Source organism: Phyllostomus hastatus, unplaced genomic scaffold (assembly GCF_019186645.2).
Source record: "Phyllostomus hastatus isolate PE091 unplaced genomic scaffold, TTU_PhHast_1.1 phas_contig_150, whole genome shotgun sequence".
Taxonomy (NCBI): domain Eukaryota; kingdom Metazoa; phylum Chordata; class Mammalia; order Chiroptera; family Phyllostomidae; genus Phyllostomus; species Phyllostomus hastatus.
This window is the reverse complement of record NW_025333611.1, coordinates 20666675-20792863: the sequence shown is the minus strand read 5'-3', so window position 1 is coordinate 20792863 and position 126189 is coordinate 20666675. Positions and strand designations below refer to the sequence as shown.

Genomic DNA, 126189 nt, shown 5'->3' with positions numbered 1-126189 from the left:
AAAAATGTATAGTAAAATGACAACAAACTCACAATTATTAACAACCACACCTAAAATAAAAACAAAAACTAAGCAAACAACTAGAACAGGAACAGAACCACAGAAATGGAGATCACATGGAAGGTTAGCAACAGGGGAGTGGGAGGAGGAGGGAGGGGGAAAAGGTACAGAGAATAAGTAGCATAGAATATAGGTTGAAAATAGATAGGGGGGAGGGTAAGAATAGTATGGGAAATATAGAAGCTAAAGAACTTATAAGTATGACACATGGACGTGACTAAAGGGGGGATATGGGTGGGAGAGGGTGTACAGGGTGGAGGGGAGTGAAGGGGGAAAATAGGACAACTGTAATAGCATAATCAATAAAATACATCTTAAAAATTTTAAATAAATAAATAAATAAATAAATAAATAAATAAATAAATAAAATCCAGAAGCCTTGAAGAGAAGGGCCAGCCTCTCATCACCACCCAAGAGCCCACCTGCCTCTTCATTGGGCCCGGTCCAACTGACGTGGAGGGACCCAGGCAGGAGAAACCAAAGGCCTGCAGTCACCCCCGTGACTAGCCCTTGAGGCAAATTAGGGCCAAGTGTGCAGATGGACCAGGCCATAAAACTCAAGCCACATTTATGCCCAGGACCAAAAGTATTTCCTTCTCAGGGGGAACTATTCCAGTGTTTCCCAAATCTCAGCCATTCAAATACCACCCTCACAATTTTCATAAGATCATTTATTTATTCAGTGCTACTTAGAGAATATTTTTCTTTCAATTAAATTATACCTAATGTTTCTATTTTAAGTAATATCATTAAAGTTATACGTTTGTAAGGACTGGTTATATGTTTTAAATACAAATTCGGACAGATTCATCAAATATTTAAGTATTTTGGCCTATGTAACATCTTGGTGCATCTCACATTTTCACCAGTAGTCTGAGTGCCATACTTGGGGAAACGTTGTTCTCTTTGATGGAAGTGGGGAAGGAAAAGGCATGGATTGGGATCCTGAGGGATCACGGGAAGCGAGGTCAGACTCCCCAGGACAGCCAAGCAAACCCATATGAGGGGTCCAGATCTGCCTCAGTCACTGAGAAGTGCTGGTGTGGGCCTGGACACAAGGGCCTTTTTATTCCCAAAGCCCTCTTGTGGGTACAGAACTTATTGTCTGTAAATTCTGTACCGACTGCCTCTCACACAGCTTTGTCCACCTGGATCAGGAGAAATTGCCCCAAGCAATGTCCTTCTGAGCGTTTGCGCATGCACACACATGAGCAAAATGCCATCCCTTAACAGGCTCCAGGTAACAGGAGCTGGAAACTGGCTAGTCCTCATATCTAAGCATATCAGGTGTTCCTGCAGAGAAGGCAGAACCTAGCAGAATCTAATGGTTTGATTTACAAAAAGTGTCCTGCAACGGGCAGCCTGGGTGTGTGGCTGGGATGCAGAAAAAAAAACAAACTGGAATTATCTTCTGGAGGGCAGGCCCCTTGCGGTTCAGCCTTCCCTGGCTAGGTAAGTGTTCTAGAACCCATCTGTATCAGTGTACCAGTTGGTGTTGTTGTGAGAGGCTGCACTCAACTTCAGGGAATTTTTTTTGAAGACTCAACACATTTGCATGTTTTGTGATGAGTGATTTAGGAGTGCACCGGCCCACACCACACTGAGTGTTCAACAGTTTTGACCAAAAACAGCATGACCCCGTGCCCCATCCTCCCTATTCACCTGATCTCACCTCGAGCAACCTTTTTTTTTTTGTTTGATGTGTAAGAGGTGAAACAAAAAATGGGAGGAGCACTAAAAGACATCAAAATAGATGAGTTCAAGCACTGTTTTGAGCAATGGGAAAAACATCTAGATAGGTGTATTGCCTCAAATGGAGAGTACTTTAAAGGTGACTGAAGCTTAAACATGTAAGAATACACAATTTTTATAAAATAGTTCCGGTTTGGGGGGGAACCCCACTCATATTCCCATAAGCATCTGATGTCCTCAGAGGAGACCCACAGTGATTACAATAATAACTTCTGACAGTGGTGTTCTTCATGTCTCATTCAATCCTCTGGGCACTACTTTTATCCTCATTTTACAGTGAGGGAATTGAGCCTTTGGTAAGTAGTTCACTCAAGGTTTCACAGCTGTATGAGGCACAGCCCGAACTTGAACTCAGGGATGTCTCACCCCAAAGCCCATGCACCGTGGCCACTGCACAATAACGCCTCCCTGAAGAGAGGAACTCGGAGAGCGAGTCCTCTGTGCCAGGCAAGGCGCCAAGCACTCTCCGTTCGTAGATGGTTGAATCTGAGCCTCATAACCACCGTGTGAGGGAGGTGTTATCAGCCCCAATTTTTAGATGAGGCATCTGGGGTTCAGAAAGGTTGAAGATTGTGCTCTTAGCTGAGTATCAATCTGCTTCATAGCAAAGTCATGGTCTTTGTGCCCCACAGACTGAAGAGTGTGACACTTGAGGAGGCAGGAGGAGTGCGGTCCTGGTGTCACGGAGTCTGGAGCTCGGGCACCACTCCCGGTTCTGCCCCCGAGGCCTTGTGTGATTGCAGGCAAGACTCCCTCCTCTCGAGGCCTCCGTTTGCTCATCTGACAAATGATGGCACCATACTGGCTAATCTCTCAAGCTCCTCCTCTCAGTCCTAACATTTTTCTAGTTTCAGATTTAAGAAATTCACTTTGGACCCCTGTAGCCTGGCGTCAGCCTGATGCCCAGGGGCGAGGTTAGGGCGTGCAGCCCAGCCTTTCAGAAGAGAGCTGGTCCGTGATGCACTGTTAAGGGTGGGGCTTCACCTCGGGCCTCAGGGTAGAGGGCCCCAGCTGGACAGACTTCCCAGAAGGCTTCAGGGGTCCACGACTTCCCTCAGGGTTCTACATGGGGAGGCTGGAGGCCAGATTAAGCCCACAGGGGTGTTTTAGTTGGCTCTCGCAGTGTTTTAAAACAACTGGTATTACTTCCCAATATTTTAACATCAAAAGAGACATTACCTAAAATCTGGATTTATGGATTCTCCTGAAAAGTCTGAACATCTGGCCACTTCAGGCCCATGTTCCCACGGGCCACACTGGCCCCAGTTGCTGGCTTCTGGCCTTTCAGCTGGGACAAGCTGCCCTGCTTTGCCACTGCTCCCACGGACAAGCTGCCCTGCTTTGCCACTGCTCCCACGGCCAGCCCGCACACAGCCTCCTGCCTGGCCCTGCAGGCACTCCTCATCCAAGGAGCCAAGGGTGCTCTTTTCTGGAGGGAGGACCTGAAAGGAGGGGTGGGCTCCGTGCAGCATTTGGACATAAAGACAAAAGCTCCTTTTCCTCCAGATACGACCACGGCACTGGGCTCTTTTGGCCACTGACACCGCACCCTGCAGCCTGAGTGCAGGCGGGAGCCCCTACCCAGGAACAGAAACTGAAGGTGCGACAAAAGGAGGGGTTTTCATCCATCCGTGAAATTCTCTTTCTCCCAGCAGCCGCCACCCAGATCTCTATCTGCTTTCGGGGGCCCAGAGTGGATCAGCAGGCATGTGCCACTTCCCTGGACAGGGGCTATAATGGCAACATTGTGCTGAGTGGAACAAGAGCGGTTTTCATCCAGCGACCAGCACTGAGCAGACATTCGAGCAGGGGGCTCCGGGGCTTGCCCAGCACAAAGGAGCATGGGAGGGAGCCCCGAGCGGAGGAGAAGCCCCATAAGCTGAGCTGCATGTCTACAGCATGAGGCAGTGGGGGTGGAACGCACAGAGGCACCACTCACACAACACCTCATTGCAATGTCACTTCCCTCTGCAAGTAAATAAGCAAATATACAGCCCCAGAGGCTAAATACCGCCCCCATGACACATGCATCCATACAAGCCTCCTGAGAGTTGAGCATTTATTCTCTGACTCACTCCACAAGCCATTAGCACTCACTAGGTGCCAGGCAGGCACTAAGGACCTAGCAGTGAGGAAGATGCAGCTTCCACCCGGCAGTGCTTGCCATCCAGGGCAACGCGGAGAGGCAAGGAGAGGAGTAAGTAGGAAGTTCTACACTGGTGACGCCGTGGAAGAATAGAGGGTCACAGAGTGACAGAGTCAGCTCAAAAGTCCAGATTCGATCCCCCAATCTGTGTTTTTTTTTTCCTCTTCCCAAGGTCTCCTGAGATCAATGCCTGTCTACTCTGAGGAATGGCGGGCTGGGGCTCTGTAAAGAAGGCACCCTAAGTACCATACTAGTGGGGGCAAAGGGGGGCCATCACATATTTTAGGGGGCATTTCATCGGGACTGTGGAATGGTCACTCTGGCGGCCAGGGAAGAAGCAGACCTGGGGCAAGGTGACAAGTTAGAAAGCTAGAGTATGTTTCTGTCACTGGGACAAAGAAGCTTTGGCCTCCAAATTTTCCTTTCCCAGGGCTTCCCAGTCCCACCTGATAAGCTAAGAATGAGACTGAAGAGTGCCATTTGTTTTCACAGGGCCGGGAGCGTGAGGGGTGGAAAGCGCTCTTCCGAGCATTGTTTGCTGGGCCCGAATCTGGTATCTTTGGGCAGGGCTGAAGCTCTTCACACAGAATTCTTTAGACAAGCACCGGGTTTTCCTCGGTACGGAGCAAAAAGGAAAGGGAAGATATGAGGCAGACGCTAGCAGTCCTTCCCAGAGAGCTGCACTCTCACAGGGGAGTGGGAAGGGGAGGAGAAAACCAGGCCCCCACAGCCTCCCTCTCCATCCTCTGCCCCGTGCTTCCACCCGACCCCGCGGTCCAGCCAAACCAAACAGCGCGACAGACACACTGCAGCTCTCTGTGTGTCTTTGCTCTTGCTGTTTTCTCTGCCTGCGACGTTATCTCCTCCGTGCAGCTAGCTCACCAAATGTCCGTTATCCAGTGTGTCGCCATGATCAGTGAGACATTTTTGCTTTGTATTGGTGAACTCCATAAAGCACTTTATCTCTACTCTGGTTTTCTTCCCATAATGATTTGTACCTATATTATTTTGTACGTATTTATTTCCTCTACTACACTGTGGATTCCTTGAAGAGATTACTCCTACTTAGTTCTCCCAATAGAAACTTACACAGAGTACAATAAATATTCCTAAGTGAACTAATGAAAAGATGTAGCTTTTAGGGTAACTATAGACCTCATTAAAGGCAAAGTACAAAAAAATATATACAATTATTCCTTATCCAAAACCCACAAGTAGCCTCCTCATTCATTTCATTCATTGTCCCTGACAACCAAGCTGTAGCCAACTCAGTCAACAGTGCCACCTAGTGTACGTTAGGGGTAAATATCTAAAGAAGAACCACTACACCCAGGGGTGTCCAACTTGATGCTACTTACACAGAGTAAAGTAGTAAATTTACTTCAATTATGATGAGATTTTTTTGGTTTTAGTTAGTGTTTGTATATTTAATGTGTAGCCCCAGACAACTCTTCTTCCAATGTGGCCCAGAGATGCCAAAAGGCTGGACACCCAGCGTTGTTAATCCTTAGAACTGTCCGCAAACCAGGCTCTCCCGTGTTTGCATCTTTCCAGACCGAGGCTTGGGGAGCCCACCCCACGCATTCTCCTACAGATCCATACTCTCGTGTAAAGTGCTTCTCAGCCCCTTTGACTTCTCCAATTCTCTGATAAACCTCCAGCGTTCCTGAAAGTTTCTGAAAATTAATCTACCCAAACTTCTATTTTTGCAATAGTTATGTTCTCTACTTTTAAAATTACTTTCAATTAAATATTATGTTTTTAAAAGTATCAACAGACTAGCCTGGGACCCTAACTACAATTTATAGCCTTAACTCCAAGTGTCTGAGAGTTCAAACAGTGAACTTCTGGAACTTCATCCACTTGTGAATTGTTTGTTGTCTGCACTAGAATTTAAACTGGCCTTTTCAAATGGGAAAAATGGCAGGAACAAAAAGGAACTTGGAAAATAATAACGGCTCACATTTGTAAAGCTATTTATGGCTTATGAAGTGGGTTTGTATTATTATTTCACTTGCCCTGTGCACAGCCTTGTGGGGTCAGCATGAGGTTATCACCCCCAGCACAGTGAGCAAGCAAGCCTCACAGGCTAAATATTACACACTTGTAAAGGAGTAGAGCAAGGGCTCACACACGTTTCAGACTTAAATTCCATTGGGTTTTTTTCCCCTACACCACATTTCCTCTAAATGCTCACACACAGGCACACGAAACAAACTACCCTTGCAATTTTGCAAAGCCAGCATTAATTTCAACCTGCCCATAAAAGCAATGGAGAAAGAACTGCCCAGTCCAGGAAGGTGCAGGGTACCCTTTCCCAGGACCTTCCTCGTCTCTCTGCCTTTGCATAGGTGTTCGGCTTCGTAATTATTATTACTTCACCCCTCTTTCATACCGTTGTTGTCATCAGCACAGCACCCGGCCCACGCACTCGGTGCTCAAGACCTGTTGGCTGGAGACCATAAACCCAAAGCCGGGAAATAGGTGGCAGCTGCAGGGAGAGAGGTTTTGATTCCATGGTGGGGAATGCGGGCACGTCCTAACGGTCTCGGCAATCTGAACACGGGTGGGCTGGGAGATAGGATAGTGAGCTCCCCATCTCTAGCGGAGAGCAAGCAGAGCTGAACACCGCCTTGGTTCGGGTTGGAGCGGGACGCACAGCGCGGGACCCAAGGCGCGGCAACCGGAAAGTGAGTCCTTCGGGGCCCAGCGGGAGGGGCGTGGAGGGCGTAAGGAAGGCAGGGCGTGGCACAGGCGTGTGCGGGACTACGGACACCGGCCGGCCCAGGGGGCGAGGCGTGCTCCGGGTCTATTCCGGGAGAGGCGTGGAGGGGCGGGCGGGGGTGCCGGGCTAGCATCCTGTCTGGGGGAGGGGACGCACGGAGGGCGCTCCCGCGGGGCGGACAGGAGAGCTCCCTGCGCCCGCCGCCAGCAGCCCCGCCGGAGCCACCGCAACCTGCTCTGCGAGCCCTGGGGATCGGCCGGCGCCATGGACCGAGGCCGGGGTAAGAGGAGCGGCAGCGGCCGCACTTGTTGCTGCGCCGAGCCGGGGAAGGGAGAACCCGGAGACCTAGAGGCCAGAGAGGAGGGAGAGAGGGACGGTGATGCCTGGTGGGGGGAGTGGAGGCCGGGCGCTGTGTGTGCAGATGCCTCCTGCAGCTCCTGGCAGCCCAGTGTCTGTTAGTCCTGGCGACGAGTGGCCCTCTGTGTGTAAAACCGAAGTTTCACACATTCAGACTCCTAACCTCATGAAACAATCCCCCACAAGATTTCTGAGTCCGGCGAGCTTTCCCACCCCAGTCCCCTCATGAAGGGTACAAAAAGGTTGACAGGTTACAGTCCAGAAACACCCAACTTCTGAAGAGCCCTGTGTGCGCCTGGGGAGAAGCCCCAGGGGACCGAAGCCTGCAGCTGCCTGGGGCACTGGGAGGAGGAAGAGCAGGCGCAGGGGTGTCCTGGCTCTGTTCCTGCCTGACCAGCTCCGTGACCTTAGGCCAGCCCCTTCTGCTCTCTGGGCTGCTGACAAGGTTGGACCAGATCCTCTCTGGGGCCCCTTCCTCCTTGAACTCTCAGATGAGTGTGTTTGATAGGAATGTCGCAGAAGTGGTGGGGGCTTGCAGAACTTGGAAGTGACAAGAAAAAAGCCGGCTGCGGTTCTAGGGGGCTGTGCGTAAGAAAAGACCCAGCCATCTCAAAGAGCATGGGTCTGGAAAGAAGTGGCCTGCTAGGACATGGGGACTGTGGGTAAGGCTGGGACACCAGGGTCCTAACCGCCCACCTCTGGAATCCAGAGAGATTACAGGTGTGAATACACTTGGTACGCTAGTGAGTGTGGTGCCAACAAAAGAAGAATGATTATTCTTCTTCTTATTATTAATGGAAAATTCTTCCCCATCCCTACAATAATCTTAACGCACTCTCTCCATCTGCCTGTTTGCTGTGTGCTGAGGCCATGGGGCGGGGGGGGAGGGAGTGACCAAGGCTGTGGAAGCAATTAGGAGTGCACTGGGGACGGGGACTCGGGCACGAGCAGTGGGTGTCAGGGTCGCCCCTGCACTCCCGGTTCAGATTAAGCCGGAGTTCGGAGGGCTGGAGGGGTCCCTGGCTCCCAGGTCAAGATTTACAAAGCAGTTCTCACTGTTCGCTGACTCCTAGACGAGTCTGCAGAGTTTGCACACTCCTTAGGGAGGAAAAAGAGGAAGAGACAAGAGGCACTGATGTCCCTGCGCCCTCCGCCCCTACCTCCCACATCACACATCTAAAGCAGAACACCAGCCCCCACCCCGTTACCTCCCACAAGTTGTCAGGTTCCACCCTGTCTGGTCCCCAGCACAAAAATCCACAACTAGCCCACCCCGAATTATGGAAAGCAGACTATGTCCTCCGCGGGCACACCAGGGGTGGTGGCGATTCACTTAGTTTTACACATTTAATAACCGGTGCTTCACTTCAGAAGGCCGCCTCCAGAGGCTCCTCCCAGGAAGCCGGACTTCCCAGGAGTCTGTTAGGACTCCGAATGTTCTAGGGCTCTGGCCCTCTTCCTCCTGCAGGCTTTCCAGAGCCACTTTCCTCCTCCTTCACAGCTCTCGCCACAGTGTGCCCTAACTAAGAGTTACTTATCCAGCTACCTGTTCCTGTCTACCTCCCCTGCCCCACTCTAGCTTCCAGAACACTGGGGGTGGATCTGCGGGGCCAGTGTGCTGACGGGGTGGGTGCCTGGCACACTGTGGGAGCTCACTCACTAACAGTGGTTCAGTCGTTAGTTAGTGATATCAAACACACTTCATAGTGCACGTCAGGTTAACTGTAATGCTGATTTTTTAAAAAGAATGTTACTGTGTCCTCTCACCAGAACAGTTCTTTGTGACTCGCAAAGGCTTTCCCAAAATGTCAGCAAAGTGGATGGGCACACAGGACTGGGTTATCGATCCTCGGTTGTAGTAGTCTGCCCTGATAAATTACTGCAAGCCCTTTATGAATGAAAGCAAACATGACTCAGTATTAATTAGAATACAGAAATCTACGTGTTTTAAGTTGAAACATGAGACTTGAAAAATCATTCCAGCAGAACTTCCTTGTGCCCCATCCCCAGATGAGTGTGTGCGCATACTTTCTGTTGTCGAGGAAGGTGTCAGAAGTGCAGGCCTCGTTGCAACCCCCGCCCTCCCACGTGGGGAGTGGGACTGCCATGCCCAGGCTACTGTGGAGGAAGCACACTTCAGAGTCAGTAACAATGACAACTGAAATCGTCAAACTCTTGCCATACACCAGGCACCAGGCACCACATGCAGCTTTGTGCATGGCTTCTCTTAGAACAAGCCATGGGATGGGGACCGTGATCGGGTGCTATCGTTAATGCCCACGTCCCAGGAAAGCAGGCGTGCCAGGTGTATTAGACAGCTAGGGCTGCCTAACAAAATACCATAGGCTGGATGGCTCAAACAACAAGAACTTATTTTCTCACAGTTCAGGAGGCTAGAAGTCCGAGATAAAGGCGAGACCTTTGTTCTGAGCTTGTAGCCAGCCTCCTCCTCACTGCGCCCTCACATGCTTCTCCTCTGCAAAAAGCAGAGAGGAAGAGCTCGGGTGTCTCTTCTTAAAAGGACACCAGTTTTAGAGGATTAGGGCCCCACCTTTATGACCTCATTTATCCTTAAATACTTCCCTAAAGGTGCTACCTCCAAAAACAGACACATTGAGGGTTAAGGCTTCAACACATGAATTGGGGGAAGGGAGACAATTCAGTCCATAACAGCAGGTCACTGACATTGACTCGCCTCGTCAGGCACCACGACAGAAAGAGAGCTGGGTTAGAACAGAAGTTCTGATGGTAAGCTTGCTTCTGACTGCCTCCATGGTGGCAGCTAGCCTGCCCAAGTCCAAGAGCAGAGCTTGGACGCCAAATATTCCTGCAACGAGCACCCCCTCCCACCCGTGCCTCCATCGTGCCAGGGGTGCACTGTTCAGATCTTCAGTAGCAATTACAGCATCAAAGTCAACTGGCTGGAGAGTGGAAACAAACCTGGGAAGTAGGATTTCTCTTCTGACAGTGTATGTGTCTTTCCATAAGTAAAGCAGGATTCAAATGATGTAGGAATGGACTTCGAAACCACTTACAGAACTGCTTGAGTGTGGTTGGGAGGGTCGTAATACGGGTGTAGTAATTTATAATTTTAATTTGAACATTTCACCTAAAATGTCATATGGTATGCTTGAGTGTGATATTGTTATGTTACAGAATTACATGCTTATGATTTTGTAATAAACTAGGAGTGTTAGTTGTGCCATACCCCATATTATAATGAAATTCGTTCCAGTAGGATTTCCTGATTCGTGAATATTGTACAAAGAGAATCAACCAGTGGTGAAGGTAACACCTTCACTGTAGACTAATAATACACCGCCTCCTACAGGACAAGTAACTAACTTATTGTCCTATGAGGACAAGATATGGATACTGGTAATACCTACTTCCTGGGGTTGTAAATATTAAGTGCATGGAAAACACTTCATACAATGCCTAGCACATGGAACCCACTCAATAAATGCTTGCTATTGTAGTAATTACAATCTTTTAAAATCAGGTTTAACATAATAAAATTGCTCTACAGAGCTCTGCTTGGTCCCTCCACACGCTGGTCTCACTCTCATGACACTCTCTGAGTCCCTACTATAAATAATGAGTTGGTCAGCTGTTGTACAACGCGGTGACAGGGCCCATGTCATAGTCTTCTCTGTATCCTGGAGCTCCTTTATGGTGCTTGTCTCTTGGAAATGCAGGTTCAATAACTGGACCACTATCCGACTGACATTTCTGAGAGTCCACTTTCTCTTATTTATTCTATGTATTCATGCCTGCTGACCATGGTTTTGTCTTCATAATTTTGCTTTTGCAAACTTACCAGTCTTCTCAAGGCATCTTCACTTTAAAGTCTTTTGTCTAAATTTTCTTTGATTTTTTTAATATGTTTTCTTAATGTCCAAGCTTATGTCTGATCTGCCGGGCTCACATGTAGTCATTGATTGCCCCCAGATGCCTTTCCTTTCTACAACTAATTCTTTCTCAACTAGTCAAATCCAACCCAAGATGGGAGTTTCTTTGCTGCATTCTATATTCTTTGGGAAATCATATTGTCTACTAGACAACTCAAGAAATAATTTGAAGCTCTGCCTTTCATTAGATGAAATTTTTATTGTTCAAGAGACGATAGAAGAACCCATTCTGTATCTTGCCCTCTGTTAGACCAGCTTGGAGATGATGATGATGATGATGATGATGATGATGATGATTAAAGCCACATCTTCCCTAGCCATAGCTTGCATTGACCAAGCAGCCTGTAGCCACTCCCATGAAAAGCCCGTCCCCAAGGCTGTGAACCCCCACACCTCTCCCCTGACATCCGAGTTCATCGTCTCCACCATTTCTGTCAGTTACTGTCATTCTGAAAGGAATACTCATCCATACTCACCTTTTCCATCCAAACACGTTCCCTGAGGTCACCTTCAACAGCCTGGCGACTCAGTAGAAGTGAGCAGTTCAGTTCGGAGGATGGACAAACTGGGGTTTGAGTTTGCAACTTTCTAGCTATGTAATTTTGTATGAATTGGGTGAATGACTTGATTTCTCTGAACTCCAGTTTCATTTCATCTGGAGTGTCATGGGAAAAGCTAGCACTGAGGAAGTATTCAATAAGTGATAGATGTTATATTTATCAAATATAATTACTTGGATCTTAGCCACGTTCTGCAGCGGGTGTGTGTGGTCATATGGGGCCATGGTATTTAACCTCACGCTCGTCCCTGCAGAGGTTTCTGCTGGTCCCTGGGCACCACTTCCGTCCCCTTGTCCCAATCAGCCTCCTTTGTGTGGCTTCTCCATTATAGTCAGGGTTTTTTTCTGCCTCTTCCTCAAATATCAGTTTCAGGCCCCACTTCTCACGTGGGTGAGCACCCTGCCAATTAAGTTTCTCCCTCCCCACCCTCTACCACAAGCATTATCATTATTCCATCCTGATCTTTGGTTTGGAAAAACAATCCTGTTTTTGGATATCATCAGCTTCTCATACCCTTCTTACCCTTTAAAAAAAAATTGCAACTGAACAAAAAGATTAATCCCCTGTGCACACACATACCCCTGTCACCCTAAGCGTTTTCCTCCTTCCCGGCCAAATTTCTCAAATAAATGGTCAGCACTCACAGCTTCCTGTTCCTTCCCACACACTCCTCCACTGCCTGCAGTCTCACTCCCAATCACACCTTCTGCTGAAAGCCCACTCTTAAGGGTTACAAATGGTTTCCGTTTTGTCTAATCTTGGCCTATTCAAAGTCCCATCTCCTGGACTTCTCTGTAGCTCTGTTGACCTTCTACTTTTTTCTAAATGCATTCTCCAACTTTGCAGAGATGGGAAAAGCATGGATTTTGGAGTCAAATAAGTGTAGGTTAAATAACCACCACTCCAACCCTCCAGAAAGTCTTTTCTGCCTCTCCCATGCCCCAACCCCACACTCACACTGGCTCATACCCTCTGCTTCTCCTGCCCTACGGCAAGTGACCCGCGTAAGCCTTGTTCCCTCAGTCTGTAAAGCAGCAGGAAGGACACCTAGCAGTGAGGGGCTGAAATGTGGTCATATTTTCCCAGCACCCAGTGCCTGGCCCATAGTGAGTGCCTACTAATTGTGTCCCGTATTTCCCTCTGACTCACTTGCTCTTTCTTCTTTGATGTCTCTTGCCCTCTCTCTCCTCCCTTATCTCCTCACCAGCTCAGCCCCCTGTCCACACTCACTCCCGTAGAGAACCAAACCCCTCTAGGGGGGACTCTCGATGTCTATCTTTAGCCATGGGTTACTCTTGCATCACCTCCCGCCTGTGGTACATTTCCATTCGGAGGTCAACTCAACCTCCAAGTGACCCAATTTTGAACTCATTTTATTCACCACCAAATCAGGTGACCCTTCCTGTTTCTCTTTTTCTGTTAACACAACCATGTGAGGAACTCCTGAAGGAAATGGGTCTGTTTGTGAATGAGACTGAATTTGAAGGGGGGGCATGGGATTAGTCCTGTAGAAGAGGTAATAGAGTCTCCAGAAAGCTAGACAAGAGGTTAAACAGAGAATTACTTGGGCTCACTCTAGGAGAAGCATACAAATAAAAAAGAGGTGTTCAGTGATAGAATTGGAGTCGCCCGGGGACATCATGAAGCAGAGGTTGAGTGGCCACAAATCAGAGAAGACACAGGATGGCCCCTGTAGGGACCAGAGTAATACATAGGTTAAAGACAACTGTCACTTAATATTCACATTGTTTCCATAGACATGGCCCTCTTGCACATTATAGAAAACAAGACTTCTAGGAATGTATACTTCGGCCTGAAGCACTGATCTTTTAAATACACATTGTATCATAGATTTTAATGGACTTAAGAATTATCTCTGCTTGTGGATGGAATTTGGGAAGAAGGCAGGATGCAATTAAAGACAGTTATTTAAAACCATAGACCTGATCATGCTTAAACCCTTCAGAAGTCTCCCAATGTTCTTAAGAAATAGACTACAATCCTTGTGGTGGCCCTCAAGGTCCTGCCCTGTCTGTCACAAACTTACTTTGGGCCCCTGTCCATCTCTTACTGTGGGCTCTCCCCACACTAGCCTTTGTACCTGTACCTGTGTAGCTCCTACTCATCCTTAGCAATCTGCTCGAGCATCCCTTCCTCAAGGCAATCTTTCCCGGTCTCCTAAGCTACATCCCTTTTAAAGTGCTCGTAGTGCCCTGTATGTCTCATTGGTTGCCATTTTCACAATTACAATTAGTTGTGGGATTGAATTAGCTGTTAATGTGAGCTCTGTGAGGGCAGGGCCCTTCTCACCTGTCCACAGCTCTTTCCCCAGAACCCAGTTTAATGCCTGGCACACAGTAGGTGCTCAAAAAATGTCTGTTGAGATGATGACTAAATGAAAGAAAAAATTCACAGGATGGAAATTGGATATAGACACTGTCAGCTCCAAGATTCTCCATCAATGATTCTCATTTTAGGAACAGAAACGTAGACTTTGTGATTATTCTTTGCCTTCATCCTTTATACAGTAAGACTCCAAGTCCTATGGACTTTCATTGGAAAATCTACCTTGGATGGCTTCTTCTCCTATACCCTGTCATCTCCTATAGGACCTTCCTCCTTATACTCTCGCCTTCTCCAGCCTACCTTAAGGACCACTCCTAATCTGTCTACAGCAATGGTTCTCAAACCCAGCTGGGCTCAAAATCTGTCCTATGGAACCTACTGGAAACATCCTACAATGGATCTGATCAGTGGGTCTGGAGTGAGGTTTTTGAATGTGTATTTTTTGCAAAGCTCCCAAGCAAGTCTGACGTGCTCACTGTTGTAGTGCACTGCTTTTGTCATGACCCTCAACCCCGCTCAGACACCTGGGATTCTCTGTTGCTCGCTCTAGCACGGTCTTAGAAGGAACCCGGGTAATATAAGAATATTCAGGCCGAGAACTGACCACTAAAATCCTTTCTCTGGGGGCCCTTCCACCCTGCACTTCTCTTGTGTGGCTTCTCTCAACTCTGGCAAAAGCCCTGTGAGTGGACAGCTGAGACATTCTTCCCATTGGACAGGATGTAAGAAATTAAATTTAAAAAAAAGACTCTGTTGACCACTCAGCATCGCCTCCCTGGAAAAACTCCCCGGCCACAGCCCCTCTTCAGCCTCCTCCCTGATTTCAGGTTACCTCCACCCTCATTTAGGAGATTTCGCTGCACTAACTTAAATGCGTCGTCTATGGATATGCGCGTCCCATGGTCTGAAGCTGTCTTTTCACTTCATTGCCAGTGTCTAACACGTAGCATATGTTTAATAACAACAGCCACGAGTGCTCGCCATGACACAGGCAGTGCACGCGTGTGTGCCCAGCCATTTAATCCTCCCACAAGCAGAAAGTTAACGTAGTCTAGCTTTTGTGTTCACAGAATGTGTCACTGACTTTGCTGGGGGAGAAAGCCCATCCAAAAACGTTGCCTGCAGCTATGGGTTCAGAGTGTCTGCACAGTGTGTAGCTTCTGTTTTCTAAAACCACAGATGGTGCACATGTGAATTATAAATGTATAAACATAATTTTGTATTAAAAATTCCGTAGTTTTTGGCAAAATCTGTTTCTATGGTAGGCTAATGAGGATAGCCCCTGTGGAGGAATGTTTGCGGCAGTATGTGAATGCGTAGACTATTTGAAGTTTTTGATATTGATACATTTGTGATATTTATCTTCCTTCAGCACTGCAATCCCATCCCACCAAAGGAAATCAAGTGGGAGTGTTTATCGTGACTTTGTCCCCTGTTACATTCAAAAGTTATTTCTTGTTATTTATTTTCATCACATAATTACAAATTTGTTTTATATATATATAGTTATATATTTAATTATATATATTTAAATTTCCACATTTTACAGATGAAGAAACTGAAGGTTAGAAAGTTTTATTTACCAAACCCGCCAACCTCCAAATCCAAGTTCTTTACCACTGCTTTCCACCACTTCTCCATGAACGCTGGAGAGTCACTCCCAGGTCACTTCTATGAAGGACTTGTTAGATAAGCCACAGGGACCTACCAGGTAAAGATTTCAAGATGAGGGCAGGGAGTCTGCCAAGAACCAGAGGAGGAAAAAGGAATGTGAACAATAGGGCCAGGCAGCTGCCAGTGAGATTTGATTTCTTACCCTGCACACTCCGGCTGTGACCCTAGGAGTTCTGGTGTTTAGAATTCAAGAAGCTCTGATCCTCCCGGAATTAACAGAGGCTGCCCCAAAAGCACCCACACAGAGTTTGTCCTCCATGTAAAATTCCACTTGGGAATCCCGACCACTCCCCAGGTCGGAGAGGAGGCACAGAGCCAGCCAGACAAGATTCTTCTCCCCAACACAGTTGTCAGGCTGCAGTGGGGGCAGAGTGTGGCAATGCATTGCAGTCATTCCATAGCTGGGGAATTGACTGACAGCAGGAGACAAGCCCGGCTTTTTATAGCCCTCTAAGAACTGAGGAGAAAACTGATCTCCTGAGAGGGAGAAGTGGGGCACATGTCTTTTCCAGGCATTCCCTCAACTGTAGTCCCAGGGTCCGAGTCATGGCTAAGCGAGCAATGCAGGGGGGTGAACCGCACTCACGGTCTGGGAATCAGAATCACAACCAAACCTAGTTCCTTGAATCCTCTCCTTGGGCTTCAATTTCTTCACCTGTCAGGTCGAAGTATTACAGTGCAAGGGTCTGCACACCTCAGCCCATGAACCAAATCCAGCCTGCCACCTCCTTTCATAAATAAAGTTTTACTGGAACACAGCCATACCCATTCACTATGCATTGTCTATGGCTGCTTTCTGACTACAGGGACAGAGTTGAACAGTTGCAACAGAGGTCACACTTGGCCTGCAAAGCCTAAAGCATGCACTGTCTAGTCCTTCAAAGACACAGTGTGCCCACCACTGGGTCAGAACGCAGCGGGTTGGGAATGTCTGCCTGCAGCGCTGTGGTGAGGAGCATTCTGAGGATATGTCCAGACTGAGGAATGAGGCCCTGTCCTAGGACCATACACGAGTTTGTATTCAAGAGTAGTGTTGGAGGAATACCACTTACAGTGGTTTTTGAACTATGTTTAGCCCCAGAATCTTTTTACAAACAAAACCCTAAGCAACAGAGCTTCTCTGGGTGAAGCAGAAATGAAAACACTGAGGACAGCCCCCTCCATCCCTTCTACTCCCGAGGCAGCACCTCCTCAGGAAGCCACGCCGACCCCGCAGCTTCATCGGCACGGCGTTTGAAAACCGCCTGTCTAATCCTAGGCCCCTCGTTTTACAACTGGGGAAACTGAGGCTCGGTGGGTGGCATCTTGCCTAAGGTCACATGACCATCTCCCAGTTGGCTTTCCGCAGAACCAATAATGTGGTCATCAGGTACCAGCACAACACAGACACACCTCTGCTGGGGAGAGAAACCTGTCCAGTGGCTTTGGGGGCTTCCCAGCTGCCATCAGTGCTGGTGGCCGTGACACGCCCTCACTGACCCAGGAGCCCACGGGGTTGCAGGGCTGGGACTTGGCCAGGACACAACTGCTGATGCCCGTCCATGCTTCACAGTGATTTGGTCAAGGCTTGGGAGCCTTTGATCTGAGACCAGCAGCGGAGACAAAAGAAGAAAATGAAAATGGAATTGGACCATATTTTTTAAATTTCATTGGTACCCAGACATACTTTTTAAAAATCAGAACGCATTTGGAGCAGTCCCTCTCAGGAGCACACCTGTGCTTTTCCCTTCCCCACTGCTTCCCCTCCAGGTGCGTTACCTTGGCCTTCCTCTCTCCCAAGTTCCAAGGGCCCTTCTTTCGCTCCTGTAACTTGGTTCCTGCGCCTACGCAGCAGAGCTGATTCACTCTTACTACCTCTGCAACTTGCTAAATAAACTTTCTCTCACAATCTTAAAAAAGAATCAGAGCGTGTCTTACAACTGATATATTAATCTGTTCCTTTTTCTGCACTTTTTTAAAAAAGCTGGGTTTTTTAATAGTTGAAAACATCTTAAAATCAGTGCCATCTTAGAATAGACAAATTATGCTAATTTATACCAAAGCTTTCTTTTGAAGATGGAATCAGATTTATTCATTTGTAGAATAAATATTTATTCTTCCTGCCCATTCTTGTTGGAGGGTTTGCTAAGAGCAGATCCAGCTGATATGAAAGCCAGGGGAAATTTTTTTTAGCTCCACTTGAACCGAGAAGAAAACTGATCTAGGAGTGTGCTGGGAAGCCAGGGAGATGGGTCACGTTTCCTCACCTCTAGCCAGCAACCAGGTGCAGCTCTGAGAGATCACAGAGAAGAAACTCAGGGTCCCTGTACCCCCGAATCTCCGGGTGAGGCCGAGAAAGTAAGACTAGGTCACCAGTGCCTGTGCCATGAGGTCATACCTGGTCATTGTCCTTCAAAGAAAATATAAAGAGACCAAGGGCTCGAGGGACACTTTCCAGCCAGGAACCTCAGAAGCACTGAGGAGATGGTATTGTAGGTGGAGAAATGGCAGGGGAAGAAAGGCACGGAAACGCGCTGAGAGTGCAAGTCGGGTCAGCATCCCTACAGCCAGCCCGGAGGAGCAGGTAGAAGTTAAATGGAACCTCTGGAGTCCTTCCCAAGAGAGGGGACTTATCCTCCAGGTCCTTTTAACTAAGTGTGCCCCAGTCCCTGAGAGGCTGTGTTGCTTGATCTGTAACTAATAATAGAGACAGCATACTGCAGGAGCTGAGTGCTTTGCCTATGGTGTCGAGTTGCAGGGTTTGAATCACAGTTCTACTCCTTCCATTAATCCCCTGAGTTTTGAGTTTCTTCCACTAAAAATGGAGATAACAATCTCCTGCCTACCTATGGGGGATCACTGGACACATGCAAGGAAAGCACTCAGCACTAGGAAGCGTTCAATTAAAAAAAAATACTAAAGCTTAAAATACAGGTTTGTAAATGATCGCCTTTCTTAATGAATTAGAATGGAATCCAAGTTCTCCCTGTAACACTTTCCCTGGGCCTCGCTCTTCCCGCCCGCCCATCCAGAGGATGGAATTACAAAGGAATTGGGGATCAGCCACGGGGACCGCTCGCAGCGTGTGGAGTTCTTTCATCATCTGTGTCACAAAGGAAACTGGTGTCTTGCCCTGGGGAGTTCCCGAGAAGGTGTGGGCCCGAGGGTTGTGCTGAGTGTTGCCATTTGGGGAATTTACTGAAGCCAGCAGTGAGCTCACATCAGAGCAGAAAGGGAGTATTGGAAAGAGGTGGCCAGTTAGGAGCTACAACAGATATTGCTGATGAGCAGCAGACTGTACAAGATTAACATGTTTCAGTTAAGAACAAGGAGAGATACGACTTCAAACTCTGTGTCCATTTTCAATAGCATCGATTTCGTACAATTGTTGGTGTAATGGACCAGCAGAGGAGACATTTGTCTGGGACAAGTCAATTCTCATGAGGGATACTCATTCCCAGCATCTTTAACCATCGTGTCCTTGATTCCCACCCCTAGTCCTAGAGACAGGAATCACCCCAGGGTCTTCCAAAGTCTGCCCCAGGGTGGCTGGGCTCCCTTGGAGCTGGATTCCTGGGCACCTGGTCCAGAACCAAATCCAAGGTTAGCACTGGGAGGCTTTAGCAAGTGAGGGGAATGAAGGAAGAGAGAGACTTCCTACCTGAACATCAGTCAAGGCTGCCACTCTGAGCCTGACCTTTGGCTCCCATCTGAAACATTTAGGCTAACCCCCAGGATACACTTGAATCTCCTGTGACTGCCAACCACATCAGCAGTAACAACCAAACTTGACAGAAAGCCCCGTGTGCGGTCGGCACAATGCGCAGCACTGCACACTTCACCCCCCTGCCTGCCTGCTGCTCACCACAGCCTTCAGAGGCGGGCGCTCTCATGGCCACAGTCCCCCTTTTCACAGGTGAGACAGCCAGGCTGACATCAGCTGCCTGGGGCCACTAGGCTAGGGTTTGACTCCGGTTGTGTTTTGCCCCAGTAACCCAGTGTCTCAACTACCCACTGTACTGGTTAAACTTTTGGAAGGGACATCTGCTTCTCAGTTCAGATTTCTGCCCTCCAGTGCCCCAGCGGCCCAGTGCTCTGCCCTCCCTCTCCCCACCCCACAACGAGAGCCCTTCCGCTCCGGGAGACAGTTGTCATAGGCAGGATTTCCAGCCCTCTCCCTAGTCTGTGGCCCTTCCTCTGAATTCTGGGTTGTCCGTTTATTCCATTCCCAGGCGCCTGCTATGTACCCGTTACTGCACTGGGCACTGGGCAACGGTGGCAGGGGTCAAATCAGACATCATCTCTGCCCTCAGGGGCTCACAGTTTAATGGAGAAGAGCACTGAACCAGTCATCTACTTTGAAGTGTGTAACAAAATAACCTCACCTGTCCAGGAAAGCAGGATGGGCCCCTTGGAGGAAGTGGTATCTAAATAATCAACTCTGAAAGGATATGTGGGGAGTAGGAGAAATTTTAAATAACAGTAATGGTCAACTTGGCATGTATCAGAAACCGCTCTAAGCACTCCCTACAATACCATACTGTGTCAACATGACGACCCTATAAAGTGTCAGTATTATTATTATTCCCATTGTGCAGATGAGGAGACACAGAGAAGTTAAGGAACTTGCCCAAGGCCACACACCCAGTAGTGGGTAGCAGAGGAAATGCATGCAGAGGGAATACCATGAGCAAAGAGCACTGGAGTGGGTGGGGTCCCAGATATTGAAAATAGGTAAAAAATAATAATTTTTTAAAAGACCCATCGAACATAACAATGATGAATTCATAGTATGTTCCTATTAGTGCAACTTGAAGCATCTATTGAGGATTTCCTGGTTCTTTTATCACACTGAGGTTTCTATGGACTGATTGTCAACCTAACCTTTGCCCTTCAGAATAGGGATTATGTTCACGCTCATCTCCTGAATCATGATGTTCACTTTCATCAACCTACACAGGCTCTGCTGTTTGACTGGGGAGGGGGGGCAGATGGCACATGTACTGTTAACCACAGTTTACCAACTGACACCGCTACGAGGTCGCACGCTCTCTCTTTCCACAGGCCTGCCTAAGGGGCAGGCACAGCAGCTATCATCACCCCATTTCAGCATTCAGGAAGTTGAGACACAGAGACGTTTAGTAATTTGCCCGAGGCCACACAGCCAGTAAGTGTGGAGCTGGGGCTTGAGCCCTGGGCTCTCGACTCTAGCTCCTGTGTTTTTCCTCTATACCAAATCAGTGTTCCATGGGAGGGCAGAAAGTTCACACGTGGTACCTGCAACCACCCGAAAGTTCCTGAGCCTCTCCAGGCCTCAGGGGTTTGTCAGTAAAACTGGGATACGAAGAACTCCTGCTTTATGGGGTTGCTGTGAAGATTAAATGAAGCAGTAGGCACAGATTATTAGGCCCAGAGAATGTTCCCACAATGGGGTATCACACAAAACAGTGAACAAACACAGTGACAAGAAACGATTGGATGAATCTTAGTAATATAGTGATAGTAAAGAAAAAGTCACAAAAGATTACCTCTAGCGTTATACCCTTTTAGTAAAGTTAAAAACAATTTTAAAATGTTTCAATGTGTATGGGTACATCTACTTGCAAGGACACTATATACAGGGAAGGTGAGAGTGTGAAGGATGTGGCATGTACGGTGGCAGCTAGGTTAGGTGGGGGCGGCAGGCGCGTGCGTGGGGTCAGAAAGGGACGGAAGACACCGTCCAGGTCCCGGCTTTTGCTTTGCATGATAGGTTTGTGGGTGCTGACCACATTAGCAAAAATAACGACTATATAAATAAGTAACTATCTATGAAACTATATGGAGTGTGCGTGGACCGATGATGACAGTATCTCATGAAGCAAGAATTAGGATTAACCCAATTTTTCCTATCTGAGGTCCTATTTATAAAAAGAAATAAAAGTATTAGGCATAGTGCCCTGCTTGTAGGAAGTATTCAATAAATGTTCTCTGGGAGAACATTCTCTGTCATTCTTGTATATTTTTATTATTACCTGCATTACCTGCCTGCCCCCAGCTGGCTGTTCTTTCTGTCTGCCCCAGGCTATTGGTGAGATAGGTCCCAGAACTCAAACTTCTCAGAAGCAGAAAGCCCAGCCCCAGCCAGGCCTCAGGGCAGTGCTCATCCTGTGAGTGGACACTGCTGGGGAACAGTCCTGAGGTGCTCACTGCCATTCCAGGAAGCTGTGGGGGTTGGGCACCCCTGTCGGAAGAAGAGAGCAGAAGGTATCCTAATGCAGCAACAGGCAGCTTAGGCTCTAGGGCTGGGCCTACGTTTGAATCTTGGTTCTGTGGCTGAGCCTCAGTTGGTTAGAGTAAAAACAGTATTTACACCTCAGAAGGTCACTATGAGGATTAAATGAGGTGGTCAACACAAAATGCTTAGCACAACATCTGGAACATCACTTATGAGCTCAAAAATACCACCTGCTTTATCACTGGGTATCCCAGCACCCGCCCCCTCCCGGGACTGCTGCTGTTTCCCCAGCTGTAGGTGAAGGAGTTGGTGCAGACTGCGGAAAATGGAAACAGCTGCCATCTTACGGGGGGTGGGGGTCATGACTGTGTGTGTCACAGTTTTCCACTTCCTCCTGGAACCATTTCCTTTGTGAGCTAAACAGGGAGGAATCCGCAGACAAAGGAACAATTCTGGGAGAGCCCTGTCCCAAAGCCTAAAGTTATTTCCTTAGAAGTCAGTGGCTCGCCCCCATCTCCCCGCCCCACCTTGCTCCTGTCTGGAAATGGCTCGGTGAGAGGGAGCCACAGCTTCCCTGGTGCCCACGACTGAGAAACGAGGTACCCAGAACAAGGCTGGTGGAGGATAGACAGGACCCAGGCAGAGCTAGAAAGACCATTGAGATGAAGGGGTTTCCTGACCCTGCCCCCCTGGCCTGACTCCCGGGAAGAGAGTCACCCAGAAACAACCCTACAGACCTGCGGGCTCCCTGACCTCTGGCCTCCCTGTCTTCCTGAAACAACAGTAGACCAGAGAATTGTACTACTCCACTATCCCTAGTAATAATCCCCACGGTTTACAAACCCTCTCCCAGCCTTTCCCCATCGTGCCCTGGCACCAACCAACGTGGGAATACAGAAGAGAAAGGGGACACTCAGAGGGGCTAACTGACTTACCCCACGTTTTACACCAGTAAGTGGAAGGAGTTAGACCCCAAACCAGGTCCTCTTAATGCCAAATCCCAGATCTTCCACTTTTCTTTACCACCTCCCTTCATCGGGATTTCATGTTTCTGTCCCATGGGGTCTAACTCCTACTATTCTCTTCGGCATAAAGGATATTCAGTTTCCTGCCAGAGCTTTAATTAACACACACACAGTCTTCCAAGGTGACCTCGCTCCCCTTGCTTTCCCTCACACCAGCGCTATATTTAACTCCTGGAAAGCAGTTGGCACTAAGGCACCAACTTTGCAGCTGGGATTTCTTTGCTCCTCTTTTTTCATTTTTTTCCAGCCCGCATGAACCATCATCTTCCCTGCACACTCTGGGACAACAGGAAGTGTTTGTTTTAGAGATCGACAATGCCAGTCAACCGGTGTGGTCCCCTCTGATGTAATGCCACGGTTGGCCTTCACTTGGATTTAGAGAAGTGCTTGTAAATGCAAAGGAAGGAAGTGGGCCGTCCCCATGGATGGGACCCAGGAGAAAGAGATCTCCGCACCCCTGAAGTGAAGGGGCAATGCTGCTGGCCTCACCTGTGTTGCCAGAGGCTTCTCTGCTGGTTGACCCGGAGCTGCACGTAGGCAAAAGCAGCATCTTAAAGGAGCCCTGGGAGAGGCACCACTGAGGGCCTCCTCAGTGTCCTTCCCATTCTGCAACCCTCAGTTCCCACACCTGCAAAGTGGGGCTAGCCCACCTCATTGTAAGAGTGAAATTATGGAACTAATACCTGTAAATCTCTTACATGATAATCATGGAAGAGTGATACAGACAGCTAACATTCACTGAGTACACTGTTCTAGGGACGTTCTCATGTAGTAGGGCCCGTTTCCACTGATGAGCTAGGTGGGTGTACTCAGAGGTCACTGGTGACGGACGTGAGGAATGGGGCAGATGTGTAAGTGTCCCAAAGGTGTGCACTAGGGAACAGGGAAACAGGACGAGAACTCAGGTGGTTTGGGTTGCTCAATACGTGTTAGTTTTCATTTCCTAATGTGTCAAGGTTAAAATCCACCAACTACAAAATGGGCATCACTGAATAATGGGTGGCCATATCCATGCAGGGACACAAGTTCAAACAAATGGGGCTTGGAGAGCTGAGCCAATGGGCTTCTGGTTCCTTTGGTCCCCAGGGCTTTTTGTGTCCTTTTTTTCCCTTTTTTAAAGCATCTTTTTACTATGCTGAGCCACTATGAGGACAGACATCATTTTAAAAATCACATTAACTAGCCAGTATACAGGATCCAGCAGAAGTAAGGCCTGCTTGAGTGTGGTTGGTAGGGTAATAATATGGGTGTAGTAATATATAGTTTTAATTTGAACATTTCACCTAAAATGTCATATGATGTGCTTGAGTGTGGCATTGGTATATTATAGAATTACATCATGCTCATGATTTTGTAATAAAAGATTTTTTAATAAGAGAGAGGCATTATTTGTGCCAGACCCCTGCACTTTATTAACCCTGAAGAAAAAGTTGCTTCAAGAATTAATTCATTCCACAAATACGTAAGCACTCATCTGTGTCAGGCACTAGCAAAAAGGCTCCTCCTCCTCCTTTCCTTCCCCCACCTCCCAAACACGGAGGTCACACCTGTTAAGTGTCCTGCTTTCCTTCCCAGGGTGGCTTGCCTCCCCACTGCTGGCGTGGATCATGCCTCGTTGATGTGCTAGCTTGTTAAAACACGACATGCAGCGTCATCTCTAAAATCATGATCAAAACTTTTTACACAATGCACTGGTTCTCTCTCCAGGCCAGGAGCCTTTGTGAGATGAAAAGTGGGTTATTTTGCTGTTTGGAAATGAGAAAGGAAATCTGAGTAAACCAAAAGAAAAATTGTAGGCCCTCTGTAAAACCACGTTCTGACAACTCATCCTATTTTGCATCTTTAAATCATGGCTGTCCCATTTCCTCTGACTTTGGAAACAAAGACGGATGAGTTATCTTTGTCCCAAAGACACTTGTCAAGTAGTGAGGCGGGGAAAGGAGACATTGTGATTCCATCCTACTGTTGCAGTTACTAAAATTCTAACTTGTAAGCTGTTTCTAAGCATTTCTGTAAATTACAGAGTCTGAAAGGTGATGGGATTGAGATCAGAGGTCAGAGTACTCACTGAGCCTACCCTGCAGGAGCCAAAACAAAGGTTGTTATTCCTGTGGTTTGCTGAAGTTTAATGTATTCACTTCTCTCTTGTCATGGAAATTAGACTCAGTGCTTTTGATACTTCTAAGTAAATCTGACCTCCCCCGCACTACAACGTACTGGCAGTGCTGAACACCTTTTGCTTGAAGGTTTCACTCAGGATGCATCAGGGGTATAGACCAGGGATGCGGTCCTGCGAGCAAATGTAGAGCTGAATTTCTGCCCTATACCTTTTGACTTCAACTATGTAGCATGGGTAGAGAAGCAGAGAGAAAACTGATCTTAGTTAGGTATTCACCAGGAACAATAAGCATGTTGTAGTCTAATCTTAGATATATTTAAAAATTGGTCTCTAATTTTATTTGGCAACCTTTTTTGCATCCCAGAGAACAGTTACAGCCCATCTTGGGTTTCTGTGCCTGCCCGCCCCACATAGTGAAGGCTTGAAGACTTATAAACAATATTTAAACCATTTCTTCCTGTGTTTTTTCCTCATTGGAATTCACTGTACCTCCCTAAGGCTTAACTAAACCAAACAAGATCAATGAAATGTATTCGTGGTTCTAAATAAACTCTAGACATAAAAGACAGTCCTGTCCTTGGTGCCCCAGTCTGTCCTCAGAAAGCAGAAGTGATCTAAACCAGGAGTGCAGACCAGAGGGGGCAGGTCAGTAACGGGTGACGGAGACCCTTCCTGACTGGGGATGGCAGGAACAGGGTTTCTGGGTCCCCTCGCCTGCCATGGAGGGGTTCCTCAGAATGTAAGCACCCTGAGGGAAGTGGATCCACTGCCTCCCTCTGCCGTAAGCACCCCAAGCTCAGTGTCAGGCCCAGAGCCATGACCAGTCCACGTGGTGGGGCTCAGGGTCCCGTGACGTCCCCTTGCCCCCAAATACCACTACAAGCATGACCTTGCCTAGTTCCCCCGCCTTGGAGGCTGGAATGCTATGATTCTTATTTCACGATGAGAAAACAAGGGCTCAGGGCTCTCTAACGGGCCCATTTGTGCAGCTTGGAGATGGCAGCACAGGAGTTCCAATTCACGCAGGTCTGACCCCTAGCCTCGTCATCATGTTCTTCTAAGCAAGACTTCATGCTCCAGCTAGTTATAATTTTCTTAGGACTCTTATTCTCACCTCGATGCTCAGTCATTTCAGAAGGGGGCATCTAATGATAAGTTTCTAAGGAATGAGGAGGTCTTCCCACTTTCCTTATGGTCACAGACATGCCCTGTAGTATGTCTTCACTGGTGGAGTATTTTTACTGATTGCACCTTGGACTGCCTGCATCAGAATCACCTGGATGCCTGGTCACTGTGTCTTGGTTGGTTGACTGTCATCCCAGGCACTAAAGGGTTGAGGGTTCAATTCCCATTCCCAGCGCATGCCTATCTGCATTTTATGATTTTTCTACAAATTAAATTCTCTGATGGTTTAAATCCCTGTGAGTTATCTGGCCTTAAAGACAAAGCTGCCATCAACGACTCCTCTGCGCTCACTGCACCTGAGAGCTTTTTGGAAGAGTTCTGTATTATCCTTGAGAAACCGAGCCCTGGCTGGAAGCTTTCCTGTATGAAGTATAAGGTCCTCTCTGGGATGAGATCCCACTCTTAAGTCAGGTGTATGCTTTGAGTTACATGACTTTGAGCTTGTTCTTCTTCTATGAGATATTCATTGTTAGGACTCTGATGTTCAAAGGGGCCAGCAGGGAGAGGCCCGCTGAGCAGGAATTTCAGACCCACAATAAGGGTCTCTTACCCACCCAGTGAGGGACCCCCAGGTCGGGGGCCCCAGTGAAGTCACAGACCAGAGCCCTCAGCAGGAGAGCTTTGAGGGGCTGTCCCCCTGCTCCCCCCCTCCTCCAGCCTGGCCTCTGCTTGCTCAGAGCCAGTCTTCTGATGGAGGATTCGTGAGCAGGGGGCAAGCTTAGAAGTCAAACAGACCTGGGCCCAAGGCTGGGCCTTACTGTTTACTGGCTGGGTGACCTCATTTCTCCTAGCCTCTGTTTCCTGCCCCATAGAGCACAGACAGCAATAAAACATACCTCTCATGAGGTTTATGAGGATTGAATGAGATGACGCGTGCTAACTGCCCAGCGCACAGTAACGGCCCGGTTCTAGGGAAGGGTGCTTGCCCGTTCACTGTCTACAGGCTGAGCCCTCCCCCAGGGCTCACACTCCCTCTGCCACCCGCTGCCACCCGCTCCTTCCAGGCGGCAGAAACCACCGCTGGCCTGGGCAATCCTTCGTGCCCTCTGCTTCTCCCAGAGTCACTTGGCTCCCTCATTCTCCTTTGCACTATCTGGACTTCTATGACCACATCTCAGTTAAACAAAAAACACTTAGAATCAACGTCTTATGTTAGGAACCCTGTCAAGCAACAGGGGGAAAAAAGTGTAACACAGCTTGCCTGCTATAGCTCATGTTTGTATTTTTAAATTTTTATTTATTGGTTCGAGAGAGAGAACGATTTGCTGCTCCACTTATTTGTTGACCCTTTTATGTATGTGCCCTGACCGGGGATCAAACCCACAGCCTGCACGTGAAGGGATGACACTCTGACGGACTGAACTGCCCAGCCAGGGCCCAGCTCATGTTTCTTAATGCAGAGAACTCACTCCCAACCTAGCAGTCACTACTTCAGAGACCGTTCTAACAAAGCTCACACTGGCAGCAGGAGTGCTGCCACACACGGGCACTTGCCTATAGCAGCGAGGAGAACTCTGGGACCTCCGTCACAGCAGAAGGAAAGAGGAGGAGAGGTGGCGGTGGGAGGGGCGGGGAGGAGAGGAAGGGCCGGACAGAGGGGACGGCTGATCTGAATATTATTCACCAGTTAAAAGGAATGAAGTACTGATTCACACTTCAATATAAATGAACCTTGAAAACTTGATGCCACCTGAAAGAATCCAGTCACAGAAGGCCACATTGTATTTTTTTCTTTAATTGACATGAAACGGTCAGAATAGACAAATTCATACAGATGACGACAGGCAAGTGGCCGTTAGGGCTGGGGACAAAATGGGAGTTGGGAGTAATGAAATTGTTATAAAGCTGATTGCCACAACGGCCTCACAACTCTGAAAATATAATGAGAACCAGTGTGTGGACACTATTTTTTAAAAAGTCCAAAAAGTTTGAGGTCTTGCATTGAAGGACAGTAACCCTCAGGAAGGTGTGATTGGGGCAGGGGATGCCTAGGAGGTCCCCAAGATGCTTTCAGGGGGTCTGTAAGGTGGGAACTACTGTCATGTAGTACTGAGGCCTCCGGTGGCTTTCCACCCTCGTGGTCTCACCAGCATCCAATGGCGTTTCCAGAGGCTGCGTGCTGCGTGATGATGTGGTAGCTCTGAAGGCTCATGGGCTGTGTGCCTGTGCATTGTTGTGCCTTAAAGTTTTCTCTGTCTTAATTCTTAGCACAGGTAATGTTGATAGATATAATCCACATAAAACAAAAGCTCTTTGGGGTCCTCAACGATTTTTAAAAGTGTGAAGTTCTCCTGAGGCTAAGAAGTTTGTAAACCCCTGGCAGAAGGATAAAGAGCCGCTGCCCCCACAGCCCTGACATTCCTGCAGACAGCAGAGCCGTGTCCTGGATATCCAAACACGAACCCTGCCTGCAGGCCCCAGGAGAGCTCCGTGCTGGTCTGCGGTGCCTCCTCTGTGAGCGATTACGTGCACGCGCGCAGGAAGTCAGAGAATGCCCACTGGAACAATATTTTATTCCATTTCTAGTTCTCCAAGGGGCATACAGTTACTGCTCAGGAAGTATTTTGGAATTGAGTTACTGAATTTTTTGGACTGTAAGATGCACCAGACCAGAAGATGCACCTACGTTTTAGAGGAGGAAAATAGGGAAAAAATTTTTGGAGCAAAAAATGTGGTAAAATATTTAATAACATAAACAACATAGGCTGCCACCTCCCCCCCCCCCCGCCCGCACAGCAAGCCAGGTAAGCTGTATTCGGACTAGAAGACGCACCCCCATTTCCTCCCAAATTTGGGTGGTGCATCTTGTAATCCGAAAAATATGGTAACTGACTTTTGGTGTGTCTGTTGAGGGTGCTGGAGGGGTTTGTGATTCCATTTGAAAACATTTCCTTCACAACAGCTGAGATGATTTTAAATGATTTCCTACTTCAAAGAGAGACTCCCCCCACCCGCCCCAGAAGCCTCCATCATGGGGCATTGAAAGGGCACGGGCCCTGGAGGCAGCACGGCCTCTGGCCCCTTTCACTCAGGATCGGAGGTGCGGGTGCCCCTTGCAGTTACGTGACTCAGCAGCTCTAGGAATCTCACAAACTTGAACTCAGCCTGGCTCCTCCTCTTTCAAGCCGTGCCACCATCCCATAGCTACTCTATCTCTGGAACATAGGTCTCCTGATAGGACCTGCTCACAGATGTGGGGACAGAATGCGACATTGCCCGGGAAGTCCTGACCTCAGTGCGCCGAGGCAGAGAGAGCTCACGAGGTGGTAGCTGTCAGCCTCCCGCTCATTTCCAACAAATTCGAGGCGATGATAAAGACTGCCACAGAGAGAGGCAACGTCACATTCTCCCAGCAAGTAGCACTCTCTAACCTAAGATTTCTATTTTTTAAAAAGTCCTTCCGTGGTCACTTGTTTGTTCCCTCTTTCCTCAAACCCATAGAGAACACCCCCACCAGGCAGGCCCCAGACTAGATGCTAAGGAAGCTGAGATTCACTGTGCCGTCTATACTTGTTAGAGCCTTGGAGGCTGCGGAGGGGGACAGACGCTCACAGGGATCCACACAGCATAGACCAGCGCACTAGACACTATGATGACCGTAAACGGCTGACTTGGCATGAGCATTTACTACGTATGGGGCAAGGCACTACTCATGCACGGCATAATTCATCTTCACAGTGACCATAAGAGGCAGGTGCTGTTATTACCCCCATTAACAGAGGAGGAAACTGAGTCACAGGCTAAGTAACTTGACAAAGGTCCCACAGCTAATGAATGATGGAGCCTGCACTTGAACGTAGGTAGTCTGGCTCCCGGGCCAGTTCTCTTGTGCAGGATGTTATAGCCCCTCTTACCCGTCGGACCCTGTGGCGGTGGGTCAGAGTCTCACCATCTCTTCAGGAGGGCCCAGGGTGGGGAGAAGCCCGTGGAGCTGAGAGTCAGGAGCCTAGAATGAAAGTCCTGGCCCTTCTGCTTGCATCTATGTGATTCAAGCAGGTTACTTCATCTTCTCTGAGTCTTGGTTCCTTCATCTGCAAAGCGAGGGCAATCATGGAGCCTACCCCGAAACTTGTAGGTAGGACTGTATAAAATACTGCTGGGCAACACGGTGCTTTGGGCAAAGAAATGGAGCGAGGTACCAGGTCAAGGCTGTGCTGGCCGAGTGGCCCTGGGGAAGTTATTTAACTGCTCTCTGAGCCTTAGTTTCATCCTCCAGATAATGGAGATAATAAAACGTTTGATGTGAGATTTAAATAAGACTACAAGTATGAAAGAACTTAGCACAGCTCAGCACAGGTTAGCTTTTATTATTTTGCACAAGGGATGGGAGAGTTGCAAATCAGGACAATGCTACTACTGTAATGAGGCTGGTCTTCAGCTCTAAGGCAAACCAAGTTCTTGTGACTGTTCGGAACAGGGAGACATCAATGACATCATGGCTTTGGCACACTCCAGCTTTTAAAGGATCCTATGCTCTAGGATTCTGCAACCCCATGTGGTCTCAACCAGCAGCAGCAGCAGCAGCTGGGAACCTGTCAGAAATGCACTTTCAGGTTCCACCCCAGACCTCCTGAGTCAGAATCTGCACTTTGACAAGATCCCCCAGCTAGCTCCCATATACATACACTCAAGTTTGAAAAGCACTGGTGTAGCATGGAAAGAAAGAATGGTAATGACAGTTGTGGGCCTGGGATGGGAAGGGTTAATGTGCAGTTTGGCTCCTGCCAAGGCACCGGAAACAGAAGTTTTCAGAGATTGAAGTGTATGAACTGATGGGACAGGAAGGCTCCCTTCCTGCCTGTGTCCAGGATGGCCAGGGGCTGCAGCCCGGGACCTGCACTGAGCCCCGAGCTGTGGTGAGGAAGGACCCCTGGGTCTGGAAAGCAGAGGGCATGCCGGGACAAGGGGAGGCCTGAGTGCCTCTTCTCGAGCTATATTAGTCCTCAGTCTAAGGCCATATGAGGTCTGAGGCAGAGCGGAGGAGCCCAGAGGAATGTCACAGTTAACTGAGAGGGTTCTCCCAAGGGAGGCTGGGAAGCCAGCTCTGGGACAGCTGTGTGAAGCCTCCGAGGCCTCCCCGTTGCTCCCAGCCCTACCCTCTGTCCCCTGCTTCCCTGACCTCTCGGGGGTGGGAGCAGGGCCGGCATCCCGGACGCAGAGTCGTGACCATGCTTCCTCCTCAGTGCTGGAGCAGCTGCTCCCCGAGCTCACGGGGCTGCTCAGCCTCCTGGACCACGAGTACCTCAGCGACAAAACCCTGGAGAAGAAGATGGCCGTGGCCTCCATCCTGCAGAGCCTGCAGCCTCTCCCAGGTCAGACACCAGCGCTCCGCCCAGACCTCCTCCAGAACCTTTGCTGACTCCCCAGGGCCTGCTGGCAAGAGGAAGCCCAGGCCTTGTGGCACAGCATTCAACACTCTGCGTGGTCTGGCCGATGTCCTCATCCACTCAGCCCTTCTCCACACAACCCCGCCCATGCTCTTTGTGCTGCTCCATCCTCAACCCACCACAAATCCCCCCACACAAGGCACATGCCACACATATGTACATACCACATGCACACCACATTCTCACATACACCTCACATGCACAGCACATCCATGACAAACTTGCATTACACAGGACATACACTGTGTGCACACAACATACTCTCACCAACAGCACATGCTCACATGTACAGCACACATGACACAACATATCTCTCACAGTCCACATGCTGTCACACACAACATACATATACACAGAGCACATACACATCACACACTCCTATACCCAGACACACACTCACACCCACGGCCCCGCATCACATCCATTCCCCTCCCTCTACTTCCCGCAGCTCCTCTGCCTCACTGTCTCCCAGCAGCAAGGCCGCCTCACCTGCCCCAGCCTTTCTCTGCACCCCAGGTCAGCCCATGAGGTGATGCGTGTAAACCAAGAGCCCAGTGAACTCTAATGAGCTGTACCCACGTCCCACACTATTGGAGGGGTCTGAGTGACATGGTGGGAAGTCTCTACTGGATGACTCACTGAGCCTTACTTCCCAGTGACAAAGCAGGTCAATGTCCTTGGCTGCCCGCATGGGACTGGGAGGAGGACAGGGGCAGTGTTTTGCTGAGCTTGCTGGAGCCCCTGTCCTCTGGCCAGCTCCAGAGCAGCCCCTGTGTTCTGCTTTCTGTACTGGGCTCTGGGCACCCTTTCACTGGGAGGAGATCCTCAGTAACAACGTAAAAATGAAAACAAAGTTTGAAAACCAAGGATATCATTTCGGTCATGCACATGCTTTGCAAACGATGCTGTGTCCTGTGTGGGACAGAAGTCCAAGGGGGGCAGAGGAGACCCAGCCCCTCCGCACAGTCAGGAGACCCAGCCCCCTCCCTTCTCACCGCAGAGATGTGACAAAAATGTTCTCCTTCCTCGCAGCAAAGGAAGTCTCCTACCTGTATGTGAACACAGCCGACCTCCACTCCGGACCCAGCTTCGTGGAGTCCCTCTTTGAAGAATTTGGTGAGTAACCGTCTCCCCACCTCAGGCTGTGGAAGTGTCCTGGACTGTGCAGGGAAATACCTGCACCTGGGCCTGGCTCCAACCTTACAAAAGTAATCAATTAAGCAAGTTCCTGGGCCTCTCTGGGCCTTACCAGGTCTGAACGTCTAGTCAGATCTGTACAGTTGTAGGAAATCATCCCTAAAATTTGAGGAAAGGAAGGTATGAACATGCAGGCCCAAGAAGGTATGGCACGTAGGGTGCTGTCTTGCCTGCTTCTCCACACTCATCAGCAGTGGCCGCCTGGGCCCTGGGTTGAGCAGCGCGGTGGCACCACGGGCATGGGCGCAGCTGAGCCGGGCTGCGTGCCGGGTGTGTGCAGTGCCGGTTCTGTCTCCAGGGAAGACAGCACTCCTCGACACAGGGAGGGAGCTGCGGGTTGGGTGAGAGACTTTCAGGGGCCAACAGACTTAGGGAAAACACTGTGCTTCCATGACATAACCCCTACACATCCCCAGAGCACTGCACCAGACGTAATTTCATCGGATCCTCTCCATAACCCTGCAAGATAGACAAGGCCAGGTTACAGCTGAGAAGACCAGGTCTCAGAGGAAGGAAGCCATTGCTCATTAGGGCTACTACCCAAGTGGGTGGCGGAGGCCTGCTGACCCCAATCCTGCCCTCTTCCTGCTCTGCCACGCTCATCCTCGGCTTTCTCTGCCCAATGGCCTGACGCATCATAGACTGTGACCTGAGTGACCTTCGGGACATGCCGGAGGACGATGGTGAACCCAGCAAAGGAAATAGCCCTGAGCCAGCCAAGAGCCCGTCTCTGAAACATGTGAGTCATGGACAAGCTTCCCACACCTCAGGCCCTTTATTCCTCTGGAGGGGGCAAGGAAAGCTCTCCCCCCGATGCTGGGGTGCTCCTGGGTGTGCAGGACCGTTCTCTCTTCTGTGCGGTAGTTAAGGCCAGAAACTGCACCATGGAACATTTCAGTGACTCATGCTCACTGTGCCCCTGCAGAGCAGGCATAATGGTGAACGAACCTGTCCCCACCCAAAGGACGTCCCCACCCAAACTTGTGCTTGCAGTAGTACAGGTGGGGTCATAGGGAAAGCTCTGGACCAGGAGTCTGGTGGCCTCTGCCCTCTTCCCTACTGCTGTGTGGCCTTGGGCAAATCACCCCTTCTCTCTGAGCCTAGAGGTTTTTTTACCCATAAAATGAAGGTTTAGATCATATTTAGGGTTCCTAGCCTTGGAGCCAAAGAATTAGGGCAAGGGACCCATAATCACATCAAGCACTGTCTGTCGACTGCATAATTCACTGTCATCAGCACCAACAGTACCAACTGTCGACCACTTGTTATGTCCTTTCCATGCTTGCAGCAACTGAGTGAGGTTGTTAGTATCATTATCCTTATTTTACAGGTAAGGAAACTGAGGCTCAGAGAGAGTGAGTGACATGTCAATGTCCCACCACTGGAAGGTAATACAGTATAGTTGTAAGCCAGGGTTCCCTGGCCCAGGAGCCTAAGCTCTTGGCCACGAGGTGATACCACCTTACTAAATTACATGTCTCACACTTGTCCTGCTGTTCCTCCTATGTATGCAGAGATGGTTGTAGGGTTTTGCAGAACTCTCAGTAGCTTTTGATAATTCTGCACATGCTCATTCAAGTGTTTAACTCCTCCTCTGTGGCAGTCTACAAAACTTTTAGACATTACAGAAGAGCCCTGAGGCTTAAGTAATTTGGATAAGAAACACAGGACCAACCAAATAAACTCAAGGTTTCCCAGCTCTGCCCTTCTGCAAGTCTATTACACGTTATGGCTCCAGTCAGATCCTGCCCTCTAGCCGCTCCTGCCTCCCTGTCCCCAGCCTCCTTCCTGTCACTCTGCTGCTCCCCTCTGCTCCCCTGGCCTTCTTAGTCTCACACACACCCCTCTTTGCCCTCCAGGCGGCGGACCTGCCTCCACCGCTCCCCAACAGGCCTCCACCCGAGGACTACTATGAGGAGGCCCTTCCCCTGGGGCCAGGCAAGTCCCCTGAGTACATCAGCTCTCACAGTAAGTTCTGGTCGCCCTGGGAGTCAAGGGCAAGGAGGAGGCGGCTCCTCCTGAAGCTCCAAGCCCGGCCCTCCCCCAGTCATGCCCACCTCCTGAGGAGGGGCTACCTGAGCACCAGGCCCGTTCAGTGACGTCCTGGATGCAGGGTCAGTGTGTGCGACCCCGGGGGTCAGGAGTTCGGGCTCCAGTACCAGTTCTGTGTGGCCTTGGACAAGCCCCTTCACCGCTCTGGGCCTCTGTTCCCCTGCCCTAAGTAGGAAAGAGGGGCCAGATAACACACATGTAAATGCGCCAAGATGGAGGTACACAGGTCGCCAGTAGGACATGGTTCCTAGCACTGAAGCTGGTACTAACCCGAGTGCTCCTCTTCTGTGGACTGGGGAAATAATGTATGTTTCCGGAGAGTCACATCTTACAGATGGATTGGGTTGTCAAGTTAAGGCATACGATAAAAAAGCACATGGTCGAAATCAGAAGTCTTCAGAGTAGAGTGTGGGCACCCCAGGGGGTTTATGAGATGATGTAGGCAGATGTAGTAGATGCTCTATTTATGTTTAGATCAATACATCTTTTTAAAATGTCTGCATGAATGTTATAGTATTTATAATCTAATAATAGCATGATGCTTGTATTTAGTTTATATATAATTGTGTATATATAATACAAACATAATTATATATACATATGTAATTTATACACATAAGTAACACAAGTGTATTTCATGATTATATTTTTCCTGATAGGTGAGCACAATAAAATAATTTAGAGGTACACATTACCTCTGAAAAATCTCTTAAACTGGCCACAAAGGAGAGTGTTTAGTTCTGACTTGTCCCTCAGGTGGTCCCCTCCAGTGCTGTAAGAGGCGGCCGTTCCTCTGAGGATCAGACCAGGCACTGGCTTGGGTGTGGGACTTAGCGCTCCACACGAGAAAGCACAGGGTGGTTCCGGATGGCCCAGCAGGGCGACTGACTCGCACACGGTGACACTGGAGCACTGCTGTCCTGTCACCCATCCGCGCGCTGGAGTGCTTCCCAGCCACAGAGAAGGAAAGAGAAGAGGTCCTCTGTGCTGATCAGAAGTGAACTCCAAGATACATTCATTGGAAAAAATCGAACGCAGCATATGACATGACTCCACTTATTTTTTAACAGGACACATGCAATACATTCATTTTAACAATTTTTCTAGGATATGCAAGAAACTCTTAACAGTACTATACTGTGGGGAATGAAGAAAAATCTAGATGGGGGAATGTATATTCCCAAATTGTTTTGTGCTGATTGTGCTTTATACCACGGGTGTGTGTGTGTGTGTGTGTGTGTGTGTGTGTATTTATAGTAAAGTACAGGTAATATAACATTTACCATGTCGGCCGCTTTGAAGTGTCCACCCAGTGGCATTTAGCACACTCACAATGCTGTCGGCCATCAGCACCACCTAGCTCTCAGATGTCCCCATCACCCCAGAAGAAGACCCGTACCCGCTAAGCAGTCACTCCCTACTCCCCTCTCCCCCAAGCCCCTGCCAACCACCAATCTGCTTTCTGTCTCCTTGGTTTTGCCTTTCTGGACACTCCACATAACAGAATCATACAACATGTGGCCTTCTGATTGTGGCTTATTTCACTCAGCATGTTTTCAACGTCCATCCATGTCATTGCATGTATCAGTACTTCTTTCCTTTTTGTGACCAAATAATATTCCACATTTGGTTTGTCCCCTCATCAGCTGGCTGGTGGACATTTGGGTTGTTTCCACCTTTGGCTACTATGGCATACTATTTTTATAATTACCAAACTAGTTAAAAGAGAGTGAAACGGCGAGGTCGGACCAGGTGACCGGTGGCTCTCTTCGTCTCTCCTGTCACCGTGAGCAGCTGTTTGTGTGCGGAGCACGTGACTTTATTTTATCCACTGGAGAAGCGGGGAGGAAGAAGGGAGCGAAGCGCTGCTGGGCCCTGACTGCCAGGGCAGCCCGCAGCTGGGTGAGGCTGCTCTGCCTCCCCAGAGAGCTCCCGCCCCTCCCACCTGGGGCAGAGAAGCCGCCTCGGCACGGCATGCAGTGGGGATGCTGGGGCAGCAGGGAAGGGAGGGCCTCAGGAAGGGCCAGCGACCTTGTCCAGGGAGAGAGCGCCAAGCCCATTAGGGAGTATCCTTCCTCTCGCACACAGCGTCCAGCCCTGGCAGGTGTCCTAGCACTTTGGCCAGGGTGTCCCCTCCCTCTTCTCCAGCACGCCTCCTCCTCCCCCACCCCCACCCCTCTGGTCCTGACTCCCCCAGGCCACCTCACAGCGCATGTCACTCTGAAGCCTCCGAATGCCGGCTGGGAAAGGCAGGCCCCGAGCCTCACTTGGACTTGGGCGATACAACTGGATGTCCCCAGCGCTGAGGATCTGAGCACGTCCGTCCTCCGGAAACAGAGGGGCAGCAGGGTCTGGGAGCCCAGAGCGGTGCTCTGAGGAACAGTGGGCATGAGAGCGAGCGGACTGCGTGAAGGAAGGCTTCCTGACTGAGGGGTGTGCCTCTATCCCTTAGGCTGGCAACCCCCGTTCTCATCCAGGGTCTGTCACTAGCAAACGTGTGTGGCTCAGTTTCCTCATCTGTAAAATGGGCACTGGTGAACTGCAGTGTGGGACCCGGTGGAGACAAGGATAATGATAGCTGGCCTTTTTCGAGCACACTGTGTCATGCCCTGTGCTGAGAGTGGACATGCATTGTATCACTAAGCCATGATGGGACGGTTCATGTCACCTTAAGGTGAAGCACCTGAGACACAGAGAAACTGTTACCTGTCCAGGGTCACTCAGTGAACGGTGGAGATAGATTTAAACTCAAATCCGGTCAATCCCGAAGCACATGCCCTTAACCCGCAGAACTTCAGGGTGTGTTCCAGAGACTGTCTACATCAAAATAATGTTTAAAAACTCACTCCAATATACATATTTTCTATTTTTACATGTGTTTTTAAATGTCCTATTAGGTAGTTAGGTTTTCTTTAAATGCAGATTCCTCAACTGAATCCACACCAGTGAATCAGAATTTCTAGGGATACAGCCCAAGGATCTGCATTTTAAAAAGATGCCTGGTAACTCTGAAACAACACATTTGAGGTAGCCCAACCCCTTATGGTGCTGCAGCCCCTGAGTGGGACTGTGTCGTGGAAACTCGGCCCAGGCAGCTGCTGCACTCACTTTTATGTGCATCATCGTCACCTCCAGTCCGTTTGCCCCTCTGAAGTCGCAGAGGCTTAGGGGGAGAACTGCTGGGACAAAAGGAGGGGGTGTGTTCGGGAGTGAGCAGAGGGGCCGAGGTGGCAGAGGAGGCAGAAGCAGAACAGGGAGGGGGTCTGGGACACCACTCAGTGCATACAGGGACCCACCAGTGCTCTGGGGTCCTTGAGGAGGGGCTGCCCACTCTCTGCCAGCAAAGGTCGGAGAAAAAATCTCTGAGCTGGGTCTTGAAGGGTGAGTAGGCGTCCTCTGGGGGAAAAGAAGAGGGCACAGCAGGCATCACGAGCAAGGCCTGGAGGTGTGGCAGGGCCCACCAGGGCAGTGCCTGTGACAGGAGCACAGAGGGCATGTGGGGAGCGACAGTAGACGAGGCACATTCAGGAAGCCCCACAGCCTGGCCTGCCACTCCCCCTTCCCTGCGGGGACTGGTGCCCAGGGTCTGGCCCCTGCACTCTGCCTGCATTTCTCCGAAGTTCATCTCTTTCTGCCAACCCCACAGATGGCTGCAGCCCAGCCCAGTCCACCGTGGACGCCTACTACGAGGACGCGGACAGCAGCTACCCCTCGACCAAGATGAACGGAGAGCTGAAGAACTCCTGTAAGTTCCAGGCAGGCCTTCAGCGGGGTTCTGTCCCCTTGACCTGGCCCTTGACGTGCATGTGCCTATCACCCCCTGGACCTCCCTCGGGCCACCAGGGAGGACCCAAAGCCCTTGTCCTCAGTGGCCTCAAGATTCAGTGGAAAGATCACTGGCACAGGAGTCAGGGTCCCCCATGGGGCCCTTGCCCTGACTCTGGTGACTGCCCTTAGACTAGCTACCTGGTTCTTTTTGAGCCTCTGGTGTCCTCATGTCTATGATGGGGACTTGCTGGAGTGCCACCAGAATGACCTGAGACAGCAGATGCGGAGATCGTGGGGTAGTGACCATCTAATGGTTACTGAGCACTCGCTGAGTGCTAGGCCCTTAGCTAAACTCTCCACCTTCACTGAATCTCACAACAGCCCGATCTGGTGGATACTATGCTGCTATTGCTCGTGAGGGCCGTTTTACTGAGGAGGAAACTGTAGCTCTGAAGAGTAAAGTCACCAAGGTCACAAAGCTAGTGGTGAACGCAAAACACAGTGCCATGTGGGGGTTTAGTCGTTACCATGGTCACAGCTCACACCCACCCCTCATGGTCCCGGGGCCCCAGAGCAGGGATGCCCGTGGAGGGGCCAGGGGGGCCTCCCAGCTGATGGCACAGTGGCAGGTCCTTTCCCGTGGCACCTGCAGACAATGACTCTGACGCAATGAGCAGCTCCTACGAGTCCTATGACGAGGAGGAGGAAGAAGGAAAGGGGCTGCAGCCCACGCACCAGTGGCCCTCCGAGGAGGCCTCTATGCACCTGGTGAGGGACTGCAGGATATGTGCCTTCCTGCTGCGGAAAAAGCGCTTTGGGCAGTGGGCCAAGCAGCTGACCGTCATCAGGGAGGACCAGCTCCTGGTGAGTGGGCGCGGACGTGTTCCTCTCGGCCTCACGTAGGCGTCTGTGTGTGTCTGTGTGTGTCTGTGTGTGGGCGGGCATGTCTGCCATGGTTACTCTGGGCTTGTGAACAGGGACTCAAAGCCCGGCGCTTTGAAGATTGGAGCAGAAGTTTTAAAAAAAACAAAAACCTCAGAAGACTTGCCATGGACTTTACCAAGAGTCTGTTTTGCCAGAGACACATTTTATTTTTACACTTTAAAATAATGGTTATTGTTTTTCATTATGCAACTAAAGTGTTTATTTATAAAATAGAGCAAAACAAAATGAAGACATGATTTTTTAAAACACCACCTATAATCCCATTGACCAAGAGCTACCCACTGTTAATTTTTTTTTTTTTTTGAGGATACATTTACCGAAGCTGAGACAGTGAAACAAGGGAGGGCCTAGGACAGAAAAGCATCGGGAGAGAGCCTGGGCAGGGCTCCGCTTTGGCTGTCTAGGGCTGCTGTCGGCTCACTGGAGTCAGAGAAAAGGGGCCTTGGAGACAGGTTCAGGGGTCAGGGGTCAGCCCAGGATGAGCTGCTGCCGCCCACAGCTCCCCTGGGTACAAGTCTTGTGGGGCCCTTAAGAGTTTAGGAGAAAGAAAATTCACTCAAAAAAGAAATTCAAGCAGGCATGCCCCAAGGAGGTTATGCCTGTTAAGTTTCAACAGACATATTTCCACCCGCATTTTCACATACATCAGTCTTTTCCAAAACCGAGCCCAAAGCAGCCCTTACTTTCTTAAAAGTTCTTTTTAGTTTGCCATCTCTCATCACTATTATTTCATAAAAGAAACTGTACCTTTAATTGCAAAGTAGAAGAATGGGCATAACTTCAGAAAAAAATAGTTCTTTACCCAAAAGTCTGTTGACAAGACTTGCCTCACATGTATTCTTTTGAAACACGACCTTTCTCATCCTGGAGCAGTGAAACGCTAACCCTAGCCCAGAAACAGTCCAGTGTCCTGACTTACTCCTTCCATTCTGTACACCCTCTGTTTTTCTTGACTTATTGCACTGCCTAGGAATTCTAGCACAATGCAAAAACAAATGGTGAGAGTGGGCATCCTTGTCTCCGTCCAGATCTCAAAGGAAAGTTTCAGTAATTTACCACCAAGACTGGTATTTGTTATGGGTTGTTTGTAGATGTTTCTTATTATCACATAAAGGAAATTCCCTTACATTCATAGTTTTGGAGCTTATGTTATAAATAGGTGCAGAATTTGATCAAATACTATTCCTCCTTGTATTGAGATAAAGAGTTTGCCTCCTTTTTTCTGTTAGTATGACGAATGGTATGGTTGGTTTCTGAATGTTAGCCACTCGTGCATTCCTAGAATAAACCCTGCTTGGTCTTGATCCAGTGTGCTTTTTATATGTATATGAATTTCATTTGCTAATATTTTGCTTAGGGCTTTTGCAACGCTTTATGAGAGAAATTAGCCTATAAATTTCCTTTTGTAAAATCATTGCCAGGTTCTGGTACCCAGGTAATGCTGGCCTCATAATAAGAATTGGGAAGTGAGAATCATTGTTGATAAACTGTTGACTTCCCAAATCCAACCCTCTATCTCTGCTAGAATTCTCTCTCCCACATTCCTACCATGTAGCCCATTAGTAGTAGGGAGCTGACTTCCTCACAAGTCAGCCTATTTCTTCCCTTTAGAAAAGTTCTTTACACCAGAAGTGATCTTCCTAGACTAGAATATCATTTCTTAACAGGTAGCTGTGCCCCCTGGGGCCCCTCAGTAGCCCCCTAAATCTGAAGATTGCCGAGAGATACCCCCTCTCCTCTGGGGTGAACAGCCACGGCCCCTGTTTTCATGCAGTGCCCACAGTGAGCTGGGTGGGGGAGGTCTCTGTGGGGTCGAGCTCCTCCGAGCCTTTGTGCAAGGGTGTCTTCCTCCTCCACCCTCCACTCCAGGAAGCCCTGACCTCTTCTCTTCCTGCCCAGTGTTATAAAAGCTCCAAGGACCGGCAGCCACATCTGAGGCTGACACTGGACACCTGCAATGTCATCTATGTGCCCAAGGACAGCCGGCACAAGAGGCATGAACTGCGCTTTTCCCAGGGGACTACTGAGGTCTTGGTGCTTGCACTGCAGAGCCGGGAGCAGGCCGAGGAGTGGCTGAAGGTACGGGGCCTTTGCCCTCCACCCTCCTGCCCTCCCTTCCTTCCTCTCTTTCCAGGGAACAGCCCTCAGCGGGGTGGGCTGCAGTCCCTGGGAGAACAGGCTTTGCTCGACTGAGGGGTCAACACCTGTCCATGGCCAGGGCTCAGGTGTGCAAATGGGCCTCGGACAGCCCCAGGAGACAGGCCTCAGGGTGAAGGCCTGTGTTTCTTATTATTTGAATCCCCTCCCTAACATCCCTACTGTGGGCTTGTCCAGCCTGCACTTATATACCTCCTGGAATGGGGAGCTTAATGCCTACAAAGGAAGCTGATTTTATCATTAGATAAGCTAATCCTCTTTTTTCTTTTAAAAAAAGGAAAAATCCTTGTTTGTCTCATGTGAAATGTGCATCCTTATAACATCCCCTGTGGTCCAGCTTCTGCATCTTGTAGCTACACAGAACTATTAGAGGTATCATGCACTGGCCACTTACTTTGAGTCATGCATTGTGCTAAGAGCTTTACATACATGACCTCATTTACTTTTCACAACAGGTCTATTATTGTTTCCATTTTACAGATGAGAAAACTGAGGCACAGAGAACTTACATGACTTGCCAAAGGCCACTCAACCAAGTGGCTGGGGCCAGGATTAGAAGCTAACAAGAAAATCCACACCAAAGGCCGTGGGCCGGGTGTAACAGTGATGACAAGGCAGGTCTTGGGTGAAGCACAAACTTGAGTTCAAGTCGCAGGCCTAAGTGGCTATGTGATTGATCTTCTACAGATGACTTCGCCTCCGTTTCCTCCTCCATCTACTGGTCCTTGTAAGAATTCTAGAGAACACTCATAGTGCCTGCCAGGCAGTAAACGCTTAGTAATTGTCAGGGATTACTGTGCAATAATGGGGAAGGCCACACCCCCAGGGCCTTTCCACCGCCCTCCAGCCCTACATGCTGCCTTCATCCACTCTGACACCTTTCTTTCTCCAACTCTGATCTTCCTGCTGGGACCAGAAACCAAACCCCTCCCTCCCCACCCTCCTTTCCTTCCTGTGATAACCAGCTCTCCCACTGGAATGCTGAGAGTCTCCTGTTACTGCCTTTGTCTCAGGAAGGAAAGGAACCTGAGGGGAGAACCTGACTGCTCTCAGAGCCTCTGCCCTTAAGGGGCAGGGTGTGTCAGAGGAAGAAGCCCTGGAAGCAGAGTTAAGAGGCTGTCTTAACATCTGGTTCCCGGAGGCCATTAGCCCAAAGGTTCAGGGAGGCAACTACGGCTCCTTCTCTTGGAGCCTCCTCATCCTAATCAGTAACTTAGGGACCACAGTTGTCCCTGCCCCACAGGGCTGCTGTAGGGATACAAAGGTGACCACTGTTATTTCTTGATTTGGATGCTGATTCTGTGTGGCCTTAGATGAGTAAGTATTATATTTTGCCATGTATAATGTATACTTTTTTTGCCCAAATTTTTGAGGGAGAAGTAAGGATGTACATTATACATGGATATAATATTACATATCAGGGGTATAGTAATGGGTCTAATAATCCTGAGTATAATGTGCACAAAATGTGGGCGCATGCTACACGCAGCAAAATCCAGTAAGTGCCTTAGAGTCCCAGTTTCCATGTCTCTGAAATGGAAGCAGTAGCCGTGGCTGCCCCACGAGCTGTTACAAGTGCTCAACACAGTCAACAGGAGCAAGTCCCTTGCCCTGTGCAGGGCATCCCGGTTCCTATGGCCCTGCTTCTCACTGGTCTCCAGACAACCCAATGAGGTTATAACCCCAGTTACAGATGGGAAATTGAGGCCCAGAGCGGACAAGTGGCTTTCCTCAAGGACACACAAATAATTAGCAATGGAGCGAGGTCTAGAAGCCAAGCCTCTTGGTTCCCAGCCCCTCATCTCTTCAATTCAAGGGGCAGATAGAGGAGAAAGCCTCTGTAAAGCCCGATGTGCCCCACATGTGTGACAGCAGGCCCCATCAGCCTCTCTCTTCCATCCAGTGGTCCCACTCCTCTGCTCAGTGGCCCTGACCACACAGAACCCTTCTTCCTTCTGCTTCTGCAGCACCCCTGCCCCCTGCCCACAGCTGTGCGTTCTCTTCACAGGTCATCCGAGAGGTGAGCAAGCCCATCGCCGGGGCCGACGGGGCAGACGTGCCCAGATCCCCAGTCCTCCCGTGCAGACTGGACCTGGACAAGGTACTCTATCTCCACGAGGTCTCCTCTGGGGCCGGCAGTGGGCACTTGGCACAGGCTCTCCCGTGGGGGCGCTCTGGCGCTGGTGGTGAACCAGGCACCCACAGTGGTGGTGTACAAGCCATGAGTGCCCAGCACAGAGCTGGCAAACAGTAAGCGGAAGCAAAGGATAGGAAGGGTGGGGACCGTGCCCCGTGTGCTGGAGAAGAAGCCCAACTCTATCCTCACCTAGCCTTTGCTGTTAGCTTTAGCCATGGACGGTGTGAGAGAAAGCATGTGTGTGCGCACACCTGCAGGTACGTACTACTGTGGTGCCGTTCAGAGGTGCTTGTAGAGATGAGCTCTCCTGTGGTTGTGTGTACAGGGGAGGGTAGCTAACATGTTTAGGGCGGTACTTTTGGAGGACAGTGGGGGTGGGGATGTGGCGTTGGTAGGTCTGTCTCTCCATGGAGTCATGTGACTGAAGTGCCACAAAATCATGAAGTCAATTCCAAAGGGCTCACAGTGTTTCTCTCTTGATGAAAAGCTTGCCATCCAAACAGAACCATAACTTCTGTTTCACAGTTTACGGGGCTGGCTCTTTATACCTTTGCCCGTCTATCCCATATCTGGCATTTGCCAGGTTTCCAGCCTTTGGAAATTGAGGGGAGCACACGGCCTCTCCTGTCCTCCCAACACCCCAGTACTATGTTTACAGGGAAGCATCCCTGAGCCTGGTCTGCAGGTCCTTGGCAGGAAAGACAGAGGGGCTGCCGAGCTCTGTGACCCCACCTGGTGGGTGGGTGTCATGTCATCCTGTCCTGAGTCTGGCCAGCACAGTTTAGTGTCCTAAGTGAGATGGCAGCACACTGTGCAGGTGCTAGAAATGACAGTCCGCAGTTTCACTTGGGCTCCTGGCGCCTCCCAGCAGCCCAGTCAAAAGAGTGTAATTGGGTGAGAAAACTGAGACTTGGGAGATGAAAGGATTTCTCCACATTCCCACAGCTAACAGGTGGTACTGGAGACATCGCTTCTTCCAAGGTCCATCTGATTACTCTGCACCACATCCCACTGTACCTAGCAGGCACTTAATTGACCTGTTGTGACTTTTCAAAATGCCACTTCATCTCTTTCTCCATCCCCACTGTCATTTTGGTTCATCCTGTTACCCAGTCTCATCTTGCCCAGGATGACCCTCTGTTAAGTAGCTCTTGAGCTCCTAGTTTTGCTCACTCTTGTCCATCCCCCATGATGCCACTGGAACCAACTTGCTAATCTGGTTGCATTATATTAATATCCCCCTTAAATATCTTCCCAGCTCCCTGTTACCTGATCCGAACACCTAGGACATTTATCTCAATGTGTTATAATTCATTGCTTTGCTCCCCAAATAGACTGTGAACATCTCAAAGATACAACCATCCTAAGTTATCACTGTCCCCTGACCCCATACCTGGTGTAGTATGAAGTACAAGATAGTTGCTAACAAATATTTGTTAACTAATCCTCACGTGCCGGGGTTGGGGGGAGACTGAACTAACAAAGGGGACCTCTGATATGGGGCTGTCTGTGTCCCTTCCCAGAGGTTGTCCCAAGAGAAGCAGACCTCAGACTCCGACAGCCTGGGCATGGGCGACAACTGTTCCACCCTTGGCCGCCGAGAGGCATGTGAACACGGTAGGAGCCTATGGGCGATCGAGCAGACGATGCCAGAGCTGGGAGGGGTCTTGCCCCAGGCATGCAGTGCAGAGCAGGTCGTGACCACTCTGGAGACCTGGGTGAGGTGACCTGACCTGTCCACATCTGGAGCTGTGGGCCAGGCCCTTGTGTATAGGCTGAAAGGGACTCTGGGAAGGCTAGGGGTGGGCAGACCTGGGACTTAGGGCTCCCTCCCCGCTCTGACACATGTCTGCAGCAACAGGCAAAGGGAAGAAGAGCAGCCTGGCAGAGCTGAAGGGTTCCATGAGCAGGGCCGCAGGCCGCAAGATCACCCGCATCATCAGCTTCTCCAAGAGGAAGGCGCTGGCCGATGACCTGCAGGCGTCCTCCACGGAAGAGGAGGTTCCCTGCTGTGGTGGGTACTGGGCGTGCCAAGGAGAATTCAGGCCCTGTGAACACGGGCCGCTGAGCCCAGGCCAGGACACCCTCCAGGCCTCATCCTCCTTGCCCCCAGGACAGAGGGGAGAATGCTCCCCGTGGATAGCTAACCCCCACCCCATCGGCAATCCACGTCCTTCCACCACTCCTGTCCCCGAGAGGCCCTGATGCTCAGCAGAAAGATAAGCCAGCTGACTCCCATATTTCTGTGCTACCTGTGACCCTAGTTCACATCACTACCTGTTTCTGGGCCTCAGTTTCCTCCACTCTGATGAGAGTATCTTATTTCCCAGCATAGAACATGCCAGATGTGTAAATTACCACCCAGACTTATAAGGAAATTTCTTGGAAAAAATATTTAAGTACTTTTGATTATAAGTGCATTCAATTTGAGTTAAAAATGGTTTGAGAGGGAAAACATATTATTTTGTTCATTTAAATGCAGTGTTCCATATGCTGGAATTCAATAGAAAATCATGTATTTTAGACATACAGTAGTATTCTAACCCTGAAAGAATATTACAGAAATATTTTGTAAACAGTGAATAAGGTCATATTATGGTAAAAATAAATTTAAATCTAAAATGCTAACAGGGAATTCCAAACCCATTGGTCATCGGACTGTACCTGCCCCGTTTAACAATTCTTTACCTTGGTTAGATGTTTCTATTCCCACATGCTGCCACCAGGTGTCAGCATCACCCATTACTTTCTGTCCTCAACGTTTGGATAACTTGTAGAAAGGGAGAGCTGCGTCTTTTGTGTATTGCACATAGCAGACCCTGCTCTTTTCATCAACTTGGCACGACCCCAAGGCTGAGTGGAAATGTGCACATGTGATAATCAGCCCCGTTTCACAGACGGAAACTGGAACTCAGAGAGAGAAGAGGATGCCTGAGATCACAGGCTGGGAGGGAGCTGCTCCGGAGGCCTTCTTCTGGCTAGAGGACAAGGGCCGCCCAGGCGCTGTGTCCCTGGGGTCTAGACCCCATGCATGCCCCACCGTGGGTTTCCTGGTGGCGGGGCTGTGGGAGGTCACACCGCTGGTCTCCCGTCCCAGGGCATCTGAATGTGCTGGTGAACCACGGCTGGAAGGAGCGCTGGTGCCGCCTGAAACACAACACTCTGTATTTCCACAAGGACCGCACAGACCTTCGGACCCACGTGAATGCCATTGCCCTCCGAGGCTGTGAGGTGGTCCCGGGCTTTGGGCCCAGACACCCATTTGCCTTCAGGATCCTGCGAAACCGGCAGGAGGTGGCCATCTTGGAGGTGAGAGGAGAGAATCCAGGCGGCCCTGGGTAGTGGGAGCTGAAGGGAGCACTGGCCTGGATGCTGGCTTCTGCCTTGGGGGCCTTGCTACTGACCATGTGGGGGCTGAGGAAGAAAGGAAGGAAGCCGGCTGCTGCCAAGTGGTCAAGCAGAGTTGCCAGTTAAAGTGCAGAAGACCCACTTACATCTGAATTTCAGATAGACAACAGACGTTTTTAATACGATAATCCATGCAACATTGGGGACATTACAGAAAAAACATTATCGACTGTCTCTGAACTTTGGATTTAACAAAGCATTCTACTTCTTATTTGCAAAATCTAGCCACCCTAGAACCAAGGTTTCTTTTTGCTCCCTTATCTTAAAATCCCAAGTCTGAACCCAGACTTGGTTCTTCAATCTGCTCTAAAGCCTTCCCACCAGGGTTCCTCCACCTCCCATAAACCACTGCCCTTCCGGTAGCCTGCCCCTCCTACCAAGCAACGCAAATTTTTAGATTTTCTCAATATTGAGTTGAAATCTTTAAGCTTGATAAAGCAGTAACCACACCTGTTCTGCATACTTTTGTTTTTCCAGAACCCAGCATGATGCCCAGCACAGACTAAGGGCCCAATTAATATTTGTTGGACAATATTTGTTGAAAACGTGATTTCATTTCCCCCATTCATTGTCAGCCCTACCCAGTGGCACAAGCCTTCCTCGCTGAAGTCAGCCAGACCAACTGAATCCCTCTTCTATGTGTCAGTCCTTTGCCTGTTTAGACTTAAAATGTTAGCAGTGGAGGAAAATGTAAATAACTAGCCCCCCACATTACAGATAAGGAAACTGAGCCCAGGGCAGCCAAGTGCTTTGTCCAAGGCTCCAGACAAGGCCAGTGGCCTCCTGCTCTTACCCCAGAACTAACACCCAGCCTTCTGGTCTTGCTTTCTTTGCCCAGGACCTACCGCCTCTCTTCAATTTCAAGAAATACCACCTTAGTAGCTCACTCTAATTTTTGATATTTTGAGATGGGTCTCTTGTTTCTCTTCAGTTGCACATGGAGCTCTCTGGCAGAAAGAGTACTTTCTTTATTCACAGTTAGCATTTGAGGTCTACGCTGAGTTTATAATAATGCTCTTTAAATGAGAACTAACATAAGTATGCATTTAGTTGGCCAGCAATTTCTTGAAGATCTTCCTGTAAATAATTGGCAATTATAATACGAGAAAAATGTGACTGTGTTATGTGAGAAGTAGTCTCCTCTAATAAAAAGTAAATGTGTTTAAAGACACATTTCAGGGAAGCCCTGAACATTGTTTTCACATCAAAATGGTCGGGAAGGCTCTGAGGAGAGTGAGCAGAGACCTGAACGGAGAGACGGTGGGAGCTGCTTGGACTTCTGGATGTGTGCTGTAAACTTGTTCTCCTTGGAGCCCTAAGTACTGGGTGCATCACAGGCTCCATACAGATATGGCGTTGGCCCAAGTGAGAGGTAGCCGGAGGCCCTGACAGTGCCACAGTGAACTCAGCTTGTGCCTCTCTCCCTCAGGCAAGCTGCTCAGAGGACATGGGCCGCTGGCTCGGGCTGCTGCTGGTGGAGACGGGCTCCAAAGTCACCCCCGAGGCGCTGCACTATGACTACGTGGACGTGGAGACCTTGACCAGCATTGTCAGTGCAGGGCGCAACTCCTTCCTGTAAGAGTCGGCATCCCGAGGCCCGCGTCTACCACGGACATTTCCCATCTCGGCTCCCTCTCAGAGGCTCTGTGTCCAGCCTGGGGCACTGGGAGGGAAGGCTGAGGAGGGCTCTGGTGCCTTGGGAAGTAGGCAGGAGTGAGCTGGTTAAAGGAGGGAGTCCAGGGTCAGGGAAAGCTGTGGATGAAATGAGCAAAAATGGAGAAGCCCTTTTTTATAATGACATGGGCTCTGCTCTGATGCCACAAAGCCTTGGGTTCTCACAACCTTGAGCGTCTGGGTGGGCAGGCACGGGGCTGGTATGTAGAGTTCTGCACTAGAAGAACCAGGTTCAACTCAGCTCTATCACAACCAACAGTTTGGCTGGTTGCATGCCAGCTTGGATCCTCTGTTTCCTCACTTCTGTAGTGCAGGCATTCCTTCTGGAATGCCCATTACCTGTTTCCTGGGTTGTTGTGAGAAGCACATGGGTCCCTGCCCATAAAGCCTTTAACACAGCAATGTCCCAGTGCTGCTGGCAGTGGTTGCTATGACTAACCTTCCAATATCCATTGTGAGCAGCTGCCAGAATCGAATGAGAGAGTAGACAGGCAAGCACTGCAAGCTGCAAGGTGTCATCGACATCATACCTTGTATTTTCTAGATATGCAAGATCGTGCCAGGACCAATGGCCAGAGCCCCGTGTCTATGATGATGTCCCTTATGAAAAGATGCAGGTACGATACCTTGGGGCTGCCCAGGAACATGGCAAAACCCACTTCTTTTTTTTTTAAGACTTTATTTATTTATTTTTAGAGAGGGAAGAGAGGGAGAAAGAGAGAGAGAGAGAAACATCAATGTGCGGTTGCTGGGGGTCGTGGCCTGCAACCCAGGAATGTACCCTGGCTGGGAATCGAACCTGCGACACTTTGGTTCGCAAGCCCGCGCTCAATCCACTGAGCTACGCCAGCCAGCAAAGCCCACTTCTTGGCTCTCCCTGTCTCTTTCCCTATTACAGTCATGTGCCACTTGATGCCAGGGACACATTCTGAGCAATGTATCGTTAGGGGATGTCAACCTTGTGCGAGCGCCACACAGTGTGCACGCTTACACAAACCTAGGTGGTCCAGCTACTGCACGCCGAGGCTACATGGTGCAGGCTGCTGTTCCTAGGCTACAAGCCTGTGTAGCATGTTACTGTGCAAAACAAAGGAAAATCAGATGAAACACAAGAGAAAATGATGTAATCGAGAGACGAGGCAAACACAAGATGTATAAGGCTACAGATGTAACACAGTATACTATTTTACAGCACACTTTTTCTTGTAAGTAGGAAGAGAACACCCTAAAATAACAATTAAAAGTACAGTAAATACATAACCAGTAACACAGTCATTTGTAACTATCCATTACTATGTACTGGGCATAACTGTATGTGCTATACGTTTATAAGACTGGCAGCAAAGCAGGTTTTTTACACCAGCAGCACCACAAACACGTGAGCAGTGCATCACACTGCAATGTGAAGACAGCTACGATGTCACCAGGCAACAGGGACTTTTCAGCTCCAGTATAATCTTACAGGCCCACCGTTGCATATGCCCTGACAGAAGCATCAGTATGCGGCACATCGCCATACTCCTTTTTCCCTTTGCCTCAGAGAAATCGTTTTCATTTAACCAGCAGCTGATCAGATGCTGGTGGGTGGATCAGACCTGACAGGTAGGTAGGGGAGGGGGGAAATCAAGCTGCCCAGGAAAGCAGCTGCTGCAGGACCCCTGCCTTGGGCAGTGCTAGATGCTACTCCGAGCTCACACCTCTGGGGCTCCCTTTACATGGTCTCTCTTTTACATTGGACTCCTTTTGCATTGGTCTTCAGACACCAATGTACCAGTAGAGGCAGCTCGAGATCTTTCTCAGTTGCAGAGTTTAGTAGCAAGATAGCTTAGTACTTAAGGATGCAGACTTTGGACTCATGGCTCAGTCTGCGTTGCCTTTGGCTTCACCTCTCTGGGCCTCACTTTCAGGCTTCAAATGGATATGATAAAACCTACCTGATTGGACTGTTGCAAGAACTAAGGGAAATGTTTTAAGGAAGGAACTTAGCACAGTGCCTGGACAGGAAGGTCTTATACACAGAAATAAATCACACTGCTATTACTAATATCATTATTATATAAATATCACGTTCTGCTCATGGTTCCTGAGCTTTGACAGAATTTTGAGTGTTCCTAATACTCTTCAGGCACAAATATATTGTCAGTCTAAGTTATATAACTTCTACTGTTGTCTGATCTCATCCACAACCTTTTCTTTTTTAACAATTCAGGAAATTTTAAGGCTGCTTTGAAATGAGGTGAGGACAGACTATATAAGAGAAATTACACATGGTCGCCCACAATCTTTTCAGACTTCTTAACTTTCCTCTCAGCAGACATTACAATTTAGGGTTATCTTCGGCTGCCCCCCACCGCACCTCCACAGCCTGGTGTGAGGATCCAGTGGTATCCTGCTAGTGAAAGTGGTTTATAAGCTGTTGAGTGCTGCACCAGTTTAAAGATGTAAGGCCAGGAACTCAGAGGTCCCCCACCTCACCCACCGAGCACAGACCAGAGCACACCCGTGAGGATGACGCTGAGCCTACCTGCACTTCATCGTCTTCCTTCATCTCCCACCCAGGACGATGAGCTGGAACGGCCCACTGGGGCCCAGGTGAAGCGCCACGCCTCCTCCTGCAGTGAGAAGTCCCATCGCGTGGATCCGCAGGTCAAAGTCAAACGCCATGCCTCCAGTGAGTTCTGTGTGGGAGGAAGGAAGGGAGGGAAGCGGTCCATGAGTGGAGGGCGTCTCAACGTCATATTCCTCCAGGGGTCAGGCAGGCAAATACATGAGTGCAGTGAGATGGAAGAAAAATAACGTCACAAGCACAGAGACTAAGGGCAGCCAGCACGTGGTCTCAGAAGAGAAACAAAGAATGGGGAGGGGTGGGGGAGACTGCAGGAGACTGGCCACACCTCTAGCCGATGCCCCCCATGCAGCACTGCCAGTTATTCAAGAGAGACCAGAAGCCCAGACTCTATATGAAATCTACTCATTTTTTACTACTAGCAACTAATTTTTTAAATTTTAACATTAAATAATGCCAAATATACATACATACATACATACATATTTATGTGCTTATAATAAAGTTCATCCTCAGTTGTGTCTGTTACAGAAGCTAACAATTTATAATTTCTGATCTGGGGTAATTAAGTGGAGAACTGAATTCCTCCAAATGACCTTGAGGCAGCTGCCGCCAAAGGTATGGCTCACCTCTGTGTCCCAGCCTGAGCTCTGCCTAGCACCCCCTTGGGACCCCGTTAATTGCCTGATGGCCACACTACACAATAATGACTGAGTATGCCAGACAACTATATAAGAAATTCTGTTTGATTTCCAACACTAATCTCTGCTCTCATGTGATTTACCTTTATGAGCAAGCCAACTTCCTGTAGGACAGCATGTTTCAAGAGTCTTGTATTTGTCGCTCTACATTTCTTCCCACTGCACCTAAACAAAGTCAAGTTCTACTCTTTCCTTTTTGAAGATTTATTTTTTAAAATAACTTTCTTTATTATAGTTCCATTTTATTAGCATAGATGATCCCTTCTGGAGGTCAGGATACCTGTATTCCTGGTATCACTTGATCACTAAATTACTAGTCTCCCTAGAGAAGTCCCTTCCCCTCTCTGGGTCTGAGTTTTCCTTCTGAACAACTAGAGGGTTACTGTGAAACATTCCTTACACGCTATGCTCCAGACACTGGAAATATAGGGCCTTTTGGAGTGCCCATTTTAAAATGGGAAAGCTAACTGAAAGAAGCATGTACGATTAAAGAAATCACAAAATGTATTTTTTAAAAACCAAACAAAAAGGTAACAAAAACAGACTCATATCTCAAATCAAATCTTATTCTGAAGCCTGGTTATAAGAGATATGAAGGCGGAGCTGCTCTGGTCGGAGCCAGAGGCCCGCTTGGCTTCCCCCCGCCCCACACAGGGCCAGCTGGCCATCCCTGTGGAGTCACAGGGCAGCTGCAAACCACAGATTTAGTCCAACCTTGTTTTTCAGATGAAGAGACTGAAGAACATAAAAGAGAAAGTCTTACACAGGATCATGTATTAATTACTGTTGCTATATAACAAATTACCCAAACTTTAATAGCTCAAAAAATAAGCCTGTATTATGTCACAGTTTCTGTGGGTCAGGAATCCTGGAGCAGCTCAATTCAGTAGCTCTGGCTTGCAGTCTTTGCTGAGGCTGCAGTCAAGAGGTTAGCCAGTCCTCTGAAGCCTTGATGCGCAGGAGGGTCTGCTCCCAAGGTAGCACACTCGCATACCTGGCATGCTGCGCCAGTTGTTGGAAAGAGGCCTCAGTTCCTTGCTGTGGGGACTGCCCGTCCTCATGACAAAACAGCTGGTTTACCCCAGAGCAAGGGGCCCAGTTGGGAGTAACAGAGAAGAAGCTGCAATGTCTCTATAATCTGGCTTTGAAAGTCACACTCTATCGTGTCTGCCATATCCTGACGGTTACACAGGTCAACCCTATCCAGTGTAGGAGAACACTGCAAAAGGACACGAATACTGGAAAGCAAAAACCATCGGGGCCAAGTGGATGGCCGAGAAAGTGGTATTGTGAGAAGCTCCACAGACCTACTCTCCAGCAAAACTGCCAGAACTGGGGGAAGTTACTAATACAAACATCTGAAGGCCCTGGAAAATTCCCAGGGCACACAGCAAACAAAGAAAGGTAGGAACAGTAAGAGCAGCTCCACGAGCACAGCAAACTAAACCAAGCTAGTTCATCAGAGAGATCCAGGGGAAGAGGGAACCAGGGAAGGAGAGAGCTAACCTCAAGACTGACCTCAAAAGACTGGCCCCAAAAACTACACTACAAAGGGGCTGAATTTAATCAGATCAATCCATGGAGCACCTGATACCACTGGAAATCATCAAAAACAGCAGAGCCATCCATTGACCTCACAGCTCGGTTTGATACTGACAGAAGCAGACAGCGAGATCAGGAAGAGAATCAGAGCCCATCAAGACCCCTGTCCTCACAGGGTGGCTGTACACGTGCCCAACGATGTACCCCTGAGGAGCAGCGTCAGGGGCACTACAGGGGAAAGGGGCTTCCCCGAACAAGCCATGTGAGTCACCGAACAAGCTACCTGGGGGCGGGGAGGTCAGTATGCAGAGATGCCACAAGACAGTACCTAAAATGTCTAATTTGAAAATAAAAAATATGAAACATCCAAAGGAACAGGAAAGAGTGACCTATACAGAGGGAAAAAAAGAATGAAGGGAAACGAACAGAGCCTCAAGGAAAGGAACCCCATCGGCGCACTAGCATATGTATAACGGACGTATCAGGAAGGGAGGAGAGAAAGGAGTGTAAAAAAGTATTAAATATTGGCTGAAAACATGCCAAATTTATTGAAAAGCATCATTTACATACCTAGCATACCAGTGAAGTGCAAGTAAAATAAAAGCAAAGAGGTCTATGAATGTCACATCATGGCCAAAATACTAAAGCCTAAGACAAGGAGGAAACCTTGAACGCAGAAGAGAACATCGATTTGTCACTTACAAAGGATCCCCAGTAAGATTAACAGCTGACTTATCAGAAACAACCGAGGCTTTCCTCTTAAGATCACCTGGAATGTTCTTCAGCAATAACAAGGAACGCAGTACCGACATATGCTACATTAGTGCAACAGTTACATTAGCAACTTGGACCCTAAACATTCCTTTGTCTCCCCTCTACTGTGGAAGCCCAGATTTTTCTGGCAGGTACTTGGGCAGTTCTCACCCACACTGTGAGGCCCACTGAACTATAGCTCCTTACTGCAGCCTGGCTTCCTTCTTCACCACCGTCCGAGTGACTCAAGTGTCACAGTGGGAGTGTGACATAAGCTGCTCTCCGTGGTGCTAACACATGATGGCAAACCAGGGCAGTGGCTCCCCACAGTGAGGGCACTCGCTGGTTCAGACCCTAAGAACGTCTTCACTCACCAGCAGTGGAATGACAAACATAAGCACAATGTGTGAAGGTTTTCCTAAAGCTAAACCTATTCAATGTCAATGACTACTTTATTCTGCATTTGTGTCCTTTCCAACTCTGGGGGTATACTATCATCTGGGGATGATAGTATTTATTTTATAAATTATTGGGAATAATTAGATGGTAGTTGAGCTTTTTAAAGACCTTATCTGATACATTAACAACCCTTGGGTTGGTCTACCCATTTTCTAAAATTTGACCAGTCTATAAAATTCAAAAGCCTGGGAGCCAACTCCCCTGAGGTGCCATGTATACCTGGGAAGTTGGAGGATGTATGGTCCCCCTTCTCTGCTCCCCCTCCATGCTTTACTTATCATCTGGCTTGAACTGCAGGGTAGTTGTGGCAGGTACTGAGTTTTACATGAGTCACTGGGTAGCCACTGCCATTTCTACAAGAACTGGAGAGACAAGACCCACACATCTGTAAATCATGGGAATCACTCCACACACACCCAGCTTACAAAGGACTATGTGTAGCTGTCTGTGGCAACAAAATAAATAACACTTTCCCTGAAAGGTTGGACTATGGCCTTGCCCCAGCTAGAGCAGTATTGCACGGCACAGACCCTGGAGTCAGGCGGACACAGGCTCAAACCCAGGCTCTGCCATCACTAGCAGTGCCTGTTTCCTCAACAATAAAATAGAGCCAGTAATAGTAAAGATTTTGTGAAAATTAAGTGGAAATGCATATAAATGGCCTGGCATATAGTAAATACTCAATAAATTTTTGCTATAATTATTTGTTGTTTTAGTCCATCAGCATAGTGTAGAGCCCACAGTAGACTACTAAATCCCTCTCTGCCCCCATCCATTTCCCAGGAATAAAATGGGTAGTGCCTGGCCCTGGCCAGGTGTCTCTGTTGGTTAGAGCATCATCCTGATTCACCAAGGTTGCAGACTCAGTCCCTGGTCAGGGCACATGTAAGAATCAACCAATGGAAAAAAAAAAAGAAAGAAAGAAAAGAATCAACCAATAAATACATAAATAAGTGGAACCACAAATTGATGTCTCTCTCTCTTCCCCCCTCAAAAATCAATAAGCAAAAATAGACCTTTAAAAAATGGGCGCCCTGGCTGGCATAGCTCAGTGGATTGAGTGCGGGCTGGGAACCAAAGTGTCCCAGGTTCGATTCCCAGCCGGGGTACATTCCTGGGTTGCAGGCCATAAGCCCCAGCAACCGCACATTGATGTTTCTCTCTATCTCTCTCTCTCTCCCCCTCTCCCTCCATTCCCTCCCTAAAAATAAATAAATAAAATCTTAAAAAAAAAAAATGGGCAATACCTGACTTTAGCCCAAAGTATGAATTCTCTACAGATCTGAGCTATGTATTCCTGTCTCTGTGTCTTATGTATACCTGAGAGTTAACTACAAAACACACCCTTTTAAAACCAAGGTGGGTTACACATCACAAAATTTGTTTTACATTATCATCATCATCATCATCATCATCGTCATCATCTAACCTTTACTAAGCACTTACTATTTTCCAGATACTACAGTAAGTACTTTTCACGAACTACCTCATTTAAAACCAACCACAATGCTGAGAGTGATCAATATCCACATTTACAAATGAGGAAACTAGGGCCAAGGGCGAAGGCACAAAAACACCACCATTCACTTCTGCCTGATGTCACACGACTAGTAAAGGGCAAGAGAGAACACAGACCTCTGTCCATCTGACCCTGAAGCCCTTCTCCTCATCCCTGTGCTCTGCTACCTCCCTTTTGCTCCTCGTTTCCTTAGAGGAGCCACACTAAATACACCTGGGGCTTAGATCTAAATAGTCCCATTGTGTAGATGGAGATGTTAAGGCTGAGAGAGAAGCTAACACTACCCAAGCACCCTTATCGGAGGTCAGGACTGAGGGCCTTTTCCTCACATCTCCTCAGGCGCCAATCAATACAAGTATGGTAAGAACCGAGCTGAGGAGGATGCCCGGAGGTACTTGGTAGAAAAGGAGAAGCTGGAGAAAGAGAAGGAGACGATCCGGACAGAGCTGATGGCACTGCGGCAGGAAAAGAGGGAGCTGAAGGATGCCCTTCGGAACAGCCCAGGTACCTGCATGGGTATGGCCCTGAGGGCTCTTGGGAGGCTCAGCCTCGACACTTCCCTAGCACAGACCACCCGGGGTCTAACCCAGGACAGATGAGCTTCTTCCCATTGTCTTCCTCATTGTCACCACCACCACCTTCATCATCATCATCACACCTATTGACTAATAGAAGTGCCATCTATTTAATAATTGCTTTGGGGTAAAGGGATGAAAAAGCATCACAAAAATGTGTACATTTAATGTGGTGAGGTGTAATCTAATTTTAGAAATGTGAAAATGTGAAAAACAGAGTGTGCCTTAGAATAAAAGAAAAAATCATTTTGAACCTCACATTAACTCATTCATTCACAGGTGCTGGGCACCTGACTGTGTGAAACATTGGTCCAGGTGCTGGGAACTATGAACAGTAACAATTTGCCAGGATCTTCTTCCGAAATCCAGGGCCGTGACCTCCATAGGTGCTGCCAGCTCTGGGCTCCTCTGAATCCCAATTTCTACTGTTTCCTCTTAATTCTCTCTGTAGCTACAATTCAGCTCACTTTCAGTACTGTGTGAGATGTTGGTCCAGGCGCCTGGAACAGTGGACAGTGCCTGGTACACAGCAAGCTCTCAATAAGTGTTTACTGAATGGACAATTATATGAATGAAAAGAACCCGTCACTACCAGAAACACCCCTAGTGCTTGTCTCAGGGCAAATCATGAAGCTAAGTTTTAAACCTGGTAAGGGCCAACATAGATAGTTCTGGGCACAAGGAATGTTCTAATACAGGTTTGTTCAGTTAGCCTTGAGTAAACAGCAAAATCCTAGTAGGAACCCTTGGTTAATATTATGACTCTTGGTTACAGGTAGCAGAAACCAAAGTTAAACTGGCTTAGAAATTAAAAGAAGAAAACTGCAATTGAAAAATTGAGCTGTCAGGTGTAATGGGGTCCAGGGACTTAAATGATATCACCAGAAAGCACATCCTCTAACTCTTCCCTCTGCCTTCCTCCACCTTGGTTTCGTGTTCTGGCCCTCATGGTGAAAATGGCTGCGCAGCTCCAGCCCTCACCTAATCCTCTCAGCCACCCGGCAGACAGAACTTCTTTCCCATGGCCCCCACAAACACTTTGGGGTTCACTCTGACCACCTTTGATCCCTAAACCAGTCACTGTGACCAGAAAATGAGATATGATCACGGCCCAGGACTAAGTTACATGCCAACCTCTTGAACTAGGAGTGAGGTCAGCCCCATCCAAACTATAAAGAATGAGAGAGGAGAGGTGGCTTCCCAGTGGAAAATCAGGGTTCTGTATCCAGAAGATGGGAAGTGGGTATTGGGAAAGCAAAACCCCAGGCCCAAAGTCCATCTCTTAATCAGGACTGAGGATAGGAAAGGCCCTCCGTGGGGGCAGAGTAGGGGCTGAGGCCCTGCCAAACTGCTGGGTGCTTCAGGCCAGGCTCAGCTATTTTTCATCAATGTCTTTGGCCACAGGAGCAAAGACAAAGGTTCTGGAGGAGGCCGTGGCCACCCTGGAAGCTCAGTGCCGGGCGAAGGAGGAGCACCGGATCGACCTGGAGCTGAGGCTGGTGGCTGTGAAGGAGCGCTTACAGCAGTCTCTGGCAGGCGGCCCGGCCCTGGGACTCTCCGTGAGCAGCAAGAACAAGAGTGGGGTGAGTCCACTCCCTGCTGCACCAGGGGCAGCTGCTCCTTCATGCCCTCACGTGCCACACATCTTAATTGTTCTTAGCAGCTAGGAGTTATGCTCACTTACAGGTGACAAAATAGACCCTAAGGGACATGCTGCTGGTGGCAGAGCTAGGAAGGGGACTCTTGCAGCAAGTTCTCTGGCCTGTGTTCTTTCCACTGACACACCACCAGTTGACTTTGTATCCTGAATGCGGTCTCGGAAGCAGCCTTACTGATAATGATAACTACCATAGGCTGAATAAAAATAACAGACTTGTGTTGATCAATTACCACAGCCCAGTACAGCATCTTAACTGGTATTATCTCACATTGTCTTCACAGCAGTCCTATGAAATAGTAGTATGTGCACTCACCCCATTTAATAGACCAGGGAACTGAGGTTCAGAGGTGTGAAATGTGACCTTGTTCAAGGTCATCAGCTAAGTGGGAGACAGATCCCAAACCCAGGAAGTCCGACTCCAGAGCCCTGTGTAAGCCGCCTTGCACATGCCCTCCTCTGGGGTCCCCAGTGTACCAGGCCCTGTTCTCAGGGCTTTGCATCCATTGTCCAACTTTCCCAGAAACCCTGCAAGGCAGAGACTCTCAGCTTGAATGAGACTTCCTCAGGGAGAACTCTGCTTACCTAAGTTTATGTCAGTGTCTCACCTGCAGCGCTATTGACATTTAGGAATGATAATTGTATTTATAAGGGACTGTAGTGTACACTGTAGGATGTTTAGCAGCATCCCCAGCCACTAACCCCTAGATGCCAGTAGTGCCACGCTCCCAGTTATGACAACCAAAAATGTCTCCAAAAATTGCCAAATGTCATTGGGAAGGCAAAAATTGCCCCCCATTTGGGAACCACTGGTCTAAATTACCAACATTCCCATCCTATCTGTTATTCTTCCACATAGCACTTAACCACAATTTGTGTGGAGAGAGAGAGAGAGATTTCTGTCCTTACTTGTCTAGTGTCTGTCTCTTCAACTAGATAGTAGTATTTATTAAGAATTGGACTATATTTTTTATCATTATAGTGCTAGCCCTTTAAATAGTCTAAAAAATAGTAGGAGTGCAATAAATGTTTGTCAAATGAATAAGTGTTATATTTGCTTTCAGACAAGGAAATTAAGGTTCACAGAAATGAAGTAATTTGTCTGATAAGTATGCATTGTCATTTAATCTCATTGTTGTCCAAGGTCAGCAGCTTCCTGGTCAGACCATACCCTGTAACTGGGAAGCTAGGGCTCTTTCTTACATCCTGCACATCCTTTCCATTGGGGCATGTCCAACCCCATTTGAAAATGAAGAGATTAAGGGCCAGGAACCAAACAACTTTACAGAGTCACAGAGGGCTGGTGGACAAGCCAGAAGTGGTTCATTCATCCCAGCTGCTTCCTCCCACCCGTATGCCCCTGATGTTCACATTTTAGATTTTCCTTCCACTTTTGATCCTTTCCATGCCTTTGGACATAAAGAAAAGTCCTCTCTGAATTCCCTGGAGACTAAGTTATGGATATGTCCCATTTAAGGAACGACATCCAGGGCATCCATTAAGGGCAATCATCTGGAAATTTTAAGGGGTCAGAGCAGTATAGAAAATGGGAAGGGGGAGAGGGTAAGAGATAGGACAGAGAGTTAGGAATCCCAGCTCTCCCACTCACCAGCCATGTGACCTTGAGCAGTGATTTGACCTTCCCATTTTTCTTATCTGTAAAATAAGACAACTAATAGTACCTACTTCATAGGCTTGAAAAGGCTAAATAAGCTAATCCCCCCAGGTCCCAATGCCTAGTACGTAGTGAGGGTTCAGTAATTTCAGCCGTCATTCCAGGGCCCTCCAGTGTCTTCCTCCCCTCACCCTGTTTGCTGCTGGTATGTTTGCATAGTGCCTTCTATTTGCATTCTTTTGAGGGCAGGCTGGGTGTAGGTAGCCAGCACTGGACTTCACCCATGTGATTATTTCTTATCTACAGGAAACTACAAATAAACCCCAGAATAATGCTCCAGAGCAACCTCTCCCTGTCAACTGCGTTTCTGAGCTGAGGAAAAGGAGCCCATCAATTGTAACTTCCAACCAAGGACGGGTGCTGCAAAAAGCCAAGGTACAGCAATAGCTCAGCTAATCAAAATTCAGAGATCGGCCAGCCTCCTTTCTGTGGGAACTCACCAAGAAACAAAAACAGTCAGCTAGTGAGAAAGGCAAAGAATTGCCAATACACAAATGCAATAAAATTCCTGAGCTTTGCTCAGAAGAGAAGACCCTCAAATCTCATTCAGAGCCTATTTAACTTTTTCTTAACACATAGTTCTAACAAGCTGTGGTCTCTGAGCCTACAGTGTGTTTTGAGACAGGAAAGGCACATTCCATAGGTAAGAAAACTGAAGATCAGGAGTAAGGGACTCGCCCAGGGTCACACGGAGCACCATTGTGAGAGTTGCCTTGCAGACCCACCCCTTCCAATTCCAAGTCTAGGGCTTACTCCATGAGACTGGTCCACAGTCCCATCTCTGAAACTCTTGGGGCCAGCTTATTTCAGAACATTTTTGGATTTTAGAAAGGTAATATGGTGCATATACTATATGTGATGAAAAACCCCAACAAGTTCTCAGGAGGTACCCTGTAAGCAAATATGTTAATAGTTCTATAACAAGATACATGAATATTCACACCATGTGGAATAAAGAAATTATAAATAGGTTTTGCCACCACATGAGTTTGTGCCAACAAAACACTTGAGAAAAATTCTCATCTCTGAGCTTACTGGATTTCAGAATTGCAGATAAGAAAGCGAGGACCTAAAAAACAAATACCCGAGCATTAAAGTAACCAGCCAGAAACCAGATCACCTAAACCAGACATCAGCAAATTTCTGATGTGAAGGCCAGACAGTAAATATCTGAGGCTCTGTGGACCACATGGTCTCTCTTTCACACAAGCACTTAGCTGCTATTGTAGCAGGAAAGAAACTATAGATAATATGTAAATGAATGATGAACATGGCTATGTCCCAATAAAACCTTATTTATGGACACAAAGATTTGACTTTCATATAATTTTCACATCATTAAAAAATGGTATTTTTTAACATTTAAAAATGTGAAAACCATTCTCAGCTTATAGGTCATACAAGCCTGGCCCACTAAATGTTTTTGTATAAACATGATCCTTGATTCTTGTAGGCCACTAAAAGAGCTTTGGATTTTGTTCTAGCATAATGGGAAGTCATTGACAAATTTTGAGCAAGGAATTTTTGGATATGAATTACATTTTTAAAAGACCATTCTGGCCACTATGTTGAGAATGGATGAGGGGATGAGAGAGGCCAGTTAGAAACAGAGGAGAAAGGTTTAGTGGAGTTAATATGAAGTGGCTGACTTTGGAGGTAGAGCCAAAGGGTTTGCTGATGAGGATGCGGAGGGTGCAGACAAGAAAGGAATCAAGGATGACTCCTAGGTCACTGACCTGAGCAACTGTGGTTTGGGTGGCAAAGGCTGAGAGAGGAGCAGGCTGGGATTGGAGAATCCTCCCACCAACAATTTTCTAACTACCACATTCTACTTTGGCTTACACCATCACCTCCAGGGCTGGCTAGAAACCCCATGCATCGTATGTAGGTAAACCACCATCCAGTGTTAGTCATGATCTCACTATCCCCTCAGATGAACTCCTAGACAGGCCCTAGAGGAGGAATGGAGCCCTGTGAGATGCCTGCCCTCACTGTTCCTTAATAATCTGCTTTGGCTCCTCCTCCATCAGCCTCCTACCCCACCCCCAGGTCCTGTGGAACAGCACTGGAGCCAGAGGCAGTCCCCACTCCACTCTTCATTCCAGGCCTGTTATCTTGTCTGAGAAAGATGCTTTGTGATATATGAGCCCCCCTCAGAAATAAGACCCAGTGTGGAGAAATGACTTACCCACAGCCGAAGAAAGACAGTAGGACTGGGACCTATGGCTCTCTAGTATGGCCAGTGGACATCTTTATACAACTAGGTGCAATGAAATGTTTTTATCCTACAAGCCATGCTAGACTATTCAACAAACTGCTTTGTCTTATCTTTCTGTACTTCAGGAATGGGAAATGAAGAAGACCTAGAAAGAGGATGAGAGTTTTATCCAAAGGAGATATCAGCTTGCCCATCTAAGGCGGAAATGCTTTCCTCACAAGGCGATATCAGAAGACGAAAGTAGCCCCCACTCTGCGGGGCACCCAAAAGACCAGCCTTTATTGTCTGCATGATTATAGGGGGTATAGGGAGGGAAGAAGTAGAAGGGAAGAGGGGAATGAAGGGCATCGCTATGTAACTTTACAGAGGGTGGAAAATGGGGGTGGAGGGAGACAGAATCTGCACAGTTGTAAGGGTTTTGTTAAATGTCTTTGCCTTCCCTTCTGAAATGAAAGCACATGTGAATAAGCCATTCCATCCCATGCTCGGCATCCCGTTCCCAGTCCTTAGGGCAAAGGAAGGCAGTGCTGAAGCATCAGTGGTGCAATACAGAGAGAAGACTTGACCATCCAATCACACTTGCACCAGTTGGATTTGTGTTGGCATTACTAACAGCCTTTGGGCAAGATAAATAGGCTGAAAAATTAATAGAACTATCCCTGTCTGCATAAAGGTGAACAAAAGCTATAGAAAACATACAAATTCTACAGTCATTCCACATCTGCTTTAGGCAGATGCAGCTACCAGAACTCCAGGTTTGAGTTTTTTTCATATCAGAGATCTGAGTAAGCAGGTGAGGCTAGGTTCAGTAACTGACATATTTTAAGCTCAGAGTGATACTCAGTGACAGGAGCATGGATTTCTAACGTCCACAAGATGTTGCAAACTTTGTAGAGTAGGATCATTTGCTGTCACTTAAATCCTTTATCTATTTTATATGACACTCAGGCTCTCGGAGTTATGATTAGAAATGTGATACTTTACATGTTTATCCTTATCTTGCACTCAGAGGCTCACCTGTCTGCTCTTCCTTATCTGCTCTCAGGAAAAACTGTCAGGGAGAACCCAGAGGACAGTGGCTCATTTCTGCCACATGAGTGCCTTTTAAAACACTTGATACTTTTAGAGAGGAGCAAGGACCTCAAGTCCTGGGCAGTCTCCTTATGGTGCCTCTCACCACTTATTCAACACTGTAGGCACCTTTTAAGTCTTTAACACATTTCCTTCCAACAAAGATAAAATTATTTAGCTGTTTGCACTCAGAGGTTAGCTCAATGAGAGAGAAGGGAAATACCATAATAACTTCTGGACACTTTCCTAAAGGCTTCACATACTTCACCCTGCCTAAGGCTTTACACACTTGAGCCTCGTCCAAACTTTTCCATCCTCTGAGGTTGCTGGAGACCAGAGCAAGAAAAATAACCTGACCCAAAGTGCCCAGCTGGTCAGTGGCAGAGCATAAGGCTTAGGGCTTATAGAGCCCAGATCTGGACAGGGCTGGGTTTGAGCCCTGCCTCTGCCACTTAATGGCTGTATCTTTGGGAATGTTACTTGACCTCACTCATTCTTGTCTTCCTTACCTATCAAACCAGGTTAACAACAGTACTCTCCTCCCAAGACTGTTGGGGGAATTCAATGAGATAATAATACGTGGGAAGCATCTTGCACAGTGTCTGAGAAATATTAAATGCCCAGTCATTAGTGGTTCTCACTATTAACTGGGTAAGAAATGTCTGGCTCAAAATCCTGTGTCCTTTCCACTGAAGAAAAAATGGCTTTTGCATGGTAATTACAACCAGCAAAAACTATAAGGCAACCAATCTGAAACTGAGTTTTCATCCAGATTCCACCTGAGTATCTTCAATGACAAGGGCACTCACATAATCTGTATTGTCAATATGCTTTTTAAAAATGTGGATCTGGAATGTCACCTGACAACCCAATTGTGCCCTCATTATTTCCCATGCAGTTATTTTGAAGCTAAGTATCTTTTTCCACCAATAGATCTTAGACTCTTTGAGAAGTAGGACCCTAGGAAACTAATAATTAACATTTATTGAACACTCACCATGCACCAGGCACTATGTCAGCCAGAGCCTGCTTCACAAGCATGCAGCCTGTGCAGTCATGCTTAGCAGGGCTCTGTGCTTGGCTGATTGCTCTGCTGCTGTACTCTTAATACGTTTAGAAGGGCTAAAGGAATACTCCCCATATTCCTTTTGCCCTTTAACTTATGTAAGCAGTCCTGGTGCTAGTGACTTTCTAGGCATTATCCCTTTAGTCTTCACTAAAACCCTGTGAGATAGGTACTATTATCCCAGTTCCACAGTACAGGAAATGGAAACCCAAAGAGGTTAGGTAACTGGGAGCCAGTATGTGATGCAAGGTCTGACCCTAGAGGTCTTCCTCTCATTTCATCCACTTCCCCCCTCCCCTTGCACTGCAGCATTCAGAAACACACTGGCACTTAATAAATGTATGAATGAATGGATGAATGTATGCAGTACATTATAAGTTGGACAGCTAAGAAAAGTGTAAAGAAAATGGCTAAAACACAGATGCCAGCTCCTGGTTGTAAAATGATTCGTTTGGTTGTTTTTCAAAATGTAGGCTCATGGATCAGAGATGTACTTGAAGCTATCCTTCCCTACACTACCAGATGTTTGGACTATGAGATTTCTAATGTCACTAATCCTCAGTGGGGTACCTTGAGCAGGTTCACCAACCTCTCTGAGAGTAATTTTCTTATTCGTAAAAGGGGCTCATAATCCCTCCTTAAGTCATGATGCTCTTTTCCTAAGGCCAAAAGGAAACATAAGGTGTTGGCTCCAACACATCTGAGCTGGGCCTTGGATAGAATATAAACATGCAAAAGACTATAGCTCTGTCCTCATGGAGCTTACAAGCAAGGAGAAAATCTGGCCCACATGGCTACAATACAAGTAAGCCGAATGCACATTCATGGCGAATGCACACAGAATGATGAAAGCACAACTTGCCTCCCTTAATTTTTTTTCTTTTTTTCAACTTTAGGGACCATCCAGTAACTAGTCTGGTAACTCCAAATGCTCTCAATCCCAATCATCAGTTCACCCTCACAACTGGGCGGCTTTCCATACTAAATCTCTCTAAAATACAACCACTTCTTCCTATTTCCACTCATCTTCATTAATTCATTCCACAAATATTTATGGAGCACCTACTTACTGCACAAAATGTGAACGAGACAACACCCTCATGAAAGTCACACTCCAATTGGGAAAACAAGCAAAAAAGAAGACAAAGCAAATAAATTACTAATATGGAAACAAAAATGCGCTGGACACACCTAAACCAGTAGCTACTTTAGATAAGGTGGTTACAAAGGTCTCTGTTGAGGTAATCCAGCACCCTTGCATGTACTATTCCTAACAGATTGTTTCCCTACAATCTCACAGCCTCACATCCTGCAATCTCCTCCCTACAGTAAATGGCTCCTTTAAACATGTAAAGGTTTTGTAGCATGCTCCCACTGCATTCAGAGTAAGACTCAAGTGCATTCAGAAAAATTGTTGATTTACATCAGGGTACTGATTGTTGAAAATGAATAGACAAAAACATTTCTACGCTGATGGAACTCACATTTTAGAGAGGGGACATGAGAAAATTGGAGGGGGAAGAGTGATGGAGGAAGGACGGGTATCAGGCTCCTATTTTTTAAAACCGCTGAGGTGACCGTATGGCCACGTCTTATGTTGTCTCTCCCCTTCCTCCAGTATTTCAGTCCCTTACTCGCAGTACTCTTCCCTCTTCGTTGGGTCCTCACAGAAGCTGCTTACTTCTACCTGAACTGCTTTCCTGCTGTTTCATCTACTCATTCTTCAGCTTTCAGTTCAAATATTTCCATTAGGAAAACTCTGCACATTCGGCCATATTGTATTCTAGGCGGCCGCAGCACCATGCCCCTCACCTTTAAACCTCGGTCCTATTTTGACTTCATATCGCGTTTGCATTTGTTTGTTGTTTATAATTTCACATAAGCTTCAAAAGAGCACAGCTGTGATCCCTTTGTTCGCCGCGGACACCACGGCTAGCACTGAACTCACACCGTAGTGGCAATAACACACACTACGCGCGGAACACACTTGAAAACCGGAAGTGTTGCGGGGCGGATGGAATAGCACCGCGCTCCGGAAATAAATGTTCGAGTCCGGCATCCCTGAGACGGAATCGCCCGCGAGGACTGACGGGAATCGTGGTTTTTTAAGCGAGTGTATCTCGTCGCTAGCAGCTAGTGAGCGTGCGCCGCCTCCGTCGGCCTAGAGCAGAAACATGGCCGCGCGGCCCTTGTGGGCGGTCCGGCGGCGGGTGCAGCAACTTTTGGCCTCCAGTGCCGCGTCCGATGGCAGGTAAGCAAGCGAGGCAAGCCTTGGGTCGAGGACGTGAGGACAATGCGGGGTGAGCGAGCCGGAGGGCCAGTTGCTGGCGAGAGGACCCATCAAGCCTCTCGGCCGCTCCGATCAGGCGCTCACAGCCCCATTATACAGAGGTGCAAACTGAACCCCACAACCGCTCTTCCTTGCCGGGCGGAGAAGGTGAGAACATCTAAGGTCACGTCCTCGAAGGTGGGAAATCTTTTCATCCCCGAGCGTAGATTGAATTGGGGAGGTATCTCTCCCGGCCCCTTCTTCGCCGCTGTGGTGTCTGCAGGTAAATTGGAATGTTCTCCCCTGACTCCTGTGTGACCTTACGCCAGTCCCTTCCCCATTATCCGGACGTCACTTTACCTGTCGGGAAAGGGGGGCGTTGGATTTGGTCTCTCCCCATAAGGTCTTTGCACCTGCTTTCGGGAGTGTGTGGAGTTCCAGTAACTGTTTTGATCAATGGGCTGCGGCACTTTTTATTGATCACTTATGCCGATTGCAGAACTATGGGTAATTCTTTTTATTAGGCTCTGTTTAACGGAGGAAACTGAGGTTTGGAAAAGTTGAGTAACTTTCCGCGATAACATTTGGGGAATGGTGGAACCCAGGCTGGAAACCAGTCAGGGCTCCAGAGTCGGGGTTTTTCATTAGTCAACAATGACATTTATTTTCCGGCAATATTCCCTGTTGACTACTACTTCCTAGGAAAGAATAAAATAGGGCTGAGTAGGCGGGTGGATAAAGTTGGACGTCTGAAATGTAAATTAATCCACGGGGGATTCCGAGAATTACTGTATGCATAACTCTGTCACCTTTTTGTCCTAACATACCTGACCCAGCAAGTACCCCACCCTAACACCTGGGTGAGAAGTTGAATTCAGGGTTTCGGGCTTTTTTTTTTTTTCCAATCGTGATTAATTTTTTAAAGTCTTTGTGGCAGTTTGTGATGTAGGGAAGTGACCAGAAGAAAAACGGCTTCTTTGATAAAATTAGCCGGCACTGCAGAAGCAGGAGGAGCTGAAAGGATCTGCCCCAGCTACCTTCTCTTTTGTGACTTGTGTTCTGGCCATTTTCCCTTTCAGCTGGCCCTGAGGATATTGTGGCTTGTTTTCTGTGAATAAATGCAGCTTGTTAGGAGTTTATGAGGAAGAAGGCATTTCATGTGTATAACCTGACACCAGATCACAATCAGTGAATGCAGGACTGGCCTGGAAAGTTTGGGAATAAAAGTTGTGCTGGGTACACCTTAGGCCGGCTGCTCTCTCTTCCCTTTCTGGAAGCAAACTCCTTTACCCTCTTAAACCTTTGCTCAAGTTTCACCTTCATGAGCACTCTTCTGTATGTGCTAGTTTATATAAATAAACTTTTTAAAAGAGCTTTTGTACTTGCAGACCGATTTTCTTGATGATTTTACTTAACATCAAATTATCCAGCGAGTACATTGGAAGCTTCATGGAAGGAGGGGCAGAGCTGCTACAGTCCAAGATCCACAAATTAGTCCCTGCTCTAATTCTCCTCCTGTGTAAACTAAATGAAATGTCAAACATTTTAGCTGTATAAAATTGTAGATTATAAGCATAATGGAATACAAAGATCTATTTTATTCATCTGTTTATGTTTCACAGTCCATAACATACAGTGTTTTATGCAAGTTTAATTGAGTTGATTTTACATATAGGTGAGGTACCATCTCAGAATTTTTTCTTACTCAGCCCAGGTTCCCTTCTCTAAAAGCCTTACAGCTTGCAATCGAGGTTTAGAACTCTAGGCCTAACTTCAGTTTGATAAAGTCCCTTTACAGGCCTTTATTTACCCCAGCAATAAAATGAAGGATTGAACCTTATGGCTTTTTGGTTTGAATTCCCACTATGATAAATGCCCCACAGGTTCTGAGTATCACAACTTGTTTTTTTCTTGCTAATTTTTTTGTCCCCATTTCTGGCTATTTCTGTTGCCTGGTGCTCAGTATCCTGGCTCCACAGAATACTAGCTATGTGATCCTGAACGAGTCTTAAGCTTCTCTGAGCCTCAGTTTTCTCATCTGTAAAATAGGGACACTAATAGTACTTATCTCACACACTGTTATGAAATGAAAAGATGGTTCAAGTAAAATCCTGAAAACAGTCTCTGGTGCTTAGTAAGCGCTTTACAATGGTTCATATTGTTACTGGGACCGAAAACCCTTTGTCTGGAGTTCAGTCTGGAAACTTCCTGGTCTCTGAACTTGGCTGTAACTTTGGCTGTCAATGGCGGCATTTCTTCATTCTGCGCTCCCTCCCTCCCACTTTAGGGGATGTCCGCATCCTTTTAGCACTGCCACCCAGAGCACTGCTGGGGAGGACTGCGGTTCTGAGGACCCTCCTGATGAGCTGGGGCCCTCTCTTGCAGAAAGAGCCTTAAAGCTAAAAGCTGTGAGACTGGAAAAAGAAGTCCAGGATTTAACAGTGAGTAGATTTTATCTGTTCACAATTGTTTCCCCCCATTGGCTCTCTGTTCCTCACCCACTTCCACTCTCTAGTTAGATATACTGGGCAAAATAATCCACAGTGGTTAAGAAATATCACTGACTAAGGATAGTCCTCTCCTTCAGTTCCCTGTTGTGTTTCAGTCCTTAGGTATCTGATACTTGGTAGCCTCAGAGGAACTACAGTGCCTGCCAGGTACTTGACAATATTTGTTGAAGGAGTGAGGTCATTTATCATTCACTGTGCTGGTCAGACTACCTTTGGCATATTGTGCCCAGTGCTGGGCTGACAAATGCACTTTGAGGAAGAGGGATATTAAAGTAATTACAAACAAGACCAACTGGAAAGGTAAGGCAATTGGAAAGCATGTTTTATGAGAGCAGTTAAAGGAACCAGGGGTCATAAGAATGAAAGAGAAAAAGACTAAAGAGACTGAAATAACTTCCTTCAAATAGATGACACATTTTTATTTATTTATTTTTAAGATTTTTAAAATTTATTTTTAGAGAGATGGGGAAGGGAGGGAGAAAGAGAGGGAGTGAAACATCAATGTGTGGCTGCCTCTAGCACACCCCGTACTGGGGATATGGCCTGCAACCCAGGCATGTGCCCTGACTGGGAATCAAACTGGCAATGCTTTGGTTCATAGGCCTGCACTCAATCCACTGAGCTACACCAGCCAGGGCAGATGACACATTTTTTAAACATACTCTTGGTTGTCTTAGAGTTCAATTCGGTGAACAAAAGTTGGACGGTGGTAATGCTGGCTGAATGTGAAAAAGAAGGCTTTTTCTCAAGATGAGCTTGAAAACTAGCAGGCTCAATGACCGCCTTCCAGGGCTTCTGTAAAGAATAGATTCCTGCTTCACCTGGGCATTTGGAGTCACTGATCTGGAACTCCTACAACTCCTTTTTTTTTTTTTTTAATTTAAACCCTGTCATGAGGGTACAATTTGTAAAATAAGCAAAACCATTCTTTTCTACCAAAAAGAAGCTGTTTTCTTATCATATTGACTTTGCTTTTGATGGTCAGGTGAGATACCAGAGAGCTGTGGCTGATGGTGAAAACATAAGAAGGCGAACCCAGAGATGTGTAGAAGACGCCAAGATATTTGGTGAGAGATTTATTCTTACTTAAGACCCCTCACTAACAGTTCTGCAAACTGAACATAGTAGAAACGCATCTGAGTCCTTAACTGACCCCTGCCCTGCCCTACCCTTCCCTGATTCCCATAGGCTTTCTGTGCTGCTTGTAGGGGGTGTTGCCACGTGAACCATTCACTAAAATACTGCTTATCTGTAGTTTGACCAAACCTTGGTTATTTTCTTTTTCAAGCATGTCCACTTAACATTCTAGTGCTTATACAAACAGTTGTGTTTAACTCATTAACAAACAAGTGAATCATCAAGATGTTCAATGGAGAATTCACAAAACAGACACATTGGCAATCAGGTCTGCTGAAATTGCTACATAGAAGCAAAACTGGTCTGTATCTATAGTGCAATAATCCATTGTATCTCCACCAGACAATTTTTACGATTGTGGACAAGAATTATTTGTATTATTCTCAGTATTTGTCAACTTCCTAAGTTATAAAAATAACTCAAGCAACAAAAGGACCCCATGGAAGCAGATAACCCTGGAGGCTGGGCTAGATCACCTAAATTTTCGTTGATGACATTGGATAACCTTTTTGGTCCGTTTCAAAGTGTTTCAGAAATTTTTCTACACATGCATCACATCTTGTTCCAAATATGTTCTTGAAGGTGTTAGTTGAATAACTAACTTCAAGGGACTTCAAGGGTAAAGGGCAAATCTGTGGTGACTTGCTGTACTCACAGTTTAATGTGTAACATTATACTCCCACTACACATAGAAGGAGAGTGCTCGAAGGGGCCCTGGGGTCTATCTGGTCCAGTCTTCTTTTACAGGTAAGGTGACAAAAGTGAATTTGTGATAGATGTGGACATGAGCTCGTTGTGTGCTGACCCCTCAGTGATACTTCTTTCCCTGTGGCACACTGCGTCCTTCGCTCTGGACTTCATCCGTTTGTGCCCCGGTTCTCTTCGCCCCTGTCCCATGTGGCCCCAGAACTTCGGCATAGCCTTCTGCTTTTCTCTCTGTGCTGTGGACATCGTGTTTCAAGGCTTCAGTTGCCGGCTAAGTACTGACCCCCAAATTGTATTCCTGATATTTCATCCAAATTTTAGTCTCTTATTTCCAACTGCCAGACTATAGCCTGCAGTCCAAGCCTGCCACCTCTTAGTCCATAAAGTTCTGAGTTTCATCATTAAAAACTCATAAAAAATTTATTTTCTTTTTTGTTATATAGTCACCCACATAAAATCCTTGATTTTACCTCTGTTCCCACAAAACATAAAATATTTATTATACGGTCCTGGCCAGTGTGGCTCAGTTGGTTGGCATCATCCCATAAACTGAAAGGTCACAGGTTCGATTCCCGGTCAGGGCACATGCCTAGGTTGCGGGTTCAGTCCCTGGTCAGGGCATGTGCAAGAGGCAACTGATCGTTTCTCTCTCACATTCATGTTTCTCTCCCTCTCCTTCCCCTTTCCCCTCTCTCTAAAATCAATAAGCATTTCCTTGGGTGAGGATTAAAAATGAGTATTTACTGAATGACCTTTTACAGAAAAAGTTGGCTGATCTCTGAGCCAGAGAGAGTTTTTGTAGTAAATAAACCACTTGTGGTGACTGGGGAGACTTCCCACCTGCCTGAGGGGAGCAGGGCGAGTTGGCTTACCAGCAGTCAGACTTTGAGTTAGGAACTAGCTCATATCAGTTTCCTCAAGAATTAACAAGGTGCCCAGAAACAAGTACATATTAACTAAACTTAAAAGAATGTAATAGGTAATTTCATTTGTTTACAGAGGAAGATGTGTCTAGCAAAACATGCCGTATAAGTCATTTCCTTAGACCATTTCTTCCTTGTGACCAGGAATACTTAGAAAATTGAAGTAAGCATGGAAGTGTGAAAAAAGTAGAATGCTTTCAAAGGACAAGGCATGAGTCTGTTCTCCTTCCAGGGATGGTTTTGTCTCAGTAACCCATATTCTCTTAAACAGCTCACAAAGGAACCTTTTTTCCTCACTAAGAAACAATGCAGAACCAACCACTTTTGAAATAACACAATAATTAAAATAGAATCAAATAGTGGAAAAGTACCTAAGCTTCTATTTACCCAAATTTACACAACTTTACTGACTAGAAGCCAGGGCTCTTTGTATCACAGCAGCACACAAGTCAAGACCAGAAGCTTACAGCTTTCAAAATGCTATTAAAGTGTCTGTCTTCTTTTGAATAACCAAGGGATACTTTTCATGGTGCTGATTGATCTTTTTAAGACATTCTTTTCTCTTGGGTGAAATACTAATCTTATGGGCATGCTTTTCAAGCCTTTGGCCAAGGTCTTCTCTCACAGCTGGTCTCATTAAGAGCCATTCATATTTTCTGGCTGCCATCCCTGGCAGGGGTCAGGGAGGTATCTTCCACAGCCTGGAGCATATCACGTCTGGTTCCCTGGAAATACCTCCTGTTTTCACTGTTTCCTCTCCATTGCCTCATCTCCTTCAGACCATATCATGACAAGATTACTTCCATTGACTCCCTTTGTTTTTTTTTTTATCTCTTCCTTGCCTGCCGCATCTATCATGCTGCCAGCCCCCCAGGGTTCATTATGTATGTTATTATTAGGCTAATTTGAATCCCAATCCACTTGTTTGACTCAAGAAGCTATAATGGATCTCTTATCCTCCCAGAGTTAAAGGAAAAATTCCCTCCTCTCTGTCAGGCAATCCTTTATCTGTAGTCTTTTTTATTGCTTACCTCTCGCTGGTATTCTGATTCCCTCTGAATACAGTTGAGGTGGCTTCTTGTTTGGACACGGGGCCTTAAAACTCGGCCTAGATTACAGGTGGGTCAACAAAGTCCTTTGCCCCCACCTTCCCCTACCAGGGCATTGGTGTTCCCACGGACATCTGTAGTGGTGACATTGCTTATCCTTCTTGTGGGAAAAAATCAAGATGCAGCAATGGGAGTAATGAGATTTCTCAACTGAGTTTGCTTTTATAACAGTTCGTGTGACTCTAAAAAGGTTAAACAGTTTGGGCTCATCTCTAGCAAGTATGTATAACTTTATAGCAAGCGGTTGGAGACTCATCATGGATGTGTCTTACTTTCCTGTTCCTACTTAGCCATCCTCAAAATAAGCCACCCTTTTGACTCCCCTTAGTCTGGTCTTGTCCGCTAATTTTTTATTATGGCCTCCCTTGAAGTGCTAACATCCCTATTGCTTCAACATGTCTGAGACAGACAGGAATTTTCAAAACATACACACAACTCAATGCTAAAAGCCAATAGCAACAGAAAGACAAGAAGCATGAAGATGGTTTTAAAGGACTGGTTCCTGAGCCTGTTGTAAATAGTCTGTTCTCGGGTTCTACCCTCGTCCCCGTTTCCTAGGAGGACTCCTAGTCCAGTGCCCGCCGTGGGACACTGGCTGGCTGGCTGGGTTGCTGCTGCTCCCCAAGTCCTGTGGGGCAGTCCCACTCCCTGGAGTGCCTGGTACCCTGGCCCTCCCCAGGCCTCCCCTAGACCTCACCCGCAGAGGCAGAATGGTTCCTCACAAACAACGGTGCCTGGTTTCTCTGCAGGAATTCAGAGTTTCTGTAAGGACCTGGTGGAGGTGGCGGACATCTTGGAGAAGACCACAGAGTGCATTTCTGAAGAAGCAGAGCTTGGAGACCAGAAGCTCACGCTGGAGAAGATCTTCCGGGGCTTGTCACTTTTAGAAGCAAAGCTGAAAAGTGTGTTCGCCAAGCACGGCCTGGAGAAAATGACCCCCATTGGTGACAAATACGACCCTCATGAGCATGAACTCATGTGTCACGTGCCGGCTGGGGTGGGGGTGCAGCCTGGCACGGTGGCGTTGGTGAGGCAAGACGGCTACAAGCTGCACGGCCGCACCATTAGACTTGCCCGGGTGGAGGTGGCGGTGGAGTCCCAGAGAAGACTGTGAACGGGCAGGGAGGAGCCGCATGTGCTTCGGAGAGCGGCCGCCTGTGCTCCTTTATTTATTAAACTAGGTTTGTATTGTACATGAGCTACTTCATGTGGTCTGTCCTGGATTTAGTCATATTGGCTTTGTTTCTAAGATACTGTATTGATTTACGGTGACCTCTTTGGTCTCATCAGAAGTCTTGCCATTGGGCATTTGAACAATGTGACAAGTGTTCCTGTGGCCTTTATCAAAATATGTTTAAGAAAATTATTTTTAAATTAGTGCTCTGATGACTTTCAATCCAAAATCTGTTCAAAAGGTGGAAATGAATATATATATCTTTATGTGTTTTCAACTGATTGTTCCCTTCTGATAGCCCTGTAACAGGAACTGTATAGAACCTGGTATTTGTGGGGGAAAGGATTAGCTCAACATTTGGGTACTTAGGTGGTGAAGCTTTATAGTTGTATGACTTTAGATCATTTGGGTTGGTTTTTATACGTGTGGATTTTCAGGACTTGACCTATTCTTATTTTATTTTCCTTTTAGCCATTTTTTTGTCCTTACAGCACCTGCCAGGTAGACTCCACCTTCACCCTCACTGTCTTTTCCGAATCCCATTTACAAGGGCTGAAGACCCAGGCGAGACTCGGAAGGCAGGGAATGCCGAGAGAGCCACCCAGTTCCCCAGTCTGTCCCGGAGCGCGAGAGTGTGGCACTCCCCTTTCATGTGTGACCCGGAGCAGTGAGCCTGTGTGTGTTTTCTACTTTTTCAGTCCTGCTTCATGTGCCTGGTGTTTTGTAAAAGGTTTGTTCGACATACAAGTCAGGGAATGGGTGATACATCAGACTTCAGAAAGGAGGTTACCTACAGCTATTTTAATGCTAGAAGAGGCCTTAATGGTGATCTGATATCACCCTTCCCACTTCTTCTGAAGTATGAAAACAGTGTTTTTAGAATTGGACTCAAAAAAATAAATCTCTAAAACTAATGGACTAAATTTCAGTGAGAATTTGAATGAGGATCAACGAGGTACCAACCTCGGTCAAGACGCAGTAGTTCTGTAATGAGCGCGCGAGGGCGTCCCCGGCAGACAGTGAAGTGTCGGCTGTCCAGACTGCATAGGGTCAGGGTTTGTTTGGTTGTTTCCTTAAAATGTTTTAATTACATAGGGTTAGGTTTAAGTTAGCTACCCATAAAATAAATCCACTTCTACTGGAACTCTGTGACCCATTTCAGTGGAGTGGTAAAAATTAGACACCATATATAATTCTAGGACACTACGCAGACTTGTATAAATAAAGCCATCCCCCAGTGGGCCCTGCAATCTCCACGAGATTTAGACACTTAAAAAAAAATACATGCTTTTAAAATGCAAACAAAACACTGGTGGTAAGACTTTTAAACCAGAACCTCTTGGCATCCCCCTAAGTACATGGTGTAAATTTAATGAGCAGTCAGAGTTCATAATGAGAATCTGTCTTTATTTGCCTGCATTCCTTTGAGATTGACAGATGGTGACAGTAAGAGAATGAACCCATTATAATTACTCATGCATTCTTGGATTACTAGCTGTTACTACCATTGAATTAAAATAAGCGTAATTTTAGGTATGGAATGTTCTGATTACTTGAAGAATTTTCTGATATTCTTTGTAACTTCCTGTTTTAGCTAGTGGATTGAGAATAACTTTAGATTCTCATTCAGTAGTTTTGCAGACTTCAAAGTGGAAATGTAGAAAATGGAGCCATAGCAGTAAGAATCTCACAAAGTGGAAGGGCTTTGGGAGCTAGGGCAGCGCGCTGGAGCACAGGCTTGTGGGCATGGGCTTCAGCGGAGTCCCGGCTCAGGCACAGTGTGACCTCGGGCCCCGCTCCCTTCACCGTTCTGAGCCTGCTTTCCTATTAGTGAAACAGTTATGATTTCCTCACAGTGTTGTGAGGGTTAAATGAAATGTGTAAATTGCCTATTGTAGTAGGCCCTCAAATATTTATTTTTAATTGCTTTTTATTATACACATTGTTTTTCCAACGTTTTGTACCTGCCTTAAAGTCTAGGAAAAAGGGGAATACTGGTTAAAAAATGTTTAACTATCGAAACTTAATAAGCTAATCAGAGTGGCTTATTTTCCTTCCAGCTTCTGGTGGTTTGGGTTGGGGTTTTTTTGTTTTGTTTTACCATAACACAAGAAATTCACATTTTGAGGCTGAAGGAGCAAGAAAATTGTGTCGGTGCTTTGAATTATTTTCATCCTGATGGTGACACAAAGAGATGTTGGCTTACAGAGGGCATGTGAGGAAGCTGTGGCTCACTCGAAGGGGGGATCTCGGTGTTTCAGTACTTGGGTTCTACAGATCTTACAGGTTTTCCTCACTGCCATAAAGGAGGAGTCAGTTGGTTTAATACTGACGGAACTTCTTTGGTGCTTTCATGGCAAAGGATTTGATAAGTGAAGCAAGGTTCTTAAACACTAAAGCAAAATGAAATAGGGAAAACTAAGGATGATATAAAACATTCAGAAATAAATAACTTCAATAAAACCTGACTTGAAATAACTGCAGTTCACATGTAGTGCCTTCATTTGCCTAATTCATGTTGTGTGTTGATGTGCTGTCGTCACGACAGTGACTGCCGACCCACCTTGCTTGGTCCTCAGTGGAGGCGCCTTGAGATTCTGCAGCAGTGCAGCCACATGGATGCAGTGTAGGCATTCCACACCCTCCCCCGGTGCTAAAGTTGTGTCTGTTCTTACACCTCCCTGACTTGCTTCTTTCTGATTCCTATGTGTTATTTAGACCTGGACTCCTGTTTCTGCCATCCTCTCTGGAACTGCAATATTTTCTTGTGCTTGCTTCTTGGTTATAATTGTCTTACCTGCTTTAACCACTTCACTGGAACTGCTGGACCTCTGACCATCCTTTACACCAGATTACTAACACGTGACCTTGTTCTGCCGTGCCCTTCCCAACTCTGCCTGGCCTTGTCTTTACCTCTGTTCGGCTGGCTCCTACATACCCAGGCTCCTCGGTGGCCCTCTTTGGAGCCAGCCTTTCCGGAGGTGTGGCCTTGCGTTTTCATTCTTCCAGTCTTGTCTGCACTCCCTGGTTCCATAACCCATCATCTCTGATATTCTCAGTCTTAGTTGGTAAGTAACTTCTTGTTCCTGTACACAGACTTCATCCACACTCTAAATTTCACTGTGGAGATTTTAAAACATGGCTCCAAATTTCCTTGCATTGGAACTTTGTGATTGACCAATAGAATACAGTAGAAGTGACACTGCCAGTTTCTAGACACAAGCCTTCCTATCTCTGGATGCTTACTGGGAACCCAGCCATCAAAACAAGAGCAGACCAAGGCAGCCTGTGGGGTGGACCTGAGGGCCCTAGCTGAGCTTTCAGCCGACAGCAAGAACCACCTTGCCAGTCATCTCGGGGAGCCATCTTGACTGTGGATCCACCTGCCACCACGTGCAACAGAGATGACATGATCTCACATCGCTGCCTAAAGTAGAGAATTTGAGGCAAATAAATATTTGTTACTTTTAGCCCTTGCTAATGTGGCTCAGTGGATTGAGCGCTGGCCTGCAGCCCAAAGGGTTGCCGGTTCAATTCCCAGTCAGGACACATGCCTGGGTTGTGGACCAAGTCCCTGGTGAGGGGTGGAAGAGAGGCAACCAGACATTGATATTTCTCTCCCTTTTCTCCCTCCCTTCTCTCTCAAAAAATAAAATCTTAAAAAAAATAATTGTTTCTTTTAGCCACCAAGGTTTGGGGTAGTTTGTTATGCAGCAATAGATAACATACCCAGCCTCAGTCCCCCAAGGACCCTAAAATTAAAAGCAAAGTAGAGTGAAGAAGTTACTTTAATATGATTTACCCAACCCCCCCAAAAAAAACCCTACACAATGAGATTAAGTCAGCACATAAAAACTTCACACAAAGTTATCAGTGAATGCTTTGTTTAAAGAAAAACTAAGGAATACTTCAACTCTTTGGGAGTGAACTTGAAAGGTTTTGCATTCTGACACAAATACTGCCAAAAAGTTTTTTATTTTTCTTTCAAGATTATGAGGAATGCATGTTCATGTACGATTTTACTAGTAATCCAGTTTGGCCCTGTTAAATCAAGACTCAAAGCTGATTTAGGACCCCAGCTGTATGTGCTTTTACTGTTCTCGGAATCCCTTGGCAGTTTCTTCTCTCAGCCATAATCTAACTGAATAAACATGGAATTTACTTGTTATGAACTCATCCCCAACTTCATTTTCTGCTAGAAGAAATCTGTCTTTCAGTGCCATAAACCAGCCACCCTGAATGGTCTTGTTTTCTCAGAGGCTGAAAATGGGAGCTTATCCCCTCCTCCCCTGTGAGTAGAGAGTGCATGAAGACTTTTTGTTTTGTTTGGGGTTGTTTGGTTTTGTTTTGGGTAGAAGGCAGCGATATGAGCTGTATGTAGAAACTGCAAAAAAATAAAATAACAGAAGCCTCAAAAGCATCTGGCCTTATTTCAGCCTGGTCAGCAATTTCCAGCGCTAGCAGACACTGCCAACTGTTTTCACCTTCCTTACCTCACATGATTGTCTCAACCACTGAGAAAGGTAGAGCAACGAAACTGAATGAGACACAGAGAAGGCACGTTACAGTTAGTAACTGTCAGAGGTTGGCCTTGAACCGAGGAGATCGAGGAGATTCAATTCTTTCTCTTCCACCAATCTCCCCGCAGTAGGATCCTGGTCCTGATGCTGAGCATCCGAAGAATGCACACCTGCTTCGGAGCAAGAAGAGCCAGCCAATGAGGAGCCCACAGTCAGGAGGCGGGATGGGGAAGCTGCCAATGATAGAGCCTTCCCGGAGAGAGAGAGGCAGCTAATGAGGGCCCTGTGCCGGAGAGGGAAGGCTACTTGTCCAATGAGAAGCCGTATACTGCGAGTCTGGAAGGCGGGACGGCCAGTGGCGCTCCGGGGCGGGGCGGTGAGCACAGCGCCAACACGCTAGCACCCCAGCCCCGGCGTGCTGCCCCTGTTGCCGCCCGCCATGGCCCGTGCTGCCCGCCTCCTCGCCGCGCTGGCCACGCTCCTCGCAGCCGCCGCTACAGGCGGAGACGCCCGGCCCAGTAAAATCGGTGCGGGAAGGACGCGATGGGGTGCTGAGCTGGGGAGGGCTGCGCGCGGGAAAAGGGTTCTTAGCCTGCCGCAGCTGGGTGGGGGATGGGGAAGAGAGATGTGTGACGGAGGGGTCCTCAGGAGAGGAACTGGGTAGAGGAGAGGTAAGGGACTGCGGCGGGGCAAGGAAGGGGACTGCCTGCCGTAGGCAATGTGCTGATGCGGAGGGTGGTGTGGACATTCGTCCCTGGCTGTCTCGGGCGGGAAATAGGCTTGAGGCAGGACTGGCCACTGATCTCACCGAAAGATTCAGAAACAGTGAGCACCTGCCATGGACCTGGCTTTTTGCCAGGTGCCCCGATGACAGAGGACAGAGTCTGGAAGGTTGTCATACACAAAGGTTTATTGAAGGCCTGAGTAGTACGCACGGTGCTCATAGTTCTGCAGCGGAAGACTGAATAATACATGGAAATACATACATACAAGGCTGTAAGTACCCTGATATAGAGGAAATGCACTTCACCTCAGCCTTTGGTGGCTCTGGGAGGGCCCTGGAGGGCTTCCTGGAGGCAACATCTAAGCCAGAACCTTGTGAGAGTAGGAGATGGCCTAAGTGGAGACAGAACCCATGGTAGGTCTGCTGGAGATAGAATGGCTGAGTGACAGAGTGGGGAACATTTTGACAGCAGTCATTTTATTTGTGGGGTTTGGTTGGGTTTTTTGTTTCTGATTTTGGTGGGGTTTTTTTGCTTTTTTCCTCAATATTTTATTTGAAAAACTTTCGAACATACACCAAAGTTGAAAGAATTACACAGTAATCATCTGTATACCTACCGCCTGGTTTCTGCCATTAACACACTGCTACTGTACTTGTCTTATCACATACCTATCACACACCCATTAATCCATCTTAATTTTAATGGATTTCAAAATAAATTGCAAGCCTCAGGACACTTTACTAAGTACTTCATTATGCATATCATTCACTAGCATTCCATATTTATTTATAGTTTTTTCCTCTTAACAATTGTCATTTAACTCAACATGACTTGAAGATTGTCATGTCCCTCACATATAAAATGTCCATAGTAGGCAGAGATGTTGGGCTTCTGGCCTGGGGGAGTCAGGGTCCCTACTCCTCTTATCTGCCCTCCGTGCACTGCACTCGGCAGGGAGGGGCGCACCACAGACTTATTCTCAGTGCAGTGCTAAGGCTCCATGGGTTCTAGAACCACAGGCCGGGCTGCAGAGGGTTAAGACAGACTGAAGTCTGCCAGAAATAAGTTTGGGACTGACAGTTCAGGGTTTTCAGAGGAAAGAAAATCTTGATGGCTACAGTGGTCAAAGAAGACACAGTGGTGGAGAAAGTAGATTTTGAGCCAGGCTTTGGAGGATGGGGGAGAGTTAGGCAGGCAGTGTGTGGAGGTGCTGGGCACTCCATCTCTTGGGAGTGGACAGCAGAGAAGGACACTCCCCACAGACCACTGCGGAAGGCTCAGGGCCTCCTCCCAGCACTACTGTTTCTGGCAGTGCAAAGCTTGCCACCTGCCTCATTCCTGCCGGCCCTGCCCACCTTGCCCCAGGGGCATCTAGAGCAGGACACGTGGCAGTGCCAACCTGCCCGGTAGTTTCCTGATTGTCCTCAGCCCTCTGACAGGAGCCTCTGTCCTCCTTCGGTGTTTTGGACTCTACCCCATTGAGAACGAGGAGCTTCCTGTTAGCACAGCTTAACCCTCAGACTGCTGCAGGTTCAAATGTGAACACCTCAGTGTGGCATTGGACCCTTGAAGTCCCAGAGTTCCACACACTGCCCTGCTCACGCCCTTCTCTCTGTGGAGAACGTGTTTCCACTCACAAACAAAGCTGGTGTCCTCCAAGGTCCCAACCGAATGCTTCTTCCCCTTTTGTCTACCCACCCTCAGGCAGAGCTCATTGCTTCCTCCTCAGGATTCCCTGGAACCCTGTTGTCACACTTAATTACACATTGTCATAGCTGATTGTGTGTGAGTCTGTCTGCCCGCTGCAGCCTGGGCTCAGGAGGGCAGAGGCCCCGTCTGATTCTACTTGTGCCCCAGCACATCTTACCGTAGACCAGAGAGCAGCTATCAGTTAGTTCATGGGTGTTGAGGGAGCGAGGTCTTCTGCTGCCCCGTGGCCCTTGGACAGCTTCCAGGCCTTGTGATAGCAGGTTCTTTGGAAAAATGGGTAAGTTGGGGCTCTTGCAAATGGAGGAGAGGTGAACAAACTGTTTTAAAAAGGTTAATGGCATTCTTGGACATGGCTTTGTAAACACTGAGAAAGAGGAAGTGGTTTGTTTTTCAACGTACAACAAATACTTAATGAACTCCACTGCCTGCCAGGATCTGGGGGCGTAGATACCTGCTCTCAATCCTTAAATGGACCTTGAGCAGAACGAGCCGAGGACCAGGCCAAGGGTAAGGAGAGTGTTATGCGGAAATATGCTGAAGGGACACCTGACTTGTCTTAGCTGGGTCAGCCAAAGCAAGGGATGACTTGAGGGTCATAGGAGTCAGCGAAGCAGAGAGTGACAGCGCATTCCTGGAAAAGTGAGCAACGCAGACAAGGCACAGGCGAGAGAGAGAGCAGAGCAGTCACGTGCTCCACAGCAAAAGAAGTCCAGACAGATAAGAAGGTGGAGTAGTGCAAGGGCCAGGCAGGGAATGGACTAAGTAAGTGGAGGCCAGCTGATTAACAGCCTTGTTTTTTGTGTGTTTCTTTTTGTTGTTTTTTGCCTTCTTGGCAGGTACTTGTGGTGTTAGTGTCCAACATAGGTCTAGCAAGGACAAATCGCACCAGATTTATCTTATTTTCTTTTTGGCTAGGGTTCCTAGCCTGTCGTATGAGAGGATCAGATCCATGGTGGGCAAAGACAGTGGGTAGGGTGTCAGGACAGTTCAGTAGCACCATGGCTGCTTTACTGTCCTCTCTCAGTCCTATTCAGGATTAGTGTCTGTCTGGCCAGTGGTTCCCCATAGCACCTCACAGTCCTGTGCAGTCAAACATTTACCAGTGACTTGGATAAGAATACGATGGCATGTGAGCAAAGTTTGCAAATAACAGGAAAGCAAGAGGTGTAGGAAAGACAATGGATGATAAGACCCACAAAGACCTCAAAGAGCTGAAACTTTGTAACAGGTGTCCAAGATGGAAAAAAGTACACTATAGGGCAATGAGCAACCCGTCCGTCACAGGGTGCATTCCAGTCTTGGCAAACATACAGAAATGATGTGTCAGGTAAAAGGTTGGACTAGACCAAGGGTTGGCTGACTTCTTTAGTCAAGGGTCAGAGAGTAACTATTCTAGCTTTTGCAGGCCAAACAGCTCTGTTCAACTACTCAACTCTGCCTTACATGCACGCAGCCAGGACAGTAAGCTAAAGAAAGTATTTGGCTGTATTCCAGTAAAACTTTTTGTTTACAAAAACAAGCATCTGCATAGGTTTGGTCTGTGAACTATAGCCAATCCTTGGATTAAGAAGTGGTTTCCAAACACTGGTCTGCCTAACAGTACCTGTCAGTGACTAGGTTTTCATAGTGAAATAAAAACAGGTGCAGTGCAATGAATTTTGTATCAGACGAAATTTATTCTCTTTAAATGATCATCCTGAATTTTGAGGTTCCTGCTTTTTTGCTGCTAATGTGTCCTTTTCTTTACAAAGTGAGGGTTACAGTAGATGGCAGTTTTCAGAGTGTCCTTTCTTCTTTACTAATAGCTTTACTAAAAACTAGTCTGCAGATTGCCTTTTTTGAGATGTTACAAGCCTATGCAAGTGCCTGGGAATCACTGGCCCCAGGAGGCTGAGGAGGTGTGGCCCACAGTCTCATGCCCATCCTCTGTCTCTTTCCTTGCCTGCCTCCCGGGCCGCTAACAGCCGTGGTTGGAGCTGGAATTGGGGGCTCTGCGGTGACCCATTTCCTCCAGCAGCATTTTGGCGCCCGAGTGCAGATCGACGTGTTTGAGAAGGGGACGGTGGGCGGCCGCTTGGCCACCATCTCGGTCAACAAGCAGCACTACGAGAGCGGGGCCGCCTCCTTCCACTCGCTGAGCCTGCACATGCAGGACTTCGTCAAGCACCTGGGTGAGTGTGCCGTCTGGGGCTCCATTGTCCAGCCTCCGGGGCTGGTGGCAGCCATCAGGCCCCTCCCAGATTGCCCCAGTGGTCAAGGCCAGAAGGTCACGTAGCCCAATCTCCTCGTTTTACAGATGGAGCAGCTGAAACCAGAGAGGGGAAGGAACTTGCCTGAGGTTACACAGTGAGTTAGTTGCAGAGCCCGGATTACAGCTCAGGTTTGACTCAAAGGCCAGTTTCTTTCCCTTTTAATTTGCTGCCTCTTAATAATCATGATCAAAATGGCTTGCACATGCTATGTGCTTGCCAGGTACCTGGCATCCTTGTAGGTGGTATGTAGACATCACCTCTGATCCTCTCTACCAGCCTACAAGATGGGGGTTATATCTCCTCCTGAGGAGATGGAGGCTCAGAAAATGTATACACCATGGCTAAGGCCATGCAGCTAAAAAGGGAGAGAGCTGGGGTGTGATCCCAGCAGTGTCTTTCAAAAACACAAACGCATGTACTGTCTGACCCCGACATTCCACTTTGCAGAAGTGGCATTGCACATGCACAAAGAGGCACACACACAAGCTTACTCATCCCAGCAATGTTTAAAACAGCAGAAGTTTGAAAATACCCTGCCTGCCCACCCACTGGGTTCTGGAATTAAATAAATTATTCTTGAAGTACACAGACTGGTCAGCCAGATGGGGATGTCCTTTATGGCCAGGTGTAAGACAATCTCCAAGACACAGCATGTCAGGAAGGTGCACAGAATGTGGTGGTGGGGCGGCGGGGATAACTCACAGATACACCATGTATGAGTATTGGCACAAAATCTCTCTGGAAGGAGGCTGAAGGAACGTACTTACTGGTGACTCAGAGGCAGGAATCAGAGGGGAAAAGACAGAAACCTGTGATGTGGGGCAGGCCCTATAACCTCGAAGCCTCAGTTTCCACACTTTGATGCCCGCCCTGCCTCTTTGCAGGCCATGAGAGGAGGGCACAGAGCCACACTCCTGTGCTCTGTAAGCTGTAGAGGGTGGATGGTTACAAGGAGCTGTAGTTTGTCCCATGTGGTCTTGGTGCCCAGCACTGCCCACTCCTGACATTCCAGGATGACACCTGAATTTCGCTTGCAGCTGAGAGGATTCCTTTTGGGGGGAAAAATATAAAACAGTACGTTATTTTCATTTGCATCTCTTTATGGACTAGCCAGGCCCAACATTTCCCCAGTGTATTTGCTTCCTATTGTGAGCAAACAGCACAGGTGAACAAACCGTAGTATTCGTATTCCCGTCAGGGGAGCCAGTGCATCTGCATCCTTCAGGGAGGCCCCGAATTTCAGCTTCAGGCCCGGCTAGTTCTCCTGGGGGGCCCTCTGAAGGGGACCTGAGGGGCTCCCCCTTGTCTCTGCAGGGCTGAAACACCGGCGTGAGGTAGTGGGCAGGAGCGCCATCTTCGGCGGGGAGAACTTTGTGCTGGAGGAGACTGACTGGTACCTGCTGAACCTCTTCCGCCTCTGGTGGCACTACGGCATCAGCTTCCTGCGACTGCAGATGTGGGTGGAGGAGGTCATGGAGAAGTTCATGAGGTAGGGCTGGGTGGAGCTGGGGGGCTTCCAGAGGGAGAGGGAAAAAGAGACGGGGAACGAACCCAGTTCTGTTCCGTCCTGGTCCTGAGCAAGCCCCCAGCGTGAGAAACATACTAAGTTGGTACAGGCATGGTCTCTGGTGTTGTCACCATAGCATTTTCTTTCCCTCTGCTAAACTAAGCATGGGTTGTAAACTCAGGCACCGGGCAGGGCCAGCCTGGGACATGCAGCAGCCGGGTGGGGGAGAAGGGTAGACAGGTGGCTTTTGCACCTGTCAGCCAGCAGAGCCCCAATGTGAAGCCAGGTCTAGTGGGATTCTGGGGGATTTGTCCTTCCCTCTGCACTGTCCCTCTAGATGGGACAGGCCCACCACAGCCAGTGAACAAGCCAAAGGGAATGTAACCAGTCTCTCTCTGACCTCTACATGGAAAGGAGGGTGGGTCCCCGCTGGGCCTCCCAGATGTAGTGACCCAGCAGTGGGTGGTCAGCCCAGGTGCAGGGACACTGCAACGGGTGGTCAGCCCAAAGACCTTTCTGTACAAGGGCTCCAGCTCCACGTGTCTCCCAGGATCTATAAGTACCAGGCCCACGGTTACGCCTTCTCGGGCGTGGAGGAGCTGCTCTATTCGCTGGGGGAGTCCAGCTTCATCAACATGACCCAGCGCTCTGTGGCTGAGTCCCTGCTCCAGGTGGGCGTCACACAGCGCTTTATAGATGACATCGTCTCCGCCGTCCTGCGGGCCAGCTACGGCCAGTCAGCAGCGATGCCTGCCTTTGCTGGTAAGCCCACAGGCCTTGGCCTGCCCACCTGCCCTTCCCTGACCCACAGTGCCCAGCATGGCTGGGATCCCCATAATAACCTCACATCTGCCCGGCTCGGTACCGTTGCCTGAGCACTCCGTTGTCCCATCCCCTCTTGATTCTGGCATGGGTCCTCTGAGCTGCCAGGAAATGGTGTTTACCCCACTTCACAGATGGTGAAAGCGAGGCTCAGATCTCAGGTCCAATGGTTTTCCACTACTGATTAGGTTAGTTTCAGGAACTACCCCGAGGGGGGTCTCTGGGCCCTGTGTATTCATCTCTTAGCCCATCTCCTCTTCCCACGCAGGACTGGGGCCAGTGGGCATGTGCACAACCCCTGTCCTCCAGCACAGGCCACCAGAGGGGTCACAACTAAATCTGCCTGGGAGGGCCCCTGGGGCCTATCTCTTCCAAGGCATGGTGACCACACTGGGCCTTGGAAGATGCAGGATTTTTCTGGGGCAGTGGGAGGATGGGGGCTGGGCAAGTACGGCCGAGAAATTTCACCGGCACTCGCCGGCCTCTCCCCCCCGCCTGCTTGGCTGGCCTCTCCTCCCCGCCTGCTTGGCCGGGCCCTTCTCTTCTACCAGCGCCGTGACAGGGAGGGGCCCAGGCTCAGTCCTTGGTCCTGTTCTCATGCTCCCTCGGCGAGCTCAGCCAGTCTCAAGGCACTAGATTCTACCCACCTGCCCCCCAGACATGACCTCCAGCCCGACCTCTCTCCAGAACTGCAGTCTCATGCGTGCTGGCCACCACCCCTTTGTCTCCACTGGGAGGTTTAGTGGGCATCTCACACTCAGCACATCCAGACCTGAGCTCCTGACCTTTCCCTGCAGGCCTGCCCCTCCCAGCTTGGTTGGTTGTTACTCCTTTCCATTGGTCAGGCCAAAAACCTTGATTCACTTCCTTCTGTCATATTCTTCACCTGGTGTGTCAACAAATCCCATCTGCTTTACTTCCACACATACCCAGAATCCAACAGTTTCCCAGCACTGCTTTCTCCCGGGCCTAAACCACTAGTATCCCTCACCTGGATTACTGCAAGTCCCCCACCAGGTCCATGCCCCCACCCCCACCCTGCCCACCCTCCCCTACAGGCTATTCTCAACATGTCTGCTGAATGATCCTGTTAAAACAAAAGACACCATGGCAGGCCTGCATGTGAAACTCCATAAAGGCTCCCTTTTTCCTTCAGGAGAAGCCTGAAGTCCATTCAGTGGCCTGCAAGGCCCTCTGTGGCCTAGGCTCCACCTCCCCACCCCCACTCACCCCAGTACAGCCACCCTGGCCTTGTCCCCACCTGAGTGCTCTCATGTGGCCCTCCCTCTACCTGGAACATTTTTCCCTGAGGCACAGTCATGGTAAATGCTCCTTCCCCACTGTCTTTGTGCAGATGGTACCTTTCCATTGAAGCCACCCTAGCTCCCAGATTTAAGTTATACCTCAACCCCTGCCCCCCGCCCCCAGCAGTCCCAGGCCCTCTACCCTGCAGATGTCATCCTCCAGTGGACTGTTACATTTCCTTACTTTATCTCCCACTAGAATCGATGCTTCCTGAGGGCAGGAATCGGTGTCTCCCCTGGATAGACCATTGTAGGCACTCAGCCCATTCTTGTTGAATGGATGAATGGAAAGATTTGGAATTAACAGGCACCTCCCATGTGCCCAGGATACGGTTCCTCTGGCTCCTTCCCAGCCTTCAGATCCCACCAGGCGTCCCCTCATAGGACTTCCCTGTTCACTCTTTCATATTTTGTGTGTGTCCTTCAAGATATAAATCACATAACACACCACTTACCCATTTAAAGTGTACACTTGAGTGGTTTTGAGGATATTCACAATTGTACATCCTCCACATTTTCATCGCCCCCAAAAGTAACCTCATACCTTTAGCTTTAGCCGTCACCTCCCCAGTACCCCCAGCTCTCCAGCCCTGGGCAACCACGAATCTGCTGTGTCTCTGTGGGTTTGCCCACTCCAGGTAGTCTGTATAAACAGAATCCTACAACCTGTGGTCTTCCGTAGCTGGCCCTTGCGTTGAACATAGAGTTTTCACTTAATAGCATTAGAAATGTGTTGTATTTATCTTCGTGTGTGCTGTCTCTCCATGCCCATGGTTGGGAGGAGTCTTAGCATGGGAGGGAGGCCAAGACAGTATGGTGGTGGATTCTTCGGCCCCACTACCCAGAGGTTCTGAGAGCCCACCAACCCCCTCCCCCCTTTGCCCAGGAGCCATGGCACTAGCCGGGGCCCAAGGCACCCTGTGGTCTGTGGAGGGAGGCAACAAGCTGGTTTGTTCTGGTCTGCTCAAGCTGTCCAAGGCCAACGTGATCCATGCCACAGTGACCTCTGTGACCCTGCAGCATACAGGTGAGTGGATGGAGCAGTGGGTGTGGCCACTCCTTTCCTAGACAGTGAACACTTACACCTGTTCAGTCCCTAAACCCCAGTCTGTGACGTGCCTGAGTGGATTCCAGAAAAACTTTGGGAAGCCCCAGCACTACCAAGTGACACCAGAGGGCACTGTTGTCCCAGTTCAGGTGTCAGAGCCGGAACACTGAGGTTTATATCGGTCTGGCTCTGTTCATTTGACCAGTGAGGATTCTGAGCCACAGTCAGCGGCAAGAGCAGAGCCAGAGCTTGAGTCTCCTGACTCCCGGCCCAGTGCTCGCCCTGCAGCCACACCAGCATAGAAAGACGAGGGCCTGCCATCGGGACAGCCCAGCTGTCCGCAGGGTCTCATACCCTCTGTGCTGGGCCCCAGGTGGGAGATCAGGGGGTAGAAGCCAAGAAATAAGTTGACTTTTGTGCTTTCTTCCAGAAGGGAAACCCTTGTACCTGGTAGAGTATGAGAACGAGGTGGGCATTGGCTTTGACTTCTACGACATAGTGGTCATCGCCACCCCCCTGCACCTGGGCAACAGCAGCACCATCGCCTTCGAAGGCTTCGACCTGCCCCTCGACGTCACCCAGGACTCTTTCCAGCCCACCGTAGTCTCCTTGGTCCATGGCTACCTCAACTCTTCTTACTTCGGCTTCCCTGACCCTAAGCTTTTCCCCTTCGCCAACATCCTTACCACAGATTTCCCCACCTTCTTCTGGGCCCTGGACAATATCTGTCCTGTCAACATCTCGACCAACTTCCGGCGGAAGCAGCCTCAGGAGGCAGCCGTTTGGCGAGTCCAGTCCCCCAAACCCCTCCTTCGGTCTCAGCTGAAGACCCTCTTCCGCTCTTATTATTCCGTGCAGACAGCCGAGTGGCAGGCCCACCCCATCCACGGCTCCCGCACCACCCTCCCTCGGTTTGCACTCCATGACCAGCTCTTCCACCTCAATGCCCTGGAGTGGGCGGCCAGCTCTGTGGAGGTCATGGCTGTAGCCGCCAAGAACGTCGCCCTGCTTGCTTACAACCGCTGGTACCAGGACCTGGACAAAATTGACCAGAAGGATCTGATGCACAAGGTGAAGACTGAACTGTGAGGTCTGGAGCCAGCCTGGGAACATCCGTCCCCCGCCCCAGGTGGAGCACCGCCTCGGCAGCCGAGGCTGGGCCAGCCACACTCGCCCACCAGGCCCCCTGCTGGCTCCCCCTGCATCAAGTGTCCTCTCTCCAGCGTGGGTCTGGGCGGCCCGCTCTCTGCCTCTCTGTCTTAAGAATGCTCAGTTGTTCCAAGGGAGAGAGTAATAGGGGAAGGAAATTCAAACCAGTGTATTCACTTTATTTATTTTTTTAAAAGAAGAAATAAAAATCCATCTTCTCAAGCCACTTCTAACTTGGTTTTCTAACTAGGAAACGGGCAACAGTGGGAGGGAATAGAAGACAGAGAACTCGGAATCCAGGTCTTTATTGGGTTGCACTGCCCACTCCCGAAACATACCTGTGGCAACACCAGCAACGATACGTGTAACCAGATGGTTACAAATAAAGTAGAAAGGGAAATCAGAAAACAGAAGGCATGATAGTAGCTCCCATTTACTGAGGACTTACTGGATGTGTGGTACCTCATTAAATGATTAGACACCATCCAAGCCTCTCAACAGCAACACCTACTGGGGGAGAGGACTGTGGCAGGACCCAAGGAAGAGGTGGTCACCCCTGCGGGGCTGTCAGCATAGCTCCGAGCTTCCTGGCAACCAGTGGGAAACATACCAGGCCCAGGCCATAGGAAGAGGAGAACTTCCTTAGCACTTGGGGGGATTGGCCACTGTGTCCTTGCTGCAGGGGGTGTGGAGTGGAACACTGCCTTGCAAGGAGACAAGGCCCCAGATGGCAGAGGGCAGTCACACCTGACCCCCAAACATTAACCCCAGCAGAGGACGGGAAGAAAAGGTGTTGGGATGGAGTTCCACGTTAACCTGATTCAACGCCCAGGTCCCACCCAGCCCTGCTAAATCTGGCTCTGGGGTTGGGCCCAGGAGGACAGACACTGCCCAACACACTGAAACGGGGGCTTTCCCAGCAGGAACAACCCCAGAGGTCATCCCGCTAACTTCCCTTTGGTTAAAAAGATAGAGATAAAAGCCCAAAGTGACTACATAACTTGCCCAAGGTCTCTTGGTGAATTCATGGAACAGAGCTTAAATCTGGAGCATCTCCTTAAAATCACATGAATTCCGTGCCAAGGTGATAGTCGTGGTCGTGAGAGAGAAGGTGCCTTTAAAGTGCGAGAGGCGTGTCCTTGGTTGTTACAGGAATCGTGAAGTCGACATGTAGGTAAGACGCCAAACTTGGTGGAGTGGAAAGCCAGACTCACGCTGGCCTAAGCAATAGAAGGGTGTCCCTGGTTACCAGAACAGTCCAGGCTCAGGGCGCCGTGCAACTCCTGCGTCATTTCTTCTCTCATGGTCAAGGATGGCTGCCAACAGCTCCCAGGGTGAGAGGGTCTTCTCCCACGACCTCTGAACCACAGTCTGGGCTCTGGGCCAGCTGGGGCCCTGCTGAACCAGTTACTGTGGCCAAGTGAATGCCACATGCTGATTGGCTTAGGACTCAGTTGGGATGAGATTAAGCTGATTGGCTTAGAACAGTCAGAACCCACCCCTGCAGCAAAGAGGATCCAAACTCTACAGTCGGAGGGGTAGAAAAGAGAAGCACAGCGTCAACCACATGTAAAATGGGGCTGTGCCCTCTTGTTCCTCTCAAGTACGGTGAAATCTGTGTGTAATGGCATATTTTCGTGGTTTATGTTTAAAGTGAAGGTGGCCCAGGCGATCACGGTGTAACTGATGATCCTTGGTATTGGGCAGGGCAGCTGAGACCAATCCCCAACTGCTTCTGACAACCACCCCGTGCATCCCTGAGGACGTGCGGAGAGGGAAAAAACCAGGACATTTTACATTTGATCCCCAAAGCTGGCACTTTGGCTCCCTGCCCCAGCCTGACTGCTGTGGAGCTGGCTGCTGCTTCAGGAGCTCCCTTTGTCTGGACAGGCAGGCCTGAACAGCTCAGGACCAAACCAGGCCAGGATGCCCACGCTGCCCGCTTCCCCAAGCCCAAACCTGAGAGCTGGATCTCACCACCTTCCCACCTACAAGAAAAGGGCAGAGATTCCCGAAGGCAGTGGAAGGGAGCATGAGAACCAGCAGGAAGCCTCCGTCCCCAGGCCCACCCTCCCCTCAGGCCAGGACAGAAGCCCCCAAGGATCCGCAGTGCTCTGGGAGAAGAGAGAAGGGAGTGTTTGCAAAGACAGAGAGAGCCCTACGGTCTGCCAAACAAAACAGGAAGGAGGCCACACATTCTCAGCAGTCCCGGGGACAGTGTAGTGCATGTCCAAACTCCTCGAAGGAACTTTGCCCCTAGAGCAGGTGACTGAAGCAAGATTTCAGCTCTTTCAGGGGAGGAAGGTTGTGGAGGGTAGAGTTGGGGGTGGGTGAGGAACAGTGGGGAGGGAGGAATGCCTTGCTCCTAACCCACCTTTGAAGGAGCAACAGAGGGAGCTAGGGACAGATCTTGGGCCCCCCTTGAGGTCTGTGTGTGAATGCATGCCTTCACTCCTTCACCAAGCGCTGCACCCCTGTTTTGCACGTGGCAGTATGCTAGGTGCTGGGGATACAACACTGAAGCTGGCGGATGAGGCGCCCGTTCTTATGGAGTAGGGGATTCTCGCCAGAGAGGGGAAGGCATAAGACGCATTTGAACTCAGACCAAAGGAGTTTAGGGGCACGGTGCAGACCCATTCTCCAAAGGTGCTGAGCTCCCTGCTGCTGCCTGCAAACCAGGGCACTGGGAGGGGCCCACTGCCAGCCCAGGCTCTGGAGACCAAGCTCCTGAGTCACAGAATGATAAAACTGCAAAAGACCCTGGAGACACCTAAATCCCATCCATTCATTTGACAGATGAGAAAACTGAAGACCGGAAAGAGGAAAAGACAATCTCCATAGGAAACCAATAAGCTCACTGGTGCTTACTGAAGATCTCCCTGTGTCTGATGGTCTGGCAGGAATCCCACCAGGTGCAGAGTTTCCCCACCCAATCCCCATGCCCCAGGACACCTGGGGTCTCCTCCCAAAGCTGAAGCACCCTTCTGCCACTCAACTCTTCCCTCACCCTCACCCTCACCCTCACCCTCACCCCACCGAAAGGCCTTGGGGAACATGGGTCCTTCATGTGCAGCTCAAGTCTTAAGGCCTGAAGAGCAAGCTGCGGGGGCCTCAGAGACAAGCAACCCCCAGGGAGGAGACGCGGCTGCTGAAGGCATCAGCTTGGGCTGGCACAAGACATCTATTTTCCATGTGTCTGGAGCCAGGCTGAAGCTTCCTGGGGTAATTTTAACCAGTATCCACTCTAGAACAATACCAAAAAAGGTAAGTTACTTACCACCCCAGACAGACACATACCTAACCAGTGCCCTTTCATGAATTATGGAGCCTGAATACATTCACAGCTAAAGCTGCTTTAAGCAGTGAAGTTAGAGCAGCCAAGTATTTCCATACTGGCTGTTGGCCCTCTTATTGAAATTAACTCTAACGTGCCAGCTATTCTTACCCTCGGAAAATAGCCGGAGCCCCTCAGCTGTCCTGGGGGAGGGCGAGTATTTTTAGATCTGAGAGCAGCTGATTTCGGATGTGTTGCAGGGGCTAGGAGGGCAGGGGAAGGATTGAGTTGCAAGGGGCTGCTGGGTGGGTGGGAATTAGAATCGAGGGGGCAAGGAGCCAGGAGAAGCTTCAGGGCAAATCCATCCACACGGCCTTTTTGATCAGCCAAGTGTCTTGATGGAAGCCAGTGGTTCTCGAAGTGTGGTCTCCAGGACAGCTGCAGGAAACGCTGCGCTAGGAAGGCGAGCCTCAGCCCCCACCTCGAACCTACTGACCCTGAATCACTCCGCGCCCCGGCAATCTGGGTTGTAACAAGGCCTCGGGGCGATGCTGGCGCTACCTAAAGTTCGAGGACCACTGATGTCAGCAAACCGTCTAACCAGATCCCCCGGTGGGTAAGGCTGGTTGAAAGAATGATTTGTGTTGATGCTTCTCAACTCCAGTGTTTGTTCAGAGCCAGAGATCCCCAGCCCCCCCAAAATGCATTCCCACGTGAAAATTTCAGGGGCTCGCCGGCCCAGGTTAGAAACCCCTGCTCTTTGGCAACCCAGGGGCTCTCCTCCGGTCTAAGGCTGACCTGCAGAGAAGCTGAGTTGAAAGAGACCTTATTCCACCCAGAGCAGGAATCTGCTCCACAATATTCTTGAGAGGCTCAGCCTTACTTAGCGGGACCGACCCTTCCAGAGAAGGGGAGCTCGCTGCTTCTAAAGAGACTGCAACAGTCCCGGCCTTAACTGGGGAGAGTGAACACCTGGTCACTCCCGCATAGGTCCGTGCCATCCAAGCTCCAACAGCGTGGCTGGAGTAAGGCTTATAAACCCCAATTAAAGGAAGTATGTGACTGTCCTAAATAGTAGGAAGAAATACAGTAATTTTTTAAAATAACCTATTTCAGTGTTGGAGAACTCTGAGTGATAGAAAATCCTCCTTTATATTGATCTGAAATCCACCTCCCTGCAACCTCCTACCCCGACCCTGGTTTTGGCTTCAGAGCCACAAGGAGCAAACCCAAGGTCTTGCTTTAGAAAGACAGCGTTTACTTTTCACTGGCTTTGCGTGGTATAGGGGTGCAGGCCGGGAGGTCTCCAGCTGCCCGCAGGCTCTGGGCCCGAGCGGTTCAGAAGATGCAGGTGCAGCCCACAGCAATGGTCTCCATGACTGCGCGCTGGCGGCAGGGCCCCGTGCGCGGAGGCAGCGGGCAGAGGCGGCGGCGCACAGGCACCTGGCTGAACACGGGCACGCTCACCATGCTGCGGTCCTCCTGCATAGTGAAGGGGTTCACGCAGCCCAGACACAGGCACCGAGCCTCTGGCAGGTCCGCAGGGACGCGGCTGGGGTCGTGGTTGATGCTGCAGGAAGGCCAGAGAGAACAGGACTCAGGGAGGAAATTGGAGCCCACACACCATGCCCCTGCTTTTCCTAAACTGGGTTTTCCTTCCCACAGCAAGACCGTGCTATGCCATAGGGAGGGCAGTAACCACGTTAGGTGAGAAAAAGAATCTTGGAGGACAAGTCAGGTGCCCCAAGGTTATCCAGGTTCAAGGTCACCAATCAGTCACCCAGTTGTCTTCTTTCATTCAAGAAGATCCCTGTCCTAATACTACACGGTGCTATGGGGTCACAAAGAAGCTAAGGACCCTCTGTCTCCCTCACTCCTCCGCCTTACTTATAGTCTTAAGAAATTTAATCCACAAGAAGTAACATAGGATAGGACATTTACACTTAATTCCCACTGCAAGAGGAGTCAGGAGGCCTGGGGTCTATTCTGACTTAGTTTCTATTCATTCAACAAATATTTTTCACACACCCACCATGTGAGTGAGTCTGTCCTTGACATTGGGTGTTCACTAATGGGCAACACAGAGGAGTTCCCTCCTACAGATGGGAGTATAGGGACTTGATTTGTGGCCTTGCCTTCACTGTGCCTCAGTTTCCTCAGCTGCTAAATGTGGGCAGTGAACTTGACCTGTGGACCTGCAGTGTCAGGATCACCTGGGAACTTGTTAGAAATGCCAGCTGGACTTTACACCATCACAGAAAGTTCTGTTGAACATGTTATTCTGGAGTCTCAGGACATCAGTTGTATCGCCTGGGTTTGTGAGTAAGGACCCTTCAGGGTTAGCCTGTGTCTTCATTGTGCATTCAACACACACACAGGCGGCCCCCTCTGTGTGCCAGGAGCTGGGCTGGGACGTGGAGCTGCATGCAACCCAAGGTAAGACCCTTCCCAGTCATCTAGGGGCAGCAGGTCATGATTCCCAAACCCAGCTGTGCATCCTAATCATGGGGTGATGTATAAAGGCCCACTTTCTGGGCCTCGGCCCTGGAGGTTTTAACTAGACGGAGCAGGAGAATCCATAGTGACTCCAGTGCAGGCACTGGGAAGGTCCAAGTCCAGCATGAGTCCGACACGGACACGGTCAACTCAGGACCACCTGGAAGTGCAGTGACTGAGAGGCTCATACAAGACACTCCAAGCTGGAAAAAGCGATGTTCAGGCAAGGCCTTGCAGGCACTTCAGGGGGAGCTTGGAGAACAACAGCAGCAGCGCTGTGCATGGATATCTTTTTGCAGAGAGGCTGAGCAACTTGCCCAAATCCACACAGCAAGCAAGAAGCAGAGCCAGAATTCCATCCCAAGCACTCAGGCCTCTGCCCCCAAGGTCTTAACTCTTAACGATGACAGTGACCACGCACATGATGTTTCCCCCTTCCCAGTACAGCCCTCAACACGCAACCCAGCTTGCCCACGGCTACCCAGGCTGGCCTACCTGTAGCCCCATGGTGACAGGCTTCTCTTGTTGGACAGCCACAGCTGCAGGTTGACCTCACACTTCCTCCTCACTGGCTCGGAGCTGTTCCTCAGCTGGGCCACCATCTCCCCAAGGTTTCTCTCGTATTCCTCCATGCGGGCATATGGCTTCGCCCGTGATACCAGGTCCAGTGGCACCTGATGAGGCCCAGGGGCCAGGGGCCCAGGCCGCCCTTGCCCCTTCCTCTTGCTCTTGGGGTTCCTGGGCTGGCCCAGCCCCAGAAAGATGGAAATGGTGAGAAGAAACAGCTGAGGAGGAAGGTCACAGGTCAAAGGTGAGAGAGCCAGGACCCCCTCCCTGTAGGCCAAGACTCAGCACCCAGAGAGGGGAGAGGGGAGAGGGAAGAGGAAAGGCCTTACGGGGTCGTGCCCTGCCCTGGTCCCACAAACTCGTTGCACACGTGTACCAACACTTTCATGCACCACACTCATTGCTCAGTCCTGCCTGGTGCACCTTGGAATACTCTCCCCATGCATTTGAATTGATGAAAAGGTTTTTAAGGGCCAAGGATGGATCTTTTCTAAATGCTGTTATTTGTAAATAAAGTCTTTTCCCCCACCTTGAATATTTCTCCCCACCCATCCACTTCTCTCTATCTGCACCACTAGCCTCACTTCCCTGAACAGCTCAGCAGTCTCCTACCTGGTCTCCCCAAACCGCCCCTGTCTCCTCCCAAACCGTTTTCCATACCAGGGCTAAGAGCAGCTGTTTGAAATGCCAGTCTAATCAAGGCACCTTCCTGGGTCTGCGCTTCCTCTCACAACCATGCTCCAGCCTCTGGTCTTCTCCCAGTTCCTGCCTCTCACCATGCTCCTTCCTGCCACCAGGACCTGGCACAGGCCACGACCTGTGGAGTCCTGCCCCTCCTCACTTTCTGAGTGCCTCTCAGCCCTCCAGGGTCACTTCCTAAGGGGTGCCTTGGCGGGCCCTCTTGCACCCTTAAGGCCGCATGCCTCTTGCTCGTAAGACTACCATCTTACGGTCTGTATATGTGAGTCTTGTCTACGTCTGTCCCCTGCTAAGCACAGACTCCATGAGAGCAGGCATGGGGTCAGCTTCCACACCCTATCTTATCCCCCATGTCCAAGTGAACGCATGGCTGTCACCATCCCTGCCTTCTGTGGCTTAGAGTCTGGGAGAAAGAACAGATGCTGAGCATGAAAACAAACGCCTAAATCTCACTAGAGATGACAGTGATGGTGGGGCCGTGCAGTGCGTGCTTAGAGAAGAACAAGGCCACCCACATAGCCAGGTGGCAGGGTAGGGGCGCCGCAAAGCCTTTCTGAGGTGCGGGCATTTCAGGCGAAGTTTGGAGGACGAGGCGGTGGCAGATGGGAAAGAGTGTGAGAGATGTGAGTTGGCTGAGAGCTTTGCTGAAAGGCAACAGTGAGGCTGGAGTAGAGTGCGCAGGGGGAGGGGCGTGAGATGAAGCTGGGGAGATGGGCAGGTAGAGCCAAGGATCTCTGTCGGACTCCCTGACACCTGTGCCTCCCTCCTGCAGCCCCTGACCCTCTGCCTGCCCCACCCCCCATCCCCTCCTCACCCACTCGTATCCGCCCCCCACCTGCCACTGTCCACTTCTGCCCTGGGAGCCGGGAGTGTCGGAAAAGCCTCTGGCTCACTCCAGAGAGGACCCAGACTTCTCGGGAAGCCAGGGAGAGAAGGGCCAGGACTCTGGTGGGGCCAGGGCCGGCCAGATGGGACGGACCTTCGGGGGGAATTTCATCTCTTCCTGGAATCTGGCCAGGCTCCTACCTGCCCTGTGTCCCTTACCCCATGGTTGCTGGGCCCGTGCCTGACTTTCCAGGCTACCCAGCAAGTCCTGACCCTTGGAAACAAGTTCCAGCGAAGTCCTTCTTGGCAGGGCCATTTCCTGAAGCACAATCCATGACAGAGATTCCAGGCTCTGAAGTCTTCCTTTCTGGTCCTAGATTCTTGTGCAGAAAACTGTCTCCCTAACAACAGACTCTCTCATCTCATCTGAGTTTCTCACCTGGCATTCTTAAACTCCGGTTCTTCCTCCAGAGAAACCCAGAATGGAATTGACGTCCCCCCCTCCCTGGGGTTGCAGATGGGAACCAGAGGCACCGAAGGACTTGCCCAAGGTCACACAGCCTGGCTCTCAGGACCCAAGGACTCTTTGGAAAAACCCCGATAACTGAGTTTGCCAGCATCTCCCCAGATGCCTTTGGCCTGAAAGGGCTTCAGTGTGGATGGGCCGAGCCCCGTTCAGAGGCCTGAGCTACTGGCCATGGCTGCAGTCTGTGAGACCAGTCTGTTTCTCTCTCGTCCTGGGGGAGAGGACAAGAGGAGGACTCTGCAGGTTCCAAGCCAAACAGAGGCAGACATTAATCAATAGGAAAGAAGTACTGAAACGCTCGGGCCCTAAAGAGGGGTGGGGGTAGGGGGTGGGGAAGCGCCACGTACCAGGTTGTACAGCCAGTCCATCCCGACGAGCCAGGCGGTCAGCCTGCAGCTGCCGCCCGCCTGGAACCCCAGATGCCTCCACCAAGAGAATGGCAGCGACAGGATGGAGCGAAGCAATTATAGCTCATCAGGGGGCTGCTGGGGGTGGGTGGGCTCGTCCTCACTGGGAGCCTTGGGCCCCCAGCTGGTTGGGCCTGGCGCAGTGGCAGGCGGTGAGGGGCGTGGGGGCAGGCCAGGAGCCCGCAGAGGTGCCCAGGGGCTGTTGACTGAGGGACAATGCCCTGTGTGTCTGGCGGGGCTCTGGCGGGTGGCACCTCCGCCTGTGGCCTGTGGCCGGCCGGCCGGCCAGCACCCACAGGGCCGGCTAAGACAATCAGCTTCGTTTGCTTTGGGGATGGCAAGGGGGTGAGGGCAGAGGAGGGACGGGCTGTCCGTTGGTCAGGAGAGCAAATGTTCTCAGAGCGTGCTGGCCAAGAGCAGGACACAGGCCCCCCCTCCCAGGGCAGCAGACTCGGGCGCTCCAGCCTCAGCCGGTCTCAGGTGAGCTCAACAGCCCTTGATGACCAGAGTGCCACCTCCTTAGTTCACAAGTGGGGAAACTGAGGCCGGCCGGAGCAGAAAGGGACTGGTCCTGGATTACACAGTGAGTTACAGATGCCAGAGGTGGAGTTCCTCCCTGGCGCTGTGCAGGGCTCTATCCACCAGCCCACATTGTTTTTCTTGGGATATTTTCTGTGCAGTTCTGGCCTGCTGGGAATGTGTTTCTGAATCTGTGTTCTCACACGGGCCAAGTCTCAGACCCATGAGGACGTCGTGGCCGGTCGCTCTGGCCTTCCTGCTGTCACGTTCCCCCTTGTACAGAGAAGGTCTCCGCTCCAGGGACCTGGCTCCATGTGACTGTCTGTGACTTTTATTCTCTCTCAACCTCAGTTTCCCTCTCTGTAAAATGGGTGTTGTGCCCAGGAATCAACAGTGGCCTAGCCCATGTCTCCCTGAAATCATTCGAGGCTTAGTTCCCGTGTCTCTAGAATGGGAATCCTCGAGGCATTCAACATCTGGGGCTGTTATAACGACTGAAAGAGATAACCCATGTTAAACAACTGGCACGGTGCCTGGCATGTAGTAACTGCTCAATAAACACTTAAGAGTTCATTGTGAAAATTATTATAATATAATTTTACAATTGTTTTTTAGAAACATCAGCTGTTCTAATTAGCCTTAGCGCTAGCACAGTGCCCACTGCTCAGCCAAGGGAACTTCTGCCCTGTCGGGCCACCCTCCTGGCTAAGGGAGCGCAGGGTTTCACGGGCTCTGGGGACAGTTTTGTGAGCTCAGGTGACCCCGGGGTCTATGTGTCCTGGAATCACATGCTGAACTGACCAGCCCAGCAGGACACTGGTCGAGCAACGTCTCTCGCTCAAGTGAACGGCCCAACCAATGGTGAGCGAGTGAGTCCACCCCAGGAGGCGGAGGAGGGGACGGAAGGGAGTGTGAAGAGGGCAGGGGAGGGAAACGGTGAACAGACATCCCGGGCTGCAGCGTCCTGCTGAGGGGCCACTCTTAGACATTTACAGGAATCGGCCGGAGGGAAGAACGCGGGGCGCGAGGCCCTCCTGAGCGTCACAAGATTAATCTGTGCAGGGCAGGTTTCCACAGCATAGCCGGGAAGCTGGCTGGGGCTCGCGCTCATCCAGAGATACCACCATATTTGGTCAAATACTAGACAGGGCTCCATTCTATCGCTGGAAACTCTGGAGGGAGGGGGACTCTGAAAATACCTCCTCAGACAGCAAGGGCCCCCACTCCCACCCCCGGCTGGTCCAGCCCCACCACCACTGCCCTTTGAACCAGTGCAACAGCCAGAGGGGCGGAGCGAAGGATGGGGGCCGCCTGGCTGTGCTCTGCGCATCCATCCCCTCTGCTGCGGCGGGCGGTGGGGTCCGACAGGCCCGCAGCGGGGTGACCCCTCCGGACCTCCGCAGAAAGGCGGGAAAATTCAAGAAGGAGACCGTGGGGCAGGGGGTGACTCTGTTTCTCAGGATCCCTGGAGCCACCACACTGTCCTCATCGTTGCTGTCTCCCAGGAAGGAGTGATAATCAGCTTCCTCAGCTCCCAGCCTCGGCGCGTGCGGATGTAGATGCCACAGTCCTGGCCCGGAGTTCTGACGTAGCCGGCCTGCGAGCTGCACTTCACAACAACAGCAAGGCTGCACGGCGCAGGGACTGTCGCCATCCTCCTGCTCACTCTCCCACCCCACCCCCATTCTACCACAAGGCGACCAAGGCCCAGGGCAGGGCAAGCCCTCCCCAGATGCCTACAGCACAGCGTGTTGGTGCCAGGGCTGGGCAAGGCTGGATAGAGCACAGCACAGCCTCCTAACCCTTACTGCTCCTCCTGGAACTTTATACACACAGCTCTGGGCCCAGCCGGGACTCTGTGCTGGTCTGGAGGGGGCCCAGAAGCTGGGCCAGTCCCTCTGGGGACCCCAGACCCCTCCCAGTGGAGAGGGAGGTCTGTGGGGTACTCAGGCAGTCGCCACCACAGGGAGTGACCACCATGGGGTTTCCCATTCCTGGCCAGCTCAAGGCCAGGAACAAAGCCCCTTCCCCCAGCCTTGGTTTCTAGAAGCCACTGGAGGGCCACCTGCCTTGAGGATATCCTGAATGAATTCTGGCAGACCCCAGAGGGACCCACCCCTGCAGGTCAGAGCCAGGCTGGAGAGGGAGGCATAGTGACTTGGACTTCAGCGGCTTCTGCCCCACAGCAGAGTTGGGGCCCTTAAGCCTTTACACATGGAAGGTGGTCAGTGCATGTGAATGGGGGGAAAGTCAGATGGGCAGAAGGCCGTGGCGCTCCCAGCACCCGGAGCCACGGCTGCAGGAGCTGCACTCACCGCCAGGTGGCGCCACCAGCCATCCCTGAGGAGCCCTGCAAACCCTCATGGCCCCTCTGCACCAGCCACCCATTCTCTGGAATGGGCCCTGGGGCTGCAAACGAGGGGCCTGGCCCCGGAGAGTGGGTTCAGGTCCTGTGCCCGCCCCTGGCTGCCCCAGTGACCCTGCTGTCAATGAGCACCAGTGCCCAGGACACCTTCCTCCTCAGGGCAGGAATGGCACAGTTGGTCAGGAGTGGGGGCAGCAGGGTAAGCAGTACTGTCTGCTGGTGGGTGGTTCCCTTCACTTGGAGTGCCACCTATGTGCTGGGCCCTAGGCACGTGACCCCTGGACACCGTAATTTCCAGAAAGTAACAATTAGTAATAATAGTATCTACTCACTGACTGGCAGACTTTGTGCTAAGTCTTCATGTACATTGTCTCATTAAATCCTTCCGGCCACATTTTATGTTCTAATTTTTCTATACTCGGGGTAAAATTAGGTCTTAATTAGGTCCTAATTATCCCAAATGTAGAATGGGGAAACTGAGGCTCAGGGAGCCGATGTCATAGAGGCTTCAAAGCAAGCTGTCTGGTCCGTGCACATGCTGCTCCCTCCCTGCAGTGGGACGGGAGGGGGCAATGCAACCAGGACAGGAGGGGGGATGTCCAGCCAGTCACGGGGTCATCGGGGGGTGCTTCAGCCTCACCCTGATATCCTCAGACAATCTGGACACTGCATGTCAGGGAGGGCCCTGAGCCCACTCCGGAACATGAGTCCTCCAGGGGGTCTGAGAACTCCAGGGTGTGGGCATGGCACCCAGCACTGTCCCTGGCACAGAGTAGACCCTCAGTATTTCATGCGTTGAATCAAACCGATGGTCTGTCCTGCAGAGTGATACTCCTGGGGGGGAATGTGGGAGGCCAGAGCAGCCGGACCCTGGAAGAGTGGGTGCAGCCCACGGGCTGGTCCAGACTCCAGAGGGCGACAGACTTGAGCTTTAATCCTGCCTCTACCAGGTCACAACTGTGTGACCTCGGGAAAGTTCCTTGACTCCTCTGAGCCTTAGTTGCTTCTGCACAGTGGAGATAAAAATAATTTGGCTTTCAACAGATTGTTGTGAGGTTGGAATGAAATACTGTGTGTAAAGCACTTAACAGAGTGCCTGACAAAAGTGAGCACTCTGTGAACAGCAGCTCCAGTGGTCCCTGTCAGCGTTAAAACAGGATATTTCTGGAGTGTTCCTAGGTAGGAAGGGGATTGTTAGGTGGGGACAAGGACAGTACCAGCAGGAGAATGCAGAGGCCCTCGTGCCCAGTGGATCTGCCCTGGAACACCGGCTGGGCCAGGAGGACCCACGGGATTCGGTCTGAAGACCAGTCGGAGTGGCCTCCCCAGTAAGGGGCTGGGGAGGCCGGAGGAGACCAGCTGGCGCCTCTGCTGCCAGAGGGACGGGGGCTGTGGCCAGGAGGGCGCATCATCCGCAGGAGGTCTTGGCTCTCCTGCCATGCTGCCCACCCCACCCTCTACCCTCCCGGGTAAGAGTCCTTCTCCCAGGCCCATATTTGCACAAATGCCTGCCTCACTGCTCACTCCGGAGCCCAAGCCAAGAAGCACTATTTTAAGCTCCCTGGACGGGAACGCTGTTGGTGGGAACAGACCCAACAAGCTCCCACTTCTCAAAAAAGGGAAAGGCCGCGGGGAATGGGTGGCCCCTGAGATGTACACATCCACAGGACCCTCTGCCCAGGCCAGGTGCCCATGCCTCCTCCCGCACAGGGGACAGACAAGGAAGTGTGCATCGGGGTAGGGGGCCAAGAGGTGGGCTTGTGCTCTGGGACTGGGTGGCCAAGGCCTCCCTTCAGCCCAGCATCCAGCCTTGGAAAGACTGGGTTTGTTTCTGGGTTGCATACTGACGTTGCATTGCACCTCATCTCTTGTTAGCACTTGCCACCCACAGATCCTCAGAGCCGGGGGCTGTCTTGTGTAGCCCTGACCGGAGTGGGGACTGCTTCTGAAGTGCCTCTGCTGGGCACCTCCAGCCTAGGGAGGTCATTTCTCTCTGAGGATGCACATTCCATGTTTTAAAGCTGTAGTTGTTGAAAGTGATCATTATAATTATAAACGTTTTCTCTCATTATGCTGAAGTTCACATCCCCCTACTCCTGCCCCATGATGCACTGGGAGACCCCGCGGTGTGGTAGGAGATTGCAGACTTCAGAAAAGGTGGCCGGACACTTGCCCCTTCCGCACCTTCTTATGTGACCATGTCCTCTCTTTCTAACCTCAGTGAACCACAGTTTCCCCACAGGGTTGTTAAAATGGATGTGTCATAAAAATTGTGATTTGCCTGGCACACAACTAGTGCTTCATAGTTGGCAACTTGGGGCTGTTTTTATTGTCTTTTGATTGCTTTTGTGTGTCCCTGTTTATTGTATGGAGTTTTGTGGGTTTATGTGCTATTTTTGTTTTTGATTGGGAAGACCCAGGATAGGCGAAGATTTAAACACAGACTTTGAATACAACGGCTGGGTGGCCTTGGGTGAATGGCCTAACCTCTCTGAGCCCACATGTCCTCAGAAGGAAGGGGGATTTAACCAGATAAGTGCCTGTCACGGAGTGGTGCCCAATGGATGGCCTGGCTATTGTTTCATTGTGCGTGTTGTTTTTAGCTCCGCCCAATAGGGCCAGACAAAACAATTCTGGTCAGCTCTTTTCTAGAACTTTCTAACTGCCCAATCCCAAGCAGAATCCCTAGCAGAATGGATTCCCCGGGAAAGGGTGAACTCCCCATCGGCCAAGGTGTTTCGGCAGGAGCCAGAAGACCAGTGGGAGTGCTGTGAGGGAGAGTGGCGAAGGGAAAAGGGTTGGCTTGCCGAGCTTTAATAAATACTTCCCTTCCAGCCCGGAGAGGTTTAAGTGTTACATCCAAGGCCTCCAACCCCTACCCACCCCCATTAGGGGGCTGTCCTGCCTGCCTTGACTTGCCCAGGCCTGGGGCAGGAAGGAGCCCAAGAAGGCCTGGGAGGGACGTGGAATAAACAGCCTGTCCCCAGGGCAGACGGAGGCGCCGGGGGCCCCTTGCCCCCCGGCGTATCCTCCCCTCACTCCCAGGGGATGTTTATACTCGGGTCGGAGTTTACAGGACGTCTGGACTTACAAGATCCAGAGCTCTGGCTTTCCCCCCAGAACCGTCGGCCCCTCCTCCTGCAGGGTGGATCTGTGTCTGTTTCAGGTGGGAAGCGCCATCCTCACAAGCGGGAAGTGGGTACGGCATGAGAAATGTTCTCTTCAGACCCCCAGAAGGTAGACCCTGGTGGAGGAGGAAGCCTGGGCTGCGGAGGAGGGGAGAAGAGGGAGGTTGGTGTCGTCCGGCTGTCATAGCCGAGGCGTCCCAGCGTGGGGAGAGGGGACTTCCTTGGCAGCGTGGGGTCAAAGGCCTGCTCCCCGGAACAAAGCTAAAACTGGGTGGTGCTCACCAAAGTCCGCCTCACATGTTGGCTTCTGTTACTGCCTCAGATAGTGCCAGTTTTATTGCCCTTGTTTTGGTATATGTCCATGTGAGTGCGAATTTGGGGATGGGGTCTTGTGTGTGTTGTGTTCATTTTGTTTGTTTGTTTTAAAGAGTCAGGCCGAAGCTTCTCGCAGGCAGCCAGCATGACGGATTGACACGTGTCCCTCTCAGAGCCTGCTGTGGGGACCTGTGACCTCGGCAGGTCTTGCTGAAGAGGCAAAGAACCCCTGGGAGCTACTCACTACCCACCACCTAGAGGACAGTCAATGGCTCTGAGACACATCGTGTCCCACTTCAGCAAGGAGCCTCGATGGCCATCGCCAAGGTCTCCGTCCCCAGCCCGCCTCCCACACAGAAAATAGCCTCAAAAATGTGCAGGCTCTTAGGACTCCAGCGCCTCCCAGCCCTGTCTCCACGCAGAAGCTGCTCTCTGTGGCCTGAAGCCGTTGAGATGTGACCTTGAAAAGCTGCCCAGGTGGTGGTTTAAGTAGGTTGCCTAGGAAACTCTGTAAGTTTCAAGATATGGGCAGTGAGGACCCCTGAGAGTTCTTGAGGAAGGTTCATTCACTTCACTGGACAAATACACACTGAGCATCTACTGCGGGCACACAGCAGTGAGCAGCTAAAAGAGTTCCTGAGCCGATGCCCTTAGAGAGGATGGCAGACATCACAGTGCTGGTATTTTAGGAGCCGCCTACGGCAGAGAGACAGTAGGTGCTGGGCACCTCCCCTCTCAGTCCTCTACACCTACTGCATCCTCAGAAACCGCAGATCTTCTGCGAAGCCCATGACCTCAGCCCTTGGGGCACGTGGAGGAAGGCACAATATTTCCAGAAGGTGAAATTTTGCCAAATTTCCACTGGAAAATCGGTTCTCATAAATATTGTATCTGTGAGGAAAGAGGAAGAAATGGCTCCTCTGGAATCTGGCCGTTTCCAAGGTCTGGCTCCCAGGAAAGAGGCATCTGTAACTGTTCTAATGTTAGAAGAAGACGTTTTCAAGGTTTCTGGCCCTAGGAGATGGAGATGGTCCGGCCAAGGACCCAGGCAGATGCGGCCAATCATGGCCCTGGTGGTAGGAGTGACACCCTCAGTAGGTGCATAGAACTCTACAGTTTACAAAGCACTTTTATGTCTGTGAGTTTATTTGCTCCTTGTATCAACCCCATGCGAATATAAAGATTTTTACAGAAGAGGAAATTGAGGCCCAGGGATGGGAGATAACCTGCCCGTGGTCAGACAGCATGGGAAAGGGGCAGAGCTTCGGAGCCCAAGGCCGCTTCTGACCACCACCCACCATGACCTTTGCCCCAGCTTAGGAGCGAGCTTTGGAGCTAGGCAGCAGGTACAGGGGCCCCTGCCTGTCATGAAGCAGTGTGCACGGAGTGCCCAGGGCCATCCAAATGACTGCTCACTTGGCCTAGCTGTGCTCTATGGACAAACCTACATCAGAGGGGAGTGTGTCTGGTGAGAGAGAGGGCTTGGTGCCAGAGTGATGTGTTTTCTCAGTCCGTTCCAGAGCAAATTCAAGGGTTAGGATGACCCCATCTTCCTCTCTCCAGTGGTGTGTTCTTGGAAACGCTGGGGAGGTTTGGCTCTTCCATCTGGTGATCACACAGCTATGTCTGTCATTTTGTCTCCCATGTTGGGATTCCCTTGCATTCTGTCCCGTCATCCCAACCACCAAGCTAGCACTGACTTCATCATTTCAGATTCACTTCCAAATCTTCTCCTTTTTTTGGACAATTTCTTAGAATCTCAGGCTCACCGAGACCTTACTGGTCATTTTTCTGGATTCTCAATGGTACTCCTATTCAATGCTCCCAAGCCTCTCATTAGTCTCTGCTTGTTTTAAACATCCACCTCCTTGCTTCTTCCATCTGCTCTTTGAGAATACCCAGAACAAGCTGCTTCCTCTGTCTTATGACAAGGAGTATCACTCGAGAGGGGCCAGGTTTTGCTGCAGTAACAAACAGCCCCCTGTTCTCAGTGACTTAGCCCAGGGAAGGTGTCTTTCTTACAAGTATACGCTCTGTTCATCAGAATCACTCAGGGACACAGAGTGATGAAAGCTTTATCCCAATGTTTGCTTCCACAAAGGATCAGAGGTTTATAGGCAACAGATTTATAGAGGTCAAGAATAGGTTCAGGAACCTCTGTTCCAGCCACTTATTTCCTTTGAGCAAGTTCTTTCATGTTTTTAACTGTCAGTTTCTTATCTGTGCAATAAGGATGATGAGAAAGCACCTACCTCGAAGATTTGCTCCAAGGTTAACTGAGAGGGTGGGTGTGAGCCCTCAGCAGAGTCGGGTTCGTAGAAAGAACTCAGTAAATGTCAGCTATGGCAATATGAATGTAACGTGGGAACGTGGACTTCACGGCCTCTTGGCCCTGTTCCACATGTTGACCAGTTTGAATTCCTCTGAAGATTTAAAGGTTTTTTTTTTCCCACCAGTCATTTTCACATTGTTTTTTTTGCGTATTTTATCTCATGAGAGAGGCCTTTAGGGGTTCAGAGCCAAGGGAAGCAAAGGTATATCTACGTGCCTTGCCAACCCCAAGTCCTTCTGTGGAGTCTAGAGAAGGGAGGTCACATTCAGAGAAGAATTGTTGCTTGAGACAAACTCAATGGCAGAGAGACACAGAATCAAACTGCAGATTGTCAGAGTTTGAAGGGACTTTTAGAATAAGCAGGTCTCATCATCTCTTCTCTTTTCTAGATGGAGAGACTGGCGCAGTACTTTACAGAAGTTATAAAGATTTCTTTTTCAAAATCCAGTCCAGAGAGGGAAAGAGACTGATACAATGTCACACAGCAGTTCAGAGTCAGATTTGGAGTCAGAGCTCACTTCTTTTCATCCCCGTCTTGGGCTTTCTGCACACCCCATAAGGGGACAACATTCTTCACCATTGGGACAGGGTGGGGTGGGGACGGAGGTAGGAGGCATCTCCTTGGAATTATGGCTTGTCTTGCTTTCACAGAGTCGTGTTCCAGCAGAGATGCAGAGTTAAGGACTTTATAAACATTACCTTATTAAGGCTTCTTGGACACCCAAAGTCACAGATCCTCCGGGTCATGGGACATGCACGGAGCACCCAGTGAACAAACAGAGGGTAGTGTTACATTTTTCATTTCATTTAGAAAACCTGGCTTCTAATTATAGGGTTTGTTTAACCATCCTGGGCGGTTTATAAAGGCTTGGAGTCAGCCTGCCGTCCTGAGGGCTGGCTGAGCAGTGTCGGATGGGAAGCCGTGGTCGGGTGGGGACAGGGCGGCCGGGAGGGGCCTTGGCGGCAGCAGGGAGTGATGGACAAGCAACACTGAAGCCAAGGCCTCGAGGGGACTTTAAAGTAACTTCCCCTAATCCCATCGAACAGGTTGCTCGTAGCTGGAGATGGTCTCCGATAACTGCCCTCTGTTGCCCCAACCCTCTCACACACAGGCAGTGAGGACGAACCTGTTCCGTGGTAAGCAGGTGAAGCAGCGATCACATTACCCTTGGGCTCCCTGTCGCACCGAGGCCCCTGCACCAACGGTCATCACTAGCATGACCCCTCCCCCTGGGGGAAAATGGGCTGGGGCTGGCTCCATCTCCATGATTACTTAAATACATTTAAGTAACTTATTTTTTAAAATAATTCCTCATAAAGTCTGTAAAGTACTATTACACTGATATGTTATATTCCCTTAACACACACAAAAAAATAGAAATTAGAAAAGATAGTAGTAAAAGTAGGAGTACCTAATGTTACGTGTAATTATAATATAATATAGCACTATAAAGTCCCTATAGTTAAGCTCATTATCTAAGGAGGCAAGGGACTTATCTAAGGGGACTCTGGGGTGGGGAAGGGGATCATGATGAAGCTGAAAGGCTCCCCCACTCATGCAGCCCAAGTTGGGGTGCAGGGTTCTTGCCAAACTGCCCCCAAGCCAAGACCCTGAAGGTCCAGCCCATCTACCGTGCAGCCACGCCCCCCTCTGCACAGAGGGCTCCAGTGGAAGCTCAGCCCAGGCCCCTGCCTCCCAAGAAAACCTCCCCGTGTCCCACGTGTCCCCAGAGCCCCAGCCCGTCCATTGCTGAGTCAGAACATGAGCCCTTGAACACACACATGCACACTCAGCCCTCTAAGTCCCTTGGGCAGGCTGGCTCTACGCTTCCCTGAAGCCAGGCCTGCGGTTTCCAAAACCGGGTATCGCTCCAGACTCAGGAAAAATATTAGGGACTTCTATTTTTACTTCTACCTTTTCTGCTTTCTATTTTTTATTGATGTATTCCCTCTGCCCTACCCTGTGCTCCTCCCAGGCTCTCGCACCCCCAGTTCCTTCTCCCCCAGGCTGCCTGAGGAGGCTAAGAGGCCGCTCCTCCACTGCTGGGGGAGGCCACATTGGTTACAACCTCTGTGGGGAGACAGGGCACAGTGCATCTCAGGATCACAAATGCACGCGGCCTGTGGTCCAACAACTGCTCTTCCGGGCCTTCATCCGAAAAAGGCGTCCCTGCATAGAAAGATCACAGGCACTGGGATGGGCTTTGCAGCATCGTTCATGACAGGAAGGGACTAGAAACGCTCCACAGGCCCATCCACACAGTCACGCGGGACGGGCGGCATCCACCCAGCGGGACACGGCCCTCTCTAAGAAGACAGGCTGCGTTATCTGCGATGCGTTATCAAGGAAATGAAGTTCAGAATGGTGTGAATAGGCTTCTATGTGTAAAAAAATTTTGGGGACTGTATTCGTGCCTGTGTGAGGGCGAACTAGCTAGCATGCGCCTAGGCTTCCTCAGGAAATAGTCACAAGAATTGGTAACGAGATTTCCTCAGGGAGGGGAGGTGGGTGGCCAGGGGGTGGGCTCAGGAGGAAACTTATTGTTCACAGGACACCATTTATACCTTTTTTTAAATAAATATTTTATTTATTCATTTTTAGAGAGGGAGGGGGGAGAGAGAGAGAGAGAGAGAGAGAGAAACATCAATGTGAGGTTGCTGGGGGCCATGGCCTACAACCTAGGCATGTGCCCTGACTGGGAATCGAACCTGCGATGCTTGGTTTGCAGCCTGTGCTTAATCCACTGAGCTATGCCACCCAGGGCCATTTATACCTTTTTGATGGGAACAATGGGCAGGTGTTATCTAGTCTAATAATAAATACTATTTTTAAATTTTAAAAAAAACCTGTTGCTGTATGATGAGGATCATTTCATTCCCCCTCATCCCCTCTTCTCTGGGCTGGGCCCAGGAGGCCTTAACTCCATGAGTCAGCAGAGTCACCTAGAAGCGAGTCAGGTCTCACCTCTCCGAGGCAGGAGCAGCCGCATCCAGCGTGTGTGACTGTTTTCTCCGTCCTGTCCTCAGTACCAAGTTGTCCAACCCCACTGTAGTACAGATGAAAAAGCTGGGGCCCAGACTAGGGACCCCACTACCCATCATCCCCCAGTAAGCAGTGGCAGGCAATTGGTCATGGGTTCAGAGAAGACAATCATCTTTTTAAAAAAATCTCAGTGTATCAAGGAAAAAACAAAGAAAACGAATTTGGGTGGGTGAGCCGGTGGAGGAAATGCATGCTGTTAGCTCCCAGCGTGCAGCGCGCTCACGCTCAGGTCTAGAGCGAGGCCGCGACAGTGAGTGCCGGGCGGCGGGGCTTCCTGCCAGTGCGTTTGGTGAGCTGCGGTTGTCGCCCTGTCTGCTGAGAGAAGGCCAGGCCACTGACTCCCAGCTCCTGGTTTCTGAGACAGGGCTGTTTCCAATCCCCCAGGTTCATCTGCTCAGAGTTGTGAATTGTTGCCAGCTGCAAAATGACCTGGAGCGGGGTGATGGGCAGACGGTTTTGGACTCAGGAGGGTGGTTTGGTGGCTTGGCAGAGTGTCCTTCCGACCTACTCTTAGAATGCCTTCATTACTGCAGAGTCTAATAAGCTGGAAACATTTCCCAGGCCTCCTAGGGTTCTCGATAAGGTCGTATCCCTGCTTCTTCATAGTAGCTGACATCAAGCACCACCATGCGGGTTTTTCCGGAGCAGTGTTCCATTACTCATGTATGGGCTGAACTGTCTTTCCCCCAAATTCATATGTTAAAGTTCTAACCTCCAGCACGTTAGAATTTGACCTTATTTGGAAATATGGCTGTTGCAGACATGATTAGTTAACATGAGGTCATATTGAAGTAGGGTGGCCCTTCATCCAATGTGACTGATGTCCTTATAAAAGGGAGAAATTTGGAGACAGACACACACACAGGGAGAACACCATGTGAACATAAGGTCAGACAGCCAGCTGATGCGTCTACAAGCCAAGGAACACCAAAGACTGCCAGCAAACCACCGGGAGCTTCTAGAGAGGCCTGGAACAGATTCCCCCTCACAGCCCTCAGAAGGAACCAGCCCTGCCACACCTTGCCCTTGGACTCCTAGCTTCCAGAACTGGCAAACAATACACTACTGGTGTTTAAGTCATGGAGTCTGTGGTACCTTGGCATGGCAGCCCCAAGAAACTGAAATAGCCATAGCTGGCCTGGTGGGTATCGGAGGGCAGTCATGGCAGATGTGAGAGTGGCTTTCTGACTCCTTGCACTCGGCACAACACGTGTTCTCTCCGTCAACAGCGGAGTGGCCCTTCCCGATCCCAGCCCTTCTGACGGCAGCGGAGGGGTAGCTGCCCCAGCCTGGCAGCTCAGTGGGGTGGTCGACCCGGTCACATCCAGGGCCCTGCTGGGAGCTTCTCCAGCCTCCCCACAATTGTGTCAGCACCTAACTCCCTGTCATAAATCCCTGTCTACTTAAAATAACAGGAGCGCTTTCCTGCGCGGAACCTTGTCAAACATTTAGCACTGCGTTAAATTTTCAGTTTTACACACTTGGCATACATAAATTCTAACACGAAGTAAGTTGTCTAGGACTGTTACATGCCTTTTTCAATGTGATAATCGCCTTTTTTTTCTGATAGTGAAAATAACAAATGCTCAATATGAGTTAGGAAAAAATCAAATATAGAAAACAATAATGGCGTAAGCCAGAATTACCCAAATTCCCACACTCTTTCAAATATGTAACTGCATTGCCACACACATGTGCAATCACATGCACACACACGTGTCCCTGGGGTGTTCCTTTGCATGGGTCAGAGTGCCATTAGTGAGGCCCCACCGGCCCCAAGAGTTTACCTGTTCAAGGCCCACGTGCCGGTGACAGCAGGAGGTCAGGCCTGCAGCGCGGCAGCCCTCTCCAAGGCCCTGACCGCCTTCCTCTTATGCACTCGAGGGTCTGGGTTGGGGGTGGGGGTAGTGTCCAGTCCCACCTGGTGCCCGGGTGCTGTATCAATGCACTGACCACGGCAGGCATGAACGTCTGAGCAGAAGCTTGTTTTGGTGAGTCATATCCCAAGCTGTGGGTTGAGTCCACAACCCCCAACCCAGGCACAGAGGTGGAAGCTAACATTCTCTCGGTCAGCGAAGCACTCCAGGCCACCCACCCAGGGCCCCTTAACACAAGCTGCCCCACTCCTCATCGGTGTTCGAATGCCAGGGAGTCGCAGAGATCTGGACTGTGCCCACCGTTGTGCCCTCCCCAACCGCCGTTCCCCGCAGCGACCCCTGCCTGTCCCAGAGATACTCGCTTCCGGCACTCCACGGTGGCCGTGGGTCCCGGCCCATCTGTAAACGTGGGTCCGACAAACTCAGCCTCCAGCAGGGCACCTGGCTGCGCCCACCCCTACCCCCTCACACGGACACATCTTTTATTTTAAGTATGGCAGAAGGCACATAGCATAAAATTGACTATTTTAACCATGTTAAGCGTATGATTAAGTGGCATTAAGTATATTGCAGTGTTGTGCGACCATCATCACTGCCCATTTCCAGAACTTTTTCACCGTCCCCAAAAAGGAACTTTATTCCCATTAAATAGTAACTCCCCATGTCCCTCTCCCTAGCGCCTGACAGCCCCCATTGTCCTCTCTGCCTTTACGATTTCGTTATTCTAGACACCTCATGTAAGTGGGATTGTACAGTATTTAAGTGTCCAGGAGGTTCTTCCTTTATTACTGTTATTGCCAGCCTAACAGGTATGAAGTGGCATCTCATTGTAATTTTGCAGACCCATCACTCTACTTCAATGGGATTACACCATATATATTCTTCTGTACCATGATTTTTAAACTCATTAATGTGTTGTAGACAGCTTTCTGTGGAATGATGTTTTTGAGAAATTGCTTGGATTACGATTATAAGCATTTTTTTGTGAATTGACTATCACTTCTCAGAATCAAGTTAAATGAGTGAAACAAAAGTCTTATGCTTGTCAAAGAAAACATAGGGAGCTCGATTTTCAACTCGGGGCCGATGGCCTTTTCCAATACGTAATTGTCTCCCGCTGGTCACCTCTGAGCTACGTGAAGTCCGGGGTGGGGGTAGGGGCAGGCTGGGGGTGGGGACATGAGATGTGAGATAAAGTTCGCAGGATCCCAGCACTAGAAGGGTCTCGGCTTGCATTCCTCCAGGAACAGAGGGCTCACAACCTGATCAAGCCCTTTGCCCATTTCCTCCTTGAGTAGCTCCACTGACTGCAATTACAAAGTCCTTTTATTAGCAGCAGTGTTAATTATTGTATTATTATTTTATCCTTGCCCAAGGACATTTTTTCATTGCTTAGAGAGAACAGAAAGGAGAGGAGAAGGGAAAGAAAGAAACATTAACGAGAGAGAGAGAGAAGCATCTACTGATTGCCTCCCATGTGTGCCCACACCGGGGGTCAGCACCCCGACTGGGGGCTGTACGTGTCCAGACCGAGATCACATGCTCCTGCACCCAGACGGGGCATCAAACCCGCAGCCCAGGTATGTGCCCTGACCAGGAATTGAACCCTCAACCCTTCAGCTACGGGAAGATGCTCCAAGCAACTGAGCCACACTGGCCAGAGCTTTCATTATTTTTAAGAGTTACGATTTTGTTTTATTTAATTGACTTAATTGGGGTAACTAGTTAACAACATATAACTTCCAGGTGCACCGTTCTATAACAAAACACCTGTATATTGCGTTGTGTGCTCACCACCCTCAAAGCCCTCCTTGTGTGAATCTAAACTGCATCTTCTTAAAGGTTCCAACTGTTCCAACTCAGCCTCCTCCTTGGTCACCTGTGCAAGGGAGGCATCCCTCCCAGGCCCCACTTGTCCCCTGTTCCTCGGCCCCCTCACCCTCCTGGCTGGGGCTCCCCTTGCCCCTGACCGCACACGCCCTCTGAAGACACAGAGCTCGCCAAACGCACTCTCGCAGCCAGCTCGCAGTAAGAGTTCTCCCTTCGCCTCCCAAGACGCCTTTTACCCACACACACTCAGAGTATCAATGACCTGTTTCCTCTGGGCATGGAGGGATTTCAAGGCTGCTCGCCACAGTCTGGAAGGAAAAGCCACTTCACACAGTGATTAATAAACCTAAAGCACTCGTGACTCCCAGTAGGGACTATGGGAGGAAATGGAAACGGCTCCGAGATTTCTGAGACAGATTTATGGAGACTGAGTCACAGATGGCTGCCTTCGGTTAGCCCTTTGGGATGTTTGGTGCCGGGACACCTCCTCTCCTAGCATGTGCTAGGGACCTGTCTCCGGGTCGCTTCAGGTCCTTGCTCCAACCTCTGATAATGAACTTTCTGATAACTGAGCCCCTTGGTGCTTAGCCAGACACAGAATTGGGGCATTGAAATGGTGGCTCCCAACACCACTTAGACTGATAGTTTTTCTGGTTTTCTTTTCTGTCTCAACAGAAAAATCCCTGATGCTTACACAGTAGCAGAGCAACCAGAAGCATAAATTGCATTTCACCGTCTCCAGAGTGCACTTTCCGTAATGTTTACGGTTCCGCCGGGCTGGCTTGCTCTTTGCCCCGGGATCTCATGGCGATGCTGGGAGTGTTCGGCTGGACCTCCGAGTGTGGGTGGGAAGTCCAGTTCACAGGCCTTCCCTGCCCATCCTCTTATACCCCAGGTGGGGTTATGAATGGAATTCATCTTCTCTGTTCAGGAACAAAGGGGAGGACGTGAATGGCCAGTCTACCTTGTGTTGGCTCCAGCGACAGAAGACAATAGTATCTCACGCTCATGGAGCACTTATTCTAAGCCGGCCCCAGGCGAACCCCTTCCTAAGCATGGTCTCACTTCATCTCCACAGCAGTCCTAAAGGTGGGTGCTGTTCCCCTCTCCACTGTACAGAAGAGAGTGAGGTTCACAGACATGAAGTAACTTTCCCAAGGCCCTTACCCCCCACGCCCCCACACCCCCCACCCTGTGGGTAGTAGCACAGCCCCAGCCTAACCCATCCCCAGGGCGGGGCAGGGGCCAGAGGAGGTACCCCACCTGACCCTCAGGCGATGCTGCAAGGCAGGCCTTATTATCCCGCTTCACGCAGGAGGAAGGTGAGGCTCAGAGCAGCGGGGAAGTGACTGTGCCAGACCTGAGCCAGGAAGCGGCAGACCTGTAACAAGTACACAGGCCTCCCATAGCCAGAGAGTTATCTCCTCCAAGGGAAAGAAGAGGAGGTGAACTGGGAGCCTTGTAAGGGCAGGGTCTGTGTCAACTTGAGCATCCCATATCCTGGGGGTCAGCCGCCAGCCCCACACGGGATGCCACAAGTCCAGGTGCTGGAGGAACCCTGGCCCCGAGGGAGGAGCGGGAGGGGCAGCCAGGAGTTGGGGGACTGTGAACTAGATGGGGTAGCAGCCCTGGGCCCAGGACACTGCTGGCCACTGGGAGGAGCCCTCCTCCAGCCTCCGAGCTCCAGCGCTGGTGGCTGCCCTTCAGCAAACCCTGTCTTTCTGGCCGCTCTGCCCTGGCACTGTGGGAGGTCTGGGGACACAGACCCTGAGCAGGGAGTCACGCTTCCCTGGAAGAGCTAGGCAGTGAGCGACGAAACCAGCAGTCATATACAATGAGTACACGTGAGGCGGTCAGGGGGGGCAACAAGCAGGGGCAGTGGCACGGAATTACAGAGTGGCCAGACCCGGCCTCACCCAGAGGGGACTGTTGGGCTGAGACCAGAAGCAGGAGGAGCAGCTCTGGAAAGCTCTGGGGAAAGGGCCCTTTTGGTGGAGAGAACCACGAATGCAAAGGCCCTGAAGCATGGAAATGCTGAGGTGCCTGCCGGAGGCCAGTGGTGCCGGACCACGAGAAAGGAGGGGTGTGTGAGGAGATGCACCCGGTGCCAGCAGGCATCCCAGGGTTTGAGCTCCTGTCCTGTGATGGGGACAAGCTTGTCCCTCCTCAGTCTCCTTTGCCCAATGATGGGGTTGGCCTTCCAGGGTCCTCACTTTCTGGAGAGAGGATTTGCTTCCTCGTGGTCCCCTGTGGCTGCCATCACAGCTGGCCCCCAGGCCCCGGGAGCCAGGACGGGTGTCTTCCTGACTAGAGGTTCCCAGAAAAATCTCAGAGCTCCAGCTCCAGGCCTGGGACACAGGGGCCCGAGAGGAGGAAGGAAATTCTCACACACAGCTTGCTCCCAGGGATTTGCTCATGTTCCCAGGCTGACAACTGGCAACCCTCAGAACTCCATCCCCACCCCCTTCCTCCTCCTCCTCCTCCTCCTCTCCCTGCCTCCCTCTCCCCCAGCCCCCCTTCTTGGGCTTAATGACTTCCACATGGGCCTCTGGCAGCTGGAGCCAAGCCTCCCAGCATTGTCTGAAATCTCCAAATTTAGAAGAAATATGAAAATTGTCAACCACTCCTTCCTTAGGGGGTAAAAGCAACATTCAGCACCGGGGGCAGGTCAAGGCGAGGCGGTCACGTGGCAGGCGCCTGGGCCAATGGGGGGCCCCCGGGAGGACTCCGCACCCGCCTCACCCCGACACTGGGCTTGCTCCTTCAGCTCATATAAAGTAAAAGGCGGAGGGGCCTCTGTGGCCGGAGAGCAGCAAGCAAGGGGCTAAGAGGAGGGGGGTCCGGTGCCGGCCATTTGAAAACGCCCCGGTGGCAGTGAGGGGCACCAGAGTCCCAGTCTAGTTAGTTGGGAAGCAGTGACATCCCCCCAGAATCCCCCAGGTGGGCTGGCCCCCATCTCAGGCCACAAGGAGCCTCACCTGGACCAGACACAGGAGAGGTAAGAACCAATGGTAGACTTGGGGTGTACGAAAGGGGGCGGGGGCTCGTGGCATCTAGGGGAGACATTGTGTCAGAGGTCTGGTCCTTGTTCTCCTGCTAACCCCGCTCTGTGCCTTCCGCCTCTCTGAGCCTCAGTCTCCCCATCTGCACAGGGGCTGAACTTGATCTCTAAGCACCCTTCCCGCACTGGCCAGATGGGCAGAGTCCTCAGTCCCGCTGGCTCCGAGGACTTCTTGCGGCTGAGACGAAGTGGGGGTGGGAGCAGAGCAAGTGGGCAGCGTCAGCGTCTTGCCAGCCTGAGCTGCCCTGCTGTGACCAAGTCCGGGCCCGTCTCCCCGGCTTCTCTGTAGACAGCGCTCCTTCCGTGTTCTCTGAGGTTTGATTTCACAGTTCCCGGAGCTGGGGGCTCCTGGCAAGGAAAACTGTTTTCCAATAATGGCTTCAAGAAGCAAAGCTGGAAGAGAAGCCCTTATCAGCTTGGGCTCTGGCAAACCGGCAGACAGGCGGGAAGGCCAAGGGGCTGGCTGCTCGGCTGTGGGACGGGCACGACGGCTGAGGGACGGGGCTCGGGCTTCAGCCCCAGCTCTGCCTCCCATTGCCCGGCCCTGTGGCCTTGGGCAGGTGCCCTATGCTCTCTGACCTACAGTTTTTTCTTGGTACCTTGAAGCTGTTGGACAACCAAGTGTCCACACAGAATGTGGCATCTGAGCCCCATTCAAGCCTAAAATGCAGCGAGTGTTGGGAGGTTGTCCCCGGTGTCCCTGAGGTGAGCCTGCCCTTGGGCTGCTGGCGTGGAGTCCAAGCAGGTGCCCGTAGCCTGTGCGAGTTTTTGGAGGTTGAGCCTCGAGTGAGGAAAGGGAGCTGAAGGGGATCTGATGCAGGCGTCGCCCCCGGCAGCCTCTGGCGGGGAAGGTGCTGATCTCTGGGTGAGGACAGCAGCGTGGGGTGGGGACAGAAGAGACAGCAGAGAACTCCAGGGGGTGACGTGGTAGGCGTGGGAATCAGAGGAGGGCAGGAGATTTGAGATGGGCATCGTTGGGGCAGGCCTAGGAAGAGGCAGGGGTCTGAGGCCGGGACTGGGAGACAAGCAGGCCGCATCACTCTTCTGAGCAAGCTCTGGCCACACCTAGTCTTCCAGTGTCAGCCTGCCCAGCATCCTCTGATGGACGGGCCCAAGGCCATCATGGCCAAAAGGGGACTCTGGAATCCAATTGCCTGGGTCCAGTTCTGGCTTGTTCACTTACTAGACAAGTGACCCTGGGCAAGTCACTTGCTATCTCTGACCCTCAACAGGGCATTGCTTGGGCCATGTGCCCCAAAGCGTGGTGTGCAAACCACTGCACACTCACCTGCTGACAGGTAATCCAGGATGGGGCCCAGGCATCTGTGCTGTGAGCTCCCTGAGTGATTCCCACGCCTGTGGAGTTTTGAGAATGCTGTGCCATCAAGCAACTAGGGACCCCCGCAAACAAGGCTGAGGCAACTGAATGCACAGAAAGAGAGCCCTGGTCTAGGTCGCCCAGAGAGCTGCCAGCAGAGCTGGAGCAGAGCCATTCTCCCTGCCCAGCCCAGGCCTCCCCGAGGTGGTAGGGACAGGGAAATGGGATGCGATGCTGATGGTCCAGCACCACCTAAGGCCTGAATATGGACTAATCTGTCTAATTCTCACAACAGCCCGGTGAAGTAGGTGCAATTATTATCCTTCTCCCGTTGTACAGAGGAGGAGATAGAGACACAGATAGGTTAAGGAGCTTGCCTAAGGTCACACAGCTCGTGGATGGTGAAGCCTGGACACTGTATGTGATCTGGCTGCCCCAGATGCTCTCTCTGCATGGGTCTCCCACCTCCTGCCTTGCCCCTGGGCCACCTCACCCTGGAGCTTCCTGGCATCCGCAATGCACCAATGGATATGTCTGGTGGATTTTCCGGGTGCCGGGTGCTGGGCTGAACCTCTTGCATTATCGTTTAATCCTCCCAGGATGACCATGAGGCAGGAGTCAGCATCATTACACCATCCCCAGTTTATAGGGAAGAAGACCCCTGGGGCTTACACCAGGTAGCACAACTAGAAAGTGGCAGAATGGGTTGGGACCCACTCTTCAGCTTCAAAACACGCACTCTCACCTGCCCCCCAAGGCCCAGCTGAGAGCAGTGAGGAGGAATGCCACCCCCACCCCCAGAGGCTAGGGGAGTGGCTGTGCAGGAGCTTGAACCCAGGTCTTCTAGTTCCAAGGGGACCGCCCAGCCTTCCACCCTGCCACTTCCCCAGGACCGGAGAGAGACTGCTTGTCACCGGTCCCTAGGAGCCACAAGGCAGCTCTCTGAGCAGAGTCAGCCCTTTCCCTGCCTGGCCAGTTCTGGGGAAGAGCTGACACGCGTAGCCCTAAGGAATAGAAAGTTCCAGACCCAGTGGCACCACTGACTGTGTGAGCCTGGAGGGGCCTGGGAGAGGGTCCCTGGGAGAGGGTCCCTGAGGTCCTCACCTGTGGGCTGTGCCTGGACCCGCCTCTATTGCAATTTTCCAGCTAAACAGTCCCCCGGGCCTCAGGGCAGTGGAGTTGCACAAAGAATTGTGATAAAGCCTCTTTCTGATCAACGTTATGACAGTTATTTTTGTTCACATCTCCTAGTGCCCATGAGCCGCAGTTTCTCGGGGTTCAGGCCTAGAGGGGAATGACCGGGTTCTGGGGTGCACACCCGGCGACCTTGTAGAGGAGCAGCGTGTCGCTTTCCAAAGTGGCTGAGCCGAGTCACACAGCCTCCGGCAGTGTGGGCGCAGCCCCTCCCTGACAATCTGACATGGTCAGATTTCTTGAAGTGTGTGTGTAAAGCACTTCATTTTATGCCCATCAAATCTGCATGTGAAGAATGTAAGGAAGAAACAAAAACTCCGCCCCAGCCCTGTCCACCTGGGTCTCTAGAGAGTGCCCTGTGTGTGGACCAAGCTGCAGAGTGAGTGCCCTGCAGGCATGGAGGTGGCAGTGGGCACCGCCCAGCGGCCCCGCCCGTAGCCCGGCAGCATGCAGTGGCCACGGTCCAGTCAGAGGTCGCCTGCGGGACGCTGTGCAGGAATTTGGGGAAAAGAGCCCACAGTGGCTGCCACCTCCTACAGGCCTGTCTAGACAGGCCCCACGGGGCTTCGCCACACACTTCCGAGCCAGCCCCTTTCCCTCTTGCAAAAGAGGCTTGTTGGTGGCAGTGCTTCGCCACCAGAAACCTTTTCTCCAATTCAAAACATGCCTGAATAGACAGACAGCAGGAACCACCCGCTCCCGTGGCCCGTGGAGACCGCTTCACGCAGGCCCGTTTTTGTTCGGGTGAGGAAACGGAGGCCGACTCCGGAGCCGGGGGGCTTCAGATGTGGGGTGAACCCCCGTGCCCAGGTGAGGAGGTGAGCAGGCAGGGAGCAGAGCACTGCTAGGGTGGGGCTAAGGTGCGGCAGGAGGCCCGTTGCAGGGTCAGAGGGAAGTCAGGCTGCCTGGGTTTGAGTCACAGATCCGCCTCGTAGCAACTGTGTGACCTTGGACGGGATAAACACACCTGTCTCGTTAGGTTATTTAGCTGTCTGATTAAATGAGTGAAACCTCATACAGCCCTCAAAACAGTGACTGACACAGAGTAAGTTCTCAATAAAAAGTAGTTGCAAAAATGTGAATATTAAAGGCAGCTTCTTGGTGGGGCAGGGAGTGAACTGTACTGAGCTCCAATTCTCCTTTCCACCTGGGGAGGGGATAAACTGCTTAAAAAATAGCAGTTGGCCTCTGGCTAGTATAGCTCAGTAGACTGAGGGTGGGCCTGTGAACCAAAGGGTCACTGGTTCGATTCCCAGTCAGGGCACATGTCTGGGTTGTGGGCCAGGTCTCTAGTAGAGGGTGCATGAGAGGCAATCACACATTGATGCTTCTCTCCTTCGCTTTTTCCCTCCCTTCCCCTCTCTCTCTATAGAAGCTTAAAAAAAAAACAAGTAGCACATATCAATTCTGCCCACATGTCTGAGGTAAGAATCATTATCCCTCTGAAAACTTAGAGGCTCAGAGAGGTTTAGTCATTTGCCAAAAGTCACACAGCTTCTAAGAGGCCAAGCTTGGGCTCCATCTCAGGTCTGGCTCACTCCAGAAAACATGTGCTTACCCTCTAACACCACCCATGAGCAAGAACTAGTCCTGGTTCTGCCCTGCCTAATAGGGGCAACGTCTGGGCAGAGGCTGTTGGAGCCTGGTGCTCCCCTGTTGTGATAACGGGATGGACAGAGCTCCCACCCCACAGCCCAGGTCCCACCCCTCAGGCCTGTTCAGGGGCAAAAATGGACCCTGGCGAAATGATCCTTCTGCCCACTGTGCAGCCCTTAGTGCGGCTGAGTGCCCAGGGGCCTCAGCAGTCTGGGCTGCCCTTTGCCCCACACGGCCCATGGAGCTTTGAGGAAAGGGCAGTCGGCTAGGCCAAGGCTGGGAGGAGCAGCCTCACCCTGGCTCCTCCCCAGGAGCCCACATCAGCCACAAACCTCGGGCCCCCTCCTCAAAGACCGTCAAAGACCCAAGCCATGGTCGGAAGGAGGGGGAGAAGCCCCAAAACTGGAAAACACACAGACTCCACAGGCTCCACAAGGACGGTGCTCAGCCGCCACTAGCGGGTGCCCCACACCGTCCTCCTCCCACCGCTGCAGGGAAGCAGGGGCAGGGTGAAGTGTCCAGAGGGAGGCTGCCCCTCAGGGTGGCATGGCCCCAGCTGGACTGCCGAGCTCGTAGGCCACTGGTCAGTCTGCCCATAGCCACCCAGACTGCAGGCGTGTGGCCCCACAGCCCCGTGGAGTCTGAGAGCATTTGCTGGGAGAAGCAGAACAAGATGGGGGGAAAGGAGAGAAATAGGCTAAGACTCTGGTCCTCGCTCTGCGGCCAGCACCCTCAGGTATGCTCCTGCTCCTCCGACCCTCGGGCTCTCCAGGCTGCGCTGCTGCATGATTTGGAGTAAAAAGGGGACAGTTCAGGTTACCCTGTGTACTGCAGTGGATGCGCAGGCTCTCAGGGAGGAAACACCTGGGGCAGGGGTGGTTGGAGTAGCAGGGGGCACACTTTGGTGTTTTGGTTTTTTTAAAGAAATTTTATTTATTTATTTATTTTAAGAAATATTTATTTTTTATTTTTATTTTTTTTTAGAGAGGGGAAGGGAAGGAGAAAGAGAGGGAGAAAAACATCAATGTGTCATTGCTTCTTTCGTGCTCCCTTCTGGGGACCTGGACCACAACCCAGGCATGTGTCCTGACTGGGAATCGAACCAGCAATCCTTTCATTCTCAGGCTGACACTCAATCCACTGAGCCACACCAGCCAGGGCTGGTGGGTTTTTTTTTTTTTTTTTTAATTTTAGAAAAAGGGGAAGGAAGGGAGAAAGGAAGGATGAAAAACATCAATGTGAGAGAGAAACATCGGTTGGTTGCTTTTTGTGCATGCTCCAAGGACCAAACCTGCAAGCCAGGCATGTGTTCTGACCAGGGAATCGAACCAGTGACCTTCTGGTTTGTGGGATGATGCTCAACCAACTGGCCCCCCTGTCCAGGGGCACAGTTTGGATCAACAGAGAAGAAAGGAGAAGGCATTCCAGGTGGAGAGCTCTATGTTCAAAGATATGGAGGCAGGACTGGAAAGACATTTTCAGGAGAGGAGCCCATTTGGGTGAAACCTGGGGTAGGTCTAGAAACTCCGTGAGATCCAAGGAGGGCAAGGTGGGACATGCTTGGTCGTGAAGTGGCTTGGATGGCCAGAATTCAGAAGGTGGGACTGGTTTGTTTTGGTTGGCGGGGGGGGTTGGCATCTGTCTCTGGGAGAGAGTCCCTTCCTTTAGCCTGTATGTCCCCTTCCCCAAAGCACCATCAGGCCAAGAGCTGCACTGTGGGGCAAAGACCTGGGCATTGGTGACTCTGAGATGTCACATAGTGGAACAGGAGGCCTTAGGGTGGGGTCAGGAGCCCACGGGTTGCATCACCACCTGAAGAGCTTTTGGGGGAACAGAAACTTGTTCTTTGTACCCCCAAAGGACAGGGCACACAACCAAAGAGAGGCAGGTGTCAGCAGGATGTTAGGAAGGAATCTCCAGGAGTCTATCCAAAGAGAGGTAGGTGATTGGGAAGCAGTGAGCTCCCCATCGCCAGAGGTATGCAAGCTCAGCAGACATTGTAGAGACCTTAGAGAGAAGTCAAGCATTAGAGGAGGTTGGGCTTCAGGCCTTTCCCACCACCAGACGGGGACTTCACATCACAGCCCTAGATGCCTTGGGACAGTCATACGGGGCTGAGCTACGCTGCTGCCTGGATGTCAGATTCCCAGCGAGGCATCTGCCCTGGCTGCACACAGGGGGCCTCTAGGGACCCCACTTCCTTTCACCCCACTGCTGTCTCCTGCCCTTCCCAGGGAACGCCAGGGAGACCTGGAGCCTGGCTGTAAGGCTGGGTCCCTGGGGACCATTCAGCTGATGGCCTTCCACCCAGCAGGAATGAGGCAGAGGGGACCAGGGTCCCTGAGAGCCCTGTTCACACGCCCCAGAGAGTTTACATGGAAATTCCAGGAAGGTCACAGGGAAGCTTAGAACAAGATGCTTTATTTTTGTCCCTTTTCTTTCCTGTCCCTCAATCCTCCTCTTTTGAACTGAATCACAAAAAAGACCAAGTGTGGAGAGAGGGGGTGCAGGGCATACAAGGGGGCAGACCAGGCAGGGCCTGGGAAGGTGGGCAGCTGTGTGGGACAGGGTAGAGGGAAGGGCAAAGTCAGGGGGATAGCCAGGGCAGGCCTGGGCGCGGTCCTGGGCAGGGTCCTGGGCAGTGGGCATGCACGTGGATCTGGCCATCAGGCATTCTTGGACACTCAAGACCAGAGCTACCTGAGCTCTGGGTTCCAGCTGGAGACAGAGAGACAGCCCAGGTTCCCAGAATTGACAGAGGGTCTCAGGACTAGGGCTACCAGGGACCCTGGGCACTCAGCCGACTGCGAAGCAGCAGTGTAGGACTCAATCCTTCTCATTCACCCCCGTGAACCTGGTGCAGGCTTAATACATTTTCTTGGTGTTGAGTCCTAAACTCAGAGTGCCACAGTCCTGGTAGAGCGGAAAGTCCTGTCAAGAGCACCTTCAAGGCCACAGCTGGTGTTGTAGATGCAGAGCCCATGACCAACACCACCACCCTGCCAGAGCTGTGCGTCCTTCTTCGCCTTTCCTCCCTTCTCCTCAGACGGGACCATGGTATTGTCTTTGCAGCTAAGGGAGGGGGACAGAGGAGAGATTGGTGACCTGCCAGGACATAACTCTCTTTAGGAGGGAGTCAGAAGATGAAGACATCTTGAGTTCTGGCTGCTCTGTCCAGGAAGGCCCTTTTCCTGGCCAGAGATGGTTCCCCCAGTTGCCAACTGCTGCAGATGGGAGGCTTCCTGTGGACGAAGGAGCCTGAGGCTGGGAGGGAAAAGCCTTGGTTCTACTCCTGGCTCTGCCCCAACTCTCTATGTGACCTTGAGCATGATCTTGAACATAAGGTCCTCTCTGGCCTCAGTGTATCCAGTGAGGGCCTGGACCCAAACAGCTTGGACAGAGATTCCATCCATGATCTATCCCAGTCTCCGGTAGGACCTCCTCTCTCTCTGTCTCGGTCCATCTTAGCTTTTGTCTCGGGATAGGAAGGAGGCCAGGCACAGCAAGAACGCCACAGGCTGCAGATCCCTCCCTGCCTGGAAGCAGCATCCTCTATGCCCAAGCTTTGCTCTCCAGCTTTGGAATTCCCAGAGAGGCAAAAAGCTGAGAAGGCCCTTAAGATCACCCCAGTCAGGGAATCTGAGACCAGAGAGGTTTGGCAGATGGCTCAAGGTCACACAGCAAACCATGCATAGGGTCCCCTGAAGTCCAGACCAGGGCTCTCTCTACTGCCCACCCTGCCGCCCGGAATAATGGACCTGGGCACTGGTTTACCTTGACACCTCAAGCCTCTACATGGGGAGCCTACAATCCTTTCTGCTCTCAGGGACTCAGTTTCTTTTCCTATCAAGCTGAAAAATGGGGTAGACCAGATGTCTCTAGGAGTCCCTCCACCCCAACACTGAGGCGTTAGTATTGCTGCCTCAGCCCTTTCTTCACAAAGGGTGAGGCCACCCAGGCCAGGAAGTCCTACCAAGTCACAACCCTCACCCAGCCCTGTCCCACCCCAGACCCCAGGGCTGGGTTTTACCCAGAACTACAGGCTCAGGCCCAGCTCCCCCTTGAAGATCTGGAATTTTCGTACCATAAAAGGGCAAGTGTGCCTCTCTCGGTCCCTGCTGCCAGCCTCGCTGGGGGAAAGGCTAAGCTATTTATAGAAAACTCAAGGGTTTGCTCCTGAACTCAAGATGGAGCCTGCACCAGGCAGCCCCCTCCCCGTTGCCCTCGCCCACCTTCTCTCTTCCTTCCCTTTGTCTTCCTCTCTCTGTCTCTCTGTCTTGCTCTGTCGCTCCATCAGCCTCCCTTCCTTTGTCCTCTCTCTTCTTTCCCCCTTGCTTCTCCCTTCTGCCCAGATCTCCTCAGAGTCCCCTCCCCTCCTCCGTTCCCTCCCTTGGACCTTGTTTTTGGTGGTTGGGGAAAGAAACATATCTGCACCCCCACTCCCTTCTTAAACACTATTTACAACATAAATTCCAAACATCCGCCATCTGGTTCTGGGAAGGGCCAAAAGATATTTGGAAAAGGAAGTCATGATTATTCCACGTTCAAAGCCAAAGGAACTTAAAGGCTCTCCTCTCTCCCTCCTTCCTGCGGGGCCCCTCTGCTAAGATCTGAGCTGTTAGGATCCCTCAGGGAGTAGAAGGGGCCAGTCCCAGCGGGGCCTCCGACAGACAGCATCGCCTTCAGCTCCATGCTTCCTCTCTCCATGCCTCAGTCTCCTCTTCTGAACAACAGCATGAAACCAGCAGGAATGCTCAGAGACATCAAGTCCTGCTGGTCCAGGTCACTCGGGCTGCTTTGCACTGAGCAGCAGGGTGGGATGGGGGCAAAAGGAGTAAAAGGCAGCTAGGAGAGCTCTGGCCTCAACATGTACTGCCCCGTGTCTGTCTGTCTGTCCCTCTCTCTCTTACCAAGCAGATCTATGGGGGCCATTCATAGCAGGGGGATGAGGTGGGGTCAACCTTCCCCCCATATTTGACCCTGGGAGGACTCTGGACACCTAGAGTCCCATCCTCTCCCACCATCAGGATGAGGCCCAGAGAGGGGAAGACACTTATCTACCATCACACAGCACATCTGCAGGGGGCTGGGCTGAAGCTACTGCTCTTCCCACCCAACACGTTCCCAGAGAAACCAACATTTGTGTTATCCAGACGCATCACTCAGGCCCAGCCAGTGGGGACCCTGGAGCCCCCAGATCTTTGCAAAGTGGACAGGACAGAAGGGAGAACTAACTCCTTTATCGTGGGGTTTTGTTTTTTAAGCAAACAGACAACGTGCAAGGGAGAGATTCTGTGGGAAAGAGGCATAACAACAATGAGAACGAGACAGCCCCTCACTCCTGGACACATACAGCCCTTGCCAGGGCCG

The 126189-nt window shown here is 50.0% G+C and overlaps 4 protein-coding genes and 1 long non-coding RNA gene across 8 annotated transcripts in view; 4 read left to right on the top strand and 1 right to left on the bottom strand.

Moving 5' to 3' along the window:
• Positions 1-6518: 6518 nt before the first annotated feature.
• On the top strand, positions 6519-64923 carry AFAP1L1 (actin filament associated protein 1 like 1). Of its 3 annotated transcripts, none has more exons than XM_045830190.1 (19): positions 6519-6648; positions 31240-31368; positions 32476-32559; positions 33282-33379; positions 34500-34608; positions 38339-38437; positions 39113-39324; positions 41305-41484; positions 43571-43663; positions 45223-45316; positions 45555-45713; positions 46797-47008; positions 48537-48682; positions 49326-49398; positions 51341-51452; positions 56661-56825; positions 58301-58479; positions 60475-60603; positions 62572-64923. In XM_045830190.1, coding segments are annotated over exons 1-19 (2298 nt in total). In that variant the 5' UTR covers positions 6519-6647; the 3' UTR covers positions 62596-64923. The 3 variants fall into 3 exon arrangements, with proteins under 3 accessions (XP_045686146.1, XP_045686145.1, XP_045686147.1); XM_045830189.1 differs by lacking the exon at positions 6519-6648 and adding an exon at positions 6801-6963; XM_045830191.1 differs by lacking the exon at positions 6519-6648 and adding an exon at positions 30810-30912.
• Positions 64924-66702: 1779 nt separating this feature from the next.
• GRPEL2 (GrpE like 2, mitochondrial) lies at positions 66703-76895 on the top strand. Of its 2 annotated transcripts, XR_006784610.1 has the most exons (5): positions 66703-66834; positions 69140-69293; positions 70348-70429; positions 73986-74417; positions 74882-76895. XR_006784610.1 is itself a non-coding variant. In XM_045829286.1 (4 exons), the coding sequence occupies exons 1-4, from the start codon at positions 66758-66760 to the stop codon at positions 74348-74350; spliced, it is 678 nt and encodes a 225-aa protein (XP_045685242.1). In that variant the 5' UTR covers positions 66703-66757; the 3' UTR covers positions 74351-76895. The 2 variants fall into 2 exon arrangements, 1 of the variants encoding a protein (XP_045685242.1); XM_045829286.1 differs by having other exon boundaries at positions 73986-76895.
• A 2406-nt stretch (positions 76896-79301) lies between these two features.
• PCYOX1L (prenylcysteine oxidase 1 like) lies at positions 79302-89669 on the top strand. Its single transcript, XM_045825550.1, has 6 exons — positions 79302-79457; positions 83330-83536; positions 84932-85106; positions 85675-85886; positions 88137-88277; positions 88729-89669. The coding sequence occupies exons 1-6, from the start codon at positions 79370-79372 to the stop codon at positions 89385-89387; spliced, it is 1482 nt and encodes a 493-aa protein (XP_045681506.1). The 5' UTR covers positions 79302-79369; the 3' UTR covers positions 89388-89669.
• Positions 89670-94059: 4390 nt separating this feature from the next.
• IL17B (interleukin 17B) lies at positions 94060-98314 on the bottom strand. Its single transcript, XM_045829108.1, has 3 exons — positions 98182-98314; positions 95713-96002; positions 94060-94291 (listed from the first exon to the last, which is right to left on the bottom strand). Exons 1-3 carry the CDS (start codon positions 98200-98202, stop codon positions 94060-94062), a joined length of 543 nt encoding a protein of 180 aa, XP_045685064.1. The 5' UTR covers positions 98203-98314.
• Positions 98315-116461: 18147 nt separating this feature from the next.
• Positions 116462-126189, top strand: part of LOC123811117 — a 17934-nt gene continuing 8206 nt past the window's right edge. The window contains exon 1 of the long non-coding RNA XR_006784354.1: positions 116462-116648. This is a non-coding gene — a long non-coding RNA (uncharacterized LOC123811117). The remainder of the gene's footprint in view (positions 116649-126189) is intronic.

Coding starts and splice junctions, on each gene's coding strand:
- IL17B (XM_045829108.1), bottom strand. CDS start 98,202: ATGGACTGGCTGTACAACCTG. Junction 96,003..98,181: donor TGGACTGGCTGTACAACCTG/GTACGTGGCGCT, acceptor CTTCCTCCTCAG/CTGTTTCTTCTCACCATTTC. Junction 94,292..95,712: donor CTGTCACCATGGGGCTACAG/GTAGGCCAGCCT, acceptor GCCTTCCTGCAG/CATCAACCACGACCCCAGCC.
- GRPEL2 (XM_045829286.1), top strand. CDS start 66,758: ATGGCCGCGCGGCCCTTGTGGGCGGTCCGGCGGCGGGTGCAGCAACTT. Junction 69,294..70,347: donor AAGAAGTCCAGGATTTAACA/GTGAGTAGATTT, acceptor TTTGATGGTCAG/GTGAGATACCAGAGAGCTGT. Junction 70,430..73,985: donor AGAAGACGCCAAGATATTTG/GTGAGAGATTTA, acceptor GTTTCTCTGCAG/GAATTCAGAGTTTCTGTAAG.
- AFAP1L1 (XM_045830189.1), top strand. Junction 31,369..32,475: donor GAGCCTGCAGCCTCTCCCAG/GTCAGACACCAG, acceptor CCTTCCTCGCAG/CAAAGGAAGTCTCCTACCTG. Junction 58,480..60,474: donor GCAGCAAGAACAAGAGTGGG/GTGAGTCCACTC, acceptor TCTTATCTACAG/GAAACTACAAATAAACCCCA.
- PCYOX1L (XM_045825550.1), top strand. CDS start 79,370: ATGGCCCGTGCTGCCCGCCTCCTCGCCGCGCTGGCCACGCTCCTCGCA. Junction 85,887..88,136: donor AGCGATGCCTGCCTTTGCTG/GTAAGCCCACAG, acceptor CCCTTTGCCCAG/GAGCCATGGCACTAGCCGGG. Junction 88,278..88,728: donor TGTGACCCTGCAGCATACAG/GTGAGTGGATGG, acceptor GCTTTCTTCCAG/AAGGGAAACCCTTGTACCTG.